Source organism: Cydia fagiglandana, chromosome 24 (assembly GCF_963556715.1).
Source record: "Cydia fagiglandana chromosome 24, ilCydFagi1.1, whole genome shotgun sequence".
Classification (NCBI taxonomy): Eukaryota; Metazoa; Arthropoda; class Insecta; order Lepidoptera; family Tortricidae; genus Cydia; species Cydia fagiglandana.
Window position 1 is genome coordinate 6,220,058 of NC_085955.1, and position 144,179 is coordinate 6,364,236.

The 144,179-nt window shown below is 39.2% G+C and overlaps 6 protein-coding genes and 3 long non-coding RNA genes across 13 annotated transcripts; 5 read left to right on the forward strand and 4 right to left on the reverse strand.

Moving 5' to 3' along the window:
- The first annotated feature begins 7,555 nt into the window (after positions 1-7,555).
- On the forward strand, positions 7,556-58,494 carry LOC134676200 (ATP-citrate synthase). The gene is made up of 25 exons (XM_063534529.1): positions 7,556-7,711; positions 24,305-24,422; positions 25,496-25,601; positions 28,162-28,347; positions 34,373-34,486; positions 35,165-35,244; positions 35,603-35,861; positions 36,780-36,870; positions 38,079-38,200; positions 39,113-39,270; positions 39,812-39,974; positions 41,137-41,304; positions 42,224-42,347; positions 43,061-43,158; positions 44,421-44,519; positions 45,808-45,923; positions 46,323-46,463; positions 49,072-49,211; positions 50,100-50,338; positions 50,923-51,065; positions 52,108-52,270; positions 52,867-53,000; positions 56,867-57,073; positions 57,567-57,792; positions 58,116-58,494. Exons 2-24 carry the CDS (start codon positions 24,373-24,375, stop codon positions 57,727-57,729), a joined length of 3,264 nt encoding a protein of 1,087 aa, XP_063390599.1. The 5' UTR covers positions 7,556-7,711; positions 24,305-24,372; the 3' UTR covers positions 57,730-57,792; positions 58,116-58,494.
- A 2,267-nt stretch (positions 58,495-60,761) lies between these two features.
- Positions 60,762-65,849, forward strand: LOC134676210 (uncharacterized). Its single transcript, XR_010099890.1, has 2 exons — positions 60,762-62,040; positions 65,223-65,849. It is a non-coding gene; the product is annotated as an uncharacterized LOC134676210 (long non-coding RNA).
- LOC134676207 (uncharacterized) lies at positions 63,267-65,227 on the reverse strand. The gene is made up of 2 exons (XR_010099887.1): positions 64,615-65,227; positions 63,267-63,525 (listed from the first exon to the last, which is right to left on the reverse strand). It is a non-coding gene; the product is annotated as an uncharacterized LOC134676207 (long non-coding RNA).
- A 670-nt stretch (positions 65,850-66,519) lies between the features above and the next one.
- Positions 66,520-95,943, forward strand: LOC134676170 (gastrula zinc finger protein XlCGF26.1-like). 5 transcript variants are annotated; one of them, XM_063534470.1, is made up of 5 exons: positions 66,520-66,840; positions 68,831-68,969; positions 70,094-70,162; positions 72,328-72,381; positions 92,399-95,943. In XM_063534470.1, the coding sequence occupies exons 1-5, from the start codon at positions 66,688-66,690 to the stop codon at positions 94,057-94,059; spliced, it is 2,076 nt and encodes a 691-aa protein (XP_063390540.1). In that variant the 5' UTR covers positions 66,520-66,687; the 3' UTR covers positions 94,060-95,943. The 5 variants fall into 5 exon arrangements, with proteins under 5 accessions (XP_063390540.1, XP_063390541.1, XP_063390543.1 ...); XM_063534471.1 differs by lacking the exon at positions 92,399-95,943 and adding an exon at positions 88,095-91,049; XM_063534473.1 differs by lacking the exon at positions 92,399-95,943 and adding an exon at positions 85,356-88,237.
- Positions 95,944-101,883: 5,940 nt separating this feature from the next.
- LOC134676179 (zinc finger protein OZF-like) lies at positions 101,884-104,456 on the reverse strand. Its single transcript, XM_063534498.1, has 2 exons — positions 104,393-104,456; positions 101,884-103,745 (listed from the first exon to the last, which is right to left on the reverse strand). Exon 2 carries the CDS (start codon positions 103,729-103,731, stop codon positions 102,304-102,306), a length of 1,428 nt encoding a protein of 475 aa, XP_063390568.1. The 5' UTR covers positions 103,732-103,745; positions 104,393-104,456; the 3' UTR covers positions 101,884-102,303.
- Positions 104,457-104,739: 283 nt separating this feature from the next.
- LOC134676612 (uncharacterized) lies at positions 104,740-106,128 on the reverse strand. Its single transcript, XM_063535007.1, has 2 exons — positions 105,917-106,128; positions 104,740-104,964 (listed from the first exon to the last, which is right to left on the reverse strand). Exons 1-2 carry the CDS (start codon positions 106,043-106,045, stop codon positions 104,740-104,742), a joined length of 354 nt encoding a protein of 117 aa, XP_063391077.1. The 5' UTR covers positions 106,046-106,128.
- Positions 106,129-106,641: 513 nt separating this feature from the next.
- LOC134676613 (zinc finger protein 883-like) lies at positions 106,642-115,828 on the reverse strand. The gene is made up of 4 exons (XM_063535008.1): positions 115,706-115,828; positions 113,985-114,126; positions 112,155-112,220; positions 106,642-109,512 (listed from the first exon to the last, which is right to left on the reverse strand). Exons 1-4 carry the CDS (start codon positions 115,826-115,828, stop codon positions 107,762-107,764), a joined length of 2,082 nt encoding a protein of 693 aa, XP_063391078.1. The 3' UTR covers positions 106,642-107,761.
- A 13,026-nt stretch (positions 115,829-128,854) lies between these two features.
- LOC134676127 (uncharacterized) lies at positions 128,855-132,253 on the forward strand. The gene is made up of 3 exons (XR_010099876.1): positions 128,855-128,977; positions 131,615-131,680; positions 132,172-132,253. It is a non-coding gene; the product is annotated as an uncharacterized LOC134676127 (long non-coding RNA).
- Positions 132,254-132,943: 690 nt separating this feature from the next.
- LOC134676614 (zinc finger protein OZF-like) lies at positions 132,944-135,273 on the forward strand. The gene has a single exon (XM_063535009.1). The coding sequence runs from the start codon at positions 132,944-132,946 to the stop codon at positions 134,372-134,374; it is 1,431 nt and encodes a 476-aa protein (XP_063391079.1). The 3' UTR covers positions 134,375-135,273.
- The last annotated feature ends 8,906 nt before the right edge of the window (positions 135,274-144,179 follow it).

Below are 144,179 nucleotides of genomic sequence, written 5' to 3' on the forward strand. Positions count from 1 at the left end.
TCTCGCTTTAGTTTGTCAAGCACATTCCTTCAAGGTTCTTCCTTCCATTCTGAAATGTATAAATACAACTGAGTATACTGTATATAAAATTTGTGTCCCGTCTGGTCTAGTGGGTGGTGACCTTACCTATAAAGCCAAAGGTCTTGGGTTTGAATCCTGGTAAGGGCATTTATTTGTGTGATGAGCCGAGATATTTGTTACCGAGTCATGGATGTTTTCTATGTATTTAAGTACTTCCAAAGAGACGTTCAGCGCTATCAGCTATGAACTTTGTAACATGTAATGGGTCTCACATATGGAATACAATGGGAACTATTGTCATAAACCAACAATTGTGGCAAGGTTTGTCCAAGTAACAAAATTATGTGAGAAATTATGTATCAACAACAAAACAATAATGAAAGTTGAAACAATTATGTGGTTTGAAGATACTCACGATTTTCGGCATAGGTTTATATATTTGTTTTACGCGTTGGTGCCGTGTCATCGTTAGTATTGTAGTCACAAACATTTAAACTGAAAAATAAGTTTTAATTCCCATCAATAATGCATCTGTCATCTTACACAGATAGTGATTATTACTACTACTAAGAAAAACCGGCCAAGTGCGAGTCGGACTCGCTAATAGGTTCATAGGGTCATATCCAGCCTAGCATTGCATTGGCCCCGCTTAAATATTTTAAGAGTGTAATAGATTTGTAACCGGTCAGCAACGTGAGTCCCTTGGAGAAGCAGAGGTCTAGTCTAAACTCCCACTTACCATCGGCATTAACAGCCTTGTATGCTTATTTGCCACCAACATGTCATATTAAAACATATTAATAAAAATTTACTCGGTCAGCAATGTGAGTCCCTTGGAGAAGCAGAGGTCTCGTCTAAACTCCCACTTACCATCGGCATTAACAGCCTTGTATGCTTGTTTACCACCAACATGTCATATAAAAACATATTAATAAAAATTTACTCATTTCATCGGTCATATCCAGCCTACCATTGCATTGGCCCCGCTTAAATATTTTAAGAGTGTAATAGATTTGTAACCGGTCAGCAATGTGAGTCCCTTGGAGAAGCAGAGGTCTAGTCTAAACTCCCACTTACCATCGGAATTAACAGCCTTGTATGCTTGTTTGCCACCAACATGAAATATTAAAACATATTAATAAAAATTTACTCATTTCATCGGTCATATCCAGCCTAGCATTGCAGTGGCCCCGCTTAAATGTTTTAAGAGTGTAATAGATTTGTAACCGGTCAGCAATGCGAGTCCCTTGGAGAAGCAGAGGTTTAGTCTAAACTCCCACTTACCATCGGCATTAACAGCCTTGTATGCTTGTTTGCCACCAACATGTCATAAATAAACATATTAATAAAAATTTACTCATTTCATCAGTCATATCCAGCCTAGCATTGCATTGGCCCCGCTTAAATATTTCTTTAATTTGTTTTTAGCATTTGTTGTTATAGCGGCAACAGAAATACATCATTTGTGAAAATTTAAACTGTCTAGTTAATCTAGTTATCATGGTTCATGAGATCTTGAGATACAGCCTGGTGACAGACAGACGGACAGCAGAGTCTTAGTATTTAATAGGGTCCCGTTTTTACCCTTTGGGTATGGAACCCTAAAAAGTGACCAAGGCCTCCAGTGCCCCAGGCTGGAATCAAAGCAGCGTCCTCTGCTATCGCAGCAGGTGCCTGTGCCATTCTTCCACCGGGCCACGGCGGCATAGGTCGAATTTTTGAATACTAAACACAATACTCCCATGGAACGCTTTGAAGTTCAAATCTCGTTACGTTACGATGGCGTTTGCACTTTGCACTATGTTCGGTGACTATTTTTTATTGTTAACACACACAATACACTATTTAACAGGTTTTTATCACGTATTTTCGAATAAATTAGTAATTCAAAACACCTCAAAGTCGAATGGTTTGACGTCTAGGCAGTGTTGCAATCGTCTTAAAAGCCGTAACAGACTATCGCACGTTCTGGCTTAAAAAAAAATTATGTAATAAATATACCGGTATCCATATGAAACGAAACTTAATGCAAATAATAACCATTATACATACCGGAGTCATCAAATAAACAGTAATATTCGTCTTGCTTTTTATTTAAAAAAAAAAACGACCAACCTAACTTGTAAGCATGTTTGCAGTTTCTAAACGCAACAAACGCTGTCAAATGACAATCAACAAATTGAACATTTGCATTCTTTGTCGAAATTTTTTCACTTTTAAATGCAAAATACTCGATAATACGAATTTTGCGGATACATGTTCTCGATTCAAAAGTGATATTTTTTCAAGCTCTTTCGATTGAGCATAATTTCATTTAGGTCTACCGTTAAACCGGCTCGCGTTTATATATAAAGATACCTATACTCTGGCATCGAATGATAGTTCCTATGGCAGACTGGCAGTCCATTTTTATACGGAGTAGCTGTCATGTTGTGAGTGGAAGCGTAGGGGTGGACGTATGGCCGATGGCCGCGCGTCGGGCGGACAGAATAACGTCAGAGACAAACGCCACATTGCAGGCTAGCAGCATGCACTGGGCCCAAGACAGAGCGGCTGGTGAAAAGTGTCTACATTCGTTACATTACATTCCTCAGCCATAAGGATATGACTAAGAAGAAGAGAGCTGTCAAGTAAAATGTTTGTAACTGTGTGTAATATTTTTTTGGAAGTTTGGCACAACAATTTATTTAAGGATTCATGTATTTAATTATTTATTACTTCCATTATTTTTTTATTAATCCCAACCAAAAGAGACTCAAAGGAACTGTCATAAGGACCACCTTTCGACGCAAGGCGAGAGGTATATAACTATATATAAATCTTTACCGCATATATGTCTCACGAGTTGACCTGGCGATAAGAGCCTAAATATCACGACCACGTGTTTATAACGCCGGGCAAAGCGGGCCGCGTGGTGTCCATCTGTTTATACCTGACTGATAAATAAGATTGTATGACTTGACTGACCTTTGTCACTAAGTGCTGATTTAGACGGCGCGTGAACTCGCATGCGAATTTAGTTACATTGCGGACTGTTGGTTACGTCCTATACAACCGACCGATCAAAACCCGCAATGTAATGAAACTCGCATGCGAGTTCTCGCATTGTCTAAATGAGTCCTGAGGTAATTATAATAATAATAACTCCACGGCCGCATTTGGTTACGGCGACTGCTGTAAACTCCGTTGTTGGGTAGGTCAAATACTCAGATCACCTTTATGCCAATTTCCGGCATTTTGAACTTTTTCCAAAAAACGAAACTACAGAAAAAAATCTATCTAACTACCGAACCTTTCACGGGAATCGGTTAAAAACTGCTACCTGTAGAGGAGGATACACGGACAAAACTAAAATACAGAAAATACAAATTAATAAAATTATTTACTATCAAGCAAATCTTGTCAGTAAAACAAGGCGCGATATTCACATTTTCTATGAGACGATATCCCTTCGCACCTACATTTTTCAACTTTGCCGCCTGTTTCTACTGACAAGATCTGCTTGACCAAGTATTAGACTTATCTTATATCGACCGGGATATGAACCGTGATTACCTTTACCAGTTAGGTACCCGTGAACAAGATGCATGTAACTGCGTCGAAATATCGGGAGCTCGAAATTAATATAAAAAAAACACAAAAAAAAAAGAAAAAGGGTGTGAGAGAAAAGAAAGAAAAGAAAGAGACGAAAATATGAAAAAGGTAATCACTGTTCATAATTTCATATCCCGGTCGATATAAGTCAAGTGAAAACCGTGAATCATTCAAAACTGTAATTATTTAATTTTTAAATATTAGTCCTATATTGAAACCAATTGACCATTACCAATAACATTACGTTCTAATTTGATCTAGATCGCGATTGTCTATTTGCGGCCTTCATTAAAGGATATATTCGCTGAGATAAATATATTATAGTACCTACAGGCATACAGGGTAGAATTAGAGACGGGATAAAAACTAAAATACAGAAGCTAGTTAAAGGGTAGTCGGCATTAAAGTTAAAGACCAAGAAATTTGAGAATTAAGTTAAAGATTTGAAGGTCTAGGTAGCTTAAAGTTTTTTGAATGACTATTTCTTATTTATAACTAGCGGCCCGCTCGGCTTCGCACGGGTTAACATATTACATATACACCTAAACCTAAAGGTGTAATGCATAATTAGTATCCGTCACATTTTCTCTGAAGCGTTCGTATTTGTCATGCTATTTCATTCAATCTCAGTACTTTTTGTACCGAGACTGATTGAAATAGACACATTCGTACGTTTCCGTGAAAATACGATGGACAATAATTATGCACTACATCAGTAAATTACAGGGCCAGAAGTTGTGTCAAAAATTTTTGTAGAAACTTATTGAACTTAAGCTTTCTGTCGAATATGCATCGTTGAAGAGTTCTGTTCTGATCATCATCAGCAGTTCCAATTCATCAAATGCGATAGTTCTTAATGAAAATGCTTGATATTCTGATGAAAACGAAAAAATCTCTATACGCATGCCTTTAAGATTTGTGGAGTTCCCTCGATTCTTCATTTATCTCATTAACAATTATGCGTCGAAAAGATCATTAAAGAAGTCGAATCGAATAGGTATACTGTTTTTGTATACATATTCGATTTTACCCTGTATTCTTATACTTACGAGTTTAACGGCGCGGCGATGTGACCTCGGGGTAGCACGCATTCCCGATATCAAGGCGTGCGAGGGTGAATGATAAGAATTCTGCGAGTTCGTGTCCCAAGCGTGACCTTTATTTCCAGAGATGAGGTTTGGACTTAAGCCTATTCGTTATGTTACGTTGTATCTATACACTAGGTACTTTTAAAATGTTAGAGTTAGACCAAGAAAAGTCTACAGCAATTTTGATAGCTCACGCAGTGCAAGTGTTATTTTAAACGTCAATCGTCTATAAGATTATGACGTATAAATAACACTTGCACTGCGCGGGCTATCAAAATCGCTGCAGACATTTTTTTATCTAACTCTACTTTTCCTATAAAGGTGGCCACTGACGAGCATTCCAACAGTCCAAATAGCGTGGCTACAATCCAAAATCGGTCCGTGAATGTCAAAAACGTACAATGTTTAATGTTAGGATACCGTCCATTTGGATGAATCCATTGTAACGGCATCCATTTGGAAGGCTCGTCAGTGGCCTGTTTAAAACCCGGTTTAAAACGCCGGTTAAGTAACGCTTTTTGGAATTGAGACATTTTACCGGTATCCGAGTCTTGGCGCTGGCGGCATAGACCAGGCGTTTATAATTAAACATGTTTTTAATAATAAGCTAAGCGCCAAACGTAAATAATAGTCTCAATATCAATTTCCTATCAATCGACCTCAAACAGCGCGAATGTCACCCATTGAACACTATCTCCACTAGAATGACCTGTCAATGTCAATGCTTGTGCTGATCTTAACAGTTACTTGACCAGTTCTAAATCTTAATGCCAGGATATAAGGCCTATCAAATGTCAGTGTGCTGAGAAACAATGTGCAGTTACAATAGCGGACATATGACGTGCAATGCGGTCGTGGTTTGACGTAAAAGACTATCTTGACTTGATAGAAGGGCATGTAGTAAGGAGTAGAGGTTTGCATCAATGACCTCTGCACATGGTCGGTCTGCTATTTTATTCTTCTTGGTCGTGATCCCATGTCTGAGGGATGTGACTCCTATGGGGTATTCCTCCTCCACTGCTCTCCAGGCCTCTCGATCTTCGGCCATCTGCATCGTTGCCTGAAGAGAAGTCTGGGTAATATTTTGGACAACATCTGACCATCTACTGGGTGCACGCCCTCTACTCCTTCGTCCGTCGACACTCCCGGTAATGTGCCTTTCTAGCGTGTCCGTGCTTACTTTATTAGGCTTTCTAATTATGTTTATAACACTCTAATTTTCGCAAGTTCACGTCATGCCTATTCTGCATGAAATCCCATGAAATCGGAACATAACACCTACAAAAAAAATAAGTACCCATAAAAATAGACGAATGAATAAATACGATCCGAAATTGGAATGTTGTAAGTTTAGACGCGGCCGAAAGGCTCGGCAGGTTTTTGGCCGAAACCAAACCTTCGAGCTTCGACCGAAACTTGATTTTTATGCCGAATTGCCGAAACCCAAACTTCGGTTAACTGATTATCAGAGTTCGGACAATTCATCGCAAAAATAAATATTGTATGGAACATGATACAATTTAGAACTGCAGTTTTTGGGTATAATCTGGATATTTTATAAAGATATGTGTACATAATATGAGTTTAATAAATCTTGTCCTGTTTTGAGATATAAATGATTTTTGACGGTTTTGCGGTGATTTGTCCGATCGCTGCTGATTATGGACGGTTGCAGTTGTATGTGCAATTCCTATCGCATAGTTAATTACCATTAGCCAGTTTCGAAACATCCTCCAATAGTGTAATATCATCAGTCGTTGCACTTGTTATTGTTGCGAAAATGTGTCTGATTCTGACTTATTCTTTATTTATTTTTATGATGTGAGAAACAAACGCTTAGACCTTTGGTCATGGGTTCCTAATCTTTTATGGGAGCATCCTTTAGCACTTTATTGTGCGATAAACGCAGCGTTGAACGCATGCGTCAACATTCCTACATTCAAATTAAAACCAAAATATTACTTTGCTAATCTGCGTAAAAAATCGCGCAAATAATCGCGGTAATTTTACGCGGATTAGCAAAGTAATATTTTGGTTTTAATTAATATGGATTTCCGCAAAGTAACGCCTGATTCTATTCGCTATTCCTACATTCCGTCAGTGGGGACTGTGGGGAGACACTTCTGACTTCGGGCAAACTCGGCACCGTTCGGCTCAGCATTGCTCCGAGCAATTATTAGGGCTGGCATTGGCACCACTTGACGTCCTTTTGCGTGCACGACCATAGATAAGATAATGGCTTGCATTTTGACAACCCTAAATAGCCGAAAGGGTATAGTGCCATACGTTATTATAGAAAGGGAAGCATGATTCGTCCCTGAATCGCTGTCAAACTTCGGTTTTGTAGGAAGTGTCCTTTCTGTACGGTAGTAGGTACAGTCACCTGCGATAATATGTTACTCTTCGAACGCCGCAAAAATATGTGACACGCTCTTATGGCTCTACAAATAAGATCGTGTCAGATATTTTTGCGGCCTTCGTTGTATAACATATTATTGCAGGTGACTGTACTATTATTTATTATGTGCTTTTGCCTTTAAAGCCGGGTGTAACGTCGTCTTGACAACAGCCGCTCTATTGGTACAAATTCTCGTATTGTGCGTGCAACCTGTCTCATTCACGACCACTTAGGTATGCCGTCGGCTCGGCTAGGCGCGTCCAAAGTTCACCTATTACAACCTTTAACTACCAAAGGTTATCAACGATACCCAGTGCAATTTTCTTCAAATTATCGTACGTTATCAATAGCATGATTCTCACTCTACATCCGAATAGCCGAAACTTGGTTTGATAACGGTACAGCCTATAAAGCGCTTTGAAAAACTGTATTAATATCAGTATAAGGTTGATTTTTGCGTGAGTTACAGCGGTTTTGAGCTGGAAAGTTGTACGCGTTGCTTGCGTTTGCGCACGTCAGTGGAGCAAGTGTCAGTTGCCGCTGGACCGTCGAAGCGTTAACACGCGCCGTTCGCGAGTGATTTGTTACTGTCGTGCCACGACGATAGGAAGTGAGTGCTGTTGTTTAGTTTATTTTTTTATTTGTATGTTAATTTATGTAAGTGATGCGCAGCGAATGGCTACTTGTGTTAGTTACTTAGTTAATACGGGACAACGTATTAATGCAGGGAAATTTAGAACGATGTTAACTGTGATTTTTGACTCTGTTCGATGGCTTACTGGTTTCCACCACCGGTGCCTGTCACTTTCCAATTATTAATAAACTTAAAATCGATGTCCGTTCGACAACCGGTTGAATGAAATTACAAGTCAGTGTTACCCTAAAAATACATAATAATTGATTGATTCCTACAATGTTTCATTCATATTGTAATTTTAGTCCGATGAACGGGGAGTTGATATTAAATAATAATCACAATTTCCTCGTCTTCAGTTCAATACTATATGTAGTAGGAGTTAAATATTGACCTTATTTTATGCTTACCGTAAATACCTACATCATATTTTTGTCTGTACAATTCCAAAACAATTCGAAACATATTGTCAAAGGTCAGAAATACGGTTAGATTTCGTAGTTAGATTTTTAGGACCAAAGTGGATGTTACTATTTATTGCACGCATATTTTTCCATACTTTTTTAAACATTTATATAGTAGATAAAGTTTGTAATTTGCAGAATATTATCTTCAATTTTATAACGCGTTTACATTTGAAAAATCCTGTCGTTTTCTCTGTTTTTAGAAAAACAAAACCGTCGGCTAATCAGAATCACTATAAAATAATTATTTAGCCTCTTGGGGTTTGATGTCCTAATACTAGTACAAATTACCTTCAATGAAAATTAAATCTTAATGAAATGGAATAGAGTTGCTTTTATTTTTTCATTCGATTTTAAAACAAAACAAATTCAACTCTATTTTCTAATACGGTTGACTCAAATTCGATTGCCAATTTTCCTTGTATGGTGGGCCGCTAGAGGTTAGTGTATAACACGCCATAACCTACGTCATGTAAAGGGGCCCACTGATTAACAGTCCACCGGACGGTATCGGCTTGTCAGTTAGAACAAAATTTTGACAGTTCCGAACAACTGACAGGCCGATACCGTCCGGCGGACTGTTAATCAGTGGCCCCCTTAAAACACAGTCTGTAATTAAATTTTATGTCAAAAATATCCTCCTAAGGCCCAAGGTCCTACCTAAAGTACCTGTTCGTTTCGATGAAATTTATATCGTATTCAATTGGGACAGAGTCGCTTTTGCTTTGTTTCGTTCAATTTTCCAACAACCAAAATCAACTCTATTTTCTACACTATAGGTTCAAATTTCAGTGGCAAATTTTTGATTTTTCATTTGCGTGGCTGGGCCTTAGGAGGATATTATTTATTGAAGTTTTTTGTCTCCTAGAGATTAAAAAAATAAAAATTAAAAAAAAATAGAGAAGTGTGTAGGTATGTCAAAAGCGTATTGGTTTGAAGAAGTCCATTTGACGCTCACATTAGATATTTAAATATACGGCTTTGACGTCCACAGACCGGTTATTAACCAAACAACTCGCGCGCACGCAGGCAAATACATCTACACATCTCAACACTTCGGAGGCCGGCTATAATTAAATTGTTAAGTTCAGCGAACTGGGACCCTACCGCAGAAAACAAAAATCGAAATTTTCGTTTTTCGCGGGAGGATTTTCGATATTGTGCTAAGTCAGGGACCGGCAAGGTTTACCTGGGAGCTTAGCCAAGATGAAAATCGTTAATAAAAACCGGCCAAGTGCGAGGCGCACGAAGGGTTCCGTAGCATTACGCAAAAATCGGCAATAAATCACGTTTGTTGTAAAGGAGTCCCATTTAAATATTTATTTGATTCTGTTTTTAGTATTTGTTGTTATAGCGGCAACACAAGATACGGCCTGGTGAGTGGTGACCATAGTCTAATAAAACATGGTCTTCTCTTCCCAGAGTGACACAAGCCTACGTCACAATAACATGGCCGCTATATATATATTATCATATAGCGCTGTCGCATGATGACGTAGGCTTGTGTCAGTCAGGCGGAGTATATTATATTTTATTATACCATGTCTTAGTATAGGGTCCCGTTTTTGCCCTGTGGGTAGGTACGGAACCCTAGAGACGCCAAATGTGGTTGTTACTTGGAAGTCTTATGACTCCTCTAGGCATTTGGCAAATATAGAATCGTAAGCCACACTCTCTACTCCTTCACAAATTCCTTCCTTCTGGGCGAGCTTGCTCCATCGCCTCGGCTAGTCTGTGGCCATGAGTAAGCCCATTCATAATAAAAAAAAAATTATACTCCTAAACCTTCCTAAAGAATGCAATGCATGGTTTGGGTAACACACTCAAATAAAATTATAATAATATTCAGTACCTATTCTGGTTTTTGGATAAGTAGTTGAGACGCAATAAAAAAGTTTAAAAGTCCATATAATATTACGTGGTTAGGATTTTGCTGACTCAAACTGTCCTGGGTTAATGTGTCTTTACGTATCAATGTGTTTGTAATTTGCTGCGAGCAGTCAGTCGTTGTGTATTTAAAAATGTTTTTACGTAACCATATCACTTTATTGATCGGTGAAAACCGCATGAAAATCCGTTCAGTAGTTTTTGAGTTTATCGCGAACAAACATACAAACACAAACAGACAGACGCGGTTCTATGGGTCCCCCCCACATCTGGCGTCTTTCGAGCGTCGGCGTCTGTCGGCGTCGGTCCAGCGCTATGGAAAATGACGTCGCTGCGCAGTTGCGTCAACGCTGCGTCGACGTTGCGTCGACGTCGTCCATAGAATTGTAGACGCCGACGCTCGAAAGACGCCAGATGTGGCCCCCCCAGTGTAGTGATAGAATTGACGAGTTGTTGACAGCTACGCCATGTCAATGACATGACTTTGACAGGGCAACACTTAAAGGACGTCTTTATACAAATGATGCATCAAGTGCAAATCTTTAGAACAATAGAATGCAATTGTTACATGATGTTGTGAGTTTAGATTTAACTAACTTAACCAGATAAAAGAAATGAAAGATGCATGATTGTATTATAATATTTACAAAATGTAGTATTAAGACAAAACGTTGGCTTAAGTCGCAAACCTCGTAACTCCATTTCAAGGAAATTAGTAATTGCTACCTTGGACAACAATACTTAAAGTCGTAAACCTCGTAACTCCCCCGGAGGACATATATTACTACTAGCGACCCGCCCCGGCTTCCCAAGGGTTAACAAATACACCTAAACCTTCCTCAAGGATTACTCTATAAATAGGTGAAAACCGCAATGAAAATCCCTTCTGTAGTTTTGAGTCCGAACACGAGAGCACTGATCTAGCAGTGCCCCAAACGCGTTAGTTCCGCGTAGCATTATTCCCGATCGCATTTTTCCCCACTGGCGTTAGTTCCGCATTCCGCATAGCGTTAGTCCACAACTTAGTTAGACGGAGCTCCTATTTCTGGACGGTTTGCCCTTCGGGCATCTGAAGCTACCTAACGAACCTAACCTACCTAACCTATTAATTTAGTGTGACGTCCATGAAAAGTGGGGAAAAATGCGACCGGGAGTAATGCTACGCGGTACTAACGCGAGTGGGGAAAAATGCGATCGGGAATAATGCTACGCGGAACTAACGCGAGTGGGGAAAAATGCGATCGGGAATAATGCTACGTGGAACTAACGCGTTTGGGGCACTGATCTAGCTACTCGAACACACAAACAGACAGTCGCGGCGGGGGACTTTGTTTTAAAACGTGTATAATACCTAGTAATTGTGTAATTGTTGTAATAAATGTGATGTGTTTCGAGATATTTTTGTATGTAATAAACATATTAAGTTATAAAATACTTGGATGAAGATAATCCGATATGAAAAAGAATTATAGATAACCGACTTAAGTAATTATAATTTTATAAATAAGCAATTACCTTATTTGACCTAATGAGATTCATAAAACTGATTATTTATAATTGAATAAATTCGTTATTAATTCTATATTAGCAATTAAAATCATTAAAACTAGTCCCATAACGAGTAAGTCGTAAATCGCAAACCTATTCATATCAAAACGAGGTCTCATTAGTTTTATGAATTAGGTCAGGGTTCTCCACACTTTTTTACCTGAGGGCCATATTGCGCCTCAGAATTTTCGCGCGGGCCACCGTCGGTGGGGCCGAGGGAGGGAGGGGTGTATCTGGTTGCTGCTACTAGGGCTGAACACCTGGAGCCTGGCTCCCGCGGACCGGTTTGGATTGGACCGCTGTCGGCGGGCCGGATTTGGCCCACGGGCCGGGGTTTGGAGAGCCCTGAATTAGGTGATTAAGAGGAAAGGGGAAGGCCGGTTCTCCATACAACCGTATCGTATAGGCCCCATTTTGCTCTCTGGATATTGACAAGGATAATAAGTGGGGCTCCCATACAGCAAACGTGATTTTTGACCAAAGTTAAGCAACGTCGGGCGTGGTCAGTACTTGGATGGATGACCGTTTTCTTTTTGCATTTTTTTCCGTTTTTCTTTTTTGCTTGGAACCCTTCGTGTGCGAGTCCGACACGCACTTGCCCGGTTTTTAAAAAACACATCCCTCGCTACGCATCCTCTCACATATCTGCTGGAAAAGCAGCCTTAGTCTAACACAGAGCTTATTTAGACTAGATTTTATAAGTCCAGTTTTTTTCTCAAATAATTGTCTTTGTCAAAATAGGCAGCTTTGTAAAGTGTCATTCTATGGAACTTGCTAACTATGTAAACAAACCGCCATATTGAAATTGTCTCTCAATGATGAATTTACTAGTGACTTTTGTTTACATAGCAAGTTTCATATAATGACACTATATGAATAGACTTCTGGCCCCTAGGGTGGTGATACAGCTGTTCCACCAGGGTGACAATTCTCATTACATTTTTCGCTAGTTCTATAAATAAATATGAACATTACTTCCCGCCCCAGAAATGCCAGAAAATTGCCAGTAACAGTTGACAACTGTCAAGTCAGAAAAATAGGCACCTGTCCCCATTCACATAATTTCATTAAAGCCTACATAAAGTAGTGCATTGTGAAGTTGTAATATAACAGAGACAATTTCATTGTTCTGTCTGCTGACCTTGTCTGCTAGCTTCATATCGGGGCATTAACTTAATTACCAGTATTACCACCACATTCACGAGAAAGACTATCTGCACGATTCGAACTTTAAGATACGCCAATTAATAGACCTAGAAACGATATGGATTAGTTGTGTCAGTGTCAATAGTGACGTTTTTGTTTGAAGAAACGTCACATTTGACACTGACATATCTAATACATATCATTTCCAGATCTGTTAACAGACGTATCTCAAAGTTCGGATCGGGCCGTAAATTATAAGAAATGATAATGAGTTTTTTGTAGGGAGTTATTTTTCTGCAATTAATAGTGATTAATATAACAATACATGATAAATAATACCACACGCAATCAGACGCTTAAGGTGTATTATCGATAATCTTCATTTCCGTATAAAATTAGTAGATTAGAAAAGTTGTTAGTCACTACACGCTTCCTTAAGTACCTACAGTTTGTTTTTGGCGGACGGCTACAAAATACATAAAATTTTCTAAAAGATGTTCCAAAAATGCAACTTATCTTTCCTTTCAGAAAAAAAAGACTAACGATTTTTCTATTTTGTTCTATAAGGTTTTAATTATATTAAGGCACTTAATTGTGCATATATATTTTCAAAATAACTTTTGAATGCAACAATAGTATCGATTAAGTAACTATAGTTACCTAGTACTATTACGTGACACCATATTCAAATTCTAACTCAAATCTCATTGTCATGCCTACTATTCAATGGTGGGATTCCATTACATTTTTTCTACAATCATTTTATTATATTATAATTTATAACACGCGGATTATCGCAATAAGCCGTTATTTCGTCATGTAATCCTATTGTAAACGAACGAAACATGATAAGTTTCAACCAGTATATATATACCAGTACGGATATGATGGTCGTATTTGTCTACGTGACAGCGTGATAAAAACGGTGTCCGTCTCTTTCTATCCCGCAGAGTTAAAAAGTGACAGTTGTTTTATCACGTGGATAAATGTGGATAAAGCGATCCATAATAGGCTTGCTGTTTTTACAATTAGGTTTTTATTTTATTGGTAAGTTTCTTTTATTTTAGTTTTAATTTGTTTGTAGTTATAGTTTATTTTTTATTTAATATGTTTATTTATTTATTTATTCTACTTGTATGTTATATACATAGATAGTTTCTTTGAAATTAATGACAAGTATTTTAAATTAGGAAACGTTATTAATAATGAACGTGCTTTACTTTCTTAGAAAAACCGGACAAGTGCGTGTCGGACTCGCCCAGCGAGGGTTCCGTACTTTTTAGTATTTGTTGTTATAGCGGCAAGAGAAATACATCGTCTGTGAAAATTTCGACTGTCTAGCTATCACGGTTCATGAGTTACAGTCTGGTGACAGACGGACGGACAGCGGAATCTTAGTAATAAGAATAAGGTCCCGTTTTTACCCTTTGGGTACGGGCACCCTAAAATGGGGACTCTGATATGCCGTTAAAGTCTTTTTAAACAATAAGTTATTGGAAAAACCTATGCGTTTGTATAAAACTACTTAATTTTTATGAAAACGGGAGTATGTAGATTAAACATTTAGCCTTGACTTCTAAGTTACTTACAAAACATTATTCAATTTCCTGAATTGACCTAAGTAGTATAACAATACGTAACAACTTGTTGTTTTTAACATTCCTTTTATTCCCACGTGTTATCTTTTGTAGAATTATTTGCACTCATGTCATCGAGCTCCCATTTATATAGTTCGTTTTTTTTAGCATTAGAAATAAGGTAAACAATCTTGATGTATCTTTTTATTGAAAAACACATTTTAAAAATAAGTTACGGCAAATATGGGTAACAATTATGAATCTAATACGATCATTTATATTCTTCTGCTTTCATAAGTAATAGTTATAGTTATTGATTTTTAAAAAGCGTTTATCAATTAAAAGACTCGTCAAGTTCGCTTACCTTCTCGCAAGTTCTTTCTAATGCTTAAAAAAACGAACTATAGGTGGAAATACAGGTCGAATCGTAAGAGCTAGCACGAATGAGTGAATGAAAATATCTATGTGTGTATCACATTAACCAATAAAATGGTGGCTCTGACTGTATATATACCGACACCTGCGACTTATTACTCGTAGAGTTCCAGTAAGTTCATTTAAGTTGAGTCAAAATACTATTAGTAGGGCTCTATTCATAACTCAAAAAACTGTTAAAAACAGTGCCTCCTCTGTCAGTGTCAATGTCGTGCCACAATATTCTAACAGGTGGCGTTAGTACGTTCTACATCGCGCTTACGGAGTTTCGATTGTCAGTTACTATAAACACAATATCAAATCAACTCTCAATGGACTTCGGTGCCCAGGCAAAGCACATGGAGAGAGTACTCTCTATTGGCTCTCTCTAAGAATAAGAAACCATTTATTTCGTCCAAAAGCCATAATAGAAGAAAAAAAAACATTTATTACAGCACAAAAAACAGACAGGTTACAAAAAAATAAGATTTTAAAAAATTGGCTTGTGCGGCAAAAGGAACGGGCTCAGCATACGCTGCGTCAGTCACATTACAAATTGCCTGCGCAGCGCTGATTTTCAGTCCGTTCCCCTTTACTGAACCACATTGACATTTATGCGGGTTAAAGGAAATTTTCCAGAGAATTTTCTCTCTCTATCTTTCTACAAGACTCTTTCTCTATCTCTCTGCCTTTCAAGCGCAGTTTTAAAAGACTCGAGATTACGTTCGGTACGCAATTAGCGACATTGTACGGTAGTCAAGTAAAATTTGTCAGAGTGTTAGGTACCTCTGCGAGTCACCTGCGACCCCACTTGACGTCACGGCTGTATACATTACGCGCAAGGTGCAGAGAAGTCACGTTTAAAATTAGTGATCTATCTGCGTACATACGGATGTACTAGCTTTTGCCCGCGACTTCATCTGCGTGGAATGGTGATTGACAAAAACTATCCTATTGTCCTTTCCCAGGCCTGAAACTATCTCCGTTTCAATTTTCATCTAAATCAATTCAGCGGTTTAACACGTTCACTGCCCGTGCCCCATATATAAGTAGGTCACAGAAAGCCTCTATTACAAAGTCCTAAGATTAACAATTGAGATAGGGAGAGTGAACATGTTAAATGTTGGCGAAAAAAACGAATCATCCTTTTTTATTTTACTACAAAAATAAATAGAGTCACTCACGATGTCACCATAGGCAATATGAATAACTTTTTAAAAAGTTACAAAAATAAAGATAATTTTCTTTTAGTCTAACAGTCTTAGCTAGTTTATCAGTAACTCTGGTTAATGCGATATAAATGTAAATGCGGACTTAATGTAGAATATTATTTCTTGCTAGTCTATAAATAAGCAATTGGCTTCCACTGCCATCACAGACAACTGTTGTCATACATCTGCGTAAATATTGAAATATTTCGTCAGAGTAACAACCAAAACTTACTTATTACCACAAATCCATATAGGTATATTGAACCGTCATCATCATCATCACAGGCCTTTCCGTCTATTGCAGACGATTTATACATTGCTGTGCAGACACCGGGTTTGGTGACTGTGGAGGCCGATGCGTGAGCGGCATGACCTCCCACATTTTTGGCAGAGAAAGCTCATGCCATCCGAGGTTCCAGTCCCGGTTTGCTTTCTGCGACACCTTCTGCTATCTAAAGCATTAAACCAGGCTTGGTCGCATAGCCTTCTCCCCTCCACAACACGCTTGCGCCATCCATCACGGTCTTCAGCTAAGGCTTCCCAGGCATGGTGGTCGATTTTAAATGCAGACATGTCTCGCTTGACACAGTCTTTAAAGCGCAGCATCGGTCTTCCCACGTTCCTTTTAGCATACGCAACTGCACCAAGCAAGACACGTCGAGGTATTCTAGCGGGTTCCATCCGGTGCACATGCCCCAGCCACCGCAAGCGTCTCTGTTTGAGAAGAGCGGCAAGACTGGGCAGCTGTGCTTTTTCAAGAACCCTCTGATTGGTCACTTTGTCCTGCCAAGTTATGCCTAAAATGTTGCGTAGACAGCGCATGTGAAAAGTGTTGAGTCGTCGCTCCTGTTTTGCATACGTCGTCCAGGTTTCTGCTCCGTACAAGAGTATACTTAGAACGCAAGTCTGGTATACCATCATCTTGGTTCTAACAGTGAGATGTTTGTTGCACCACACCCTTGTACGTAGCCTCCCGAACATGGTCGCCGCTTTGCCAATACGAATATCGATCTCTGCATCAAGCGAGAGATTGTTCGACACGGTCGACCCAAGGTAGCAAAACTTATTGACGACTTCCAGAGCTGTGCCATCCACCAGTATTTTGGGTGTTTCCGCACTGCCCTGCACTAACACGACTGTCTTTTTGGCATTGATGGACATGGAGAACAAAGTGCATGCCCGGGAAAACCTGTCCATGATGTTTTGCAACTCGGCTGCGGAGTTAGTCACAAAAGCTGCATCGTCAGCAAACAAGAGACTGTCGACGAAGAAGTCCTCGCGATGTTTTGCTGATTTGAGGAGAGAGATGTTGTATAACTTCCCGTCGTCTCTTGTATGCAAATGCACCCCCTGTTGGTTATTACTAAAAGCAGCCTTTAAAAGTAGTGAGAAGAAAATACCAAACAGTGTGGGTGCTAAAACACAGCCTTGGCGTACACCCCTCCGCATTTCAAATTGCTGGGATGCTTTACCGTCATAAACCACCGTGCCTTTCATGTCATCATGAAAAGATTTGACTAGATGCAAGAGTTTAGGGGGACATCCAATATTCTCAAGTGCAGTATATAGTCCTTCTCTGCTGACAGTGTCAAAAGCCTTGTTAAGATCTACGAAGGCTACAAACAGAGGTGTGTTTTGTTCTCTACACTTTTCCTGTAGCTGACGAAGTGAGAAAACCATATCTACAGTGGAACGCTGGGGACGGAAACCACACTGTGACTCCGGGTATACACGATTTGCAAGTTTTTGGAGTCTCCCGAGTACTACACGTCCAAATAACTTGCCAACTATACTCAAAAGGGAAATGCCGCGGTAGTTGTTACAATTACCGCGATCTCCTTTCCCTTTGTATAATGTGATGATATTGGCATCGCGCATATCCTGAGGAATGTGTCCCGCTTCCCAGCATTTACAAAGCAGATTATGCAGAACAGGCGTCATGCACTCAAGTTTTATTAGTTCAGCCTGTATTCCATCGTTGCCGGGACTCTTGCCGCTCTTAAGCTGCTTGACTGCCGCGACGAACTCCTCTGTAGTGGGCAAGGAATCTAATTCTGTCCAAGTTGCTAGTTTGGGCATGCAAAGGGCAGCCTCTGGCTGGATATTGACTGGACAAGAATAGAGACCTGTATAATGTTCTACCCAACGTTCTAGTTGACGAGAGGTGTCGGTAATTACAGAGCCATCCGCCTCCTTAATTGGTGCAGTCTTCTTGGGCACCGGACCAAGAGCTTGTTTGATGCCCGAATATACACCGCTAAAGTTACCAGTATCGGCGCACAGCTGTATGCTATGACATACGCCAACCCAGTGAGCGTTGGCATAGTGTCTCACGTTACGCTGCAGGACTGCATTTGCAGATTGCAATTTTTCGCGTGTATCCGTACTGGGAGCAAGGCGATGCGTTAGAGCAGCATGGCGCTTTGAGTCGAGCAAAGGCTGAAGATGTTCCAGGTTCTCGACAAACCAGTCATGAGACTTGATTTTTCGGTAGCCAAAAGTTAAGCCTGCTGTGTCAGTAAGTAGCGCATTGATGCTCCTCCACTCTTCAGTAACAGAGGCTTGGATATCCCAACTAGCAGTCACGGTCTTCACCACCTCGGAAAATTGCTGGACCAGTTCATCATTTCTAGTTTTCAGAGTGTCAATTTTCCTCCTACCAGGTGTTTGGGATGAATGGATCTTTTTATGGATGATGCCTACCTGTGCTACTACCAGCGAGTGATCGGTGTTACAATCAGCACTGTGGAATGTACGCGTATGAAGGGTTTCACGGAGAAATTTGCTTCTGGTAAGAATTAAGTCCAGCTGATGCCAATGGCCAGAACGAGGGTGTTTCCAGGATACTTTACGAGATGGCTTCCCTTTAAAGTAGGTATTGGTTACACATAGGAGATGCTCGGAGCAGAACTGTAACAGGCGTTCACCGTTTTCGTTCATTTTGCCCACCCCATGTAGACCAATACAGTCGGGCCATGCTTCGGTATTCTGGCCGACCCGAGCGTTAAAGTCGCCCAAGATGTATAAACGGTCGCTTGGTTTTACACCCCGTACCGTATCGGCCAGCTGGTCGTAAAACTGGTCTTTGATGTCTGCAGCGGAAGGCAGTGTTGGTGCATAGGCGGAAATTAACGACACATAACCACAACGAGTGTGTACCCGCAGTGTCATTATGCGTTCCGAGATACCGCGAGGACTCTCAATGGCGGATAATAAATCATTTCGGATCGCAAAACCAACACCATGCTCACGTACTGCAGAAATATCTTTACCTTTCCAGAAAAAAGTATACGAAGCCTCGCGCAAGGATCCTTCTTCCGGGAGCCTGGTTTCTTGAAGCGCACAAATCGCAATATTTAGCCTTCTCAATTCGGTGTCAATAACAGCAGTTTTACGCAGTTCTCGTGCGCAATCGGAGCTTCCACTGGCGTCCGGGAAGCCTGTCCTCATTGTACGGACATTCCATGTTGCAAGGCGCATGGACTGGCGGTGCACATTTTTATTTCTTTTCTGCTGTGTATTGGCAGGTGTACTCAATAACGGCGCCAGTTATCTAGTTCTACACTAGTGCTTCTTACACCCCAAAGAAGCAAACCAGCACCGAGACGGACCAGTACCTGATTGGCTGGGGGCTGCCCAGCTTGAAGCGGGCGGTAACTGGTCAGTGGGCCTACGATGGACCCTCCCACTGTCGAAAGTGACCCCTGGCGTCTGAGTTTACGTCTATTTACTCAGACTTAAAACCGGTAGACTGTCACCTCCCGTGTTTTTTCCACGTAAAATGAATTACGCGGGTGAAGTGTCCTCTCCACAAGCAATGCGTCGCCTGGGACACAGTTTAGGAAAGTACAGGGTTGCCCAAGACCTGCACCACCCTCTCGGCCTCACTGGCTGAACCCACAGGAACGACAAGTCGATACGTGTGGCGCCAGTTCGACTGCAGGAGTCTACGGCTTATTCAGGACTTGCCTTACTACACCTGACGGAGACCCCACTCCGGGCTAATGGAATACAAGGAAAGGAAAATAAATGGGACGGCAATAAGAGGGTAGGATAGGGTAGAAGTAGGATACTGTTGCGTTGGCATATGGAGAGGATAGCAACAGCAGCTCGGGATGCCGGGTTCGCGTACCCGTGTACCTTTCAGCATTCACCAGCCAAGTGCTTGCAGAAGGTACCCCTGGCAACCGTAGTACTGAACCGTATTGAACCGTAGTACTAGCAAAATAAGGTTGATTTTTACTTTTCGACTAGCTGTGCTCTTTGAACCATTGTTTTTTACGGTATGTTTGCATGCTTGTTAACAGAAGGCCATATGATTAACACTTAAAGCTAACTTACGGCGTGAAGTTGAAAACAGGTATGACTTGGCAGATTCCGGATATCTTATTTTATTTTAATAGAATCAATTATTCAATGATTGTATCCATAAGATGTGTAAAGTCCACATAGTTCGACGCTCTATGACGTCATATATTATGTGGTAAATGGTAATTATAAACGTCAGCTTTTGACAACCAGACTTTACAACCAGTATCGGATTTGCAGTCTTTGCCGTCCTAGGCCCCAGGCCCTGTAGCCGCCCTTTTCTCATCAGCCACCATATTTACTACATTTTGAGTTATTTCTTGTTATCATCAGCGAAATTTTTGCCACAATTTGCCGCCCCTAAATATCTTGCCGCCCTTAGGCCCGGGTCCACTGGGCCTAAGGCACATCCGCCACTGTTTACAACTTTAAATATGGCTTTCATCAGTCATGAATTCAGCAATGTCGAAAGTGTGCTCGTAGAGCAAGACAAGTGATAGCTGGACTTTAAAAATAACCACCACAATAGGTGACTATAGAATAGTTAAACGCGTTTCAAGATTGATTCTTCATTAGTTACACCCTTCCACGTTAGTTCACTGCATAATGAGCCAGTATTACACTATAAAACAAGATAATGACTAAAAACGAAATATTATTCTCGCAACGACTACCTAATACTCCATTTTGAACCGGAAATCCTATTTATAGTCGGAGTAACGTAAGAATTAATTTTCAACAGTTATGTATAGTTAAACGGTAGATTTTAGCTTCATATTCTCAGGGTGGCTAAAAATAGCTGCATTCCCGTTGCCAGGGAGGTTTTGGGATTATATTGAGCAACTTTTACTATGGGACCAACACCGACCAATCGAGAAAAAGAAGTTGGCTGTTTCATACATCTTGGCTGGTCCATTTTCTATGGGAAGGGTACATTTTATTTTCGCGATTTCGGGGTTGATCCCATAGTAAAAGTTGCTCAGTATATTCCCAAAACCACCCTGGCAGCGGGAATGCAGTTATTTTTAGGGTTCCGTGAGTCAAAAGGAAAAAAAGTCGTCTTCTCGTGCGTCTGTCTGTCTGTCCGTCTGTCACAGGCTATTTTCTCGGAAACTACTGGACCAATTAAGTTGAAATTTGGTACACATATGAAAATTAGTGACCTAAAGATGGACATGATTTTTTTATAATACATAGGTTCGAAGTTATTTCAGAAAATAGCCAAAAAATTACCATTCCCCCTTTATCTCCGAAACTACTGGGTCTAAAATTTTGAAAAATATACACAAAATACTTTACCTATAAATGACAGGAAAACCTATTAATAATGTGAAGTCAAGCGTGAGTCGGACTTATGTACGGAACCCTAGAAACTCGAGTCCGACTCGCATTTGGCCGGTTTTTTAGCCACCGTGTATGTATATAAGAATCAAATTATAACTCTCAAATCTCAAAAACTAAACATTGAATGGCACCCGAAACTCCGTTATCCATAAATTCGCAAAACCATCTCGCTCGATTCGGACTTTTCCATTCATTATAAAACTGCAATTATAAACTCATCAACGACGAGTCCACCCCGTGAAGTAGACACAGCGCACAGATTATACAAGTCATTCGACCCAGTTCCGATGTCAAGATCACGGCCGCGCACGCGCAGGTCGTTCATCCGACCGACGTGGCCGCGCGAAATGTTACATGTATGCCAACATCATCTAATGTTGAATCACGACTTTTTTCATAACTTCAGATAAAGCTAAAGTGGTCGTCCTAATACTATGCGATTTTCGCAAGTCGCGCGAATTTACTCGTGCGTGTCAAGGCAAAAAAACCTATTGAATGTCCCTAAAACATGCCTCAAACAAACAACTCGCACGCCTTATTTTATGTGTGTTAAAATATTTAATAAAATTCCTAGTGACGTAAAAAATCTTCCTTTAACGCAATTCAAGAAAAAATTGCATAACTATGTGGCTATATGTGAATAATGTATTTACTTTATAAGCGAGTTTTTTAAATGCTAAGTTTAGTAATAGGAGCTAGTTATAGTTTAATGTAAGAATTTACATTTATTTTAGTTATAAGGCATCTTTATTTTGTGTGACTTTCCAGCCACGAAATCTAGATTTTATATTTGCATGCTTAATTTAAGTAGAGTATGGTGGCCTATATAACTAATATTGTAACAACTTATTGTAACCCATATTCCGCAAATAAACAATCATTCATTCATTCATTCATTCGAACGCGCGATCAAACATATTGAGCTCGAATAGGTGTCCTAATTAGTGCGACTATGCGTGATCGTTCAATGTCACTTACGATAATCGCGGAATAGTCGCGTTGTATTAGGATTAAGACGACGCCTAAGAATCCGATATTCCGCTATTTCCGCATGATAACGTACGTTTGATAACTTAAGGGGTCCACTGATTAACAGTCCGCCGGACGGTATAGGCCTGTCAGTTGTTCGGAACTGTCAAAATTTTGTTCTAACTGACAGGCCGATACCGTCCGGCGGACTGTTAATCAGTGGGCCCCTTTAGTTTTAAATTCAACGGATTAACCTAAGCGCCACTTGCACCATCCCACTAACCCAGGTTAAGCCGTTAACCCGGATCATTACCACTCACCATGAAAATATTCATTTTAAAAAAACCGGCTAAGTGCGAGTCGGACTCGCGCACGAAGGTTTCCGCACCATTACGCAAAAAAGGCAAAAAAATCAAGTTCGTTGTATTGGAGCCCCACTTAAATATATATTATATTCTGTTATTAGTATTTGTTGTTATAGCGGCAACAGAAATATGTATATCGTCTGTGAAAATTTCAACTGCCTAATAGCTATCACGGTTCATGAGATACATTAGGTACGGTCAAGGAATTTAAATTCCGACCCATTTCGTACTTTGTCACAGTGACAATCAATATGAAAGCCGCTAGAGACCTCATACGGTTGTCACTGTGACAAAGTACGAAATGGGTCGGAATTTAAATTCCTTGACTGTACATGGTGAAAACCGCATGAAAATTCGTTCGGTAGTTTTGAGTTTATCGGGAACAAACAGACAGACGCGGCGGGGGACTTTGTTTTATAAGGTGTAGTGATTATAATTATATTATAGCTAGTAATCTAGCAATATTATTGTAGTAATTGACGATTTCTCTCACGCTAGGATTCAGGTTAGCCCGCGTGACGTCACCGTCCGCAATACAACTTGCGTAGCCTCGATAGTAAGCGGATCATGCGATGCCACACCACACGCGCGGGCCAATCGCGGCGCGCGGGGCCCTATTACGACTACTCGACTTTTTGTGCGCCCGGTGACGGGACGGTGGAAAACCATTGCGTTGCCTTGGCGACAGAAGCTAGATTTAGAATGTTCGTGCTAGGCTCTCAGACACAAACTCTTGCTGGTTGACTATGCCAGGCGTGACACTCTCCGCGATTTCGTCGCTTTGCTACAGTACATCCGTTCCACACCAATTTTGGTGGCTAGCCATAAGCCGCGCGTGGCGCTGTCGCCGCCTAGCGGCCATATCTGTCCTGATCGTAACAGGTGCGTTTTGTTAGAGAGTGAGTCTTCTGTACCTAGTACTATTATTTATTCTGTGATTATGCTTAAGATTACCTATACCTATGAAAACTGGTTACTAACGCCAATCTTGGGATTAATTGCCAAGCGGGCCATAGGTAAAGGTCGGGGGCAGTGAAAGACTAGACTAGATTAAGGGCCCCCCCACATCTAGCGTATTTCGAGCGTCGGCGTCTACAACTCTATGGCCGCTGCTCGACGCAACGTCGACGCAACTGCGCAGCGACTAGCGACAGTGGCATAGCGCTGACCAAACGCCGACGCTCGAAAGACGCTAGATGTGGGGGGGCCCTAAGGCATAAGTTTCCTACGTAGTCAGCTGGCCTGGCGGCTATTGTAGTATAAAAACATTGATCTACTTTTTACTCGACTAAACTGTTTAATCTAAGTTACTAATCGGTAATTGTTTTGTCCACAGTTGAGCCCATCGGCCATATGACGGCGTAGAGCGCGCAGTGAAACAGACGTACACACAAACAGGCAAACATGTCGTCGAAGGCCGTATACGAGGCGACAGGCAAAGATCTCATCAACAGGTAACACCCTTCACTATAAATCAGAAAGTAATTCATTGTAATAGATACTTAGATAGCGTTATATTGTGCCTTGTTTTGAGGTCAATTAGCTATTAATCGTATCTTAATCTGTCATTTTGACTTATGTATTTGTGAAAAATGGATAAAACGTATATTAATTAATTGAGTTGAGACTTGTAAAGTTTTATGGATAACGAGCTAGTCTATATCTATCAGGGACCCATTTCTAAAAAGCTTGTAACTTGTAATTAAATTGGAAGTCACTTTCTAATAAAAGCTGTCAAAAAGTGACATCCGCTTGTATTACAAGTTACTTTTGAGAAACGGGCCCCAGATCTAGGCCCGTAATGAATCAAGTACCTTTACTATAGATGAATGAGTCTTAACTATAAATGCACCATACACAAAAAGTTGTACAGAACCTAAATGTATTCATGAACCTCATACAAAGTTGCGAATTATTTGAACACTTAACGTTGCGAAGCGCATGCGTCTGATGCGACTATTGCGATAATTTCAATTACTGCATTAACCAGTTTTAATTATCGCCTATACGCAACAATCTGTAATTAGGAAGGCCAATGAAAGCTAATTGTAGTAGATAGCGCCCTTCTAGGCCTTCTATCCTCTTAAGGCTCAGCCTTACAAATTAAAAACCCGAAATTTGAACCTATAGTGCACAGAATAGAGTTGATTTTAAATTGTTTGAAAATTTAACGAAACAAAAGAAATGCAACTTTATATACATGTATAGGTGACGACTCCTAGTACAAGCTATGCTTAGTTTGGGGCTAGGTCACAGAATAAATAATAGTATTTACTAAGTACAGAATACTCACTCTCTAACAAAACGCGTCTGTCACGCTCAGCACAGATATGGCCGCTAGGTGGCGACAGCGCCACGCGCGGCTTATGGCAAACCCCAAAATTGGGGTCAAACGGAAGTACTTTTAGCTACCTGTAGCAAAGCGACGAAATCGCGGAGTGAGCCACGCCTGGCTAGGTCGATCCGTGTAAGATGTTCCCAATATTTATTAATTAATTATAATGAACAATGTACGTTTGTGTTTCAGGCACATAGCGCCAGGGACAGCGTTGGTGCCGTGCCGGTTCGCGACCTTCGAGCAGAACACCGTCTGGGAGGACGAGCTAGGCAAGAACCCATGGCTCTCCAAAGAGGTCTGTATCTCGTGACAAGTTCTATACACGGTGTGTAACATTATGAAACCGAATAATTTTAACCACGCATTTCTGAGGTCAAAAGAAGGAAAAAATGTAAAATTAGTTTAGGTTAATTTCGCCAAAAAAATATTTATTTTGTTTCGTTTTTTCATTTTTTTGAATGTATTTGTACATAAAAAATAAATGTTATTGGTAAACTTGTCACTTAAATTTATTTTTAATTTTTTTTTTCTTAAAGCCTAATTTTTGCAAAGTGCTACTTGTCACTTTTTGACATCTATCAATAAGGATATTTAGACTACGTCCCATAGCAGCAACATCAGTCATCACCATCAAAAAGACCTTTTACACTATGTAACAATAAAATTAATTTTTAATTAATATTATCTCTGAAACTAGGCGAATTACAAAAAAGTTTATAGGGCACGTTTGTCTCTAAATATGATCAGGAATACGCTGTTAATATTATTCGGTTTCCTCATATTACTCCGTGTATAGTATAGACCGAATGCTTAAATGAGTTCTCGCGGTACGGGGGCGACGGGGCAGGACGACTGGGCGGCGGGGAAGGTGCGGGCGGGTGTATACGCCCCGTCGCCCCCGCACCGCGCAGGCGAGGACACGTTTAAGCGGTCGGTCTATAAATGGTCAGTCATTTATTGCTATTTGAGTATTGTTAAAAGCCTGTGCTACTTGGAGAATGTACAGTCAACAACAGAGCTATGAATACAGGCGAAATGCCAAAAATATGTATACACGACCTTAATGTACAGGCAATAAAGTACTGTATACATATTTTTGACACTTTGCCTGTAGTCAACAACAGAGCTATGAATACAGGCAAAGTGTCAAAAATATGTATACAGTACTTTATTGCCTGTACATTAAGGTCGTGTATACATATTTTTGGCATTTCGCCTGTATTCATAGCTCTGTTGTTGACTGTACGTAACGTAGAGGGCGTTCCGACCAATCGTATTCGAGAAATAACTAAATACACGCAATAACTCCATAATTGCATTTACTCCGGTTGACCTTGACACATTAATGAAATAGGGATGTTAATGAAATAATGCACTCGATATTTATTAGAAAAACATAGATAGCGGTTATTTTTAAATACTATTTATATTGAATAAATCGGATCCTCCTAAGGACCTGCCATACAAATGAAAAATCCAGAATTTGCCACTGAAATTTGAACCTTTAATGCAGGGAATTGAGTTGATTTTGATTGAATATAGTTTAAATTTCATCGAACTGAATAAGTACTATAGGTAGGACCTTAGGTCTTAGGAGGATATAGAAAGTAGGAGTGTTGGTCGTAACGTCACTACTCGTTTTCATATAAAAATCGTTTTGACAGTTCTAAAGCAGAAGCTGATATGACTAAATGGGAAAGTAGCCTATAATTAATTGTGATAAAACTGTCAATCCATTAAAAACTGCATTAACTATCTGCTTCCTTATTGTTTGCGATAAGTTATCTTAGAAATTGCAATACACTTAAATTGATGTATTATCTTTTATTAATTATTAATCGCTGGTATTAGTCATGTCGTTGTATCTGTCTGTCTTTAGATTAGATATATTTATTTTATTTATTTCCACACATACAAATAATAATAATACAAAATGGATCAAGGGTCAGATGCAGAAGGCGGTAATTTTGGACACGGCGCGTATAGTATAGTACGTCGGTTCCTCACTCTGCAGCCCTGACCACCGGCAGCTTGGGCCCTACCCCGCTGCCGGCGGCACCCTAGGTTAGGTTTTTTATAATGTGTTTATATGCATTTTTTATTGTTTTGTAAGTGTTTTTATATTTTACTTTCATATTCATATTATAAATAACCTAACTTTAGACGAAAAATAAATAAAGAGAATACAACTAATATTAAATAATAATACAAATAATACAAATATAATAAAGAAATTATATTTTAGATAATCGTGTTGCAAAGGTCAAAGACAAAAGAGTTTTGCATAATTCGTTGTTGTATTAAATCAGACATTAAATTAAATTGTTTGTGAGTAAATAAATCCCTTTAATGCCAAATAACTTTTTGTTACAACAGATATTTTGTTACAAAAAAGTTATTCAAACAACCCCGAATCATTTCTTTTATTTCATTTCAATCTTTTTAAAAATCCTTTGGGTTTTTTTGAGCAACCTACCCTGTAACTAAAAACGATTAAAATTGGAAGTATGAGAACAGACGATGACATTAAGTAAGTAAGTAAATATTCTTTATTGCACCAATAATCATACATCTTACATACATGTAAAATTACAAAGAAATTTTAGTGGAACAATAGAACCCGGTAACAACAGGCGGTCTTATCGCTAAAAAGCGATCTCTTCCAGACAACCTTTGGGTAGCAGGAAATGTATAACTCAAACAAAAGTCAACACTGACTTAACTACGAATAGTTCCGTAAATAATCTCTACAGCTGACTGTACATATAGATAGAACAGTCTTGTTGGCCAATTGTGAATATTTTTCTGGATAACCTTAAACCAACACCGTATTAATAATGCACCATTGTCAACAGCAATTGGTGGTGAAGCCCGACCAGCTGATCAAGCGGCGCGGCAAGCTCGGGCTGGTCGGCGTGAACAAGTCGGCGGGCGACGTGCGCCGCTGGCTCAGCGAGCACATGGGCAAGGAGCAGGCCGTCGGCGCCGCCGTCGGGAAGCTCAGGCACTTCATCGTGGAGCCCTTCGTCAAACACGACGCGGTCAGTACATGTAGCTCGGTGTGAACAAGGCGGGCGACGTGCGCCGCTGGCTCAGCGAGCACATGGGCAAGGAGCAGGCCGTCGGCGCCGCCGTCGGGAAGCTCAGGCACTTCATCGTGGAGCCCTTCGTCAAACACGACGCGGTCAGTACATGTAGCTCGGTGTGAACAAGGCGGGCGACGTGCGCCGCTGGCTCAGCGAGCACATGGGCAAGGAGCAGGCCGTCGGCGCCGCCGTCGGGAAGCTCAGGCACTTCATCGTGGAGCCCTTCGTCAAACACGACGCGGTCAGTACATGTAGCTCGGTGTGAACAAGGCGGGCGACGTGCGCCGCTGGCTCAGCGAGCACATGGGCAAGGAGCAGGCCGTCGGCGCCGCCGTCGGGAAGCTCAGGCACTTCATCGTGGAGCCCTTCGTCAAACACGACGCGGTCAGTACATGTAGCTCGGTGTGAACAAGGCGGGCGACGTGCGCCGCTGGCTCAGCGAGCACATGGGCAAGGAGCAGGCCGTCGGCGCCGCCGTCGGGAAGCTCAGGCACTTCATCGTGGAGCCCTTCGTCAAACACGACGCGGTCAGTACATGTAGCTCGGTGTGAACAAGGCGGGCGACGTGCGCCGCTGGCTCAGCGAGCACATGGGCAAGGAGCAGGCCGTCGGCGCCGCCGTCGGGTAGCTCAGGCACTTCATCGTGGAGCCCTTCGTCAAACACGACGCGGTCAGTACATGTAGCTCGGTGTGAACAAGGCGGGCGACGTGCGCCGCTGGCTCAGCGAGCACATGGGCAAGGAGCAGGCCGTCGGCGCCGCCGTCGGGTAGCTCAGGCACTTCATCGTGGAGCCCTTCGTCAAACACGACGCGGTCAGTACATGTAGCTCGGTGTGAACAAGGCGGGCGACGTGCGCCGCTGGCTCAGCGAGCACATGGGCAAGGAGCAGGCCGTCGGCGCCGCCGTCGGGTAGCTCAGGCACTTCATCGTGGAGCCCTTCGTCAAACACGACGCGGTCAGTACATGTAGCTCGGTGTGAACAAGGCGGGCGACGTGCGCCGCTGGCTCAGCGAGCACATGGGCAAGGAGCAGGCCGTCGGCGCCGCCGTCGGGTAGCTCAGGCACTTCATCGTGGAGCCCTTCGTCAAACACGACGCGGTCAGTACATGTAGCTCGGTGTGAACAAGGCGGGCGACGTGCGCCGCTGGCTCAGCGAGCACATGGGCAAGGAGCAGGCCGTCGGCGCCGCCGTCGGGAAGCTCAGGCACTTCATCGTGGAGCCCTTCGTCAAACACGACGCGGTCAGTACATGTAGCTCGGTGTGAACAAGGCGGGCGACGTGCGCCGCTGGCTCAGCGAGCACATGGGCAAGGAGCAGGCCGTCGGCGCCGCCGTCGGGAAGCTCAGGCACTTCATCGTGGAGCCCTTCGTCAAACACGACGCGGTCAGTACATGTAGCTCGGTGTGAACAAGGCGGGCGACGTGCGCCGCTGGCTCAGCGAGCACATGGGCAAGGAGCAGGCCGTCGGCGCCGCCGTCGGGTAGCTCAGGCACTTCATCGTGGAGCCCTTCGTCAAACACGACGCGGTCAGTACATGTAGCTCGGTGTGAACAAGGCGGGCGACGTGCGCCGCTGGCTCAGCGAGCACATGGGCAAGGAGCAGGCCGTCGGCGCCGCCGTCGGGAAGCTCAGGCACTTCATCGTGGAGCCCTTCGTCAAACACGACGCGGTCAGTACATGTAGCTCGGTGTGAACAAGGCGGGCGACGTGCGCCGCTGGCTCAGCGAGCACATGGGCCAGGAGCAGTATTAGGTACAGCTGTAGTGATTAGGCAATGCGACCGTGTCATGCTCATGTGGCAGCAAATATATAGGCAAAGAGGCCGTCGGCATTCTACAGCACGTCCTTGTATATTATACTTGACACGTCACTTTTCATTCAACTTCAACACTTCTTATTACTTAATAATAATAATAATAACCCCGCGGGGGCAGCTTGTGGCGAGCTGACGGTGAGTGGCGACACCGCGGACCCCTATTCCAGAGGGCACTTTCATCTGGCCCTCGCCTCTGTGCTTGCCTTGATTGGCCGGCCAGAGTGGAGTCGCAAGAGCGGGACCTATGCTCCAGGTTGGAAGTGTAAAATGTCATAACGCCGGCGGCCTGCTGAACGGAATACCGGGATCTGGCTACCGCAGACTCACCTCTCGACAACCTTACAGCCACTCCAAAGTGTTGCCCTGTTGTCGCACTGTGCGTGCGGCCATTGCGGGGCCCACTCAATGAGTTGGCGAGTCACCACCTGTCATTTACAATTTTGAGACTGATTGTCACGGCAGGTGTCCGCTAGTCTCTCCCATAGCCCATTTATCCAGTCCATCCAACTTTCAAATCTATAGCCCATGACCTTAGTTCCCATCGCAGCACAAAAGTGCTGCACTGCAATAGTCTTTGCACCTGGCGGGGACCATCTCCGGATGTATCACATTGTGCGTTCGGGGATGGTATCCGCCACGTGTATCCCTTGCTTTTAGATTAAAGTGTCTTAAAGGGCCTCTGCGCTGTTGGCTTCGGCCCCACGTACGCCTCCCAAAGGTCCGGGACCGCATGGTCCCGAGATATGGCAAAGACATACAAATAATAATAATAATAATAAACCCCCAGGGCAGCTTGTGGCGAGCTGAATGGGAAGTGACGTCCCTTGGGTCCCATACCCCCGAGAGTCGGTCAGGCCCCTCTCTCCAGCTTGCCTTCATTGGCCGGCTGGAGTGAACACTGAGCAGGGGCCGCAGGACTCTCACCTCTGGCTTGCCTTAACCGGCCGTCCAGAGTGGGGTGTCAGAGCTATATGCTCGCAGGGCGGAAGTGAAACATGCCTAAGACGCGAGTTGGCACAGTGGCTGCTTACAGCCACTGGGTAGAAAGCGGTGCACACCTCTCCACGCCCTGAACCGCTCACGTGATGTTGTCCCCTTGTCGCTCCGTGCGAGCGGCCGTTTTCGGGGACCCATATTGTGAGTTGGCGAGTCACCACCTGGCCCATTTTTTCATGTTTTTTAACATATGAGCAGGGCAGGTGCCATAGTCTCCTCCATAGTCCCGGTTACTAGCCCACTAACAACTCAACGCAATAGCCCGGTTTCTTTTTGTACCTTTTCTTGCAATAGTCCTACACTAACCGGGGCTTGTCCTTGGGTGCACTACTATAGTGCAAACAGGGATAATCGTCGGTTGGTGTCACATTACATTTAGAGTAAATTATCTTATTACAAGGGGCCTCTACGTGTTGGCTTCGGCCCCACGTACGCCTTCCAAATGCCCGGGACCCCATGGTCCCGAGAATTTGTAAAAGACAGACATAATAATAATAATATATTTATTTAGAAAACATAGTCATACATTTAACATTAGGTCGAGAATATCTTATAAAGTACGTTTTTTCAATGACTTCTACCTGAACTAGGAAAATCCTGTATCTCAGGTAGAAAAATATTAATTACCAAAAGGAAAAACTTACAAGTGTGCATTTAGGTAGACATCAATTAGATAAGTTTACATTATAAAATTATTACTAATCAATGTTATTATGTGCTTAATATAAAAACAAACTATATAATTCTAATTTCAATTACTTGACAATAATGACTAATAATAATCTAGGTTAGTGGTGTATGTCACATATTTACATAACGCAACGTAGCAAAAACATGTTTTGAGCTTAGTGCGTCAGAAACAAGAAAAACAAAATAATTATTTACTTATTTAGGGTTCGTTAGTAATTTTTCTACATCGTCGTAATTTTGACTCGGATTAAAAATAAAAATTGTCTAAAACATTTATTAAATCTGAAAGTCATATTCATAAGCAAGCGCCTTCATAGTCAATTGAATTTATAAACCTTTGTTCGGCCATTTTCTTAGCAGGACAATCAGGGTCACCTGTTTTGTGGTTGTTGGGCTTCTTGTAGTAAGTGCAGGTTGCGCATTTTGGAGGGTCCTCTTTTTTCATGCACTCGTTTTCAGCGTGTCCTTGATCTCCGCAGTGCCCGCAGGTCTTCACTGGTTGCTTGCAGGTCTTGGCGGCGTGGCCGTACTGGTGGCAGGTCCAGCACTTCGTGACGATGGTAAAGTCCCTTACAGGGCATGATGACCAGTTAACAAAAACACGGTTTTGCGAAATGAGGAATTTACGAATGTAGGCTGGTACTTCGATGACGTAGTTGCAGGTCTCAGCATTTTTCTTTCCCGATTTGTGGCTCAGCTTAATAGAGGTCAAAAAAGTTTCCAGGGACACGTCCTGCAGCTTGTCGGCTAAATTTTGTTCAAATATGCAGTTAAAAACTTCTCGATCTTGAAGAGCCGATGGTACACCGATAACGACGATTCGGGGCTTACGTTTTTGGGGCTCGTCAATAGTAAGTTCCGCAGAAGTTTTTTGAAACTGTTCCTTTAACTTAGTTATGTCATCCTTGGAGTCAGTACTGATGATTACGCCACCATTTTTGACCTTGCGTACAGCCCGCACTTGTAATTTCATTTTTTCCGGGTTTATGATTTTTTGGACCAAAGTTTTTGTTTCTTCACTGGATTTCATTTTATCTGTAGGATAAATCGCCACTGAGCTAAGGTTTTTCGGCTGGATCAGGTTATTACTGCTATTTTTAACCATGTCGGCGAAAGAGGGCGTATTTGTGGTATTGGAAGTGCTCTGTATTTTGTCTTGAAGGGCTTGGAGTTGATTTGACAGGTCCTGTTTCTCTTTAAGGGCTTGCGTGACAGCTTGATTCACGTATGCTACTTTTTTAAGCGCCTGGTAAAGGACGGCCATACTAGAGACTCCATTTGTGACTTTACGGCAAAGGTTGCTAACTCTCAGCTTTTGGTCGGAGTTCAGTTTTCCTTCCGTAGAAATATTGCATATCTCATTCAGTGATTGCTCGATCTGACTCATCCAGTTCACAATTTCAGGAGTGGTCGGGATATGCTCATTTTCAAGTGGTATCTCCTTAGTCCTGGGCGACGGTGCAGGTGCCGACGTAGGGCTTCGCTGGATTTTTGAGCTTCGCCCAAAAGGGCTCTGGCTGTTATCTCCCATTTCACCAAACTGGTTAGATACTACGCTAGCATAATTACCAAATAAAAATAAGTGATTGTATAAGTACGTGCCATAGATCGAACGTCGAAATCTGGGACAATATTTTTGCACACGAATTTAAATGCAAGAAATAATTTAGCACACACGTCCGATCGCTAACGCGCGAGAATCGATTATATGATTACTTACTATATCATAGACTAGGAATCCTCTAGACCGAGTTTAGAGCAATTATTTCATGCAACCGATGATGCCAAAATGCGGGGGTGCGCGGGACGAGGTGATAGACACGGACGTCACACAAAGACACTTTCGACTCGAACATGGAGTAAAATTACCGTATGCGTGGCAGAGGGGGTAGCGCGACTATGCTCGGTCTAGAGGATTCCTAGTCTATGTACGATATATATAGTCAAATGTAATTCCAATGTCAATGTGGTTGAATTGATCAAAAACAGTCGATATAAGTTCATGTCAGTGTCCCCACGTACACGTACTGGTACAAATTAAATTCCCCTTTTGAACTCTTATAGAGTCAGACCGAGGTAAGTCTGCAGCGACTTTGATAGCACACGTAGTGCAATTGTTATTTTACACGTCACAATTTCATAGAAGTTTGACGTTTAAAATAACACTTTCACTGCGTGTGCTATCAAAATCGTAGCAGACTTATCTCGGTCTGCCTCTAAACATAAAGAAAGTTCATAATGATAATCTTTATTGTTTGTGAGAAATGGGTTACATTGCCAGTAATTACTATTGTAACAATATTTTATAGACTCACCAAGACTCTACCTTTACAGGTGTACAAACAAATATTTACAAATATTCCAAATTCAAAAGCACATAAATTGCCCAGAGTATTACGAGGCTATGACAGCTCAAACTAATTTTCCTGCCCTGAGATGTTTGCATATTTTTAAACGGCTTGTTGTTATATTTCAGAATGAGGAGATGTACATTTGCATACAGTCGGGCAGACGGACGGACACCATCCTGTTCCACCACCAGGGAGGCGTGGATGTCGGCGATGTTGACGCTTTGGCCGTCAGGCTCGAGGTAAATCCATATATCAATTAAACCGCCGGCTGTCGGCCATATGTCAAGACCGCATCCTTGCATATTTCGGTCATCTCTCTCGACGTTCTCCGGATAGCCTAGAAAAGGCGACTATGACGGGCCAGAGGACTCGCGGCAGACCACCCGCTAGATGGAGCACACAAGTTACCTAAGCAACAGTATAGTTAGTATAAGTTCGCCTTTGTACCTTTATTTTTGTAAATATTATGTAAACCTGTGTTGTGTGCAATAAAGTGATTACTACTACTACTACAAGTTACTACACCGTTGCATCTACATCTGCAGGAAGCCGTGCATATAGTGGGTGACAGAAGCCTATGGAAGTGACTGGTCAGCAACATTAGGACATAATGTCACGATCCTCAGCATTGAGGGAACGACTGATCATGACCTATTTCATACCTTGTCACAGTGAATGGTGCTAGTTCAGCGGTGTCACTCACGAAATCAAGCCAATCGTGCAGGCTGACGCAACTAGTTGCGACCAATCACGCGCGTGATGCGAACTCATCAACCAATCGCGTTCTGGCGTTAGACAGCACGATTGGCTCGAATTGGTGTGCGTGTCACCGCTGTACTGGCCCCATTCTTATTGCCCGTCATGCCCGTCCTTAGATACATGTCAATGCGCTTATATGATTTTGTATTGGATTCCAGGTAGCAGTAGACACATTCCCCACTGGAGAGGATATCGACAGGACTCTGCTCAAAAACATCAAGTCCGCCTCCACTAGAAGGTAACCTAATTATACTAAACAAGGTAAACGAAAGGCTAACCTAACCTATTTCATTGTATTGTATTGTAGGTTAGGTTTGTTTTATGGCAATCCTGAAAAGTTACGCGTTTCTGAAAAAACCAAATTATGACTAACGAAAATGCAGATCAACAATATACTTAAAATTTTATGGGAAGCAATAGAGACCCTAGGAAAAAGCGTGACAAGGAGGGTCCAAAATCGAAATTATGTGTGATGTAATATTTGGACGACGCCTTATCTGGATTGGAACCCGGGACCTTCTGCTTCGTAGTTAAAGGCCGTTCAAAGATTAATATGAAAGTTTGATTTATTTCAAAATGTATATTACTTTTTCCAGAATACTGACAACCTTCATCCTGTCCCTCTACCGCGTGTACGTTGACTTATACTTCACGTACATGGAGATCAACCCCATCGTGGTGACCAACGAGCGCATCTACCTCCTGGACTTGGCGGCCAAGCTGGACCAGACGGCGGACTTCATCTGCGCCAAGAACTGGGGCGCCGTCACCTTCCCCCCGCCCTTCGGCCGCGACGCGTACCCCGAGGAGGCCCATATCGCGGACTTGGATGCCAAGAGTGGCGCCAGTCTTAAGGTGATCTTTTTGAACTACCCACATCTAAACTGCAAAACGTATTTCAAGACCAAAAAAAGTAAGACAATGTTGCCACTGCAATAATTTGTTTGTAAAATAGTAAATTCCTTTTGATAAATAATCACGCTAAGATAATTTATTTATTAGTAATTTTAGGAGTAAAAACGATTTAAAAAAAAAGTAATTTTATTTACTTATTTTTACATAAATACAAGACGTGCTAGCAAAAAGTGGCAACATTGTCTTACTTTTTTTGGTCTTGAATTACGTTATGCAGTTTAGGGTCAGTGCTCTCCTCCCAACATATTTAACTTAACGTCGGTCTATTCAGTCAGTTGAAAGTCAAGGTCACATTATTATCAAAGAAGGGAAATGCAAATTTTTGGTTAAGTATACCAGATTCGCCTCCAGCTGATTCATTCATCATAATATAACTCTAGCTCGTCTCTCAAAAATGGTGTAAGGAAAAGTAATTCACATGCAACATTATAGTTCGTTTTTCTTAGCATTAGAAAGAACTTGAAAGAAGGTAAGCGATCTTGACATGTCTTTTAATTGAAAAACGCTTTTTAAAAATCAGTAACTATTACTTATGAAAGCAGAAGAATATAAATAATCGTATTAGATTCATAATTGTTACATATTTGCCGTAACTTATTTTTAAAATGTGTTTTTCAATTAAAAGACACATCAAGATTGTTTACCTTATTTCTAATGCTAAAAAAAACGAACTATAGGACTCAACCTAAATTGAGTCTGAGCTTTTATTTATAAGAGTATTATAAAGGGCTCACGTTCTAGGTTACCATATTTTCGCCAAACGGGGCAGTTTGTTGAGGAATAGTCCGCTCTCAAGTTATGATACTTTTATTGATTATTTTCGTAACTGTTTTAAAATTGAATTGTTATTGTTTCCAGTTGACGATACTGAACAAGTCTGGGCGCATCTGGACCATGGTGGCGGGCGGCGGCGCCTCCGTCGTCTACACCGACACCATCTGCGAGCTGGGTACGTGACGTGACACCATTCTCACCTATATTTACTACCAGAAATGGTGTCAAATTCCCTGCCAGCCTTATTTGGTCGCATTTTATAGGGAAGTGCGATACACTTTTGATTAGGTACCTTATCCTAAGAATTAGATCAGGTTAGTTTTAACAAAAGCGACAGTAGTGGTATGAATAAATTGACTTTTAATGATAAATTATAGGACTTTATTGAAGAGAACATTCTAGGACCGATACATGATATAATAGTCTATGTTTGTATCATTGATAAACTAGAATGTCTGTATAGTATATAACATCAGTGCTAGCACCATAACAGCGACCTTCCAACCTAGACGGTATAGGATATCAACCAAATGCCTATTTGGTTTAATCCAGTTTCCTTCTGATGTATTATAAAACAAATCAAATCAAATGTATTATTAATGTATTTGATGTTACAAATGTAATCCGTTTATAAATTTTAAATGACTCATTAATAGGCTTTGAATCAACAATCCTAGGTCTAAAAGTTACTCACTTTATTGCTACGCCACAAGTACTATCCCTTTTGTATAGTAACTACCTATTGTTTTGTTTTTATTCCCTCAAAACCTAATGGTACGTTATGGGCCAGTTAAATATTTAGAATTGTACTTTACTCTTTGGGATTCGATGAATTGAATCAGTAAGTAACATCTGTTTTCTCAAAAATGGACGGCAAAGTCGACTTTGCCGTCTAAAAAATAGGTCGCGAAACGCGTAGTTTATGGTAAGTCAAAAATTAAAAAGTTAAAAACATTGCAGTCTCGAATTTGGGACTGCAATGTTGCATATAAATTCCATTATTTGTCGAGTTCCAAACTTTTTAAAAGTTGAAATGACCATATCAAATGAAGGCACAGGCCCATTAAACAGCCAAACAGATGATTAGTACCGCGACTATTTAGATGTCTCAAATAGGTTGGCGTATTTTTGGCAGAAAAATTAAATTCTATTTTTTTATTAAAAAAATAAAAAGGCGGCATGGGCTTATTTCTGTCAAAATATATATGCAAGAACGTTGCTTTTGTAAAATATTTCTATGATATTTATATTTCTTGCACCATTTTTGAGAAAAGCACTATATAAGGTATATATATACTCCCAAGGTCGTCCGTTTAAAACGAATCCTCAGCCTGCAAGTAGCTACTTCCGAGCCTCGACAATAATGTACTATTATGTTTGCAGGCGGCGCCGCCGAGCTGGCCAACTACGGCGAGTACTCGGGCGCGCCCACGGAGTCGCAGACGGCGGACTATGCCAAGACCATCTTCAGCCTCATGTGCCGCGAGAAGCACCCCAACGGGAAGGTACGAACCTACTTCTGGGTAGAACATAGTCTTAGGATGGTATTCCACCTGTCCAGTTTCTTTGTCCAATGTCATAATTGCGTCTCTTTCATTAAACAAAATGTGAGACGCAATACACAAAGAAATTGGTCCAGTGGAATACCACCGGTTCAGATGCACCAAACCCTCAGTCAAGTGGTAACGTTACCGTCTTAGAGCATTTAATATCTGGAGTGGCCATTGAGAGCTTACCCCTCTGCCGAAAAACTTGCACAATTGTGCAAACTTTTGTGTGGACTGACGTGGCTATTTCTACGTTACGTACAAATCATGTAGAAATAGCTTATTACGTTTGATGTCCTCTCCCCCGCAAAAATCGGCAGACTGTTTCGTAAAGAAAATAACAGCGATGACATCTCCAGTTACTAAATACTCTAAGATTATCGTTCACTCATTTTTATTGTTTCATAGTTAATTTCTTAATATTTTACTTAATTGGTTTTGTATCTGTCGGCGGCCGATCGTAAGATCAGGCAGATTGTAATGTTCCTGTGTAATGATTTGACGATAGTCACATTAAACCAATATATAGGTAGGATAGGTTCGTTAGGTTGCTTCAGATGCCCGAAGGGCAAACTGCCCAGAAATAGGAGCCCCGCTACAGCGGGGCTACGTCGACTCAGGGAACAAGTCAAAGATGTTCACGTTTCACGATATGCCTGATCTTACGATCGGCCGCCGACATATCCAAAAAATAATAATTTACTCAATAAAAAACAGATGAATTATATATTATTCCGACGATGCAAATGAAATGAAATACTTTATATTCAGGCAACTAATCAGGCAAAACAAAATAGTCGACGTCAACTTCGGTTGACAATAAAAATACTCCTTAAAGTTCTTATTAACCCTTTTTTATAATTTTTTCAGGTCCTGATCATTGGCGGCGGTATCGCCAACTTCACGAACGTGGCGGACACGTTCCGCGGCATCATCACCGCCATCGACACCTACAAAGACGCTCTCATACAGTACAACATCACCATCTTCGTGAGGAGGGGCGGCCCCAACTACCAGGAGGGTCTTAGGTGAGCATTACATTTGTTAATGAATATTTGAAAAGCAGAATTCTTCTTTAAATGATAATACAAATGCGTGCAAATTGAATTGTGTTGTGAACAAGTTGTTTGACAAATTAGAACTCAGGATTTTTATCGTATAGATCCTTCTTGAAAAATGTTTCTACTAGGGCCGGGACTAATCAGTCAATACCCGATTTTGAGCGGCTGTGTAATTTCATTTTACTGTTGGCAAATACCAAACACGAACATACCCACTTTATACATGTTAAAATTATAACCCTGCTTTTGGGTTTCCCTTAGTCCGGGTATCGACAAGTGCTACCAAACCAACACAGGACTTGACCCAGTTCCTTAGATCACTGTTCTAACAATCTCTGCTATGTATTTCATTAACTATCTAGATAATAAGTTAGATATAAGAAGATTAAATATTTGTACACCTATATGGTAGATTACAGATTACTGTATCAACTCACTGGCATCTGTATAAAACCTGTGTTTCACAAATAAATAGTACATACTTACTAATAAACCTTTTTTCCATCAGGCAAATGCGTGAAGTAGGCCACCGGCTTCGCATTCCCCTGTACGTGTTCGGGCCGGAAGCCAACATGACGTCCATCGTTGGCCTGGCGCTGGGCCAATCGCCCATCCCCAAGGAGCACCAGCTGGACTACGCGCCTAAGCAGCTGCCCAAACCTACACCCTGCGTAAGTTTAACATTTTCTATTGCTAAACTAAACTGAAAAACGTAGTTCAAGACCAAAACAAGTTTTTGGCAAAAATTTCATTTTTAGTACAAGCTTTTATCGCTGACTACTTTTCTTACGACAGACAACTAATACTCATCGCGACAATTCTAAAAACCCCTAACACAATTAGGTTGCGTTGTTTCATCACAGAGTTCCTATGGCCACCTCCTGTCTCCATCATCAGATCAGTCCGATGGTACCATAATATTGCATTGTCGTCAGATTTATACATGCATGCAAAATTTCAGCTCAATCGGAAACCGGGAAGTGGATCAAATTTAACTTGCAAGATTTGATTACAGACATCGGTCAGGTGAAAGTAAATAAAAGCTTGTAAAAACTAAGACAATGTTGCCACTGCAATAATTTGTTTGTAAAATAGTAAATTGCTTTTTGTAAATCATCACTCTAAGACAATTTATTTATTGGTATTACTCCTAATATTTAAAAAAGTACTTTTATTTACTTACTTTTGTCGGTCGTGGGTCTACCCACGACCCCTATAAATGTTATCCTAATTGATGTGATATTAAATCATAAATTATTTATTTGCGTGAATAGGGTCAGATTACAGTTGTTATATATACATAAAGTTCCTCCTAATTCAACCGTCCACAAACAGCATGCAAATATTTATTGTATTTCTTAAGCTAAATATTTATTACATTATGTACTACATTATATCATTGAAATAATCGCGAAGTGAATAAAACATTTTATTTAACAGCCACTCGTGTAGGGTTTTCTTAAATTTATTCATTGACAAGCATTTGATGTCAGGTGGCAACTTATTAAATATTTCTACACACATAGCAGGGCAGTTTTTGTTAAAAATAGCAGTTTTTTTTTGCCTTCCAACTACAAGTCGTTCACCATTTCTAGTATATCTAGGGTATATGTCACTAGCTGTAATAAATAATTCAGAGTGTTGTTTAACAAATTTGGCTACTTCAAAAACATACAGGCAAGGAAATGGCAGGACTTTAAGCTTGAGAAACATCGGCTTACATGACTCGAGAGGACTAATACCACAAATTGCACGAATACATTTTTTTGGGATCGCAGTACTCTTATTTATATCCAATATGTATTTGTAATTAAAGTTATGTCCTATCCGCAGCCCAAGCCCAAGATCGAGCTCCCCGAGCTGACGCACAAGCTGTTGGACCTGGTGTGCTCTCAATCGCCCACCCGAGGAGAGTTGGGTCAGCCGCTCTCCACTGCCAAGCCCCTCTTCAGTGACCGCACCAAAGCCATCATCTGGGGCATGCAGAACCGCGCCATCCAGGTAACTATACAGGGTTGTTAGCTATACTAGACCTAATGTGAACAATCGCCCACCCGAGGAGAGTTGGGTCAGCCGCTCTCCACAGCCAAGCCCCTCTTCAGTGACCGCACCAAAGCCATCATCTGGGGCATGCAGAACCGCGCCATCCAGGTAACTAAACAGAATGACTTAATACCATGTGACTTAAAACAATTTAAGTGTTTTCGTACGATACTAGAAATTAGTACATCCATTTTTTAGTATCAATTCCTGCAAGTTTATCAACTCAGACGCAGTGCATAATTGTTTCTCGGAAACGTTCGTATTTGTCATGCTACTTCAGTCAACCTCAGTACTTTTTGTACCGAGACTGACTGAAATAGCAAGACACGTTCGTACGTTTCCATGAATAAAATGCCAGATACAGATAAAGTGCATAATAATATAATTATGCACTTTATTTGTATCTGGCAGAACATTTGTAAGAACTTGCCTGCATGTTTATATGGAAAACGACAAAACTTACATCTTTACTACAGTATTAATCGACAGGGGTTCAAAAAACTGCTTAACTGCTGAAAAACTATATTAAATGATTGTACCATAAAGTCCAAGTGCATTCAAGTGTAAGATTAGTATATATCATTCGATATTTAACCCAAATTGTACAATGTACTCGTGAAAAATGGAGATATTTAGGGCCATTTGCACCATTCACAACCCGGGGTTAACCGGTAAATCCTGGAGTTACCATGGTTACCAAGACACTGGGTTAACGGTTGAACGGGTTAACTTAACCCCGTGTTGGTGGGATGTTGCAAGTGGGCCTGCCTAAAAGTCATCACCTTCCTTGCAACAGATCGCTAAGGGTCCGCTTAGCGTCAGTATTTGCCGAAGCCACTGCAACATATAGGGGAAACTAAATAATGTTGTTCCGCAGGGCATGTTGGACTTCGACTACATCTGCCGGCGCGCGGAGCCGTCCGTCGTGGCTATAGTGTACCCGTTCACCGCCGACCACAAACAGAAGTACTACTTCGGCAACAAGGAGGTCTTCATTCCTGGTTAGTTGTTTGTTATTTGAAAATCCCTACAGTTCCTTTTTTTTATTGAAAAGCACATTTTAAAAAAAAAGTTACGGCAAATATGTAACAATTATGAATCTAATACGATCATTTATATTCTTCTGCTTTCATAAGTAATAGTTATTGATTTTTAAAAAGCGTTTTTCAATTAAAAGACATGTCAAGATCGCTTACCTTCTTGCAAGTTCTTTCTAATGCTAAAAAAACGAACTATAGTAGGAGTAACACTAGGGGTCGTCCATTAATTACATCACACAAGCTTTCGATTTTTTGACCCAACTTTTTTAATTGCATTTTTCATGAAATAATTATTTATATAATAATCAAACCACTACAATAATCATTGTACAATGTCAATGTCAATCACTAATAGTCACTACAATAATTCTAAATTTTCGTTTTTTCGTTCGTTCTTTTTTCGTTTCTTTCCGTTCAAAATTTTCATATAAGTTTACGCCACAGTTTTTTTTATTTGTAAAGAAAACACACGACGTGTAAAACTGCTATTTTCGATGGCGTAGAAAAAATGTATGCACCTGTGCAAAATTACGCCTGAAAATCAAAATCTGGTTTTATGAAACGAGCAAAGCGAGTTTCATACATAATAGGATCACACTCATTATGTATCAGTTGCACAAACTACTGTAATAGTCCATAATTACGTTTTAATAATAATTGCGTGCTTGTTTCAGTGTTCTCTGACATGGACGTGGCTATGCGCAAGCACCAGGAGGCGACCGTGCTTGTCAACTTCGCTTCGCTCCGTTCGGCCTATGACAGCACCATGCAGGTAATATATATGTCGGCGGCCGATCGTAAGATCAGGCAGATCGTAATGTTCCTGTGTAATGTTTTGACGATAGTCACATTAAACCAATATATAGGCAGGAGGCCCGAAGGGCAAACTGCCCAGAAATAGGAGCCCCGCGCGGGGCTCCGTCGACTCAGGGAACGAGTCAAAGATTTTCACGTTTCACGATATGCCTAGGAATTTCACGATATGCCTGATCTTACGATCGGCCGCCGATATATATATGGATTACGTGAGTCTCAGTACCTTCCCGTCTTTAGACGATTTACTTACACCGTGATCTGTTATTTATTAGTCGGTGATTTAATCGTGCAAGCTTTGTGATATTAATTCTTAGATTTACAGTTATTTTTGAGAAGGATAGGAGAATACACAGGGATTTTTCATTTCATTTTCATTTATTCACCATAAAGTAATATGTGCATTACATGGTATGTCGTTACAGGCAATCGAATACTTAAATTAAGTACAATACATTACAATAAATAGAAATTAATATAAAAGCAATTGTTGTTAATCAAAATAATTATAAAATTTCCCTTCAATAGCCTATTTAACATTATGCAAAGTTATTCATGTGAATATTACAGTTTAAATATTCGGTCACAGAGTAGAAGGCACGCTTCCTGAAATAATTAGATATTTTATTTCTAAAACTATGTATTGGCAGGTTAGGCTCAAAGTATTTCTACAAGCTTTTATGTAACTTGCCCTGTTAGTTAAATAGTACGAATAGTACGTAGCTTTGTTAGTGTGGGTCAAATCTTGGAAGCTAAATTTGACCCTCTTCCCGATTTTCGATTGTGCTTAAATTTAGCATGTAAATCGGATGACAATGCAATATTATGACATGGAGCTGATGAATAATGATGGAGGGAGGAGGTGGCCATGGGAACTCTGTGATAAAACAACGCAAACCAATTGTGTTTGGAGTTGTTAGAATTGTCTCGATGAGTATTAGTTGTCTGTGGAAAACTACAGTCAGCGAAAAAGCTTGTACCAAGAATTTAATTTTTGCCATAACTTATTTACTGATTGAATTATTGTCTGAATATGTCAAAAAATCATCAGCTAAAGATGACACTGTAATTTTCTCCAAAACATCAATAAGCTATGGTTAGTTCACATGGAGCCTACTAGATGGCGCTAGTAGTCCTCAATTTCGAAGTAAACAATAAACATAGCTTATTGATGTTTTGGAGAGAATTCGCGTTACAACTGTTCTGTTTTTTGTTGAGCAGGCTATGCAGCACCCCCAGATCAACACGGTGGTGATCATCGCTGAAGGCATCCCGGAGAACATGACCAGGAAGATCATCAAGCTTGCCGACGCGAGAGGCGTAAGTTTAATACTAGAACTTGTAACCACCTTCTAGTTAGTCGACTTGTGGGCAATCTTTTTATTAAAGTTCGTTTTTTAGCATTAGAAAGAGGACTGATAGTTCGATCCCATAGAGCTAACATTTTCTAAATAAAGTCATAAAATAGTATAAATGTACTTTATTGATAAAAACAAATAAATAAATAAAATAGTACTAAAAAACTTCCATACTAAATTGTTGCCATGTTTAAGCATTTTAAAGGTTCCGTCACACAGGCGCGTTTTCCGGGCGGGGCGTGAGCGTTTTATATGTAAAAGCGGCGCGCCCCGCTCACGCGCCCCGCTCACGCGCCGACCGTAAAATGCGCCTGTGTGACGGAGCCTTATAGTTCGTTTTTTTAGCATTAAGGGGTCATCCATTAATTACGTCACACGAATTTCAAGGTTTTTTGACCCCTCCCCCCATTGTCACACTTGGTCACATTTGGCAAACCCCTCCCCCCCTGGTGTGACGTCACATTTTTTCAGAGAAATCGGAAAATCGATTTAAGTATTATTATTTTTTGTCATAACATTAGTAAATTTATAACCCAAAACTGATTATGAAAAAAATTAAACTAATAAAAACGATTATCGTTCCAAAAACTTGTTTTTGAACTGTAAAGTAATTAAAATGATTAAAATAAAATTTTGGTTACTGATGAAGTTAAAGTGACGTCACAAAGTTTGTGACCCCCTCTCCCCCTTGTCACAACATGTCACATTTTCTTGAACCCCCCCCCCCTAAACGTGTGATGTAATTAATGGATGACCCCTTAGAAAGAACTTGCAAGAAGGTAAGCGATCTTGACATGTCTTTTAATTGAAAAACGCTTTTTAAAAATCGAAACCTATTACTTATGAAAGCAGAAGAATATAAATGATCGTATTAGATTCATAATTGTTACATATTTGCCATGACTTATTTTTAAAACGTGTTTTTCATTTAAAAGACACATCAAGATTGTTTACCTTTTTTCTAATGCTAAAAAAAACGAACTATAAGCCGGCAACGCAGTTGCAATCCTTCTGGTGTTGCGGGTATCCATGGGCGGCGGTAATCGCTTACCATCAGGTGATCCGTCTGCTCGTTTGCCTTCTATATCAAAAAAAATTGACGACCTCGATATTTTCCAAAAATTTTTTGTCGGATATAAATTATAAATCCGGCACTTTAAGGTTTTAAATTTAGAATCGAATTTTAATTATATCGCCTCCGCGGGACCGGATTCATCAAAATATGCGTAATGCATTGTACTTGTTCGCAGGTGAACATCATCGGGCCGGCCACCGTCGGCGGCATCAAGCCCGGCTGCTTCAAGATCGGCAACACGGCCGGCATGATCGACAACATCGTCGACAGCAAGCTCTACAGGCCCGGCAGGTCAGTACCATTCCAACTTGGATTCTATTCACGTGGACATAGAGTTGATAGTTCAATTAACAATCAATGTGTCAGCTACAGTGATCCAAAAAAAATTGATAGAAATTTCAGTTAGGTAAATCTTTTAGAGATGATGTATTTCTGTTGCCGCTAAAACAACAAATACTAAAAAGTACGGAACCCTTGGTGGGTGAGTCCGACTCGCACTTGTCCGGTTTTATTTTTAAATAAGAGCCACGTATACGGTTTTGCCTTGTAGCCCTGGGCCGCAAGATGAATTTGCTAAAAGGTGGCAAAGTTATGTGTCTATACCAGGGCCAGGTGGGCCACCTAAATAAGCGGGCCGCAGGTTGAGTACCGCTGATGTAATCACACATATAAATTTTAATTTTGTTGCAGTGTGGCGTACGTGTCCCGTTCAGGCGGTATGAGCAACGAGCTGAACAACATCATCTCCAAAGAAGCTGACGGCGTCTGCGAGGGCGTCGCTATTGGTGGAGACCGCTACCCTGGCACCACCTTCATCGACCATCTGTTGAGGTAACAACTCCTAAATTTAACCATCCGAAACATGGACGCTCACTATAGTTCGTTTTTTTTAGCATTAGAAATAATATCAATCTTGATGTGTCTTTTAATTGAAAAACACATTTTAAAAATAAGTTGCGGCAAATATGTAACAATTATGAATCTAATACGATCATTTATACTCTTCTGCTTTCATAAGTGTTTTTGATTTTTAAAAAGCATTTTTCTATTAAAAGACATGTCAAGATCGCTTACCTTCTTGCAAGTTCTTTCTAATGCTAAAAAAACGAACTATAGGGAGGCAGTGCATAAATCCGAGCGGCACAGAGAGCCATGGAGCGCATCATGCTAGGCATCAAACTTCAAAACCGAGCGAGGAATGTCGAGATCCGACGCCGCACCAAGGTGCAAGACGTCGGATACGTCATCACCAAACTTAAATGGAGCTGGGCGGGACATGCTGCCAGGCAGTGATGGCAGGTGGGCCAAAATGTTAACGGAATGGTGGCCGATTACAGACGAAAGCACAGAATAAATAATAGTACTAGGTACAGAAGACTCACTCCCTAACAAAATGCGTCTGTTACGATCAGCACAGATATGGCCGCTAGGTGGCAACAGCGCCACGCGCGGCTTATGGCAAACCCCAAAATTAGGGCCGAACGGATGTACTTTTAGCTACCTGTAGCAAAGCGACGAAATCGCGGAGTGAGCCACGCCTGACGAAAGGAGTGCCTGGGGTCCGTTGATTCGTTGGGTGGTCGACATTCGGAAGATTGCGGGTCCCTTCTGGATGAGATTGGCTCAGGTCCGGGATAAGTGGCGTACTCAAAGAGAGGCCTATGCTCAGCAGTAGGCGATAAAAGGCTGATACCTAAAGATACAGACTATTTCAATTTCAATTAGCCTTTATTTAACAATCTTACTAGTTTTACAAAATATAACATCTTACTTAAAAATAAAATATATAGAACTATTACAATATTTGCGCTATCAGACATCGGAGTCAAGATTGTTTTGCTTTCCAGCATAGGCCTCCCCCAAGTACCTCCAAAGTTCCCGATCATGGGCTTTCCTTCGCCAAGTGGCACCAGCTATAACAATGAAGTCATCTTCCCATCTTCGTAGAGGTCTGTGGTTTTTTCTGCCTCCTTCCCTAGGATACCAATCAGTCACTTCTTTGGCCCATTTGTCTTCCTTGCATCGAAGTATGTGTCCTGCCCACTTCCATTTGGATTTTTTGATAGTATGTGAAACGTCTTTGACACGTGTTCTTCTACGTATGGTCTTTAGGTTGATACGATCTATTCTCCTTATGTTCAGCATACTTCTTTCGATGTTATGTTGTGTTGTTTCTAGTCTTTTCGTGTGTTCTTTTGTTAATGCCCATGTCTGATACGGACTATAGTAGAATATAACTAATTTCAAAAAGAATAGATAGTATAGAGGGGTCCTGTCATTGGAAATTTTGTAGTCACTGTACATTTACCGCCATCTATCGACACACGACTAAAACTCAAAATGAAAACGTATAAAATTATCGAAAAAATGTATATATATATGGACAAATGATTTTATTATTTTTATATCATTTTGATCCATGTTCATTCACTGATATCTATGTGTTAAAATTGTTAAATATGAAACGGTGTCGTCACGCCATATCTAGCCGAGGATAGGCTAAAGGTGAGTGCGGCATCTATCCGAGAATGACTTTTTCACGCCACTGTTCGGAAATGTAGCAATAGATGGTCTAAAACCAAGCTGGAAAGTAGGCAATAGCTGTAGCACCTGAACCACCACTACTACAATGTTTCATTGTTATCATCATCTGTCATTGGTGACAGTTCGCTACAGCAATGAGTATCATTTAAAACATAAAAAACAATAAAAGGTCTTTTTTGCGCAACTTTTTCCTTCAAAAATAAAATTAGGTTATTTATAGAACCAATTTCTTGTTTAAAAAAAAAGAAATGACAAAACCATTCACTTCATTTTTTTTTAACAATTATCCATTCAGTTCACGCTTAAGGCGTTTTTGACTTTTGTAGCTGTTTGTGGTTTTTTTAGCAAAAACGCTTCTAATTTTAGAGTCGGTTTGAAGCAAATAACAGAAAAACGCCTCTTAAAAGTGGTAAAAAAGGCGGGATCTGAAAATACTTACTGAATTGGATAGTGTATATTGTGTTTGACTAAAAAATATAAGAAACGCGTATCTACGCTCGCTATAAAAATGAGTTCTTCTAGTGAAGAAAATAATATTCTTACGCTGACGCCTACCGAAATTCAAGAGACAGTACAGGCAGTGGCTAGTAATTTGCTACCAGAGAAATCGCGGGCTAGTACTTATAGTTATGTAAATGTTTTCTTATTTCCTCGCAGTAGTCGTGAAAAGCACTATGTAATGCCTCGGCCGGAAACGCTAAAGATGGACTCGTATTAATCGAGGGCCTCCACTAGCGTGTCGGCCCTCGAACTCACTCGTCCATCTTTTAGCGGTTTTCCGTCCTCTCCTACAATGTACTATTTCTTGATTTCCGAGGCATGTTTTTTCCTTAGACTTTATTCATCTTATACGAAGTTACATATGTCTTTGCTAATTTGTAACTTTTCTCAACAGATTCGAAGCCGACCCTAACGTGAAAATGTTGGTGCTGCTCGGAGAAGTGGGCGGTGTGGAGGAATATCACGTGTGCCGCGCCATCAAGGAGGGCCGCATCAAGAAACCCATGGTCGCCTGGTGCATCGGCACATGCTCAGGTAAACTTAACTCCTATATTAGACGACCTCTTTCTCTCCGTCAGCCCAAACCAAAAAGTTCACCTGATATGCATACATACATACATACATACACCCAAGGCCAGCAGTATGGAAACAGGCTTATACTTTGATAGAAAAGTTTGATTTTATATTATTCATTGACGATTTGAAAACAATATGGTAAAGTTAATAACAGAACATTTGAATAGCAAATTACTCAAATGCTGGCTATGATAGAGAGGAGGATTTTTGTATGGTGTCTATAGAGAAATAAACCCTTTTGAAAAGACTGTCCTCAACCACAGAATAAATAATAGTACTAGGTACAGTCAACGGTAAAAATATGGGTGTACAAATAATTTCAAAAATATGTCCCATAACTCTTATGTCAGTGAATTAAGAACTATGGGACATATTTTTGAGTAAGTTGTCTACACCCATATTTTTACAGTTGACTGTACAGAAGACTCACTCTCTAACAAAACGCGTCTGTCACGATCAGCACAGATATGGCCGTTAGGTGGCGACAGCGCCACGCGCGACTTATGGCAAACCCCAAAATTGGGGTCGAACGGATGTACTTTTAGCTACCTGTAGCAAAGCGACGAAATCGCGGAGTGAGCCACGCCTGCCTGAACTATCATCTTTGTCCTAACTTTTTTATCTTTTTGACAATATTTTAGGATATTTTGATATGTAGCGGGAATTTTTAATATTTTGGGGTTGCCCAATGCAAATTTTAGGATACAAATATACAACAAAGATAGATACATGAGACATTAAAGAAAACAACGTTGTTTCCATACTTTTTTGGCCTTGGGTGTACATATATACATATAATCACGCCTCTTTTACACTTCCTCCAGCTAACGTAACTTATTTTTCCAGACATGTTCACCTCCGAGGTCCAATTCGGGCACGCCGGTTCCCTCGCCGGCTCGGCGCTCGAGAAGGCCTTCGCCAAGAACCAGGGCCTCAAGTCCTATGGCGTCACCGTACCTGAGAGTTTCGACAGTTTGGGCACCGCTGTCCGGCAGGTGTACCAGAAGCTGGTGCAGGAGGGAAAGATTATTGTTAAGGAGGAGGAGGAACCTCCGAAGGTGCCCATGGATTACGACTGGGCGAGGGTGAGTTACTTTATACATTAACAGATACAGTGCGCGAGATACGCCGTACGATTATAGTTCGTTTTTTTAGCATTAGAAATAAGGTAAACAATCTTGATGGGTCTTTTAATTGAAAAACACATATTAAAAATATGTTACAGCAAATATGTAACAATTATGAATCTAATACGATCATTTATATTCTTCTGCTCTCATAAGTAATAGTTACTGATTTTTAAAAAGCGTGTTTCAGTTAAAAGACATGTCAACATCGCTTACCTTCTTTCAAGTTCTTTCTAATGCTAAAAAAAACTAACTATAGCGCCTGGGTAAAGTGTAAATATTGATTTGATGGTTTTTTCCCTTGAATCGTCAAAATAATGCCTTACGTCTAAAATGTACGAGTATTATTACACCTGCAAGCCTATCATGGATCGCTTTATCCACGTGATAAAACAACTGTCACTTTTTAACTCTGCGGGATAGATAGAGACGGACACCGTTTTATCACGCTGTCACGTAGACAAATACGACCATCATATCCGTACTGAACCGCCCAAATGGGATACGCTATGATAAATTAATAATTCCTCTTTTGTCTCCAGAAACTGGGTCTGATCCGCAAACCAGCGGCATTCATTAGCACCATCTGCGACGAGCGCGGCCAGGAGCTCACGTACTGCGGCATGCCCATCAGCCAGGTCTTGGAGAAGCAGCTAGGAGTCGGAGGCACCATCAGCTTGCTGTGGTGAGTGTCAGGAACTGGTCTGATCATCAGGAGCTCACGTACTGCGGCATGCCCATCAGTCAGGTCTTGGAGATGCAGCTAGGAGTCGGAGGCAACATCAGCTTGCTGTGGTGAGTGTCAGGAACTGGTCTGATCATCAGGAGCTCACGTACTGCGGGATGGCCATCAGCCAGGTCTTGGAGAAGCAGCTAGGAGTCGGAGGCACCATCAGCTTGCTGTGGTGAGTGTCAGGAACTGGTCTGATCACCAGGAGCTCACGTACTGCGGCATGCCCATCAGCCAGGTCTTGGAGAAGCAGCTAGGAGTCGGAGGCACCATCAGCTTGCTGTGGTGAGTGTCAGGAACTGGTCTGATCACCTGGAGCTCACGTACTGCAGCATGCCCATCAGCCAGGTCTTGGAGAAGCAGCTAGGAGTCGGAGGCACCATCAGCTTGCTGTGGTGAGTGTCAGGAACTGGTCTGATCACCTGGAGCTCACGTACTGCAGCATGCCCATCAGCCAGGTCTTGGAGAAGCAGCTAGGAGTCGGAGGCACCATCAGCTTGCTGTGGTGAGTGTCAGGAACTGGTCTGATCATCAGGAGCTCACGTACTGCGGAATGTCCATCAGCCAGGTCTTGGAGAAGCAGCTAGGAGTCGGAGGCACCATCAGCTTGCTGTGGTGAGTGTCAGGAACTGGTCTGATCATCAGGAGCTCACGTACTGCGGCATGTCCATCAGCCAGGTCTTGGAGAAGCAGTTAGGAGTCGGAGGCACCATCAGCTTGCTGTGGTGAGTGTCAGGAACTGGTTTGATCACCAGGAGCTCATGTACTGCGGGATTGCCATCAGCCAAGTTATTTTTGCAGTTAACCATATGAATGTTTGATTTTTTCTTCGTTACAATTACAAGAAAGTAAACCGGAACCAAATTTGTAAAGTTGTTACTGTAATATTGTAAAGACTATGCTGTTAGTAAACCCATCACGTGTGCAAGGAGAAATACAGTAAATATTTCTCCTTGTTTATGAATGTTCTCTCCTAATATATAGTCGTATTCCACAGGTTCCAGCGCGAGCTGCCGGACTGGGCGTGCAAGTTCTTCGAGCTGGTGCTGATCGTGACGGCCGACCACGGGCCCGCCGTGTCCGGCGCGCACAACACCATGGTCACGGCCCGCGCCGGCAAGGACCTCATCTCCTCCGTCGTCAGCGGCCTGCTCACCATCGTGAGTGCTATGTAGCCCCCTCGAGTCCTGGTCGTGACATCAGATCAAACTTAGTAGTAGTAGTTGGCCCCTAACTGGGCGCATCAGCTAACTCTTTTTCAACGTACTGTAGATTATCTTTTATCTGACAGAGGGGCGTTTTGTTCAGTGATAGTGCTCCCACATTGGCTGTTATATAACATCGTATGACAGGGCCACTTACACAAAATTGCTTACATTGCCTGACCTTATGTTTTGATGCTATATATAAGACTAAATTTGTGCCATAGCCAATTAGCCATTTATCTATCTTAGGCACTTGCACTATCCTATTAACCCAGGGTTGAGCAGTTAAACCGTTAACCTAGTGTCAAATTATACTGGTAACCATGGTAGCTCCAGGTTTAACCAGTTAGCCCCGGGTTAGTCCAATGGTGCAAGTGGCCCTTATAGTTTTCCTCTTTACTGGTTCTCTTTTACTTTAATGCCAGACGAGATAAACTATCAATCAATATTAACGGTTTGAAGTTAACCATTGTTCTAGATGTTGATAGCAAGTAACTAGCCTTAAATAAATATACTGGAAGCCAAATAGCTAATAAACCTGTTTATTCCAGGGTGACCGTTTCGGAGGCGCGTTGGACCGCGCCGCGATCGACTTCTGCGCGGCCTACGACAAGGGCCAGCACCCGCAGGAATTCGTCAACGAGAAGCGAGCCAAGGGCGAGCTCATCATGGGCATCGGCCACAGGTAAACTTGTCTCTTATAGTCACCATCCGAAAAGAGATCATTTCGCCGCGATCGACTAGATAAACTTGTTTCTTCTGGTACACAGCAATTACCTAGATATTAACTTACCATCCCCGTATCATTTTTTTTCTTATGTAGTTTTTATAGGATTTTAAGGAGTCGATGACGCTTGAATGTATCGTTATTGTATTGTATTGTAGTACGGGCGATTTTCCGCAACTCGACGTCTTGCGCCTATTTTGCGTGATAGGGGGTGGGCTAGTCTTGCCAGCCCAGCTCCTCGAGGAATCCTATCAAACCTTTGATGTTGAGTAGGACCTCGGGGAGGTCTCTCGGGGATCCGAGATGTTTTGCCCTGTATGGGGCCAATCCGCTGCACTCCAGCACCACGTGAGAGGCTGTTTCTTCTTTCTCCATGCACCCACGGCATAGGGGACTGTCTGTGACACCTGTTATAAAAAGATGTTTGTTAAAAAGTCCATGACCTGTTATGACACTGGTTACCATACTCAGTCGAACCTTTCCTAGTTGAAGGAGCGTCCTTGTGAGCTTACCGTTCATGCTAGGCATGGCTTGCTTGGCCTGTCTGCATCCAGCTTGGTTCAGCCAGTGTTCTGTGTGTAGTTTCCCTGTACGTGCCAGCAGCATTGAGCGTACCTTACTAAACGGTATCGGGAGGATCGGTTCCGGGCCAATAGCCCCCGCACCCGATCCTTGTCTGGCGAGCTCGTCCGCGGCGTCGTTGCCTCGGGATCCACTGTGTCCTTTGATCCATTGTAAGGTGATCTTATTGTTCTGACATACCTCCATTAGTCGTTCGTGGCATTCGTGTATAAGTTTGGATGTGATTATATGGCTTTTTAGGGCCATTAAGACTGCTCTACTGTCGGAGAGTATGCGGATGGAGGATCCTACTACCTTCCTTGCAGTGATGGCAGCCGCCGCGTTAATAATGCCCATGCACTCAGCCTGGAATACCGAGTTATGGGCTCCTAGCGGAGTGGTGATTGACATGTTCAGGTCTTCTGAGAAGGTTCCAGAGCCTGATCCGCTGTCTGTTTTGGACCCATCAGTGAAGATTCTCAGCTCCCGGGGATTGAGTCCTTCGCAGTTGTCGTCCTCGAATAATTGTATTTTGTACCTTTTGTCAAAAATGGCTTGTTTGTGAGTTCGATCCGTGCCCGCCATGAGCACCGGAAACTCGCTGTATAATTTTTCCAGGCATGTTGTGTGAAGAGCTCCTGTGGTGTTAGACCATATATTGAGGGTTCGTAACCTTACCGCTGAGAGACTGGCCTCTTGTTGTATGTGTAAGTGCAGCGGTGAAAGGTTTAGCATGACCTCCATGGCTGCAGTCGGAGTGGACCTCGTGCAGCCAGTGGTGGCCGCGCATGCGAGCCTCTGGAGTCTTTGTAGCTTGTCTCGTACGTTGCCTAGGTTTGTTCTTGGCCACCAAACCAGAGCACCGTAACAGAGTAGGGGGCGGATTATGGTCTTATAGAGCCAAAGGGTAATTTTCGGGTTAAGTCCCCACCTCTTACCAATCATCCTTCTGCACTGCCAGAAGATTACTCCCGCCTTGTCTATGCGTTTGTTGATGTGATTGTTCCAGTTGAGTTTACTGTCGAGAGTCAGCCCTAAGTACTTAACTTCATCGGTCAGCTGTAGCTCAGTCTGGAAAAGTGTTGGTCTGGTAAAGTTGCCAAGTACCCTTTTATTGGTGAACATTACCATTTCTGTTTTGGTGGGGTTAACTGATAGGTCAAATTCTCTACACCAGCGTTCCACGATCCGAAGAGCTGCCTGGGTGAGGTCGCATACTGTACTGGCAAATTTCCCTGATATTAATATTGCCAGATCATCAGCGTAGCCTATTGTGTAGAAGTGTTCCTCGTTCAGTTTGGTTATGAGGTTGTTGACTACTAGGTTCCATAACAGAGGTGACAGAACTCCCCCTTGAGGGCATCCTCGCACCGCCGCTACGGCCTGCGGTTCACCTACATACCTTATTGTCCTTTGATTTAGCATGTTCATGATCCACTTTATTAGTCCGGGTTCAGCGCCGTGGCTTTCCAAGGCGTTCCCTATACTGGAAAAGTGAGTCTTGTCGAAAGCGCCCTCTATGTCAATGAATGTGCCGAGGCACATTTCTTTGCCATGGATGGCTCTCTCAATGCGGCTTACGACCATGTGTAGAGCCGACTCCGTAGATTTACCTGAGCTGTACGCGTGCTGGTTGTTGTGCATCGGTATGTTCTTTAGCGCTCGGTCCCTCAGGTCCCTGTCGCACAGTTTTTCCAAGGTTTTCAGCAGGAATGATGTGAGACTGATGGGCCTAAAGGATTTGGCAGCTGTGTAGTCGTTCTTACCTGGTTTAGGTATGAATACCACATTCACATCTCTCCATCTCCTGGGCACGTACCCCCAGGCTAGGCAGGCTGCCATGTGTATCGTTATTTTTTATAATCTTAATCGTCAAAGGGTTCAGTTTCACTATAAGTGATAGAGTCCACTGGTAATTCTTGAAAACTTTTCAAGTTCTTTTCAAGTTGAAGTCAAAACACCCTAGTAGATCTGCAATACACATCCAACTTTATTTCAGTTCGAGGTGGTATTCTATCTGTCGAATATCTTGGGCCAATGTCTGTGCATTTCACTAAGCAAAATGTGAGACGCAACACACATTGGACAAAGAAATTGGACAGTACTGGAATCAGTTATGTAACGCTGCCATACATGACCCAAAAATTTTTTATTAAGCTATGAGCTTCATCACATCTGATATTTGAGTAATTCTAAGCATTTCTAGCCTGGGGTGGGGGGGAGGGTGGGGTACAAAGACGGCCGCCACCCGTCATCTTTAAAAAAAATCTATTCCGATCCTGGTGGGTACTTGGGCAAGTTTGGTATCATTTTCGTATAAACCAAAGACGTAGAATTCATTGCTGATATTTGTTTTTTTCAGTTTCATAGTAATTTTACAAGAAAAACGTAAAAAGGTGAAAAATTTGGTTGGAGATTTTTGCTACGCGGAGCGGAACTACAAAAGATAGAAAGTTGAAATTTGCACACTAGATTACATTTATAAAGTGTACAAGAGATAAGAAGCGATTTTGGGAAATTCAACCCCTAAGGGGGTTAAAAAGGGGATGAAAGTTTGTATGGGGTTCAAGTTTTATTTTAAGCTAGGAATTTGAAACTTCGTAAAACGATATATTATAAACATACAAGAAAACTAATTTCAGCGTTTTTGAAAATTCATCCCCTAAGGTGGTGAAAAAGGGGTTGAAAGTTTGTATGGATATCAAAAAATTTTTCGAACTCGGGACTTGAATCTTTGTATTTGGGGATATTATTAAAAGACAGGAAAAGTAATTTCAGCGTTTTGTAAAATTCATCCCCTAACAGGGTTAAAAAGAGGTTGAAAGTTTGAATCCATTACAAATCCGAGTAGACACACATTTCTTATTGCCTCCCAGGCTTGAAATGCTTAGAATTACTCAAGGAACATATATGATTAAGCTCATAGCTTAATAAAAAATTTTTGGGTCAACTTTATAACTGCCTCCGCTACAGGTGGAATACCACCCTTACTTTATATAATCCTAAGCATTTTGCTGTGTATTTTTAAGACAAGAACACAACACAAGCACAAGACAAGCATGAAAGAGTTTGACGATTATGATAATAGTGTCAGCATGTATTAATTTTGTTATTTAGTTATAGGTTAGTCATAATTATATTGTACGTCCATGATGGATAAACTGTTGGTTCCTAATATTATTATGTAACATCCTTGTACACAGTTAAACAATAAATCGTATCTTATCTTATCAAGTAGTATTAACAAAACCTTAAAATTCCAGAGTGAAATCCATCAACAACCCCGACTCCCGCGTGCGCGAGCTGAAGGCGTACGTGACGGCGCGGTGGCCCGCGTGGCCCGTGACGCGCTACGCGCTCGACGTCGAGGCGGTCACCACGCGCAAGAAGCCCAACCTCATCCTCAACGTGGACGGCATCATCGCTGCCGCCATGGTCGACCTGTTCAGACACACCAACCTGTTCACTACGTGAGTACAGTTATCTCTGTGTATTGTCGTCGCGATATGGGAGGTGCCCTGGCAAGTAGGACTCTCCTAGCGCCCTTACTTAGCTGTCGGAGCTCTCTTGTAAATTGTCATATTAAAATCCTGGTCACGGCACCAAATTAAAAGTCCACTTCGAAAATAAACGTTACTATTGCAACACGGCTTATAAAAAATATAGAATATATTGCCAAATGTAGCAAAAGGAAAAGTGGAGAATAGCCGATTAACATCCATGTATTTCTTTTCTATAACCTAGCACTACTTTAGATACTTTAGACTTGTGATACTTCATCATCATTATCTCAGCCATAAGAAGTCAGTTGCTGAACATAGGCCTCCCCCTTGGACCTCCATACGTACCGATTGGAAGCAACCCTAGACTAGACTTGCGATACTTACATAAACTCATGAACCGTGAGTGACCGGTTTGAATATATTTATTATGACATAAAACTAATATTACTGCTTGTTCCAGCGAGGAGGGCAACAACTACATCCAGATGGGCACGATCAACGCGCTGTTCGTCCTGGGCCGCTCCATCGGCCTCATCGGCCACTACCTCGACCAGAAGCGCATGAAGCAGCCCCTCTACCGTCACCCGTGGGACGACATCACCTACATGTCGCCGCTCAACTAAGCTCTATCATTCTGACATTACCTGACGTGCTACAATTAGTAAATTGGTTTAAACTAGGTAAGAGTGGTATTCCATCTGTCCAATATATTGGTCCAATGTGCATTGTCTCATGGCCTGATTCTAACTTTAAGATACGTCAATTAATAGATCTAGAAACGATATGGATTAGATATGTCAGTGTCAAACAAGTGTCAAAATTGACGTTTCTTCAAACAAAAACGTCACTTTTGACACTTGTTTGACACTGACATATCCAATTCTTATCGTTTCAATATCTAGTATTTGACGTATCTCATTGTTCGAATACGGCTGTGACTCTCTCATTAAGCAAAATGTGGGACAAAATACACATAGGACAAAGAAATAGGACAGGTGGAATACCCTAGAGAGGAAATGTTGTATAAGGCGGTACATTACCGTCATATACAGTATTTCACCGTCCCCTTCCGTATAGAAAATCGACACAAATGCACTGTTATATTAGATTATTCTCTTTTTGAATAGCGTATTAGCAAAATTGTTAATTATGAAATAAAAAATTAAAAAAAAGAGTACATTAGCAAACCTTTCAATCGTGTATTTGATAAATTGTAATACGCGCACTGTAGATAATAATATTTTGGAGCAATGAGTCCCTAAATTAATAAATCAACTAATGGTGTTATCATATATTTGTAGCTGATATTCTAAAAGCATGCCAGGTAATATTAAATGGAATGTAACAAGGAAGCGTTGTAGAGTGCAGTCCAAAATTAATTACAACATATTTTTCGCCAAAAATAATTAAACTCAAAAGTCATGATTTAAATTGACAATGAGGTCATCAAAAGCAATGAGTGCCATGTCATGCTCACTATAAAAGTATAAAAATTAAGACTGCACCTACATTGCTTCTGTACGTTTTCGTCAACGTCCTGGTTCCTTTTAAATTCAAATTGATAAAATTTTGAACGGCACCTGGCGTTGGATGTGAACTATATAAATAAATAATTAGTTAAGTATTTATGGGGTTAGTATGTGTAATTGTTCTAGTGTCGGATGTGGATAAGCGCTTCGGATTGTCTAATATTCTACTAGATAATTTTTTCGAATTCCTATTTCATATCGTCGGTCTAAGTCGCAAACCTCGTAACTCCTCCGGGGGAGTTACAAGATTTGCTACTATAAGTATTGTTGTCCAAGGTAGCAATTACTAATTTCCTTGAAATGGAGTTACGAGGTTTGCGAATTATGCCGACGATATAGAGTTGTCTAGTAGAGTATAAGAGGTCTGGTATTTAAATTTTTGACTCTATGGTGCAGAAGGTAGATGCTTTTTTATTTCGCCGTTCGTCGTTTAAATAAAATTATTAATTGATACATTAATACTAATTGATATAATAATGTATTATTTAATTTCAAATTATTCCAAACGCATTTGTTAATAACTTATGTACTATAAATATTTAGTAGTCCTAATGCTTTTAATATAAAAAAATGCATTTTATGATTCTCTACTTAATATTTTGATTGCATTTTGAAATTTTCTTTGATAATTTTATTTAAAAGACGAAAGGTATCTAACACTGTCCATTCCAGAAATCAAAGTTGTTGGAAAAATGAATTTTTATTTTTAAATAACTTATTGAAGAAAAATATTAACGTAAGTCACAATCGTCATATTTTCTTATGAAGAAAATTGTTTACCTTGGGTGTTTGGACAAAAAATGTTTTTAATTAGAGTTCTTGTCCTCTTGTTATATAATAATAATATTTTTTTATTAGTCAATACATCGCCTTCTTGTAAAATAATTAATAATTTAAACTAATGAACAAAACTGGGATTTTTATACATCTGACGTTTTATAAACTAATTCATTTTATAATATATGCCATTTATTTGTGCAAACAACTCAAGAATTTATTTTATAAGTACAACGCTTAGATCTGATGCTAAGTTAAAATGTTTTTATGCAGTAAGTTTTTCAATAAACTATGACACTGTATTTTTGGTTGTTTATTTTCTTTTTGTATTGACGAAACTGACGGACCTATTTTAATTGCTGCTTTCATTTATTGGTAATATTATTTCTAAGCCCCCAACGCAAAAAGATGGGTGTCTGTCTGTGGCACCATTGCACTTAAACACGTATACCGATTTGGATGCATTTTCCTATTTTACAGCAGATTTCTAGCGCTGGTTCTTAGATATAATTTTTCAAATTCGGTTTACCTGTTTCATTGCGTAGGGGGTTTTTTAATTTGACACGTTTTTCTAGAAATCATTAGAATGAAAATTTGTGGATGTTAGTTACGTAACATACCATTTCCTGGATTCGTCCGCTTCTATATAACTATACATATACACAGTAAGAATTCTTTTAGGGTAAACTATACTAATGTCAGTTCCCCTTCGATGACTGGCCTATTAAAACTTTTTTGAGGTACCTATTGTAGAAGTGGTCGTTTTTGCCAGAAATAGGGGCTGGAGTTCTACTATAAAGTGTACATCATTGGGTAGTTTACCCTATCCTCCTAAGGCCCAAGGTCCTATCTATAGTACCTATTCAATTCGATGAAATTTAAATCCTATTCAATTGGAACAGACTCGCTTTTGCTGTGTTTCGGTAAATTTTCCAACAACGCAAAATCAACTCTATTTCCTACACTATAGGTTCAGATTTAAATGGCAAATGTTGGGTTTTTCACTTGTATGGCTGGGCCTTAGGAGGCTATTTGTATAACAAACTAACTAGTATAAGATATAGCTTGAATAGGCATAGATGCGTATTTTTTGGATGCACTGTTTTTTCGATATATACACCAAATAGGCTCGATGTTAACTATTTTATATAAAAACATTAAAATACTAAATTAAAAAGAGAGCAGCACTGTTAGCTAGTCGTGCACTGAACCGTGTATTTACATATTTGTATAACTATATGTGGACATAGGGTTTACCACACATTTAACTTATTAGAATATTTTAAACAGTTATGAGACAAAGCGAACTTTACCTGTCTCTGTCTCTTATACTAAATATGAAATAAATAAATCAACAAAAAATCTGTTTACGATAAAGCGGATAAAGTATATACTTGCATGTGTATATAATTGATAAGAATCCTGTTTTTTTTTGTGTAGAACGATTTATCCTGCGCTATACAGCACAACCGAGGTTTGAAATCACAATTACCACCACGTAACCCCACATGAAAGGTCGATACAGAAGGCCGATTTTTTAATTTCGGCCACTCGATTTCGTGTATTTAGTTAAATAATATCTCCAATACTAGAGACTTAAATTCTACTAATAGAATTGAAATCGAGTGGTTAATAGCACTAGATTCCAAAATTCGATCGCTCGTATTTCAAAAATTAGCATTTCGCCGTTTTCTACTTTCGAGCGACGAAATCGAGCGATCGAAATTCAAATATCGGCTCCCAGGTGAGAAAACTCAGATTTTCTAAATCGTTATTGAAAATACCTACTTAAATTAAATATCGCTCAAAACAGAAGAAAATATTTATTAAAAAATTATAACATACATGGGGGATATGAGTGTAAGTTTGTGTTCAAAGTTTTAGATTATGGACTGCCTTACATCAGCGATTCAACGAAGCTCTTTTAATATGTTCTTAATACATACAGGGGCCGATTGCATAACAAACTACAATTAATATTACAAGCGGAACTCCTTTTCTAAATTCACTAATTAAATAAGGAGTTCCGCTAGTAATATTAGTTGTAGTTTATTATGCAATCGGCCCCAGGTCTATTACTTTAGGACTGACATATTTATAAATCGTCGGGTGACAAGCAAAAGTCACTAAGTAGTAAGTACTATCCACGTACTATCAAAAAATTAAAGTAACAATGCACTTTATTACACTGGTAACACGGTTTATTGTCCAATAATTTCAATGGTGTTAGTGACTTTTGCTTGTCAACCGACGAAATATAAGTACTTACTTGGCTAGCACGATGACCCAAAATGAGTCTTGGCCTCCAACACAAGAGCACGCCACTTTGCTCGGTCCATAGCGGTATCACGCGTATAAAGATTTCCCCGCTTCAACCGAACGTTTAATCTTTAATTTAAAACAGGGCCATCAAAACTATAATGCTCCTAAAAGAGGAATGGATTAAGTACCTATAATAAATATACAGCAGGTGTAGTAGTAGTAGTAGTAGTAATCACTTTATTGTACACAACACAGGTTTACAAAAATAAATTACAGTAATGGAAGTACAAAGGCGAACTTATCCCTATAAGGGATCTCTTCCAGCTAACCTTCGATTAGATGAGAGGAAAACTCCAGTCAGGGCCCGTAGCCAAATTACATTTGCTCCGTGTCGATTCGATCTCTACGTTCGCGAGCGACTGGTCGATAATGTTTATAATAACCTAGCCAAGAGGCAATCTTTTTAGTTAACGCTCAAGCTACGCGCCAAGTCGGTAAAAATTAATTTTTGTCTGTGGTTCTCGTTCAAAACCGTCAAGAAACGTCATCTGTCAGCTGTCAAGAGTGTCAAGTGAACAGCGAATCTAATTTTGGAGAAAATAATTGTTTTATCGGTAAGCAAATTAAATATTTTGGTATTTGTCTAACTTAGTTAAGCACAATTTCGTGATAAAATAACTCTATATAGTGTAATATTTGAAAAGTGTGTTGTTAATTGCATATAATTTTGACCTAAAGTTTAACAATTTCAGACAGCCGTCGTCCCCGCAGCCCCAACCAAGGCGGCGGCGCAGCCAGAGCGGGCAAGAGCGGGCAAGAGCGGGCTCTTCTTCCACGCTGAGAAGTCCTCGCCAAGTTGGCAGTACAGTACAGTCAAAGCTGCCGCTGCAATCTTCATGACAGTTACCAGTGCTAAGGACATGCACTGCTGGCTTACTTGACCAGAAGAGACAATACTTTAAGCGTTAGTAATGATTCAAACCGTGAAGTGAAATTGTGGACAGGTTTGCCCGAATCAGTGTAACCTCAGTGAAATCATTTACTTCATAGACTTCAAACATTTTCGAAATTAACAAAAGTCAAGCGGACATTGAATACATAGATGTTATGCATTAGATAAGATAAAAGCTGCCTGTGAAACCAAAACTAATAAATCATATTGTTACTTAATATTATTGTTTTATTACCTACTGTCTTTGCTTTTTGTTCATATTTAACCTTTTGTATGCTCCTGTCAAAAATTTGTAATTTATATATCAATCATAATTAAATTAAATAAAATAAATAACTTACACATACTTATATAGACAAATACATACTTATATACATAGAAAACACCCATGACTCAGGAACAAATATTAGTGTTCATCACACAAATAAATGCCCTTACTGGGATTCGAACCCAGGACCATCGGCTTAGCAGGCAGGGTCAATACCCACTAGGCCAGACCGGTCGTTTTTTAAAGACAACTTTTAAAAATTAATGCATTTTTTTAAAGTTGAATATAGGTAAGTATATACATGGGAGCAGATCTGCTCCTAAGCATACCAAAAGTTAAGGTGGTAACCACCATAAATAAATGAAACAATGATTGGGTTAAAAAGTTAATTTATTTTATTGAAAATCTGTTAATGAAAGATGCAGCAGGTATTTTTTGCCGGCAGCATGAAATCAGTAGCCAAGCATTCTTGTTTGTACATATATTATGTACAGTGTTTTAAAACAGTAAAACAACACTCAATATATTTTTGTGGTTGTACATGTGACATAGTTTCTTCCCTTGACCCTGGCTTTGGAGCACCATAAAGTATTGGTTCATATGCCAAGGCTGCAATGAATATCCAAGTCACCTGAAACAAAATGAATGCTTAGTTTTTCAACAAACTTTGTAACATTTGGTTATAATACTTATTCTCTACCAGTCACATGACAAAAAAAACTAAATGTTTTGTGTAAGTATATGTTAAGATTATTTTTATATAGTGTGTAGGTACAGTCAGCTGCAGAGAAAAGTTACCACCGCTACATAGAAGTTTGTATGCAGGGTTGGTACCTTTTCTCTTCAGCTGACTGTACCTGTGCCTGCCAAAAGAAGTCATATACAATATGTTTCATAATATGAAAAAGTTTCAATACTATGGTTGATAATTGATATGTATGACAACAGCCCGTCTGGCCTAGTTGGTAGTGACTATAGTGACCCTGCCGGTTAAGCTGATAATCCTGAGTTTGAATCCCCGGTAAGGAAATTTGTGTAATGAGCACAGATATTTTGTACCTGAGTCATGGGTGTTGTCTATGTATTTAAGTATAGTTTGTCAAAGGACTGTCTCATTTCAAACAAAGACGGAGAGAATCATACTAGCTTTGTCATATACTAGTACTAGCACCCAAAAGATAACTATGAGTAGAGTTTTCCTGGTTCTTACTTACTGACAAATTGGTTTGACCATCTATATATAGTTATCTAAGTACCCTAAGTACCCACAACACAAGTCTTCTTGAGCTTACTGTACAGTCCGACAAGAAATTGTAGAAATTAAAAAGTAGCAACACTGTAGTCTCGTCCCTTTCAAATCAATTTAAGAAAATGGGATGACACTACAATATTGCTAGTTGTTAGTGACCTTGCCTATGAAGGTGATGGTTTTGCGTCCCGGGAAGGGCATTTATTTGTGTGAAGAACATTTGTTCCCGAGTCTTTATCTATATTTGTAAAGCCTTTACCTATATACCTTTGCCTTTACACATTTAATTCACTTTCCTATTGAAAAACAAGTGCTTGCCATTGTGCATATGGGTACCAAATTTAATCTACACCGTTCATCGGTTTATATTTGATGACGTAACAGGAACACATTTGTTATTTTAGCATTAGTAACATATTTTATATACTTTTTAGTAGGTATAGAAGGGATAAGTTATTGACTCACTCTTACCTTTGTAGGGACGTTGTTACGTGTTGCATTTGTGGGTGCATAATCCATTTTTCCATGACACTGTCACTATAGATAGGTAGATATTCAGCGCCTCGGTCACATTGGATTCTTTGGGTGAAATGCTGCGTACGGCCCACAATCCTTTGATCGTAGCAGTCCTTTCCTAAGCAGTTTCAATAGAGGCGATTTTTCAGACGGCGCCTGCGTCTAAGCGACACTTCCGCGTTGTTCGCCGCCCACAATGATGTTGAAGTATGCTTTTTACTACAAATTCTAATTTACAAACACTATTATTCGGTATTTTCTTGTGCTTCGATAAGTTATCTGCAAGGGGATAGCTCGCGCTACGTAGCTACACCTAGGAGGCGATAACGATTTGATTTCGCTTGTCAAAAGTGTCACTTGGCTAGACAATGTATGACAGATGGCGAATCCCGGTAACGAAAGTTTTGCGTTTCGTTACAACATTGCAACTTGGCTAACATTTTTGTATTCGTTAATATTTTTCGACAGACTCATCTACGGTACCTGTCATTCCCATACATTTTTTATCGATTCGTTAGCGATATCTTTTTTCGAAATGTGTTTTGGCTAGGCCCCCAGGTCAGATAGACAAACTTACGGGATGTACAGTAATATTTCAGGTGTCATTTTACAGGTGTATTCAAGATAAAAAGCTTAGTGATTTATTTACTGGACTCTCTTATCGCTCTTCCATCGTTTTCGTTAGAGTGACTGAGATATAGAAAGTTTATGTATATGTCGGCCGATCGTAAGATCAGGCAGATCGTAATGTTTTGACGATAGTTAAACCAATATATAGGTAGGATAGGTTCGTTAGGTTGCTTCAGATGCCCGAAAGGCAAACTGCCCAGAAATAGGACTCCGTCGACTCAGGGAACGAATCAAAGATTTTCACGTTTTACGATATGCCTAGGAATTTCACGATATGCCTGATCATACGATCGGCCGCCGACATATATAAGTAGAAACAACCAATACAGTATGCACGCCACATACACGCTGTTAACTGTGCACTGTAATCTAAATGTTGTTAGCGGTTTTATGCACATGCACGTTTTGAGTACAGGAAATTACAAAAATAATGAAAGGGCACTTCCATCGTTCCCACACAAGTCGAAAGTGATAAAATGGGCAATGAGTTGAATGAGTTGTATAGCTTTGTTAGGCGTCTGTAACCTTGTTGAATTCGAATTAAATTTTATTTTACCGTATTGCAGTGTTTTATTTATACATTTATTCTGAACTACTTATATATTTTAAAAAGTACAATGTATGTACTTATTGTTAGTTTCGGATGAGATAACCAAATAAATCCCTGGAACATTTCATTTTCGAAAATACTTACCCGCATTTTGTATTTGTCAGGCGACTTCTACAGCAGGCATTTAATATGATCATTAATCATTATTTTCATTTAGTGTTACATATCGTTACATATTTTTAAAAACAACGCCAAGGAATGTTTTTCAAATTAAATTGCGTAAAGAAGCTGCAAACAAGTGGAAACAATTTTAAATTGCCGCGCGTATATCATATGTCGTTCGTCTATGAATCTATGGTCTATGATTTTAATTTTTTTTATTACTATAGCGAAGTGCCTTTCATGTTCATAGAAAGTTTATCGATATTTTAGCCAAGGTTTTGTCAAGTTTTGTTTGGAATCCTATTCATTGTCCTACATTTGCCACAGCAAATTATTCTAATTTTTTTTATGTTTTTCTAGTCTGGCAATATTGGCTAAAAGGCCTCACACTATTGGCTAAGCGCATGTCAAGTGCTACAATATTGCCGGTTTAGAATTTCTTGAAAATCCAGATGTTTCTACAAAACCGGTTAGAAGAACGGAAGAACGGAACGTCATAATTATTTATTGCTAGAGATTCGAACGCTCCCCTCGCGTCCGACGCCATTTTGAACGCTGTCAGTGAACGGTATCAAGTCGCAAAGATGGATTCTTAGATTACTTGAAATGATATTACGATTCAAGTTATGCTTTTTTAGTCGCAGTATATTGTAAATTCGTGTTATAGTTGTGAAGTGACCGCCATCATGACTGACATCGCTGTACAGGCCATGGAGGCCCTACATAATTGTCGCTGCTGTCTGCGACGCCCTCCGGACAAGGGTCTCAAGACGATGTACGAGTCTGTTGGGAAAACTGAAGTCTATTGGGAAATGCTCAAACAGTGCTTCGACATACGTGTAAATGTTTTATTTTATTACATGATAGTTATAGTAGAAACAAATCTAAGGCTCACTTTGTTAACATTGACCTAATTTTGCTTTATTCATCTATTTATTTTGCGATTTTTACGTCTCCACTTAAGACTAGAGTACTTTAAAGGGCTTCCAGAGGTTAACGATATTAAGTTTTCATACTAATATCCAAAATCTGGATCAAAGCCAATAGGTATATAAATATAGTAATTATAAAATATTAATATGATCAATTTCTTTTACTATTGTGGATAATCATATGCTCTTTTGGTATCTAAAAAATACAAATTTTACTTGTTTCGTTGTATGTTTATTAACAGAACTTCTATCTGAATACAAATAATAATTATACTTGGTATAAAAGTATTTATAACTAAAACTTTTAATTATATGTAATCAAACGTTACCAAAACACTTAAACTACTGTGACAACTCTTAAAAGTAACAGAACTTCTATCTGAATACAAATAATAATTATACATTTTTTAAAGTATTTATAACCAGAACTTAATCCTACTTAATAATATAACCAGAACTTAATCCTACTTAATAAAACATTACTAAATCACTTAAACTTCTGTGACAACTATTAAAAGTAGGCATCCAATTTATCCAAGTAAAAATACATACTTCAAAAATTCACATCAAGTCACTTGCAAAAGTAGTTTGAAATAAACAAATTATTCTTTAATATAAACCGAAATAAATGTCATACATTATCTTAGCATTTAACATATAACCTACCATTTTCAAAATATTGCTTTTATTGATATATTATTCATTTTTTTTATTAGCCTATGTGTGTGTCCCACTGCTGGGCAAAGGCCTCCCCAGATGATGATGATTATATTTTAATGATAGATAGATAGATAAGTCATTTATTTGACAGCTGCAAATTAAGACACACAATATAAATTTACACACATCATAACAGAAAAAAAAACAATAATTATTACACTAACAAAGAAAATAGCATAGAAATGAGTAGGTACAAAAGTAAAATTTTATAATAGTAGGTAGGTACAAACTGTGTGCGTTGCACCAGGACAAAAGGGTCATGGCTCAGTGATACGCTTCTCTCTTTCGAGCAAAGCAATGATTTTCTGTCGGAACCCAGGTCACAAAGAATATATTTACGAAGAAGTATTTACGTAAATTGATTTAAATAGAAGATTTAAGTATATAAACAGTAGATAAAATCATGGTAGCCCTTAAATAGTGTGATTATGAGGTATTGAAGGTAAATTGGTTTATTTACATTATTTCAATTATTTGCCATTTCTATTGAACTCCAAATTAAATAACTTGGGTATTAGCAAAATTTATTTCAATTTCAAATCAATCTCAATTTATTTATTTTGCTTGAACATACACAGTTCTCATGGTTACATGTCATTGGGGTATTATAGGTATTGTAGCTATTGTGTACATGCATGTATGGTCTACCACAATATGGCATGCAAAACCTTAGACTAACTTAAATTAAAATTATATTCTAATTAAGTACAATTAAATTTATTAAATTAGTATGGTCACCTGTTAAAAAAATTAGAAAATCTGAATAATTACTTAATTTGTGGGATTTATTCAATATCACAATATCTTATTACTATAAGAGCACAATAATATGTATATTATAGTTTTGTATTAACACCTTTAGAACAACAAACACTAGTTAAATGGAAAAATACATATAAAACATACTTTTTGCTTACAAAGAACATCTGGTATTGGATCAAACAAAGTGAAAACACTACAAACATACTCTTGTAGATGTAGATGTAGTGTAGGGACGCCCGGCCGGAAGCAGGCGGGCTGTCGATCGCGTGTCGCGTTAATTCAGCCCGGTTCCCTGGAGTCGGAGCTGCAGGCTACTGTCCCGGCGGCGTTCCCTCACCATTCTCCTCAAATCTTCTTGTTTTCCTGCAGAACAGAAGGACATACTCTTGACAACATACTCTTGTTTGTACTGCAGCTAAACCTGGGCAACGACGAGTGCGGCATCTGCGAGGTGTGCGTGAACCGCCTGCGGGACGCCAACGACTTCAAGAATCAGGTGCAGCAGAGCCAGATTGACCTCAAGTCGCTGCTGGAGCGAGCGCTGGCTGAGAAAGGTATTTAATTGTAAATAGCCTGTATTATTGAAATTTGAAGTACATAGCATATAATAATACAGCTGCGCTTGTGACCCACAAATGGGCTCGCCGGAAGATTTTTTTTTTTATATACCACATCGGTGGCAAACAAGCATACGGCCCGCCTGATGGTAAGCAGTCACCGTAGCCTATGGACGCCTGCAACTCCAGAGGTGTCAGCGCTAACTTTTGGGTTAGCATTTATGCTGAGGCGGTACCATTTCGTGGTAAACTCTTTGTTGTTCTTTACTATAGTTCGTTTTTTTAGCATTAGAAAGGACTTGCAAGAAGGTAAGCGATCTTGACATGTCTTTTAATTAAAAAACGATTTTTAAAAATCAAAAACTATTACTTATGAAAGCAGAAGAATATAAATGATCGTATTAGATTCATAATTGTTACATATTTGCCGTAACTTATTTTTAAAATGTGTTTTTCAATTAAAAGACACATCAAGATTGTTTACCTTTTTTCTAATGCTAAAAAAAACGAGGTATAGTGTGATATAGTTTATCACGAATAAATGAGATGATTTTATGATTTATAATAATTTTAACAACTTTAACTTCAACTCGTCCTTTGATGCAGGCCTCCTCCATACTATTTAATTTATTTATTTATTTATGATGTCCCTACTAATATTCAGAAAAGTTTTAAGAGAGAAAACTGGGGTAAAAGATGTAATACATGCAATAAAAAAGAGTAAATTGGCCTGGGCTGGCCATATATGTCGTACAACAGATAACCGGTGGACCAATAGACACCGAGAAAACAAGAAAAATCTAATTCAAGATGGAGGGATGAGCTACGAAATACGCTACGACAGATACTGGTGGAGAAGAGCACGGAATAGAAAGGAATGGGAAAACGTCGGGGAGGCCTTTACCGCACACGCGATGTGCAAGTAAATATATTAAATTGAAAAACAATGAAAGTGTAAAGAAATGCACGAAATAAAGGCTAATACAATTACAACTAATATTATAAAATAAGACAGTAACTGTCTATCTGTCTCTTCACACTAAAACCTATTTTATTTCTAATCAGATACAATATTAAGCCATTTTCAATTTCAATTGTATTGTCATTTTTAATTGTTTCAGATAAAAAGCCAGCCATCGTTAAGGTGGAGATTGTCGAAGAAGATCCCATCAGCGCCGAGCCTCTGATACGTGAGTACATTCCCGTTCTATCTTTTTTTTAAGAGGTAGGAGGCAAACAAGCAGACTAACTGCGGGAAGGTAAGCAATTACCGTCATAGACACTCTTTTGAGTGGAAATGTATTTACGCACCGTGTGTGGGACTCGCCGCTAGTTATCCCTCTTTTGGCAAGAGGGGGAGGGGGAGAATTTGGCCCTACCCACAAAACCCACTCCGGCGTTTCGCCTTCTTTTCCGTTCTTGAGGGCGCACTGGGATCGATGTCAATCCACCACAGGCTCATGTAGATGTAGATGTAGTGTAGGGACGCCCGGCCGGAAGCAGGCGGGCTGTCGATCGCTTGTCGCTTTCATTCAGCCCAGTTCCCTGGAGTTGGAGCTTCAGGTTACTGTCCCGGCGGCATTCCCACACTATTCTCCTCAAGTCTTCTTGTTTTCCTGCAGAACAGAAAGACATCTTTGAGTTCGACGTCCTTTAGTTCTCTTTTAGTGTGTCTCTACCGAATGTATTATATCCACCACAGGCTCATAGACACCTGTTTAAGGTGGAAGTACACTTTTTTCTGGAATGTTTGAAGGTCGTATGAGTTCGAAAATACCACGGGCGACACTTCACTCTACAGTTCAGCTGCACGATGAATTTTCCTGAGGAACGCACAGTTGAGGACTGCCAACAACCTAAGTCACTACTTAGTCGCCACTCACATGGTCACTTAGTCACCATCTTCACTAAGATGGTAATGTTTTTGCGTAGATGTCGGAAAGTAGCGGCGGGGAGTAATCCATCCGATTCCTCGCAGCTCCCCCATGGATGGATACAACGCGATAGAAAATGCAGAGCGAGGCTACAGTTATGTGCAATATAATAGCAGTTGATAAGAATTTGAGAATTAGGGGAAAACTATAACTTTAGATTAATTATATTAAATCTTTTTTAGGGTTCCGTACCCAAAGGGTAAAAACGGGACCCTATTACCGAGACTCCCCTGTCCGTCTGTTTGTCACCAGGCTGTGTCTCATGACCAGTACCGCAATGTATTTCTGTGGCCGCTATAACAACAAATACTTAAAAGTACGAAACCCTCGGTGGGCGAGGTCGAGTCGCACTTGTCCAGTTTTTTATAATACTTCTGCATTACATACAATTATTTTTAAATTAAAAAAAAAAATTCGTTCATAAATTCTTATAAAAACGTAAAACCCTACGATTAAAAATACAATTGTGTACTATACTATAATTGTTCTTTAGTATCATGCCTATTTCCAAAGCTTTACATCTAAATCCATGTGGTCCAGAAAAAAAACCTTTTCTATAAGACGATCTTCTCAGAGTCATCTCAGAGTGTAGATACTACTATAGTAGTCCATTATTCGACTTTGTAGTTGATTTTTGACCAAAATTTGTTTTTTTTTTTTGTTGGCTTGAGGATGCCGCCGCCATTTCAAACCACAATTCGAAAACTTTAAAATTTTCGAACTACTGAATCCCTATCCCTAGTGTAAATTTCATTCGATAGCATGACGAGCATTCGCGTTTGCGTTATGTCTATTTTTGTATGTCATTTGGAAATTTTTTAAACAGCGCGTAAGGCGGGACGTTTTGAAAACTCAAAATCCCATTCAAAATGACACTTAACGCAAACGCGTACGTCATACGTACGCGCTATCGAACGAAATTTAGGCACTTGTCCCACCGCCGACGTTGAGCGATAAGCGAGTAGAACGATAAACTAGAAACGAGTGGGCGAGCGGCGAGAAGCGAGTGTTAGCTTCAATAGTTTTGTCGCTCGGTTATAGGCGAGTGTTCGAGTGCGGGCTATTACTCGCGCGTCACTCGCTCGGGCGGTGCAGCGTAGCCGAACACGCAGACGTCGCAGACTTGTTCAAACTACGAAGCGAGCATCGCCGAGCGAGTACTGCTGAGCTAGTTTTATCTTAGCGCGGCGACAAACTAGTAGAGCGAGTGTTCTCGCCGGCATTGTGAACGGCCAGCGATGAACTATTAATATATGTGTCTCTTTTACTAACACAGGATCCTAATCTTTTGTTCGTTTCTTGGGCGAGAAAATCGCCGATAGTTAATCGCTTACTCGCTCTTGGTGGGACAAATGCCTTACACTAGGGGTACTGACCGAGTGACTGTCCATAACATAAACTAATTCATCTATTTGTTATAGGTCAAGACCCGAAAAAGGAATTCAAGGCTGAGAGCGATGGCGATTTGGTGTCAAGTAAGTACTAAATATAATACAAAAGTGTCGTCAACAAGCAAAAGGTACCAAGATGTCGGTTGTTCGCCAGTTAGATTTTTTTAATATTAGTGTTCAACAACCTACCATAAGTATCCTTTTGGTTGAATACGGCACAAAGGTAGAGTTAACGAGGATAGGATCTAGTTAGGCGCTCAATTTAACCGGCACACTTTTATTTTGGGTACAATCCGAGACCAGACAATATTAAAAACTTAAAAAGTATCTAGTGTTCGTACGATGACACGTTTCTCGTCGGTATAGATGGTGTGACGGCGAATTTTCGATCAGAATAAATATTTCAACAGAAAGAGTTAAGAGTTAGAGAGGTAACGACTAAAAAAAATCGTGCCATGACTATCGAAACAGGGCAGCCCTGCATTGCGCCGTTTGATTTAGTGGTCACTGAGGTGACAAACGTAATTTTTTGAGAAACAGACCCACCGCGTAATGTTCTGAGTCGCATAGCGCTATCTCGTGTACCTGTCAAATTCGAAACTCTAAATTGTTTTTGACTGTACTCATCTAGTGCAATCAATATATCTTTGACTGTATACTGGCTACAAACGGACTTTCCCTTATCTTTGATTGACATAACGAGACTCAAACAGAACAGAGGTAAGTGTGCCCTATTTCGCTGCGTAACGCCATCTATAACGAAACGCGGCTTGTTAATAGAAAATTAGACTACTATTTTTTGGTCTCTGGTACATAAAATGTCTGTTTAAAAAAATACGAAGTGTCAGGCTGATCAACTGGTACTTACTAAGTACTGAATGATGATATTAAAATTATGGGCTATTAAGAAAATCTCTTCCATCAACTGAACATTTGAAACTCTGAAACACGAACGCACAACGAATATCGTTATTGAAGAGTCACTTTAAAACTGTTTTCACATCGGATGTGAATTCCCATCAGTGTGATAATAGCGTAAGTCAGTAGAGATTGGCGAATTTAGAAACTACTTCTTTTTCAAATCTTACTTGTGCAAAGTATTATATTCAAGGGCCCACAGATTACCAGTTCGCTGGACGATCTCGGCCAGTCAAATTTTTCGTCGAAAGGGGCCCACTGATGAACAGTCCGGCGATGGTATCGACCTGTCAGTTAGAACAAAATTTTGACAGTTCCGAACAACTGACAGGCCGATACCGTCCGGCGGACTGTTAATCAGTGGGCCCCGTAACTGACAGGCCGATATCGTCCGGCGGACTGGTAATCAGTGGGCCCTTTAGTTCTTAATATATGATATTTTTATTTGTTGCATAAATATTTTTTAAAGATTATGAAGAAGTTACCTGGAAACGGGTAATATAAAAATCTTAATCGTATTTTATCGGGGACATTAGTTATAACACAATTTTGATACGTTATTTATAACTAAATGACATTTTAAACTATTAGTACTTGCTTACATTGTACCCAAAATAAAACAATACCCTGATTCGTCATATGATTCCAAAAAATATACCATAAATCAATCGATGTCTAGCTCATTTTGTTTATTTTTAATCGTCTGTCACGTTTAATAAACCGTTAATAAAATAATCCCTATTCTTCATTTTGACATTTCTGTGTGTCAGAAGAAAGAGACAAAATTTAACAGAGGTTTGTAAGAGGTTGCGGGGTTTTATGAATAAGGGGGTTTGTCCGCGCATAGTTGGATGATGTTTAGCAAAAATGTGTCAACCCACATTCATTTTGCAATAAAATGTCAACTTTAAGCGTCAATTTTTTGAGTTGACATCTTATTGCGTAATTAATGTGGGTTGACACATTTTTGCTAAACACCATCCAGTTTTATTATTGGTTGTGACGAACTATTGCAATATGATATCATTATATTAGTACCTACCTTTCAAGTAAGTTTGCTGTTGGTTGTTATATAAATAATAATGGAATAGCATATTGATAACCGATAGCGTGGTATATTTTGCCTGAAACGTCATCTTTCTTGTTTTTTGGTACAAATTCTAAGATTTATTATAGCAGTTGATACTTTTTTTTTCGAATTTTTTTAATTTTAGGCGAAATTGATATCAAATTGGTACATTTTTTGAAATATAATTACAAATCGGGGTATAATAATTTATTCTAGATACCTTTGTTGTCACCAAACAAGTATTAGTGTTTTGTTCTGGTGTGGTATGACAGCCGGTGACATTTTAGTATAGAAGCATACCGTGTTCAGTCCTCAGAGTTGGCAATGCATGTGAAATCTTGAGATTGCATAGTTCCATGCAAGCCTTGATAACGTTATTAAAATATCGTTATGATAACGTTATCCTTCGTACTAAACATTGGTATATTTCATAACGGTTTTTAATAACGTTACAAAACGGTAATGTAAATATAGTGATAATCACGATTCTGTCCGATGGTGAACTCGACCGACTAAGCGAGTCATTCGGTTCCGGTAATTTGTGTACTTCATAACGGTAATAATGGTGGACACAACGACCATGCGAGTAATTTTGTCATATTTCTTCAGTCGCTGGTACGCTACTGGACGTCTTCGCGTACACGATGACAGCGCGTAGCGCTAAAACACAACGAGTTATAACGATATACTATATCGTTTACATAATAACGTTAATGTGTAGGTAATTTAATTTGGTATATATATCTACGGTTTTATAATTGTTGTGTTATTTGATGTGGTTGAATAGTTAATCACGAGAATAACGTTATTGCGATAACGTTACATATTTTATGTTAACCAAGGGCTACACGCATACACTGATTGAACTTATAATTTACATAATTGGTTATATTATTCGTAATTCTTTTAAAGCAGTTATATTTTATAACAGGTACATTTTAATATTTTTCTACATTGGATGTGTTCGGTTGGGATCTGGGCGAAGCATAGGAGAAGATGCAATGACTTACACCATTACGCATAGACGTATAATTATTTCATTATGTTTCTCGCGTATTCCTTACGCGCTGGATCGACGTCTGCGGCGCTATGAAATATTTCCCCGTATGCAGTCAGTATATACGTGCATACCAATAGAGTGACGGTCAGTATATCGTAACATCCCTTTGTTGCCATAGAAATAAGGATGTGTTACGATATAATTAGCTACGTTGATCATCAATACCAATTCGATGCTGGCAGTACAAACTGCACAGAGTATTTCAATATTTTAAAAGTTCACAAGTATATTACCGCCTTACCTTATGTCAGTGTTTATCGTAGTTTCTGCATTTTATTGAATAAAGTACAGAAACATACTAACAAGGAAGGGTACCCAACTGTCCGACTCCGATTTGATTTATTTTGATATATGTTATAGAGTAGTCTAAAATAACGGACACGTATTTTTTTTTAGCTGCCCAAACTCAACCTGGAGAAAATGGCCTTCAAAGTACTGAAAATTGACCAAACCTTCTAATTTCTATGGTTTGGGCAGCTAAAAAAAATACGTGTCCGTTATTTTAGACTACTCTATAACATATATCAAATTAAATCAAATCGGAGTCGGACAGTTGGGTACCCTTCCTTGTAAGTAAATTCCCTGCAGTTTGACAGCTAGTATGAGTATGACGATAACAGCCTAAGTTGATATCATTTAAGTGTTGTTCCCGGTGTTCTGCCACCCCAGAGCAATCGTTACAATATTTATACATCAAAGATCTAGTCTCGTAGCTTTAAATTTGTTTAATACGAAGTAGAATTTTGACGTCTTGACAGCTGAAGTAGTATTGGTTTTCAGTAAAAAGGATGTTGATTGATTATTGTAAAATTGTGTTTGAAAACGGACTTAATGATCGATTTAAGCAGTTTGTGGTTCTTTCGTCTTCCGCGAACCATGCCTACTACTACTACTACATAACCTTAAGTATACCCTGACAACATATGTACCTATTAACAGTATAAGTGCCTTGGCTGGAGCTGTAAACTTGTACTTCTACTTACCTGAATAAAGAATATAACCACACAGCAATACGTTGCGAAATACTGAGGTTTATGCGACTTCGAAACATATATACACACAAAATAACAGGCAGGCAAGAACAAGGATACTGTAACTGTTACAAATTGTAACAGAGAGTATTATATACATATTTTTTGGTATTCTACAAAGGAATGTATGATGAACGAAGAGGTCTTTGGTAGGTAGGTAAGGAAGACTTTGTGTAAATTGTGTAGGATGCCAGTTGCCAGGAGTGAATTCTGTCTGAAAAATTGTTATCTTTGTTGTGTGGACGAGGCGAGAAAAATGTTTAAAAACGTAGTAGTATGGCGGACACCCAATTTATGTTCGACGGGAGTTTTCTGTTAAAATCGTTAAGTGCTAGCAAATTAAAAAAAAAATCATAATCAAGGATACAATGAAGCTATGCATGAAAGAAGAGGTAAGTGTATTATGAAACTTTTTTGTTTAGTATAATGAAAGGGTCTTCATTCATTATATGTCCTCCTGTGTATCTTCGGGTCTCTCTGTCTCTCCCGCCACTTATTTAGGAGTAGTGCATGTTTTTACTGCTGCTTCATAGAGCCATATCATTTTCGGTCTGCCGCCAAAAGTCAGTGTTTTAATGCATTTGGCAGCGTCATCAAATTAGTAAATACGTATATTTTGCTTATTAATTTGCACAATTCACTTAAAAACATTTGATCATTATGTGATTTGGAGGAACCAAGGCACTCATGACTCGATGGTAAGTGGGTTTAAGTATTCTCAAGGTTGCAAATGCGTTGCTGTTACGTTCAAATCAAATCATCTGTTTTGAACAGTAAGTATATTACGTATCCGTTTTTTCTTCCAGGACTATTGTACTGCCGAGAAGCATCCGATCCCGAAACATATTGCTCTGAAACCGTGTGCAATAATACGTAAGAATCTCAGGCTTGTCAATAAGTTATGTCTCGTGAGACAAATGTTTGCAGTTCATTTTAAGGATAAATTAAGAGGCCTAAAAAAAAGAAATGTAAATTCTGTTGTCAAAACGATCAAAAAGTGTCTTAAATAAACGGTCATCAAATCATGCGAGGTCAAAATGATATTCCAAAAAACAGTTTAAACAAAACCACTCGTTTGATACGTCATACGGGGAATTATCGATTGACAATATAGTGAAATATAACTATTTGTGTCCCTTTGACCCCCAAGACAATCAGTTATTCGTAAAGTACAAATGAATTGTCAACTCTTTGGACGCTAGGCTTGCGCCGGCTGGTTTAACCCACAAAATCCACTATGCGGCCATACATTTAAGAGTAGGTACCATACACCGTATTATTTTTTTCAGATCTATTTTACACCGAAGTGATAGCCTCGGCGGACACGGTGTTGGTTGAGCTTGAGACCGATGAAGATATGCCGCCGTACAACTGTACGACGTGTCTTAAAGTATTTGAACATAAAGAGAGTCTAGCGAGACATAATTTCGCTGTCCACGCCAAACATGAATTTCAATGTAAAGATGAAGCCAACGTTTTTGATTACACAGTTCCTACGAAAAACATTCACACTTGCAATGTTTGTTGTCAATGGTTTACACTTGAATCAGATTTGGTTAAACATATGAAGATACATAAGGCACTGCCGAAGACTTTGAGTTGCGAAGTATCTGAAGAGAAATTTACTAAGGAATACGATTTGAAGAAGCACACCGCAATATCGTGCAATGTGTGCAAAAAAACGTTTAAAAGTAATTCTCTATTAAAATTTCACATGCGTTGCCATACGGATGAGAGACCACACAAATGTGAAGTATGTCGCAAGCGATTTAAGACTGCAAATCACTTAAATTTTCATAGAAAAACTCACATGAGTAATAGGACGTATAATTTTTCCTGTGAGATCTGCAAAAAAAAGTTTGCACAAAAATGTCACCTCAAGAACCATATGCATCAACACACTGGGGACAAACCTTACTCTTGTGACAAGTGCAAGAGTCGCTTTGCACGTAAATCTACCCTGGATGCTCACGTGCGCTGCACTCATACGAGCGAAGGATATTCATGTGATTTATGTAAGAAACGATTTGCTCGTAAGTCTTCCTTGAATACACATATGCGCTTGCACAGAGAAAAACCACACTTACGAAGTCATCCAACTAATGCAGAGACACATAAAAATAGATACATTGGATTCAAGCCCTATTCTTGTGATATATGTAACAAAAGATTTACAAAAAAACGTGCCATAATAGTCCATAAACGTATACATACTAGAAAGTAGCGAAATACGTCGTGAATTGTAGATACAGCTCCCTTGAAGAAACTCATAAACCTTCATACACTGAACACACACTGGGCATAAACAACATTTTTGCTAAAACAGTACTTTTATGACGGATCAGATACATAGAAGGTTTTAATTACTACAATTTAATTTCAAATGTGTGTGAAGACGTTCCAACATTGAACCTAGATTTGTTTTTTATTTACACCCTGTGTGCTTGATTAAAGCTTTCTTCTCGTCTGGTATAATATCTTAAATAGGAAAATAAAGAGATTTTCGTTGTTTTTTACTGTTATCAATGTAACCACTCAAATGCAATGTATGTTATGTTGTTGGCAATAAAGTATTAAGTACATAAACCATGCATTTTAATAGTTTTAAAAACATGTAAACCCGTAAGCTGTATTTTTAAATACGGAATATATGTATATTTACCAACCATGGGCTTAAAGCCAAACATAATATAATTATAAGAATTACAATAACAAGTGCCAGGAAAATACAAGAGGTAATCAAAACTAATATGCGTATGCAAAACATGCAACATATTCATTTCTTAAAAAGGTTTTTGTTATTTCTACAAAAAAGGCAATCGAGCACAATCTCACTATATGATAAGTGGACATGAGCAATCTCAAATGCGTTGCCAACTCTGGGGATAAAAATGCAATGACTGCCCGTGTGATAGAATATAATCGACTGTTTTAAACCGACTACTAAAACACTTTGAAGAGGCCTCAGAGTACATGATAACTGTTTTTCAGAGCGCGAAGGTGGCGCATCGAGAGCCTCCACCGAGCGTCGGTCCGAGTCCGAACGCAGTGGCCCACCGTACAAGTGTCAGACATGTCGGAAAACATTTGAACAAGAAGAGAGTCTCACAAGGCATACGTTTGCTATCCATGCAAAACACGAACTACAGTCCAAAGGAGCAGTACATGACATCACTCTAGAACCTCCTACTGCGAACAAGATTCATACATGCGATTACTGTTGTCAATGGTTTACTGAAGAAACTGATTTAACTACACATATGGAGATTCACAAGGTGGCATCCAATGACTCGGACGATGACCGGTTAACTTGCGATATATGCGAAAAAGAATTCACTGATAAGGATCACTTGAGAAAACACGAGCTTGGACACGGTGTGGAAAAAAAATTCTCATGTGATTTGTGCGAGAAAAGTTTCACAACAAGTAACGGTTTAAAAATGCATAAGATGGTACATAGCGGTGAAAAACCGCATTCATGTGAAGTATGCCAGAAGAGATTTAGGCACAAAAGCCACTTGACAGCACATCTTGAAATTCACAATGTCAATAGGGAATTTCATTTCTCTTGTGCAGTATGCAAGAAAAGATTTGCACAGAAGTCGTCTTTAAAGCTTCATATGCGGATACATACGGGAGAGAAACCGTATTCCTGCGAAATCTGCAGTAAACCATTTGCATTTAGATCTACTTTAAATGCACATAAGCGTTTTCACACCGGAGAAAAACCGTACACGTGTGAAGTATGCCAAAAACAATTTTCTGTAAAAAGCCTTTTGAATAAGCATTTACTCTCTCACGCAGATGTTATCGATATACCAAACCAACCTGAAGAAAGTTACTGTTGCGAAATGTGTGGAAAACGATTTAGACAGAAAAGTTATTTGGCTAGACATCTAAGGGCTCACATGGGAGTGAAGCCATATGCTTGCGACATATGCAACAGACGATTTACTCAAAAAGGTAACTTGATAGCTCATAAGAAAACACACACTGGCGAAAAATCGTACACTTGCGAAATATGTCGTAAGCGATTCGGGACAAAAGCTAATTGCAAAAATCACATGATCATACACACTGGACAAAAACCACACGCCTGCAAGATATGTAATAAACAATTTTCATATAAGTGTGCTTTGAACGTTCATATAAAAGCAATTCATTTCAGAGAAAAACCACATGTGTGCCACATATGCAAAAGAGCATTTGCATTGATATCTACATTAAAGAAACATATATTGAGCCACACTGGGGAGAGACCGTTCTCATGTCACGTATGTGGCAAAGCGTTTACAGTAAAATATGGATTAAAGAAGCACTTATTAACTCATAGCGGTGGTGCTACCACAACCAGCCGCCCGTTCCCAAGTCGCTCGAACCTCTATCACCCTTCTATGTCGCACTGCCCAAATTAGAAAGTTATAGTCGGTTTTCCTGACATTCGAGGCAGACGGCGATGTAGCTCGCAAACAATATCAAAACTGATAAATATAAAATATATAGATGTGCCTAGTTCCAAGATAAAGGAATATTAAAATAGAGGATTGTCTTACGTTAGTACTCTCCAATACATGAGGGCTATGTTCGAGGCTATACGGCGATGAAGCTCTCAGTGAAACAATCGTCAAACGTTGTTAAAAAGTAACATCTGACATCACTGAAGTTTCAAATCTGATTTTTTATAGTAAAACGCGTTATCTTTACTAATTACCAAGAACATATCGTTCCTAATAAATGCATACATACTTCAATATTCTAGCTTTGCCAATATGTTATTTAGTTAGTAAACGTTCTTGCAATATATCTCGTGGTTTACGTGTTCAAAAGATCATAAATGTGAAATAAATAGTGCAGACATATAAACATTGAACAGAATAACTGTTTTATTTTAAATACAGATAAAAATGTAGACTAAAGTGTTACACTTCAGTAAGATTTATTATAACGTGCCTACGTTGTATTTAGACGTAGCCCTAAGTGCAATTTTTTGTGTTATAGTAAGTAGGTGTAAATTAAACTTTTTATATTTCCAATTTCACTCTTAATCATTAATCACGGAAAATAAATGTATTACATATACATAGGAATTCCAACCAACTTAACCATAACTCGTGGATTCCCAGGTATTTGTTTATGAATAAAAAAAACTAATCTACTCGTAATATCTAAGGCATACACCACCAGTTCCCAATTATTATTTTATTACTGTGGCGCGATCTAAGACGCTGTGTACTAAACATACCGAATGTTGTACCGAAGTTGATATTTAAAATAAGTGGCTAATGTTGGTCGTACCACCGTATTGTATATAGACAATCTGTATTATTTAAATATATGAATCAATAGTCAAACTGTGCTTAAATATATATTGTATCCTACGATTCATTATGTGTTTTTGATAAATAAAATATTAATTTTATCCTTTTCTTTATATTTCAACCTCTGAGGCGAAACCCTATAATGTTTACCGTATCGACCATCTTCACAATGCACAAGGGTCTTGGTTTTTATAACGTATTTTAAAAATTCTTATTTTTCTGCTACATCTTGATCAATTTATAAAATAACCATTATTGGTGGCGTCTTCTTGTATAAATAACGTTGAGAAGATTGAAATCGTAAAAGAATTGAGAACGTAGTAAGCGAATCTAGTTTTATTAAAACAATAAATTCATAGGCAGTTACTCCAAATTTCAATACAGCAATTTTTTTCAAATGGGGATAATTGTAATAAAGCTAATAAACATATAACTAATAATTTATTTTAATTTGTACGAATGAAAAGTAGTAATTAATCTCGTTATACATGTATCTGAAATAGTGGCATTTACTTCGTTTAAGGGCAACGTTCAAAGCAAATATGCATCGTATATGACTTATATGAGAGACAAAAATTCACAACTTATTTTTTAGTTATTAATTATCAATAAGAAAATATAATCTTGTGCACAGAACTAGTACTGAATAAAAACGTAATCAGAAAAAGCAGCAAAAATATATGAGTAATTGTATTTTTAAGCATCAGCCAGTGGACTTTTAGTACGCGAACGTTAGTTATTTTCAATCTATGTGGGAAGCAAATTAGACACAAAATGCTACGTGCTAAGTAGACATTGTGTAATCTCAATCGTAAATGCGTTGCTAACTCTTGGGACTAAAATGTAATACTAAAATTACATCTTCTGTTTTACACACAACGAAACGTGAATGCGGCTAACGGTGAGGAGTAAGTACAACAATAACTTTTTCAGAGCGCGAGTACTGCGCGGCGACAGCCTCCGCGGAGGGTCGGGCTGAGCCCGAGCATAGTGGGCCGCCATACAAGTGCCAGACATGCCGAAAAACATTTGACACTGAAGAGAGCCTCAACCGGCATACGTTTGCTATTCACGCTAAACATGAGTTACAGTCCAAGGTGGTGATAAACGATATGAATATAGTACCACCTTCAACCAGTAGTATTCATACTTGCGAAGTTTGCTGTCAATGGTTCACAGAATTAAGTGATTTGAATGCACATATGGAGATTCACAAGGTTACATCCGACGAGTCAAGTGACGATGAGTTGACTTGCAAAGTATGTGATAAACAGTTTGCGGAGAAAGCTCATTTAAAGAAACATGAGTTAGTTCATACGGACGAAAAAAATCACATGTGTGAATTATGTGAAAAACGTTTCAAAACTAGCAACGGTTTAAAATGGCACAAGATGGTACACAGCGGTGAAAAACCACACACGTGCGACGTATGTCAGAAGAAATTTAGGCATTCAAGTCACTTAAAAGCCCACCTTCAAATACACAATGAGAATAGGCAATTTCAATTTACATGTGGTGTGTGTAAAAAACGGTTCGCGCAAAAATATTCATTAAAGCTTCACATGCGGATACATACGGGAGAAAAACCTTATTCCTGTGAAATCTGTAATAAACCATTTGCATTTCGGTCTACTTTAAATAATCATATGATTTTTCATACAGGAAAAAAACCTTATTCGTGTGATGTCTGCCAGAAGCAATTCACTTTAAAAACTACACTAAACAAGCATTTATATTCTCATGCAGATGTCCTCGACCTACCGGACCAACCGGAAGAAAGTTTCTGTTGCGAAGTATGTGGAAGACGATTCCGGCAAAAAAGCTATTTGGCACGACACTTAAGATCACACACAGGAGTGAAACCTTATGCGTGTGACATATGCAATAAACGATTTACCCAACAAGGTAATTTAAGAGCACATAAGATGGTGCACACGGGTGAAAAATCTTACTCATGCGAAATATGTCGTAAAAGATTCGGATCAAAAGCCAGTTGCAAGAACCATATGATTACGCACACTGGACAAAAACCACACGCATGCAAGATATGTAATAAGCAATTTTCTTATAAATGTGCTTTGAACGTGCATATAAAAGCAATACATTACAGAGAAAAGCCTCATGTTTGTCACATGTGCAAAAGGGCATTTGCATTAATATCTACATTAAAAATACACATGTTAAGTCACACTGGGGTAAAACCTTTTTCGTGCCATGTATGCGGCAAGGCCTTCGCAGTGAAATACGCGTTAAAGAAGCATTTATTAACCCATAGCGGCGGGGCTACCTCAACTAGCCGCCAGGTTCCAACCCGCGCGACACAATATCATCCGCTCCCGCACTGTATGAATTAGAGGATATGACATTTCTCGCGGTGTACGATGCTGCAGGCATAATAAGTGTCAACAGATAGAACCATGATGTAGCATTTGATGTTTTGTTAATTCGTATCGTCAACAAATTTATATAGTAAAATTATAAATTGATAATAAGATAATAACTTTGAAATGTTTCGCTTTAGAAGTCAGATTATGTAATATTGTCTTCGGTTACCGCGATAGTTATTCATGAAATAAAATTTATTAGACGGATTATATCGCGTAAATTTAAAATACATTCCATAGGTTCTTTACAGCGTTTGGGTCAGGGGTCACCTGTTGGCCCCGAACTCTGTAAAGCGTTCGAAACGTCGGGATGAATTTTAAATTGATTATACGCGATATCTTCCCTCTAAATAAGTCGAAATATTGTAATATTGTTGTGGGCCAGAAATTAGATCTTGCTTTTAGGGTGAGATATAGTTCACTAAAGTATTTTTACTATAAATGTGACATTGTATTACTTGTTATGTTGTCACTTACTTGACCTGAATGCAGAATATTCTGGGCGATGGTTGTCATTTGAGCATAAGCAGAGAATCATACTGTATTTTTTAAACTGGCTTTTAAACTTACGCAACTACCTACAGTAATACTAATTTTCCTTTGCGGGTCTTTTTTCAGTGAAGCTAGTACTTATTTTTCCTTCTCATGTTCACCATTGTAAAGAAAGTTGGTCACGGTTTTTTGCCACGACTTGCCTAGAGAGCCTGCTCTTTTGGCAACGTAATCTGAAAAATTGACCTTGTTACGACCCGGGGTCTGATTTCGCAACCTCCGATAAAAATCGCACGCTTTTCCGTTAGGCAACACTTCGTTTCTTATTGTTGAAAGATACCATAAAACATAAATGAACTGCATAAGCAGCAACTAAAAGTAAAACTCGATAATGCTGGTGTAAAGATATCCGCCTAAAGGTATACAAATGTTTAAAAGAACCATTTACGTCTTGTTTAAGTTCCCGTTATACCAACAACCGTAAAATGATGATTAAAAAGTATCACATTTTTGCGGAATGTCGCACACTGAAAACGAAATACAAAAGTTTTTGTATGTCAAATAAATTTGAACTTGAAAATAGAAGTTAAATATTTTATTAAAACTAAACTCTATTGGTTGTTCATGCCAAACACATGGTAAATGGGCATGTGCTATCTCAATAGAAAATGCGTTGCTAACTCTGAGGCTATATTTTGAACTTATGCCTCCATTTGTTATTTGTTTTAAATCCGTGGAGACAACGAAGCGGCTAATGTCGAAGAGTACACAATAACGTTTTTTCAGGGCTATTATTCACCGCAGCGACACCTTGCGTGGACATTCTATCTGAGTCGGAACTCGATGAGGCGCCACATAAGTGTCAGACTTGTCGCAAAACATTCGACAATGAAGAAAGCCTTAAGAGGCATACGTTTGCAGTCCATGCGAAACACGAATTTCCAGTTCCTACTAAAATAATACATACCTGCAAATTCTGTTGTCAATGGTTTGAAGAAAAGAGCGATTTGAAAAAACACATGGAGGTTCATAAGGTATCACCCAATGAGATCATTGACGGTCAGTTCTCTTGCGATATATGTGACAAACAGTTTGCAGAAGAATCTCACTTGAAGGAGCATGAGTTAGACCACGCGGTTTATAGAAGACTGTCGACAGGAGAAGAGCATGATGACTTTGAAGATAGCACGGTTCCTAATTCTAGCAAAAAAAAGAAAAAGGATGATTCATCGTGTAAGATGTGCGAAGAACACAAACCAAGAACAATCTACCCATGTGAATTGTGCGATAAGCGTTTTAGAAGTAGCAACGGTTTAAAATCGCATATGATGGTACACACGGGCGAAAGACCACACGTGTGTCAAGTATGCCAGAAAACGTTCAGGCATAAAAGTCACTTAAAGTATCATATTCAAATCCATAATGAGAATCGGGAATATCCATTCTCTTGTGAGATATGCGGAAAGAGATTTTCCCTTAAATCTGCTTTGACTGGCCATTTGCGGTCACACACGGGAGAAAAACCTTATTCCTGTGACATTTGTAGAAAGAAATTTGCACTTAAGTGTACTTTAAACGCCCATTTACGCTATCACAGAGGAGAAAAACCTTTTTCTTGTGAAATTTGTAAAAAATCTTTTGCATTTAGGTACACTTTGATTTCCCATCAGCGATTTCATACAGGACAAAAACCACATCAGTGTGAAGTATGCCAAAAGCAATTCACTCTGAAAGGTACTTTAGACAAGCATTTATTGTCTCATACCAATATCGATATGCCAGATAGTCAAGAAGAAAGTTTCTGCTGTGAAATTTGTGGGAGAAGATTCCGGCAAAAAAGTTACTTAGCGCGACACCTAAAAGGTCACAGTGGGTTGAAACCATATGCTTGCGACTTATGTGACAAACGCTTTACCCATAAAGGTAACTTAAGAGCTCATAAGAAAGTGCACAGCGGTGACAAACCTTACTGTTGCGAAATATGTCGAAAAAGATTCAGTTTAAAGGCCACTTTAAAAAACCATATGATTGTACATACAGGACAAAAGCCGCACGCATGCAGAATATGTAATAAACAATTTTCCTATAAATGTGCTTTGAACGTTCACATAAAGGCAATTCATTTTAGAGAAAGACCTCACACTTGTCACATTTGCAAAAAATCGTTTGCGTTGATATCTACATTAAAAATTCATATGTCGAGTCATACTGGTGTGAAGCCTTTTTCGTGTCAAGTTTGTGGCAAGGCGTTCGCAGTGAAATATGCATTGAAAAAGCATCTGTCAACCCATAGCGGTGGGACAAGTACACTAAGTAGCATGCCACAGTATCGCCCATTTATGACGCACATGAATTAGAATTTCAATGTATTATTTCTCGCATGGCGGGGACAAATTAAGTATACTTGTACTACTATCCCTGTTAGATTAATTAGAGATCGATGGCATACGTAACTGCGACTCTTTATTGAAATATAATAAGCTGCTAATGACTTGTTGTCGATTTTAGACTCTTCAAAGTTTTGTAACTAGTTACATTTCTCTGAACAGTCGTAAAATAATAGTATATATTATCATATATTATAGATTGGTATTAGTCTCAAAAACAGTCTACAGGGTGTTTGGTACATCGTTTGCCAAATTAAAACGGCAGATAGGTTGAGTCATTTGCTATCTTCTCATGCCTAGAAAAACAAAATTGGCCATTTTTTTTTTTACTATTACGCAAGTAAAAATTTGAAATTTACGAAAAACTGGCATAGAAGTGAAAAAAAAATGCGCCAAATTAAAAGTTTCTAGGCCTGAGAAGATAGCAAATGACTCAACCTATCTTCTGTTTTAATTTGGCAAACGAGGACCAAACACCCTGTATATACTAAATCGATAGTCATATTGTTGTTTAGTTCATAAGGTATGTACAGTACAGATATCATTTAGTAAATAAGTTTTTTTTATAAAATATGTTGTAGTTAAAACAGTTGCTTAATTAAATTATACCTAACCCCAAACTGACATAGTTTGTGTTTCTGTGGTATTGTTGCACATAAACAAAAACATGTATTAAAAAAGTTTATTTGAACTATTTAAACAAACGTTGTAACCTCGCGTTGGTAATATGAGAATAATACATATTATGCGGCCGTTCGAACATCAATAACAGGTATATTAGCTACGTGCTAGCCACCTAAGGCGGTTAAACAAACAGCACCATGAACGTATTAATTTTTTATTCTTTTTAAGGTAAAATAAAATATATGTTTTACCAAATATAATCATGAATATAATACATTTCCTAAATTCAAACTTTTTTTTAGTTCTTCATGTAAAGATTTTCATACGGTAAGTGACTTTATGCGATCTCAACAGTAAATGCATTGCTAATTCTGGGGACTAAACTACACGCATGCATGGAGCCATATGCCTCTATGCTAATTAAATTACCGATATCGACCACTTATACACTTATAATTAAAACTGAGCAACAAAATTTAAAAAATAAACTACCTACACCATAACTTTTTTTCAGAGCTATTGTTTGACGCGCCTACTCCCGCCGCGGCTTCTGACCCTGAATCCGAAAATGATTCTAGCGATTCGGAGCCAAGTGACAAGGCTGAGTACAAATGCAAGAAATGCCGCAAGACATTTGACCAGGAAGAGAGTCTCACGAGGCATATGTTCGCTATACATGCGAAACATAAAATTCCAGTACCCGCCAAAAAAATTAACACATGCAAATTTTGTTGTCAGTGGTTTACTGAAAAAATCGATTTAGAGAATCATATGGAGATTCACAAGGTTACGGAGGAGATAACGGATGATCAGTTTACTTGTGAAGTATGCGACAAGAAGTTTACAGAGGATTCACAGTTGAAGGAACATGAGTTAGAGGAACACAATATCTACAGAGGAAGACGTGATGACATAAATGCTCCGAACAAAAACGCTGAGAGGTTTAAGGATGACGACGAAAACAGAAAAATCTACCAGTGTGAATTGTGCCAAAAAATATACTACAGTGGTAATGGTTTGAAATCACATATGATGATACACGCTGGTGAGAAACCACACACTTGTGATGTTTGCCAAAAGAAATTTAGGCATAAGGGTCACTTAAAAGTTCACGTTCAAATTCACAGTCAAAACAGGCAATATCCCTTCAACTGCGATGTATGTGAAAAGAAATTCACACTAAAATCTGCCTTGGTTCGCCATATTCGGACACATACTGGAGAAAAACCTCATGCCTGTGAAATATGTAAAAAACAATTTGCACTTCAGACTACTTTAGATTCCCATATGTGCTTTCACAGGGGCGAAAAACCTTTTTCTTGTGAAATTTGTCAAAAGACATTCGCATTCAAGTATACCCTACAGAAACATAGGCGCTTTCACTCGGAAACGCGCGGCCAGAAAAAATCCCTTACGTGTGAAGTATGCGCGAAACAATTCACTTTAAAACGGAATTTAGAGAAACATTTACTCACTCACACAGATGCTATCAATCTACCAAATTGCTCTAGAGAGGAAAGTTTCTGTTGCGAGATATGTGGAAGGCGATTTAGACAAAAAAGCTATTTGGCTCGCCATCTCAAGGGTCACACGGGAGTGAAACCACACGCTTGTGATATATGCGACAAACGATTTACAGAAAAAAGTAGCTTGAAAGCTCATAAGAAAATACATACGGGTGAGAAAGAATACTCCTGTGAAATATGTCGGAAACAATTTGGATTGAAAGCCACTTTGAAAAACCACATGATAATACACACTGGACAAAAACCGCACGCATGCAGAATTTGTAATAAACAGTTTTCATATAAATGTGCTTTGAACGTTCATTTAAAATCGGTTCACTTCAGAGAAAGGCCTCACGTCTGTCATGTTTGCAAAAAGTCGTTTGCGTTGATATCCACATTAAAAATACATTTATTGAGTCACACGGGAATGAAACCTTTCTCGTGCCACATTTGTGGCAAGGCATTCGCAGTGCGGTATGCATTGAAGAAGCACCTTTCAACCCATAGCGGGGCTAGCACGACTAATCGCGCGCATGCTGCTAATCGGGTACAAGCATCCCACTATCGACCTTTTCTCTCGCAGTGTATGAATTAGAAATAGAAGATCAGTTTTGTACTTGACGAATGGTGGAGCGGTGTGTATATCAGTATAATTAACAACGTTTGTTATTAAACTTTCATAAGTATCAAGCGCGCACATTTTGACGATATTTAATCACTATCGCGCCCCGTTTATGTGTGTTTGGGATAATTACGTAAGGAAGTATACATATTTCGGTTAATATAATTGTAAATCATTGTTTCTGCCAACGCCTCTTAAATCATTTTGATATATAAGTATATAGGTAAATATAGTAATCATGGAATAAAGTTTTCTTGAAAACAATAATATTGTTCCTTATCATGAAAGAATCTTAAATATACATTAAGTACTCTTTGCATTTTGGTCACCGTGAATCATAAAGTGTTGCACTGGTGACTAATTGACTATGCATAAAAAAAAGTTAGCAGAAAGACATCGGTAGAATATTGTCTTACAATTCGTTTTTAGATGGCTTGTACAGTGATCTACCATTTAGCGGACCTTAACAGTAAGTAATTTGTAGTTAAATAATGATAAATATTAAGGTATTTAGTCGATTATACGTTGGTAGGATCGCTAACAATTCTTAATGTAGTGTGGCGCTATCTAGCGTTACTCATGAGTATCTATAAAAACTATTTTCATATTTACCTGGATGGCGCTCCAATACCTATTAGGAATTCACTTTTGTTAAGTATATAGGTATATAAACATGGATACAATTTAAACACATCAATGTATGTTAGGAATGATACATATAAAACCACGATTAACATGCAAAAACTATCAATTTTAATAGTTGTCAATGTAAGAATCTGAATTGATGTCCTATTAATGTTCAATATCTAAATCTTGATGTAGCTTTTGTGGTTTTCTTTAATAATAGTAAAAAACAAATATTGTACTTAAAAGTCTTCTTTTTATAAATACGTATTTATAGCCGATTGTGCTTTCCATTGTCATCAAATACAATGTCGTAGCTTGTAAGGTAATCGCACCGATGTGATTCATAGTGCGAATAAAATGTTATAATTCTATATAAAATGTAAGTATAATTATTACATTTTGCACTACACACGTCTTTGATCACATTTAAGGCCTGTGCACACCGGATGCGTGTGCGTAGACGTGCACGTGCGCGTCGTAGTATACAGATCCTTATGAGAGACGGCACACCGTTTGCGTGACGTGTGCGGCTCCAACATTTTAACGCACCCGCACGTCACGCACACGCAGTCGGTGTGCACAGGCCTTTATTGTATGAAATGTAGCTTTATTTGTATTTTAAATAAGCTGTAGTTAACTAACGTATGTGTTATGTATAAATGCTTATTATAAATATTGTTTTTAAACAATTAAAGTTACTGTAATAAAAGCGGTTTAGTGTTCTTATTTATCATCCTGCTCTGTTTCCCAAAGGCCTATTAAAATGTACACAATTCAATAGGGAATATTACGCGTAACTGCGTAGGGGGCCACTGCCACAATCGGAGGGTCTACCACGAAATAAGAAAATTGAAATTTTGTTATCTAACCTCTCTATCACTCTTGCAAGAGGTTCCTTTCAAGGTGGCTTTTCCATAGAAACGAATGATGGAAAATTTATTCTGAATATTTTCATGAATAAATCTATATTTCATTACAGGCGGCATGAAAATTTTGTAGGCTCCATAAAGAACCGACAAGAAACTCCAGGTCAATAATTTAGTCCTATTTATTTTATAACAAAAGTTACAATAATCAATCATCATATCATAACATCATACGTAGTACATATAAGCACAGATGAAAAGGCTTAAGGATATGAAGTCATAGAATAATACTGAAGCATCACAATTTAATTTGCATTAAGAGTTAAAATAATTTTAGATAAATATAGAAAGAAAATACGCTTAAAATCAATATAGTATATTGTTCTTAACAACATTTCGAATAGGTACACTGTACAGGTACAGTTTTGAATAGTTTCAATAGTCCTGTTCTCATTTGTCTTCATAACTGGCAAGCCGCAATGGAAAACAGGCTCTAACACTCCTGGACTAAAGGTTTGTAGGAAGCGACTGTGTAAAAGATTACACAGTCGCTTCCGAATATGTTTATAGATATGGTTAACTATTGAATATTATAATACAAATTCACAACATTTTCCATTGCATGTTCTAAATATTCCAAGGAGAAGGTAAAGTAGAAGTTCACCAGATGCTACGTGGAGACGTAACATTCACAATGCGTTGCTAACTCTGGGACTACACTGTAGGAAACACCGAGTGGTGTGGCGCGAAGATGGAGACAACAAGTGGTGTTTCCATATTCGCCTCGTAACGCCTAGGACACACGAAACTTACTGAACCGGAACTAAATTATGTAATAAACAAATATTGAATACACTTTAACGAGTTAATATCCTTGTAAACGCCAAACGGCGCATCCATTTGCCGTGCCACTGACGCCACGGGGGTAAAATTTAGTTTTGTGAATAAATAATGCCAGCCTATAAGTGGGGTGTTTTTCAGTAGATTTTCATCAAAAAACGATCGACGTCAAATGCCGTCTTTGGCGTCGTTGTCACGATTTTGCGTTAACGTCAATTGCCGTCTGTGGCGTTCAAAAGGATAATGCAATTTGTTGCTGTCTCAGTAATTATCATGAATATTTAAATCAGAACAAACACAACTCTTTTTATGCCGTCTAATGATAAAGATTACTTACACCTCTTTGTTTTCACAGGGCTTTTATTCACCGCACCGACACCCGCCGCGGCGGACCTCGTGTCCGAGTCGGAAGCCGAAGACGAGCCAAACAAGTGTCAAGAATGTGACAAAACCTTCGACAACGAAGAGAGCCTCAAGAGACACAAGTTCGCTGTCCATGCTAAAGACGAAATTCCTGTTCCTACTGAAATTATTCATACATGCAAATTCTGTTGCCAGTGGTTCACGGAGAAAAGTAAGCTGCTTAGACACATGGAGGTTCATAAAGTGTCACCTAACGAGACTATTGATGGTCCTTATTCTTGCGACATATGTGACAAGCATTTTGCAGAGGAAGCTCACTTGAAGGAGCACGAGCAAGACCACACAGTCTATAGAACACACAGACTGCCGTCTACAGAATCCAACGGAGATGACCATGATTTTCATGACGATAGCTACGATCGCGACAATAGTCCACTTTCGCATCTGGTCGCAAGAAGAGAGAAAAAGGGAATAAAGAAAAAGGATAAAGGATCTTCTTGCAAATTGTGCAAGGAACATGAGCCGAAAAAGAGTTACCCATGTGACTTGTGCGACAAAAGTTTCAGAAGTAGTAACGGTTTGAAATCGCATATGATGGGTCACACGGGTGAAAGACCTCACGTGTGTCAAGTATGCCAGAAGGCATTTAAACATAAAAGTCACTTAAAGTTTCATCTTCAAATTCATAATGAGAATAGGCAATACCCATACTCTTGTGAAGTATGCGGAAAGAGATTTACATATAAATCTGCGTTGACTGGCCACTTGCGGTCACACACGGGAGAAAAACCTTATTCCTGTGATCTTTGTAAAAAGAAATTTGCACTTAAGAGCACTTTAAATGCCCATTTACGCTACCACAGAGGAGAGAAACCTTTCTCCTGTAATATTTGTAAAAAATCTTTCGCGTTTAGGTACACTTTACAAGCTCATGAGCGTTTTCATGCGGGGATAAAAGAACATCAGTGTCATATATGCCAGAAGCAATTTACTTTAAAACGTACTTTAGACAAACATTTACTCTCTCATACTGAAATGGGCATGCCAGGTCACGGCAGGCCGGAAGAAAGTTTCTGTTGCGAAATATGTGGACGGCGATTCCGGCAAAAAAGCTATTTGGCGCGGCACTTAAAGGGTCACATGGGAGTGAAACCGCATGCTTGTGATGTATGTAACAAACGATTCACCGAGAAAAGTAGCTTAAAGGCTCACAAGAAGATACACACTGGTGATAAACCTTACTGTTGCGAAATATGTCGAAAGCGTTTCGGGCTGAAAGCTACATTGAAGAACCACATGGTCGTACACACTGGACAAAAACCACACGCGTGCAGAATATGCCATAAACAGTTTTCGTATAAATGTGCTTTGACCGTTCATTTAAAATCAGTTCACTTCAGAGAAAGACCTCACACTTGCCACATTTGCAAGCGAACATTTGCGTTGATATCTACATTGAAAATACATATATTGAGTCACACGGGAGTAAAACCTTTCTCGTGTCACATATGTGGCAAATCATTTGCTGTGAAATATGCTTTAAAGAAACATCTAGCAACGCATAGTGGAGGAACTAGCTCGAACAACCGCGCGAATGCTGTAAATCGGGCGACTTCACACTATCGCCCGTTTCTGACACACCCTATGAATTAGGAATAATCGAAGGTAGTATTTTTTGTGTAACAACAAGTCGCACGATGTGTACTATCCCTTTAGGTAAGTTAGAGATAGAAAAATCGTTCCTTATCATGAACAGTTGTACAACTAAAAATGAAATGCTATTGCATTTAATATTCTATCTTTTACTGGTAAGATTTAAAGTCGAATGGCATTTCATTTTGTTTTGTGTCACTATTCATGATAAGCGTCGAAATGTCTAGTTGAAGATACAAATCATGGCAATTGTATAGTTTCCAATCTTTATCTTCCTGAGGCCCATGGTTCTACCTATTAGTACAGTTTAAGTGCGATGAAATTCAAATTGTTTTCATTTGAAACTATTTACATTTGTTTTGTTTCGTTTAGTTTCAAACAAAACAAAATATATTCTTATTTCCTAATGTAAAAATATCACTGGCAAATTTTGGTAATTTTTATTGTATGGCTGGGCCTCAAAAGGTAAAACCGGGTCTCGTTTTTAGAAATAAGTAGAAGTTAGACCAATGTTGGTAATCAGAGATTGCTTTAGTTTATAAGATGTATAATGTATTCTCGCAGTAGGATATTCTCTCTTTAAATGTATTATATTTAAAGCAGTCGCTTTAGTCGTATTTAAACCCCCAACGCTAAATGCTGATTTAAGTTTGACTTGTGTATTTGTATGTGTCTATGAATGAAAGATTTTTTATTGTACGTTTAGTTACACCTCCAGAGATAAAGTACCTCCTGCGTAGAAGTTTGTATGGAGAAGGGGTACTTATTATCTGCGGCTGAGCGTACAACTGAACTTAACGTAGAACACTAGTATGAATTATGTCCAATGAAATGTAAATATTTATTATAGTATTGTTTGAACAGAAATGGTACGTTGACGAATGTCTATTTAATACAATTTTGTGATTTTTGGCGTTTTTATGTTCTAAATTGTATGAAGACACCTGTCACCGTACCCATGATGTTTGAAAAATACTATAAGCGGCCCAGAGTTATTGCTTTCAAATTTAAAAGGAAACAAATTAATTTCTATTTTCTAATGCAATGGGTTGCTAGAAGTCAAAATTAAACAACTGGTAGAGCTACTGAGTCGTCATTTTGGATATTTGAGTCTACGCAGAAACGAAGTGACTTGAATAAGTGGTAATTTAAGCTAAGAAATATCAAATAAATCAGCTTTTTTTTTACTTTAACACTTATTTGTTAGAGAAAGTTATTCGTTTTTACTTTACATCTGTATTTGTTTATGATTTACACATTTCTCCAGTCTCCTTTTAATATGTTTTTTAAAATATTTTTTTGCTCTATACGGCATGACTGAGGTTTAAATCCATGATTTTAGTACCCCACACATTCTAATCATGGGGGGTTTTTAGATGTTTTCATTTACAATTGTTATAAGTAATTATGTGAGTAAACTAACGTAATTGATTACTGCATTGTAGTATTAGTATATTAATGTATATGTCCTAATGTTTCACAGCCTTATTCCAATATTAGATACTCGATTGGTCACCTACACTGCTAGGAATAGGGTATTTGACTTGACTGTATTTAAAATAAATTATTTTACACCATGCATGAAATAAAGCATCAGAAGATTAATAGAGAAACGTTGACAGCAGTTATTTTTATACCGATTTCTATTTTAAAACCCGTATAAAACTATAAAGAGTAGGTAATTTGATTGTGACGTCACATGCTAGTGTTTCATATAAATTCCATAGTAGGAAAATCGTTTCGACAGTTCAAAAAAGAAACTGATTTGACTAGTAAAGTAAAGTCAAATATCCTATTAAGATTGAAGATGGCAAATATCTGGGCGGTGTCATTGGGACATGGACGTTACTCTTTAACAATAAAAGTTATTCTTATTTCAATGAATCTGTGTTTTCTTTTGTACCTATTGTTTCGTTCCGTTTCAGTAAAGGCCGAAATCACATATGGCGAGATTATTTTCGACTTAACAATATGTAACTTTGCCGACAAATCGCGTGGAAACCGTTTGTTATTCACTAAGACTAATTGCCAAAACAGACTCATTAAGTAATAATAACCCACTTACGGAGTATGATATTAAATTTAGGACTTACTAAAACAAGTATATAGAAAAAAATCATAAGTACAAATTGTTCAACCATCATGTTTTCTGACAAAAAGGAATATCAGTAGGGGTTATAAACTGAAATAAACAAATTAAAATATTTTCTGAAAATGATTTAATTTGTTCAAATACTTCATAGTATCAGTAGGGGTTGCTGGAGAGATGCTCTGCAGCAGCCCCAACTTCATTTGGCTTAATATTCTCAATGAGGTAATTTTTTTTCAATTGCAGTAATGTACCAAATGTGGACTAAATCCTCATATACATATAATAAAACATGCCAAAACGTAATGAGGGGTATGCTGGTGAGCATGACGTCTGTATTTTATACTACCTATAAATAAATATCACTGCCCAAAGTGCCAAGTGGGTCCAAACTAGGGTTTCTGCTCGAGAATTCTCGAGGCGAGAAATCTCGAGAAATTTGTCCTAAGTCGAGACGGGAAAAAAATACTCAATGCCTCGAGAACTCGAGAAATAAATCTCTTGTGATAAGTAAAAAGGAAACACGCGTATAACACATGATGTGTCTATAATGAATTTCTTTAGATAGTTAAATAAATATAAACAATGTTTGTGTTTTACATTTTCAGGTACTTAAAACATTTATTAGGTAGATAACCAACCAAATAAAAAACTACCTTGATCGGTCCCCTATCATTCTAGCTTCAACCGATTTTCATGTTTTGAAACTTTTGAACTATCATGACATTCATGTAGTGTATTTTTATTGAAAAACGCTTTAAAAAAATAAGTACTTATGAATGAAAGCAAAATAATGTAAATCTATGTGATTGTAATTGTTACACTTACATAGTTGCCGTAATTTATTTTTCATAAGTGTTTTTCAATAAAAAGACACGTCAAGATCACTTATCTTCTTGCTAATGCTAAAAAACGAATTATAGGACCATTAGACCGGGAGATAGTGACACATTTTACTGGATCATTTGTACCAGTATGGCGGTTCGTCAGGGGTCTAAGCACGTAATGAAGGAAAGAAAAATGATGGTCATAGCGCTGGTACCGGCGGCCCAATCGCGTGGGCGTTAGTCGAACGTGTCGGATAAAATACGAGTGTCGAACGATTTGTACCACAAAAATCCTCGTATTTTCCGATAGTCCATAAAAAAGAAGTAGGCGGTAGCGTAATGCCATACTTCTCCGGTGTGACTTACAGCCCGCCATACTGAGGCGAACACATTAATTTAAAAAAAAACAATTCAACCATTTGTACCAAGCTAATTTTTGCACAGGTGATCATCGTCGAGCAGCCATTCATGGACATCACCATGCCATACTCTTCGGACGGTTCCAAATGGCCGCCATACCGCCGCAAGGGAGTTAATTTTTTTTTTTGCTAAACGATTTGTACCAGTATTGCATTTAAATTTTTGGAATGAATTTGATAAAATGTGACCGTTATTATAATTGCCATACTTATAGTAGGGGCAAGGGCCCAACCTTTTCTGTTCTCTTTCACGACGCAGCAACTAGTATCATTTCTCTCACCTCGCTCTTTTAAAATGCCGTTTGTCAAAAAAGGACAACCATACTGTTGACAAGGCGGACTTCAAATCAAGTGTTGCCTTTCTTGATGCGCCCACCCTGTGTATGTGTGCGTAAAAGCGTATATGTGTGCTCTTTTAGGGATGTGAAAAGTCGATTTTAATCATGTTATATATCGATAAACGCTACACAGCGGAACGAAATAGCGATTAATTGAAGCTTCAATATCTTCGTTAAACATAAACATTATTGAAATGCTAATGGATAATGAATATATTATAATATAATAATATAATTAAATTATTGCGGAACACCTATTTTAGGAGGTATTTATGTATTTTAATTAAATATCTGACTTTCCCTTGGTTCCCTGCTGGGGCGTGACTATAAAATTGTGATCTGATAACCACAATAAAGAATAAAAGCGTTTTTGGTCATTTTAGGTATCGTTAAGCCTTTGAAGTAAAATTAAAATTGCAAGAAATGTCGATAGTTTATCGATATGACTTTATCGATATGGCAACAGCAACGTGGGCCTCATTGTTAATCGTACACTAAACAAAAGTGGCAACAGTGACAGCTCGCTGAGACTACGTCTATATATATATTATGTCTATGAGTAGGGGGAAAAAGTGCTGCCATACTTGAAAAACTTATTTAATCGACACGTTTCAAAAATACGACTATGTATACGTTAAATATTTTTTTACAGCATGGCATCATCATATTCTGTTTGTTTGGATACAATTATACCTAAAAAAAAATATTTCAGATTATAACTACGGGGCGGACGACTGTGAGACTTAAGCCAAGACTTAAAACAAAAAACAATTTTTTGACGATTTGTACCAGTATGGCATTTGGATTTTTGGAAGTTATATGATGCAATGTGACCATTATTATATTTGCCATACTTCTAATAGGGGGAAAAAGGGGCACCATACTTGAAATAAAAAAAAAATTGTACACATTTGCCACCGCCTACAGGTATGGCATTATGAGATTTCCATTTATGATCACACAGAAAGTCTTGAAAAAAAATTACAAGATGGTACAAATCGTTTAGCAATAAAAAAAAATTAACTCCTTTGCGGCGGTATGGCGGCCATTTGGAACCATCTGAAAAGTATGGCATGGTGATGTCCATGAATGGCTGCTCAACGATGATCACCTGTGCAAAAATTAGCTTGGTACAAATGGTTGAATTGTTTTTTTTAAATTAATGTGTTCGCCTCAGTATGGCGGGCTGTAAGTCACACCGGAGAAGTATGGCATTACGCTACCGCCTACTTCTTTTTTATGGACTATCGGAAAATACGAGGATTTTTGTGGTACAAATCGTTCGACACTCGTATTTTATCCGACACGTTCGAGTAACGCCCACGCGATTGGGCCGCCGGTACCAGCGCTATGACCATCATTTTTCTTTCCTTCATTACGTGCTTAGACCCCTGACGAACCGCCATACTGGTACAAATGATCCAGTAAAATGTGTCACTATCTCCCGGTCTACATGTAATTACAAATATTACAAAACTAATACTACTATTGATATTACTATTGATAAATCAAATCAACCCGATATATTCCTATTAGCAAAATATCACAATTTTAGCAGCTTTATTGTTACGTTGAGTAAGTACGAGTATTAATATTACGTAGTTAAACTTCTGTAAGTTTTGTCACATCGAGTTAAATTTATTGACTTGAATATTACTGCCTAATAATGTACCATATTGTGGGTTGTTTACATTTTGTTAAATACCTAAAGAAATATACTATAGCATAACACATCGCCGGTGCGCACGCCTGCAGCTATAGCTTTTTTGTTGTTGTATTTTTGATTAAAAAGTGCAATTTATGATGACTAAAAATGTACCATTTGTTTGATTATTGATCTCACCTACGATTCCTATGATTCTAATTTGTTAAAAAGCAAAAAATAATTAAAATAACATGGTACTTTTGGAACTTTCAAAATTTCTCGAGATAGGTACTCGAGAAACTCGAGAAATCTTGGTCGAGTATTCCCGTGCCTCGAGAAATTAAAAAGGTCGAGAACCCAGAAACCCTAGTCCAAACACAGCGTGCAGGTCAGTCCTGAAACAGACTCGCAGCAGTAAGAGCAGTTAGAGCGGGTGGGCCGCAACCGGCTGCAAATGTAAGTACCTATTTTGAGGTAAGTATGCTTAAAATATAGTTCTACGAGTATATTACTTACTTTTGACATCACCACCTAAACTGAGAAAATTGGTCACCATTTGCCTAAAAAAGGAAACTCCATCTCACTTTTAATTAAAATTGCTTTTAATAAAAATACACCAATACAGTTTCGTTTTAATACATATTCTTATTAATATCGTTAAATCTTACGCTCAAACTAAGTAACACGATTTGTGTCTCTCGAGTACTTGTACAGTCAGCAGCAGAAGTCGCTATACACTCCAGGTGCTCAAAGAGAGGTAAACGTTTAAACTGTCAAAAAGTTGTTGACTGTCATGGTAGTATTTACTTGTGAGCGCTCAACGTGTCACAAATATGTTAACAGTCGCTATTCATTAATTTCTACACTTACAACAAGTCATTGATACCTTAGCTGTCAAAAAACCAATGGTATCTAAGCGGTCAACGTGTCAAATATATCTGAACAATATGAAAAAATAGACTTTAAAGCATACAAGTATGGTCGAATATTGAATAAAAGATAGCCATGCTAATTTCAGGTAAAGCGTTTTGACAATCATCGAAAGCAGTACAGTCTTGTCATCACATACATCTATCTCACGTTTTGCCCTTCAACCATTTGACAGGAGCCTCTCGGTCAACTTACTGCAAACTATTTCTTTTAACAGAATCGTCAAGACGAATGACACATAGCAAAAGCTAACTGAAGCCGAATTTGGAGCCAATTGTCAAGGCACGTCGTGGTCTCAGTAACAGGCGTTTGCTTTTCGAAGCAGAGACCGCGGGTTCAAATCTCAGTCGTACGCACCTAGAGATTACAGCTTTTTGTTTTTTTTTTGGGTTTCATTTCTATTATTAATTTGTGTCTTCTGGTTTTATGTTAATTTCGCATTAGTTTATATAATTTTTGAAGATAATGTCACATGTAGCGTATGTACGACTTTCTATCAGGACGTTGTAGGTTTGAACCCGCAGTGGGCGTTACTTAGATTACTCCTGTGCGGAATGCCATTTGATATTTACTACTCAAAAATCACGTTTGTTGTATGAGAGCCCCACTTAAATCTTTATTTTATTCTGTTTTTAGTATTTCTTGTTACTTATAATAGCGTCAACAGAAATACATCATTTGTGAAAATTTGAACTGTCTAGCTATCACGGTTCCTGAGATACAGCCTGGTGACAGACGGACGGACGGACGGACGGATGGATGGACAGACGGACGGACAGCAGAGTCTTAGTAATAGGGTCCCGTTTTACCCTTTGGGTACGGAACCCTAAAAATGCTGGTCTCTTCGAAAACTGACTAAATTAAATTAAAGGATATGAAAACAATGCATTTTATTAATTTCAGACATCATGTTTCATAGTAACATTTATTGCTTAAGACCTACACAATCGATATCTAAATAGAAATAGTCTTAGTTTTATTTTTCAAAACGTTCGGGGTTCGATTCCCGAGCTGAGTACAAATTTTTTAATGTATGAATGCAGTTTTCCGTGTTACTAAAATCGATGACATGATTCCTAAGAAGAGATCGGTGTATATCTTATAGTATCAGATTTTCCCATACTGGCCGATCTAAATGGGCCACCCTGTATAGTATATTTTAGTACAATAAGTGGGCTAAATAAATATATTAACATAGGTATATAATATGATCAACGGTTTGGAAGAACAGCCGCATATGACAGTTAAAATAAAAAAACCGATCATTCTAGTAGAACCTACTTATTTATTGAATAAGTTTGACACTTAACGATAAAATACTTCTTTAAGAAAGGAGGTGTCAATTCGTAGTGCTACAGTATTTATTTTAAAGTTACACAGATAAAATGTTGATGCTTAGTTACCATTGAAATAACAACTGCTTAGCAACTGGTGGCACTCTGGCTGCTGACGTACGTGATTGGCAGTGCATGTAGGTATTAATGACAGCAGCTTGAATTTGATTGCTTAGTTACCACTGTCTTTTTAACCGTTATTGTCATTGTGATTAAATAAGGGTATATGTGTTAAAGAAAAACTCAGAAGTTAAGGTATTTGTGACGAACTGAAAGCCTACGTGAAAATGACATCTTAGATGTCCTTATTTTTGTGACGATTGAAGTGTATATGTTTTCTTGGATACCTTGCCCGCTCAGGTATATCTGCTGCTGACTGTACAACATATTAACAAACAAACAAATGCGAGTAAGTATATTTACTACTAAAATAGGGTATAGTACAGTAAAAAGAAACAAAGATTTGTAATTGAAAACAACTTGGCATCATAAGTTATCCACATAATGACATTTTTAAGTAAAATTAGGTATTGACGATTAATGCTATTGAAGCGTACTTGCTGAAAGGATGCCTGGCCCATAGCATTTAAATTTGACCTAACCTAACCTGAATATGGAACTGATAATTATTTAATAAATAATAAGAACATTTACCCTTACTTTCACCAAGGGTAGCATTTCTCTTTATGTATACGTTTATGTTTTCTAAAACTTGAAGGATGTGCGAATTTCTTATGGCAAATTTCGCAAGTATGTGGCTTCTCACCAGTGTGAGTACGATAATGGAATTTCAAGGTAGATAGTACCGTAAATTCTTTATTGCATACGTCGCACGAGTGCGGTTTCTCTCCAGTGTGGATTCGGCTATGAACAATTAAAGCTGACTTATGTGTAAATTGCTTATTACATGCTTCACATGAATGCAATTTAAGCCTATCGTGTGTCAGCATGTGGCCTTTCAAATTAGTTTTTGTTCGGAACGGCTTAAGACATATTTCGCAGGAGTAGGATTTTTCTCCTGTATGTATTAAATTATGGGCTCTTAAACTACTTTTTTGAGTAAATCGCTTGTTACATGTCTCACAGAAAAATGGCTTTACCCCCTTATGACCATTAATGTGCACAGTTAATTGAGTCTCACGTATAAACTGTTTTCCACAAATATCACAACAGAATAGTTTATTTCCCGTGTGCGTAAGAATATGTTTATTCAAAGTACCTTTTAAAGTGAACTGTTTTTTACATACCTCACAAGAGTAAGGCTTTTCACCTGTGTGCACACGTTTGTGTATGTTCAAAGTAAACTGTTCTGAAAATTTTCTTTTACAAATTTCGCAAGTAAACCGATAATTACCTGTATGAATTAACATATGTTTATTTAATGTGCCCTTTAATGCAAACTGTTTTTTGCATACTTCACAGGAGTGAGACTTTTCTCCAGTATGGATTAATTTATGTTTGAGCAGATTCGATTTCTGTGAAAACTGTCTTTGACAAATATCACAAGAGAACTGATATCCTCCGGTATGACATTTAAAATGCGCTTTTAAAGTACATTCATATTTAAACCCTTTTTTGCACACTTCACATTTATAGGGTTTATCTCTCGTGTGTACGCGGTTATGAATATTTAAGTTATATTGTTTTGTAAATGTTTTGTTGCATGTTTCACAGGAAAATCTCTTGTCCTTGGTGTGACATTTTAAATGGGCGTTTAAATGAAATTTATGTGTGAATTCTTTTTGGCAATATTGACATGAATGTCGTTTGTTTCCGGTATGTAGTAAGACATGTCTATCCAGGTAAGATTGTTGTGTAAATTGTTTCTTACACATGTTACAAGAGAGATTTCCTTCCTCGGAGTGAGTACGTATATGTTTAATTAGATTACATTTTAACTTAAAACGTTTGTGGCAAGTGTCACATATGTGTGTTTTCTTGACTCGAGAGGTGTGATCGAGGTCCTTGGTCTTCTCAGTGACGTGGTTGCGCCGGTGACCTCTAAGGCTGTTCTTGCTGTCGCAGGGTTTCTTCCGCGTCTTAAAATCGTGAGACGTTGTATCAGCAGTCGATATGAAAGTATCATCCATACTATCCAATGACACTGGAAAAGATGTCTTTGTTATATATTTGTAAAGCAGTACCGAACATATACTTGGATTTTTTTGCATTACATTACAATTACAGTACACAATTGTATTTTTATCGTAGAGTTTTACGTTTTTATAAGAACTTCCGCGAGTTAGTAAAACCGCCGGTTTTCGTGATATTCTTTTTTTACTTCCAATATTATTTAATTAAAGGTTGCAGTTCATTTTGAAATAATATCAAGTAATGCAGAAGAATTATAAAAACCGGCCAAGTGCGAGTCGGACTCGCGCACGAAGGGTTCCGTACCACTACGCATAAACCGACAAAAAATCACGTTTGTTGTATGGGAAACCACTTAAATATTTATTTTATTTTTAGTATTTGTTGTTGTAGCGGCAACAGAAATACATCATCTGTGAAAAATTCAACTAACTATCACCATTCTCGAATTGCAGCCTGATGACCGACAGACAGACGGACGAACGGACGGACAGACGGACTGCGGAGTCTTAGTAATAGGGTCCCGTTTTACCCTTTGGATATGGAACCCTAAAAAAGACTATACAATTGACCTAAAATTATAGTTTTCGCCATCATTTTCTTATTGACTGCTATTATATTGCACACAACTGTACATAACTATCCACACAATATACTTACACAATGTTGCTACATCGTTTGTGATAACATCACTAGTGTTTTCCAATTTGACAGCAGATTCATCTGAAACAACATGAAACAAAATTATTTAATTTTTTTTATCTCAATATATGACAACAACATATTTTTAGCCTATTTATTATCTATTAAGCCCTTTTATTCTTAGTAAATATGTCTCTAAGCACAGTGTGCCGCTTGGCAAAGGCCTCCTCCAGCTCTTTCCATTGGGGTCTATCATGGGCCACTCTTCTCCAGTTCAGGCCCGCTGTGAGTTTGAGTTCATCCTCCCATCTTGTTCGAGGTCTCCTCTGGCTCGGTGTGCAACCTCTTTTTTAGCCTTATACTGCTTAAGGTAAAGTATCCCTTCTACTTAGTTGCCGAGCGGACCCCAAACTCCCATTACTCAGCGCAAAAAGCATGGACAACACTACAAAGCTGATGAACTTACTTTTAACACGTAGAGCCTCCTGCAGCTCGGCCTGGCTGCGCTGCACTTGCAGCTTGAAGTTGTTTGCTTCTCGAAGACACCCTACACACACCTCACAGATCCCACTATCACTAACTTGAACTAGCTGAAAGTTAGACATTGATTACATAATTTTATTGTATTTTGATATGGACAGCTTTCCGCAACTCATTGACTAGTGACTGTTTTTGCTAAAACAGAATTATAGTTTCATTTTTAAAGTTTGCAAAATGAATGTGAATAATAAGCTAAGAGCAGGAGAGAAGGCAGAGGTACCAATGTCTGTTAGGGCATGAGAAATAAAGAAGTTTGTGTTCAAGCTTTTTCAACATATAATAGATGTATGGAAGTAAATAGACTGGTATTTAAAACGGATATCTTTTTAAATTCAATGTAATTTATTAAGATGAATCAGGCACATAAATTAAGTAAAAGTTGAATATTATGACATCGCCAAGCATCTAATGATGGAGATAGTGCAGATGGATTGGAACTTCAACTCAAACTCATCATTTGACCTCTTTAGAATTTAGTTAAAAACTTTTTATTTATCCTTTGTCCTTTTGGACATTCTATTATTATTATAAAAAACTGAAAAAAAGGAAGAATCCTACTATGGTACAAATAATAAGAGTAAACTGATTTAATGAGTTTACCTACGCTGAGTTGTTACGCTACTTATGAATTACCTTTAATTAGTTTTGTTTCAAGGTTTTGAGGGCCTCATGCTTATTTGGGCAATAGAGAGGCTTATATTGACCAGGATATGAGCAGTGATTGTCTTTTGTATTATTTCGAGCTCCCAATATTTCGAAGCTCGACGCTTTCGACGAAATATCGGGAGCTCGAAAATAATACAAAAAGTAATCACGGTTCTTATCCCGGTCGATATAAGTCCAGTGAAACTAACCGTGAATCATTCAAAACTGTTAATTATAGAGAGGTGGATAACGAAACTTAGCTTTTTTTTTCATTTATAAAATTGTGCCCAATTAAAAAAATATTCTATCAAACTGATATAATTTCACTCTATCATATCTAGATATCATGTTACCTACATGTATATTGAAGCACTCTTTAAGCATATCGGAATATATCTCTGTTTTGTCGAGATGTGTGTACACTGTGGTCAGGCCTTTGTCCGGCGGCCGCCGCAAGCAGCAGCGACAAGAATAGAGCACGTCCATTACGGTGTTTCTTATACATTATTCATAATCATTCGGACTATTTGTAGCAATATGAATTTTTTCCATCAACCATTAAAATTAAAACTTTGGTCAAGGATTTTGGAATTTTGGATAGATTTTGGCATTTGATTTGACAGTTTACTGAAGGACAGCTGACAGCAGATTTTTTTTTTTGGCGTGGTTACGAGACCTTTAAGCCAAACCAAGTAACCAGCCAGTCCAGACGGGAACAATTTTTCGCCAATCTGATCAAATGGTGTGAAACCAAACTTTGGTCAAAGAAAATTTAGACTAGAGGCCTATTGTCAAAGTAAATTATGCGGTACAAATGATTTTTATTTTGTGATAGAGATGACCCATTTTATATTGAAACATCTTAAGGGTGCCGCGCGAGCCAATGTTCGATGGTTTGCCGCGCGATATGGAGACGGGGCTTACCATCAGTAGTGCACGCACAGACCAACCACCTGGCGGTTTTCTGTGAGTGCATGTCTCGGTGTCAGTGGCACAAGAAGTGCATGGACATCGTGCAAAGATCAACAGTGTTAAATGCAAATACAGAGTTATATAAATTATTCTAAAATAAAACAATAATAAGTTATCCCAGTTTTATTTCGATGAGGCACATTATAAAGTAATTTCAATAGGTTCATACACAAACATGGCGTCGAGTAAACTCACACACACACGAAAAATAAAAGCGGCCCAACGCACGAAATTGATGAAATATAAAACACGTTGCTCTTGTGAGCTACAAGATGTCTAATCAATATTAGATTAGGTACAATGGTCACTATAACAGTTAATTAATTAATCATTGTTAGGTAACAGTCTATGACAGTTGAATTCTATGGAGCGGTAGATAACACTTCAGTGAATAAAATTAACAGACTTGTTTTTACATTACATCTTCTCCTTTAAGTCCTATAACCTATGGTCTTAGAGATTCAATATTATTTTAAATCCATTAGTAAACAAAGATTACAGTCCATACACCCTGCCGCACCCAAACTAACATACTTCACTTAATGCGATAAGTTACATGTAGTGTAACATGTGGTATGCGCGCCAAATCAAACCAAAGCGCGCAATAATGAAGTATACATAATATATATGCACACTGGCACACAGCGAGCGAGCGTCAGCAGCGTACGTACACAATGTGAGCTGCGCAGGTGCAGGAATACGCTACATTATATCTAAGTGTTATCAGTGCCGGATTCCGCAATCTCAGAAATGTGCCCGGTCAGAGGGGTGGTGCTATGGTGCGGCATTGGGCCCGAATAATTTAGGGCATCGAAATGTCTTAATCCTGCACTATGTAGTACAATGAAAGACCTAAAGTAGCCTTACGTGGCGGATCAATAATAAATGTGCCCATTTAGTATGTAAATTTTATCTTCTGTTGGTGATCCTAATAAATAACTAAACAAATAATTGTATCGATGTAAAGCCTAAAATACATTTGTGCTTCGAACTTGAAAAGTTAGATGGTGGTGTAGGTTCCGCTCCGTGTATTATGCGGCAGGTGTGGTTGTCAGAACATGGCGCTCAATTCGGGAACCACGAAACGTACAGCTCAGTGCAGCGGCACCTGTGTCAGCTAACAAACTAATGGCATGTTTGTTTAGATTTTACTTCCAACTAGACCAACAGATCACTAGGTTAACTGACCCCATTATACGGAGTTGTCTAACGACTTTAAGAACCAACTTATCAAGACTTTACTATTTTGGTCGTGTGAGTATTAACATGTGTTATTAAACTGGCTTCATCAAAAAATAAAGATTCACATATCTCGCACTCGTACGACTCCTCACCGGTGTGGATTCTTTTATGTCTCTCTAACTCACACTGTGATGTAAACTTGTTGTTACATTCCTCACAACTGTACGGTTTCACTCCAACATGCGCATCTGAACTCATTTCATTTAAATGTTTGTCACTTTCTTCATAGCTGTGTTGAGTTGTTGTATTATTTTCTAAAGTCCCTTTTTGTGTCCAGCCTAAGCCTTTGTATGGCGTGGTACCATTGTGGGCTCTTCTTCTGTGTGCATCTAAATTATCTTTGCTTGTAAATCCTTCATTACATTCCTCACAACTGTATGGTTTCACTCCATTGTGTATTCTCTCATGACGATTTAAATTACTTTTTGTTGTAAATAGCTTGTTACATTCTCTACATTTGTATGATTTGACTCCACTGTGAGTTCTCTCGTGTGTTTTTAAACTCTGTCTTTGTGTAAACCGCTTGTTACAAACCTTACATGTGTATGGTTTGACTCCACTGTGAATATTCTCATGGCAATGTAATGACTGTTTTGTTGTGAATCGCTTACTACAAATCTTACATACGAATGGTTTGACTCCACTGTGAATATTCTCATGGGAATGTAATAACTGTTTTCTTGTGAATCGCTTACTACAAACCTTACATACGTATGGTTTGACTCCACTGTGAGTTTTCTCATGGTTATTTAAACCCCCTCTATGTGCAAATCGCTTGTTACAAACCTTACACGCGTATGGTTTCACTCCACTGTGAATATTCTCATGGGAATGTAAGGACGGTTTTGATGCGAATCGCTTGCTACAAACCTTACATATGTATGCTTTCACTCCCCTGTGTAATGTTCTCTCATGACGATCTAAATTAGTTTTTGCTGTAAATTGCATGTTACAGTCTCTGCATTTGTATGGTTTGACTCCACTGTGAGTTTTCTCATGGTAATTTAAACCCTCGCTACGTGTGAACCGTTTGTTACAAACCTTACATATGTATGGTTTGACTCCACGGTGATAATTCTCATGTGTTTTTAAATGCCCTATTCGTATAAACCCCTTGTTACAAACCTTACACGAGTATGGTTTCACTTCACTGTGAATATTCTCATGATAATGTAACGACTGTTTTTGTGTGAATCGCTTACTACAAACCTTACATACGTATGGCTTCACTCCACTGTGACTTGCCAAATGTCTTTTTAAATGCCCGTTTTGTGTAAACCGCTTATTACAAACCTTACATACGTATGGTTTCACTCCACTGTGAATTTTCTTATGAGTATTTAAACCCCCTCTATATGCAAACCGTTTGTTACAAACTTTACATACATATGGTTTCTTTCCATCATGTCCAACCAAGACTTTTTCACTCTCGTCTGTTCGTGTGGTATGGTTCTGTATATGTGTGATTAATGTGGACTTGTCTGTGAAGTGTGTCTGGCAAGTGTCGCAGGTGTAGGGTTGTGGGTCGGCGCCGGCGGCGGGTGTGTGAGGCGCGTCCTGCACGCTGCGGGCGGGGCTCGGCGCGCGGTGTGGTGTCGCGGGACGCGGCTGGCTCGCGCGCGGGGAGTCGCGGAGGCGCTCGAGCCTCACGCGGCAAGCCTGCGCGAGCTGTTCCCGCGCGCGGGCGGACACAAACAGCACCGGCTCTGTCCTCGCTTCAGCGGCGACGTCTAATTCAACTGAAACAAAAGCAGCACGTGATTAGAGTTTACGAGGAGCTTGGTTTGAAGTTTGGACGACGGCGGCGGCGAGAAGCACGTACCGCTCGTAACGCCCAGGTAGCCGGTCGCATGTGTCTAGTCCGCGGCCACAAGAAAAGAGCGTGCGTGGGTTGTATGGGGCGGGCAGCCCCTAATTTATTGACGTGAAGAGTGACGCGGTTATCGCGCATGCCTACCGCGTATCATGGTAGAATACTTCAATTTCAAGATAGTTCATAATTATTATCTGATAAGGCATTTAGGCTAGAAGGCCGACCGGAGGGCCACAGAGGTAAAGGCAGGCCCAAGCTCGGATGGTTGGATGGCGTATACCAGGACATCAGGACCTTAGGAGTGAAAAGTTGGAGAAGGAAGGCCACAAACAGAGCGGACTGGAGAGACGCTTGACCAGGCTAAGGCCCACCCGCAGCTGTAATACCTCAGATGATGATGAAGGCATTTCCATGTGTGAACACTTGCCTTATATTCTAAGATACCACTGTGCACCTGTTATAGTCAATCAGTAATTTGTTGTTTGAAGCTAGACAAAATCTAGCCGCAAAAACTTTTACCTTTTTTGTACACTTCGTTAATTAGGCATACAAGTATTGTCTTATATAAACAAGTCCCTTTAATCTTATTTTGGTTATTTTACTGAAAAATTTAAAAATATATTCATAAACGAATGGAAAATATAACTTTACTTCCATGTAAAGGTATAAGTATGAAAATGTGACTTAGGAATATATTTAGCTTTCCTAAGTATTAACTATTTTTAAATAAATTATGCTCTATAATATTTATAGTTTAAGTGTAGTTTCGCGAGTCCTGTAGCTAAATAATATTTTCAATATTAATTTATAACTTACATAAAATAATAATGATTTGACTTCAATTCTTAGATTCAATTTCAAGACCTCCCTGAACATCCAAATTCACTAAGAAATTGGGACGACCCAGTGTGCAAATTGGCTTTAGCTACCCTTCTCGACCAGTGCGGCGGCGCTGCGGAAAGAGCACTCTTGGCAGTAAGTACTAGAGAGGCTGGGCACTGGCTCCGCGCGCATCCTTCTCCTAAAATTGGAACTTTTTTAGACCCCAACACACTCCGGCTCTCGATTTGCCTCCGTTTGGGTATCCCGGTGTGTGCCCCTCATCGCTGTCCCTGCGGTGCGGACGTAGACCAGTTAGGCCACCACGGTCTCTCTCCTGCCAGAGGAGCGCGGGCCGCTTCTCCAGGCATGCCGCCCTTAACGACATCATCCGTCAGTCTCTTGCGTCGGTCAATGTACCTGCTTTATTGGAGCCGACCGGTATATTGAGAAGTGATGGCAAGAGACCTGACGGGATGTCCTTGATTCCGTGGAGTATGGGGCGGGTGCTAGTGTGGGACGTAACCTGCGTAGACACGCTGGCCCCGTCACATCTCCACGGAACCTCTGCGAGGGCGGCAGCTGCTGCGGAGGCGGCCGAAAACGCAAAGATTGGAAAGTATCGCGGTCTCGGCGCCGAATACATTTTCGTTCCTTTCGGCGTCGAGACCCTGGGTCCGTGGGGTCCCGGCGCCCTGAGTCTCTTTGGAGACCTTTCAAAGAGACTCAGGGACGCAACTGGGGACCCGAGAGCTGGCAGTTACCTCGCTCAACGCATCAATCTGGCAGTTCAGCGGGGTAACGCAGCCAGCATCTTGGGGACCTTGCCACAGGGACCTTTTTTAGATTTAGTTTAGATTAGTTTTATTTTATTTTAGAATAGTTTGTATTTAGTTTAATTAAGTTATTTTTATATATTGTTTTTTGACTTGTTTTTGTACCATATATATTAATAAAAATTTTAAAATAAATATTTATGGACGGAGCAATGGCGAAAAATAGCGGCAGGGATTAATCCGAATAATTCCTCGGAGTGTCCGTTATATGTGCGATAGAAAATGCAGAGCAAGGCCACATCTCTACGCAGCCGATATGAATTATGCTGGCACCCGACAATTCGAGTCGGTCTCCGACGTCTCCGTTGTATGCGCAGGTGCAGAGGAAGGAGCTAGTACGGGGATGCCGCTGCCCTCAGATGAGAACAATATTCCATATGTGGGCGAACCTACACCTTAGAAAGCTGTTGGCGATGGGCCGGTGTGAAATACTGTCTCGATCTGTTGAACACACTTAGCTTTTTCGAGGCTGATTTGGCCTTACCCTCTAAATGGCCGCGGAACTGGACTTCATTCGAGATGTCGACGTCAAGAATTCCGAGTACTCTCTGTGGCAGTTAGGGAAGTGCTCTCAAACAACAATGGTAAGATTTCTAGCGGTAAACGCGAAAACCTGATCTTTGTAGGGTTAAAAAGGACCAAATGAAGTCAAAACCATTCTGAAACTTCTGTTAGGGAAGTCAGAGGCCCTAGCGCGAACCACGTTCGACGTGTTGCCTCTCTATGGCACTTGTAAATTCATACGTAAGTGTGACAGGGAGGCAACACGTCGAACGTGGTTCGCGGTAGGCCCTCAGCGAACCACGTTCGACGTGTTGCCTCTCTGTCGCACTTGTAAATTCGTATGTCAGTGTGACAGGGAGGCAACACGTCGAACGTAGTTCGCGGTAGGCCGTCAGGTTTTATTACTCACTCAACACCGGCTCGTCACTGGCGTCAGCTTCGTCCTCCGTTTCCAATTCCACTGCTAATTCTTCTTCTAGAACAAACAAACACAATACAATCATATTGTCCTCATAACGCTACAGTTGCTCATGGGTCCTGAAATATAACTACATATTTTATAACGTAAATTATGAATATGAAATACATCCTGATTTTTCTAACCCGTTACAGATTGTGGTCAACAGCAAACTAAAGAAAAATACACCAAGTTATGTCGTGAAGGAAATGTTTCTCCTATTTCTGGGCAGTTTGGCCTTCGGGCATCTGGAGCTACCTAACCTACCTAAGTGCCAACTAAACCATTCTGAACCGAAGACCTTTTGCAAGGTAGTTGTTTAGCTACCATGTTATTTTAAGATATAGGCTTTCTGCAATTGTGGTCGTTTTGCGATCCCGTCCTCATTCAGAAGTCTCATTTTGAGATCCGGTTGTTTTGATATTGAAGCAAAGGTTATGGCGCCATCGCTCAAAAATATTGCACCACCTTTGGCCTAGTGTCCAGTAGATGGCGTTAATTTTGATATTTAACAAATTAATACATACCAGTGAAAGAATAAAGATCCAAGTCAAATGGCGTTCTAACAGTTTTAAACTTCTATCGAAAGATGGCAGTAAATTTGCTGTGGCTACATAATTTACTTTGACAATCTGCCTCTATTTCAAATTCTCTTTGCTAAAATGCTTTCTAAACTTTCGTGAACAAGAGCTTTTAATTAGTAGTAATCAATTCCTTCAATACTGTTTGAGAACGGGACAAGTAGGTTATGACGACCGGTCTGGCCTAGTGGGTAGTGACCCTGCCTGCGGAGCCGATGGTCCTGGGTTCGAATCCCAGTAAGGGCATTTATTTGTATGATGATACAGATATTTGTTCCTGAGTCATGGGTGTTTTCTATGTATTTAAGTATTTGTATATTATATATATCGTTGTCTGAGTACTCACAACACAAGCCTTCTTGAGCTTACTGTGGGACTTAGTCAATCTGTGTAAGAATGTCCTATAATATTTATTATTATTATTATTGTATCTCCTTTTTGGACTTCACGGGCCTATAAATCCCGGTCTTTTGATAGGCTTGCGTGGGGATATAGATCCAACACGTAGAGGCCCTTTGGAGAGTTTTAATGTCATGTAGAACGCCTGCTGGAACCCGTTCACAGGCGCAACAATAGACACCCGTGAACCGGTCGCAGCAGGCATTGGGACTATTGTAGAAGAAGTGAACAGTATTATTATTTATTATTATATAAGTAGGTACACAATTTTGGAATAAACATTTTGTCAGTTTGTCAAGACAGCACTAACCATTCTTCGGGAGTTGGGATCCGCACAGAGGACCTGGCCAGGAGTGCCAGGACACACAAATCTTCCAGGAATGCAAAATTCACCAGGTTCGCGGTGCACACAGGCGTCTAGGTGCATGTCTTATTTCGTCTGTCATAGAAGTCAACTAAATAGAGGGCCGCGCGGGCGGGGTGAGGGGAGGGGAGACAAATCTGCATAGATACTTGTACAAGTTATATGTAGATAGAATTTTGAACAAATACTTTTGTCCAAATCCAATGATAATAATGCTATTGAGATCTTAACCAATACCGCTTACCATAGCCATAGACAAAGGGATATAATTCTCTTTGCCGTAGCATACCTTTACCTATATTATGTATAGTTCTAAGTGAGAGTGTTTAGTAGGTGGGTGCACATCTTTTGAACTGTATAACTTAGCATTAACTATTATTGTACTTCTGTTGTTTCTCCAATAATGAAAATAAAATAAAATAAACACTACTAGCTAACCTTTAACATGCACCCCTCCCTGCAGCCGGGCCTGCAGTTCCGCCTGAGTATGCTGCACTTGCAGTTTAAAGTCACTTGCATCACGCAGACGGCCCAAACACACCAAGCAGATTCCGTATGAGCCATCACAACTCAGTTTCAACTGTAACAAAATAATTATACTTATGTAATTTCTATAAACCAAACTTTGCTTTAATTCAGGCATATAACAGGGCAATCAAATTGATTCATTTATTAATATTTGCAAGTGGAAAAGAGACAAAATTATATTACACCACAATTTCTAAGCATTATCCTTCTTGATGACTGTGACCATCATGATCTTTGCTACTGCAAATAAATGATGATATTTTTCTTTCTTTTGTTTCACCGCTGGTAACCTATGTGAAATAATGAAGTTGGTGATGGACTCACAGCAGCTGACTGAAGCAAAGAAGGTTGAGCAATTAAACGTGTGCAATCCTCAAATGAGAAGCCGAAATCACGGAAAACCATGAGCCAGATGGTCAGACGACATTAAAAGGTGGCACGGAATCCATGAAAAAGCCATATATATTTCATGTGTCACCTTATATATTTCATGTGTTTGTATACTGTGTGTGTTGCAATGTTTAATTTCTCAGTGTATTGGCTTGTCTGTAATGCCGTGTAAATATATTGTTAAACAAAAAAAAAAGTAAAAAAAAAATGTTCTGCAGTGGATATACTGGATATGCAGAGAAGAAAGAGAATATGAATATTAGATTGTTGTACAATAGAAACATAGTAAGTAGATTACTAAACATAGGTTGTGTTGTGGGCAATTAGTGATGGTAAGTGTCATACTATTGTAAATCATAACAGACAGAGTTTTAGCAAACTATTATATAACTATTGGATGACCAGTCTGGCCTAGTGGGTAGTGACCGTGCCTGCGAAGCCGATGGTCCTGGGTTCGAATCCCAGTAAGGGCATTTATTTGTGTGATGACACAGATATTTGTTCCTGAGTCATGGTTGTTTTCTTTTAAGTATTTGTAATATTACATATGTCGTTGTCTGAGTACCCACAACACAAGCCTTCTTGAGCTTACTGTGGGACTTAGTCAATCTGTGTAAGAATGTCCTATAATATTTATTTATTTATTTATTATTATTAATATTAATATTATGAATCTAGACTATGATTAAGTATTTATGTTTGTTAATAGTTTGTCAGACTGTCTAGCGCAGACCGTTATTGCAGACTGTCTAGAGCAGGACGTGATTGTTTCTTCTTCTTCCTCGCGTTATCCCGGCATTTCGCCACGGCTCATGAGAGCCTGGGGTCCGCTTGACAACTAATCCCATGATTTGACATAGGCACTAGTTTTTACGAAAGCGACTGCCATCTGACCTTCCAACCCAGAGGGTAAACTAGGCCTTATTGGAATTAGTCCGGTTTCCTCACGATGTTTTCCTTCACCGAAAAACGACTGGTAAATACCTATCAAATGATATTTCGTACATAAGTTCCGAAAAACTCATTGGTACGAGCCGGGGTTTGAACCCGCGACCTCCAGATTGCAAGTCGCACGCTCTCACCGCTAGGCCACCAGCGCTTTTCAGGACGTGATTGTTTATGTTAGTTTATACTTTGGAAAACTGTCTAGAGCAGGCCTTGAGAGAATTGCCTATAGGTTGGGACCCAATGGTATAAGGAAAAACATAATATTATTATACACCCAAATAAAAAAAAATTACGTAAATGCCGAAGCATTCTCGTAGCATGTGCGAGTAGATCTCGGGCGCGCCGAGCCGGGTGTACGGCGTCTGCAGGTCCTTGTCCGCGGGACGCAACAGACAGCAGCTACACGGAGTCTCCATAACATGGAAATAATATAACACACAATTGACACAATGAAAACCACACGCGCTAAATATTCAGTATATATTCATTATATTCACAATCCAAACCATATCCAAAAACACATAAAAAAATTTAAATGATAATGACGTTTGCTTTTTTAATACTAGGGATGCGGATGTCAGTATCGGTTTTTGGCCGGTGTTGGGACATGGTTGGGACCAAAGAATATAATACTCACTAGGGTTGAGACCAATTTGGGTAGGTAAAGTTTTTTGAAGATAGGCAAATTATATTTTTTCCCGATAGTATTCATTATAGCGATCACGGAAATGCAGCTCTTTTATTTTTATATCATTTTATTGATTAAATATAATTTTTTAAATGATCGATATGACGTTTGTGAGGTGAAATGGCAGATTCGAGTAATTAATTCCTTGGCGCGTAGTAAATGGGACGAGATAGAAAAAAAATCGATGTCAACTGTCAGTGTCATTCTTGGAAAATAACTTGCAAATAATTGGAAAATAATGGTCGGACGAAACATTTGTGTTTTCTTGTAATTGGATGTCGGTGTGATTTCTAGAATAAGTGTTTTTAACGTCCCTAGCACGATCAACACGGATATTTTGATAATGATAACGATTGCTTTCGACTACTTGGCACTGCTTCTTGGAGAACATTTTCATTAACGCCTCCACCACGACTCTTGGACTGCTACACGAGTCATTTTGGATCTCAGTATCAACACAATAGATGGAGACGATCCCGGAAACGTTCGAATGGAAATAGAATATTACAGAGATGAACTCAAAGTGCGTCGTACCGTCTTGTAGGAAGTACAGACGTTACTTTCCAAATTCAGCGTATTTGAGCACACCAAAGTCTTTAAGAGCGATTCGGTGCCAAGCTTTGAAGATATATTGGCCAAAATGGTAACTTATACGTTTACCATAACTATATAAACGTGATTGTTGTATTATACATACATAATGATTAAGATTGTAATAGTATTATAACTAGGTCGTTATTGGCTATTATATATGGGCTCGGCAAGGTGTTCACAATATCTGAACACGCACGCCCTGATAATAGAGGCGTGTTCAGATATTTATGAGCACCCTAGCTGCACCAATATATCTGATGGCGACTGTACTTTAGAAAACTTATAATATAAATCCAAAATAATATAATATAAATCCAGTAAATTTCGTTTCGTTTTATTTTAAAATCCACAAATTATTATCCTTAAGCATTAACATTACAACAGTATATAGAATCACGCTGTGTGGCGTGCCCTTGAAGAGAGTTGAGAGGTTCAAATATGGTCAATATGGATAAGTATGTCTGTAGGGTAAATGTTCTTCACGTTGGGGCCTGTTTACATATTGATTAGTGTTGATTGCGGGTTTAATACATTTGCCACTATACACAAGTAGCAAGTGTATCAACTCGCAAAAATACTACATTTTTGCTTCCATTGAGGTATACATAGTAAGCACTATTCTCAAATTATGTGAGGAAATAAAACAAATTCAATTTAGTAAAGCGTATTTAATAGGGGTAAAGTGACGCGAATACAATTAAAAAAACAACGCATATTCTTAGTTTATATTAAATGTAGATGGCTTTTTAGTTTTCACTTGGTCACAGAAATACGCTAAAAACCACTTTCAGAGTAGGTGTTTCTTGCGTTTTGGCTGTCCTTCTTGTGTCCTTCCACAGCATGAGCATGTCGTAAGTCCTGTTGTATTTGTCCCAGGACTTAGCAGGAAGCTAGTTATTCATTATTAAGTTTGCTTCTGCTTTAAAATGAGGCGGTGCATGCCGTCTATTCCAGGTCGTTTTCGTCACTTGAACTCATTTTGTTTATTACGAGTATTAAAATAACAAGCGGTAACTTATTGAGTATTGCACAACGAATAAACTTTGCCGCCTTTTATTTGCATATTTTTTTAAATTATATTACCAGAGATACAAAGCATACGGTACGCGCATGCGTCAATCCGCGCGCACCGCGCAGCGCCCTTTCGCGGTGCTAAAGCGGTATCCAGACGGGACTGATCAAATCAGTCGATTTGATCAGAAATGAAATTGGCGTCTATCTCCAATTTTAGATTTATGGTGATATTAGACCCATTTAAATTGAAAAAATGCCCCATAACGAAAATACTAGCCTCACAAATTGGTGTTCTTGTGTCCGCACCTCATTTTATTGGTCATTATCGGCGGTTGAATTCGGCGAGCCAAATTGGCGTTTGCGTCCGTACGTCCCGATTCGATCGGGCAATTTAATCAGATTGGCGAAAAATTGACTAATCTGGATACGCCTTAAGCAACATCGAGTTCACGATAATTCGACATATAATAATAATAGATTTTTAGCATAAGTTGCATTTCATAAAACTTAACCCAAATCATTTGTACATTTTCAAGTCAAAGATAAAGACATGTTGGTTTTAAAATTTTAATAAGTATAGACCATAACATTGTCATGATCTTGTAACATTGTTAAAATAAGAGAGTCTCCCATTTTCATTTTATTGCATTTTTTATAAAATGTCTTTAGATTCTCGGGATATCTTGGTCCTAATTCGATTGCTCTTTTTTATGGAAATAATTATATCCTTCAGATTCACAGGATGCTCGAGGCTTATAGTAGAAGAGCCGGCCGCAAATTTTCTAACCGACTTGATACCACGATGAAATACACAATGGGAAACCATAAAAGTGATGCTAAGTCCGAATTCGATAGTCTGCCACGGCGGAACTTGCCGAAAGTACGAAAAAGAAGGCCACTTCCGGTGCGAAAAAAGGGGGCTGATTTAACCCATCTGATACCGAAATAATAATTATGGCAGCAGTTAGAAATTTACATGTAGACACATAAAAGCGAAGTCTGCCAGTATTTTTTTAGCCGGAAGTGCTTGGCAGACGCTCTCAAAGGTGGCCAACGGGACCCCTAATTTAACCCATCTGATACCACCATGAAACCAATTCCAGTCGGTAGGTATGAACCCTCATGTCAGGAATATATAAGTCTGCCAAGGCTATTCCTGCCGAAACACCTTGGCAGACGAGATTATGTAAGCAAGGTCGGCATCGGTTACCCTACACTAACCCATCTGATACCACCATGAAACCAATTCCAGTCAGTAGGTACGAACCCCCATTTTAGGAATATATAAGTCTGCCAAGGTTTTTCCTGCCGAAACACCTTGGCAGACGAGATTATAAGCAAGATGACCATCGGTTACCGTACACTAACCCATCTGATACCGCCATGAAACCAATTCCAGTCGGTAGGTATGAACCCTCATTTCAGGAATATATAAGTCTGCCAAGGCTTTTCCTGCCGTAACACCATGGCAGACGAGATTATGTAAGCAAGGTCGGCATCGGTTACCCTACACTAACCCATCTGATACCACCATGAAACCAATTCCAGTCGGTAGGTATGAACCCCCATTTTAGAAATATATAAGTCTGCCAAGGTTTTTCCTGCCGAAACACCTTGACAGACGAGATTATAAGCAAGATGACCATCGGTTACCGTACACTAACCCATCTGATACCACCATGAAACCAATTCTAGTCGGTAGGTATGAACCCTCATTTCAGGAATTTATAAGTCTGCCAAGGCCTTTCCTGCCGAAACACCTTGACAGACGAGATTATGTAAGCAGCATCCGCATCCGAGGGATCCGTATTTTGGAATTATACAGATTACGGACATTATTAATAGCTGTAGGCTTATTTATTACTTTATGATTATACATATTTGTATATTATTATGTTATTAATAAAATATATTTATAATTTATTAAACCTAAACTTAATACATTGGGAATTCATTACCTGCTTACGGCAGTAGTAGGGATTAGTGGGTGAGTTCTGGCTCACTGAGCCAGACCAACAGTCCCTCCCCCTTTTTTCCCTTGTTGAGGCCCTGCAACCTTGCCTTGAACCCAAACTAATGTCATTGTAGGTCGAATCTAACCTAATCTATTTTTATTGCTTTTAAAATATTTCAATTATCTACTTTTGCAAAATTAAATGTTGTAATCTCTTTTTCGCAAAATGGAATTTTAATGTGACTTTAATGTATGTGCAGTCTACTTAGTAATTGGGTTTAAAGATATAAAAACACACATTTTATTTCCTATCCTAAGTATCCTATCCTAAGTTTATTCAAATAATATTCTGAACATATATAGTAACATCATTACTTATTCTGTGTACAGTGGAGAAAACGAATGAAATCATGCAATTTGATTTTGCTATTTTTAAATAAAGAGTAACCAAACAGTATTTTCCACAGTTGTTGGTAATGATACCATCTCTTACAATTTCTCTTCATGAACATTTTATGATACCTAACCTTCCAGTTTTCGCCCGAATTAATCAAAAAATTCACCAACACCACACCACCAACACCACCAACCAAACAAACACCACCACACCAACCAAATAGAAAACGGGTCCGTGTCCGAATTCGCGATCTCGAGTCCGGGTCCGCGTCCGGGTCCAGGTTCAGGTAGAAGTCGAATTCAAAATCTTGCTTGTTTTGCCAGTGGGGTAACTTGCTTAACAATCAATTAGAAAAAGACAAGTCGTCGAGGAGTTCCGTTCTGATCACCACCAGCAATACCACTTCATCAAATGCCACTGTTCTTAATGTAAATCCTTGTTTGCCTGATGAAAATACAAGAGTCACTATACAATGCCATTCAGATTTGTAGAGTTCCCTCGATTCCTTATCTATCCCATCATTAGAACTTGAGCTTGACGAAAATATGACTTAAAAACCTAACGTGCTTAACAAACATAACGAAGAGGACAAATCCTCAAACATGAGCTATGCGTCGTTGAAGAGTTCCATTCTGATCATCATCACCAGTTTCACTTCATCAAATGTCACAATTTTGAATGTAAATGCTTGGTTTGTTTATAAAAACACCAGTATCACTATATGTTAGGGTGGTTCAAAAAACATTTTTTTTTCCTAAGGGGCCCTTATTTAGTTTCGTAATTTGTCCCAACTACAAGGGGGTGCTTCACCACGTTAAAATTTTGTATGTTGTTTGAAACCCAAAAAATAGAGTATTTATTATTCAGAATTTTATTTAAATATCTGATTTCACACTATTTGCACATGTGATGTATAAGTTTTGAAGTAGAAAAACATTCTTTCAAAATTATATCTTTTAAATCACACTTTCAAATAATGTGAAAACTACTACTTACATAAAAATCTAAAAAATAGTAACTTAATTTTTTTGGATTTCATACAATTTGAAAATTTCTAAGTGTTTGAGCACCCCCTGGTAGTTAAGATAAGATTACAAACTTGGTGTATTTTGTCAACATAATAAGTGTAACAAAATAAGGGGGTGCCGCTTCTTCTAGCTAGAGTTTGAATTTTTCCAATACAAACGTGAACCACTCTACTACTATATGTATACCTACAAGATTTGAAGAGTGCCCTCGATTCCTCCTTAATCTCACCATCAGAACTGGGTTTTGACAAAGACGGAACCAATCTGTATGTATATACTTACAAGTTACAACTCAACTAAAAAAATAATTTTCAAAATCGATCCCGAAATGACGGAGATATCAAACATTAAAAAAAACCGAATTAATACCTCCTTTTTAGGGTTTCGTAGTCAAATGGCAAAAAACGGAACTCTTATAGATTCGTCATGTCTGTCTGTCTGTCTGTGTCTGTCCGTCCGTATGTCACAGCCACTTTTTTCCGAAACTATAAGAACTGTTTAAACTTGGTTAGTAGATGTATTCTGTGAACCGCATTAAGATTTTAACACAAAAATAGAAAAAAAATACAATAAATTTTGGGGGTCCCCCATACCCATTAGAACTGAAACTTAAAATTTATTTTTCATGAAACCCATACGTGTGGGGTATCTATGGATCATCATCATCATCATCATCATCTCAGCCATAAGACGTCCACTGCTGAACATAGGCCTCCCCTTTGGACCTCCATTCGTACCGGTTGGAAGTTGGAAGCCACCCATCTATGGATAGGTCTTCAAAAATGATATTGAGGTTTCTAATATAATTGTTTTCTAAACTGAATAGTTTGCGCGAGAGACACTTTCAAAGTGGTAAATTGTGTGCACCCCCCCCCCCCCTTTAATTTCTAAAATAAGAGAATGACAAAACTAAAAAATATATATGATGTACATTATCATGCAAACTTCCACCGAAAATTGGTTTGAACGAGATCTAAACTAGCCTCTAGACTGCTTGAGTCTCTTCAGCTATGCAATATTGACTATCGGTACATCGAAGTGTTGAAGTGTTTGTATAGTTACGCCACCATGTCGGTCCGAGTCAGGAGCAGAGTGCGAAGGCGATTCTATTGCAAAGAGGTGTAAGGCAGGGAGACGTTATCTCTCCGAAACTGTATACTGCCGTAATGGAAGACGCCTTCAAGCACCTGGAATGGCAAGGACTTGGCATCAACATCAACGGCGAATACATCACTCACCTTTGGTTTGCCGACGATATCGTAGTAAAGCGTAAGTAAGGCAAAGTCGATGGAGGAACTCAGCATGATGGTCGATGACCTCAACCGAGTTTCACAACGGGTGGGCTTGAAAATGAACATGGACAAGACAAGACGAAACTTATGTCAAATGCCAATGTTGTGCCCATCCCAGTCTCTGTTGGGAACTCGGTACTCGAAGTTGTTGACTCGTACATCTACCTAGGACAAGTAGTCCAATTAGGTAGGTCCAACTTCGAGAAGGAGGTTAACCGCCGAATCCAACTCGGTAGGGCAGCGTTCGGGAAACTACGTAATGTCTTTTTGGTCTTTTTGTCCGACATACCTCAGTGCCTCAAGACGAAAGTCTTTAATCAATGTGTGTTATCAGTGATGACTTACGGCTCCGAAACGTAGTTTTTCACTATCGGCCTCATCTCAAAATTCAAAGTCGCTCAACGAGCTATGGAGAGGGCTATGCTCGGAGTTTCTCTCCGTGATCGAATCAGAAATGAGGAGATCCGTAGACGAACTAAAGTTACCGACACAGCCCACCGGATTAGCAAGCTGAAGTGGCAATGGGCAGGCCACATTGCGCGCAGAGAAGATGGCCGATGGGGTCGAAAAGTGCTCGAGTGGAGACCACGGACTAGCAAGCGCAGCGTAGGGCGTCCACCCACAAGATGGACGGACGACCTTGTTAAGGCCGCCGGAAGACGCTGGATGCGGGTCGCTTCCAACCGGTACGAATGGAGGTCCAAGGGGGAGGCCTATGTTCAGCAGCGGACGTCTTATGGCTGAGATGATGATGATGAACATTGTCCGTCACCCATGACGTCAGCGTGTTACGCGTTACGCTGTCTCGACTCGAGTTTATCATTTTTTCCCCACCTTAAAAAGTGCTCAGCGCCGCTAAAGAAGTTTTCACTTCAATAATAAAGCAAACCCAAAAAGCGGCCAAGTGTGAGTCGGACTCGCCCATGAAGGGTTCCGTAGCAGCAAGTAACATAACAAAATTGCGGTTTACGATTTATGACGATTAAAAAAAAACTACCTACTAGATCTCGTTCAAACCAATTTTCGGTGGAAGTTTGCATGATAATGTACATCATATATATTTTTTAGTTTTGTCATTCTCTTATTTTAGAAGTTGAAGAAGGGGGGGGGGGGGGTTGCACACAATTTACCACTTTGGAAGTGTCTCTCGCGCAAACTATTCAGTTTAGAAAAAAATTATATTACAAACCTCAATATCATTTTTGTTTTGAAGACCTATCCATAGATACCCCACACGTATGGGTTTAATGAAAAAGAAATTTTAAGTTTCAGTTCTAAGTATGGGGGACCCCCAAACTTTATTGTTTTTAGGGTTCCGTACCCAAAGGGTAAAACGGGACCCTATTACTAAGACTTCGCTGTCCGTCCGTCCGTCCGTCCGTCCGTCCGTCCGTCCGTCTGTCACCAGGCTGTATCTCACGAACCGTGATAGCTAGACAGTTGAAATTTTCACAGATGATGTATTTCTGTTGCCGCTATAACAACAAATACTGAAAACAGAATAAAATAAAGATTTACATGGGGCTCCCATACAACAAACGTGATTTTTGACCAAAGTTAAGCAACGTCGGGAGGGGTCAGTTCTTGGATGGGTGATTTTTTTTGATTTTGCTTTTTTTTTTGTTTTTTTTTTTTGCATTATGGTACGGAACCCTTCGTGCGCGAGTCCGACTCGCACTTGCCCGGTTTTTTTTTTCTATTTTTGTGTTAAAATCTTAATGCGTTTCACAGAATACATCTACTTACCAAGTTTCAACAGTTCTTATAGTTTCGGAAAAAAGTGGCTGTGACATACGGACGGACAGACGCACAGACAGACATGACAAATCTATAAGAGTTCCGTTTTTTGCCATTTGGCTACGGAACCCTAAAAAGGAGGTATTAATTCGGTTTTTTTAATGTTTGATATCTCCGTCATTTCGGGATCGATTTTGAAAATTATTTTTTTAGTTGAGTTGTAACTTGTAAGTATATACATACAGATTGGTTCCGTCTTTGTCAAAACCCAGTTCTGATGGTGAGATTTATGAGGAATCGAGGGCACTCTTCAAATCTTCTAGGTGAATGGAATGATGATGATGATCCTTCCGGCCGATTTCGACCATGGCGACCACTTCGACTCCTAGTTAGCTCGGCGCTCGTGCGCCCGAATATGGCTGACATAGCCGATCTTGGAGGTGAACCTCCGCGCACATTGAGGGCACGTGAGAACACCAGCCACATAGTGGTAGTGAATGGAAGCAGGCTGGCGCGCTTTCAGATCATCGCGTTTAGTGTCGAGGTCAACTTTACGTTGCTTCTCGAAATCGCGCACTACGACACGTTACACACGTTAGTACACGATAGATTAGGTTAGATTCGACCTACAATGACATTAGTTTGGGTTCAAGGCAAGGTTGCAGGGCCTCAACAAGGGAAAAAAGGGGGAGGGACTGTTGGTCTGGCTCAGTGAGCCAGAACTCACCCACTAATCCCTACTACTGCCGTAAGCAGGTAATGAATTCCCAATGTATTAAGTTTAGGTTTAATAAATTATAAATATATTTTATTAATAACATAATAATATACAAATATGTATAATCATAAAGTAATAAATAAGCCTACAGCTATTAATAATGTCCGTAATCTGTATAATTCCAAAATACGGATCCCTCGGATGCGGATGCTGCTTACATAATCTCGTCTGTCAAGGTGTTTCGGCAGGAAAGGCCTTGGCAGACTTATAAATTCCTGAAATGAGGGTTCATACCTACCGACTAGAATTGGTTTCATGGTGGTATCAGATGGGTTAGTGTACGGTAACCGATGGTCATCTTGCTTATAATCTCGTCTGTCAAGGTGTTTCGGCAGGAAAAACCTTGGCAGACTTATATATTTCTAAAATGGGGGTTCATACCTACCGACTGGAATTGGTTTCATGGTGGTATCAGATGGGTTAGTGTAGGGTAACCGATACCGACCTTGCTTACATAATCTCGTCTGCCATGGTGTTACGGCAGGAAAAGCCTTGGCAGACTTATATATTCCTGAAATGAGGGTTCATACCTACCGACTGGAATTGGTTTCATGGCGGTATCAGATGGGTTAGTGTACGGTAACCGATGGTCATCTTGCTTATAATCTCGTCTGCCAAGGTGTTTCGGCAGGAAAAACCTTGGCAGACTTATATATTCCTAAAATGGGGGTTCGTACCTACTGACTGGAATTGGTTTCATGGTGGTATCAGATGGGTTAGTGTAGGGTAACCGATGCCGACCTTGCTTACATAATCTCGTCTGCCAAGGTGTTTCGGCAGGAATAGCCTTGGCAGACTTATATATTCCTGACATGAGGGTTCATACCTACCGACTGGAATTGGTTTCATGGTGGTATCAGATGGGTTAAATTAGGGGTCCCGTTGGCCACCTTTGAGAGCGTCTGCCAAGCACTTCCGGCTAAAAAAATACTGGCAGACTTCGCTTTTATGTGTCTACATGTAAATTTCTAACTGCTGCCATAATTATTATTTCGGTATCAGATGGGTTAAATCAGCCCCCTTTTTTCGCACCGGAAGTGGCCTTCTTTTTCGTACTTTCGGCAAGTTCCGCCGTGGCAGACTATCGAATTCGGACTTAGCATCACTTTTATGGTTTCCCATTGTGTATTTCATCGTGGTATCAAGTCGGTTAGAAAATTTGCGGCCGGCTCTTCTACTATTAGCCGAATAACACTGCAAGGAAGTATGTCATGGCTCAATGGTTCTAATTAGCCATCAGTATAATACCGCCAATGAATGTTTACATCCACCTGAAAATAAGAACAACATTCATAAAATGAGGATAACCACACAAAACTAACAGATGGTTGAAATTGTTAGAAAAAATTAGACCGATTTCTTGTTTACGAACTTAACAGCTCATGGCAATTTAATAATAAAAATCAAAACACAAGTGAAGAAAGTTTTATGTACCTATGTATTTCACGGATACGTACTCCTGTACGGCCATTGCTCCTCTAATTCAACGGCATTGTGCTTATCACTGTTATGTTAATAATTTCAAATTTGTAGAATCTGCTCGCAATCTCGTATGAACTCGCTTATTTTTCTTGCAAAACTCTGTCCAAGGGTCAGCGTAGGGGCCGTCGTGTAGGGGTGGGGAAGAAAACGTTGTCCAATAATTTATGCAGTGCCAAGTTATCGAAAGTAAATTCAATCTTTGTCCAAATACGCGCAGATGTCGTGGGGAATCAGAAGTCCGTGGGTCGTGCTGAGGTCGCCGAAAATCTCAATGATAACATTAATAGCAATTCGCAAGGTAACATGAGGCTTGTCCGTTATTTTTCGGGAATGAGAGCTAAGTGACACTGACAGTTGACATCGTTTTTTTTTCTATCCCGTCCCATTTACTACGTGCAAAGGAATTACTCGGATCTGCTATTCCATCTCACAAACGTCATATCGATCATTTAAAAAATTATATTTAATCAATAAAATGAAATAAAAATAAAAGAGCTGCATTTCCGTGATCGCTATAATAAATACTATCGGAAAAAAATATAATTTGCCTATCTTCAAAAAACTTTACCTACCCAATTGTCTGTAATGCCGGCTACATACGTAACGATAAATCGTTGCGATAAAACTGTGCAGTCCGACTGTGCGATAAATCGAACGTTCCTAGTGCCTCCACACGCCTCCGATATCGGCGTCGGTCTTCAGTTCTCCGCAGAAGCTCACGCAAGAAACTTGTTATCCATGTCATCAAAGTTAATATGGAAGTTTAGTTTTCTTAAATTTTCTACTGTTCCGCGCCACTTTCTTATTTTTTTTCTGTAATAAGAAACTTCTCCTGACAATAACCAAACAATGTATGACAATGTATACAGGCAGAGAGTGTGGAACTGCATCTTACCGAGCATCTTGAATAGATTTTCAAAGGAATTACTAAAACTTATAGAAGGACGGACGAATAGACAAGCAAGAAATATTATTTAAAAATACCTAATTAAAATAAGAGGGCAGTATACCGAAATCACCGAATTATATGACCTATTATGCTATTATGTACCTATAAAAAATATTAATCATATTTAAAATAAGACTCCTTAACTCAAAAAATCTTTTAAAGTTAAGATTAGTAGTTAAGCTTGATATTATATGATGTGCATATTTTACTGAAATAAACAGTTTAAATTTAAATTTATTTATTTTTTGCTGGACCAACTTTAAGACAAAAAGAATTAGCGAAATTGGTCCAGCCGTTCACGCGTGATGACGTGACCAAGAGAAATATGGATTCATTTTTATATTTTTCATTACATTTTTCATTATTTACTTGAGGAACGAACGTGCGCACACAAGCAAGCTACGTGAAGTACTGCCGAAATGACCGATCGCCATCCACACGCAACGATAAAACTGTGCAGTTCGCTTCGACAACGATTTTTCTGATATAATTTGCAACTGCCACCGATCAACGATTTATCGTAACGATTTGTCATACACACGGTTCGATTTATCTGCACAGTCGGACTGCACAGTTTTATCGCAACGATTTATCGTTACGTATGTAGCCGGCATAATGCCGTTCGCTTCGACAACGATTTTTCTGATATAATTTGCAACTGCCACCGATCAACGATTTTCGACAACGATTTGTCATACACACGGTTCGATTTATCTGCACAGTCGGACTGCACAGTTTTATCGCAACGATTTATCGTTACGTATGTAGCCGGCATTATACGTTTTTTACGGCTTAAATAGCCGTTTCTTTTTTTACATTAACTTAGAAGTTTAAGTAAACGTCAATGTTTAGTCTGTGCTGTCATTGTCATTCAAAAGTCAAAACATCAATAAAATTACTGAGGGTGAGGATTCTAGGTCGCGTGCGGTTCTCATTATTTCGTGTGTTATTTTATTGTTATGGAGACGCTAACTCCGTGTAGCTGCTGTCTGTTGCGGGCCGCGGACAAGGACCTGCAGACGCCGTACACCCGGCTCGGCGCGTCCGAGATCTACTCCCACATGCTACAAGAATGCTTCGGCATTCACGTAAGTTGTAGGGGCATGGCACATTGCGTCCGATTCGCACGTCGCTCCGAAGTTTGCGCGAGACAACGGTATGCGCGTATTATAGCGACATCCCGCTAGCATGTCGGAGCGACGTGCTAATCGGATGCAGTGTGTCATGCCCCGTATTGTGTATTGTATGAAAGCTAATAGTGCAGTGATACATTCGAGTCTGCTTAGTGAGTACAAGACCAGACAAGGACTTGGCGAAGCGTCCATATCTCTATAAAACAAATGTTCCATAAGCTTAAAAATTTACGTGAAAATATGACTAGATACATAATTACTTCAGTTGTCTTTTTATACACCTTCAAGGTAGTCACATGCTCTCAGGCGATTCCTCTGCTTGTTTGCCTCCTATATCATTTAAACAAGAAACATACCTGTTTTTATTGTGATTACAGCTGGTACTGAGTGGTAAAGGCTCATGCGGGATCTGCTCGGTGTGCGTTGGCCGCCTGCGAGATGCGAGTGACTTTAAACTGCAAGTGCAGCAAACTCAGGTGGTGCTGCTTGCACAGCTGGAGGCAGACGTGCATGTTAAAGGTTAGCTAAACTGCAAAACGTAATTCAAGACCAAAAAAAGTAAGAAATGTTGCCACTTTTTTACTAGCGCGTCTTCTATTTATGTACAATTAAGTAAATAAACAAATCCCACTACAAAAAGCTAGAAATTTGTCAAAACGCTATGGAGGGAAGTATGATGGGAAAGCGACTATCGGATAAAGTTAGAAATATAGATATAAAGAAATGTACCAAAACAAAAGATATTACTACAACAATTAAGAAGTTAAAATGGAAATGGGCAGGTCACACAATGAGAGGAAGAGAAAAGTGGTCTAAAGCAATAATGTACTGGTTTACTGGAGACAAAAAGAGGAAGCATGGCCGGCCAACAAGAAGATGGAATGATGAGATCAAGAGCGCAGCAGGAGGTTGCTGGACTACAATAGCAAAGGATAGGGATAAATGGAAAGAGTTAGAGGAGGCCTTTGCTTACAAAAGGCATACAGATATAAATTAGATATATATATTTTATCAACAAGATGAAATGTACTTCAAAAATACTTATCTGAAATAAAGGCTATTTCAATTCAATTTCAATTCAAGTAAATAAAAGTACTTTTTTAAATAGTAGGAGAAAAATTACTAATGCATAAATTATCTTAGCGTGATTAATGTGATTATTTATCAAAATGAATTTACTATTTTACAAACAAATTATTGCAGCGGCAACATTTTCGTACTTTTTTTGGTCTTGAATTACGTTTTGCAGTATAGTAGTGTTTAGACCTTAATTGGATTATTACTATTAGATTTGGATAAAAGTGTTTGATGGTTTTGGCTGCTACAATGTTCATGGCTTTTATAGTCCAGTTGGCAGTAACCCTGCTTAGCGCCCCTTGCACCATCCCACTAACCCGGGGTTATGCGGTTAAACCGTTAACCCAGTGTAAAATTGTACTGGTAACCATGGTAACTCCAGGTTTAACCAGTTAAGCCTGGGGGTTTGTAAAATGGTGCAGGTGGCCCTTATGAATGCGGATATTTCACATTTAAATCTGGGTAGGAGCATTATTGGATGTTCATCTCAAATACTTATTCCTGAGTTATTTATGGTTTCAATGAATCAAAGCGCTACCATCACCATCCCACTAACCTGGGGTTAACCGGTTAAACCATTAATCCACTGTCAAAGTGTACAGGTAACCATGGTAACTCCAGGTTTAACTGGTAAACACCAGGGCCCAGTTTTATAAAGTTACAAGTTACAGGTTACAAGAGTACAGGCTACAGGCACCTGTAATGCACTGTGAACGGCTACAGGTGTTTTATAAATACACATAGATAATTACAGTTGTAAAGAACCACGGTCAATCTCGATTACATGTGAAATCTACAGGTGTGAAGGACATCACTATTTTAAAAACGTCTGTCATAGATACTCTGTGCTCTACCTATACTAAATGCTGTGTTATTGTTTGCTGTTAAATATTAATTATTGGAAAAATGGCCAGAAATGAAGGAAAAATCGAGTGGTTGAGAGCGATGTTCGATGCCAAGGATATACTTTTCAGGCCGTTTTCAGATTCAGATTAAGTTAGATATAATGAAATATTTACCTAATAAGTAAATAAGTACTGTTTCACATTACATTAAAATGTATCGTTTCGGTAGCGGCTCAAAGATAAGTACGCTGTGTATCGAAAATTATGAATAGTATACTTTACCATAATGTGAATGTACTATACTTAAATAAAGCGACGAATGCTAATAAATCAACGACAAATGTCGGCACCAATCCCTTTCCGTTTCCCAGTAGATAAAATAAAACGAATCATCAATAAAATCAATATCAAACATATTGTCACTTTATTTCCTATTTACTATGTATTTCAGATACATTAACAAAAAATGGCACAATCTTTGGCGTTGGTGCCTAACAATAAAAAGTAAAGTTTAAAATCTCTCTGAAAACGAATAATTTTTAATAAAATTAAGAATTACGAGCGAAAGAGCGAATCAGAGACACTACAAGTAGCTGTTGTTGTGCTGTTACAGGACTCAAGACGTATGTCAGTTTTTGTTACAAGTGTACTAATCTACACTAGTAATTTACAATATTTTTATAAAACGCTTGTTCGATTATGAGTTTAAAACTATTAAACTCCCATATTTTCGTCTATGGTTGAGCTACAGGCACTTGTACCTGTAACCTGTAAAATTGTAACACAGTACTTTTATAAAACGCAAATTGTAAAAAACGGAGCAAGTGTTGCCAGTAAACGCCTGTAAACTTGTAACTTGTAACTTTATAAAACTGGGCCCAGGTTAGTGAATGGTGCAAATATTTATCTATTCCCATATAAATATTAATATCTTCTTCTTCTAGTTCTTATTTTAATCTTTCTTTATTATCGTTTTCATCTAACTAGCCTAGTTGTTACTGTTGTTGGTAACCCTTCCTACAAAGCGGAGGTCTGGGGTTCAATTCTGTTGAGGGCTTTTTGTGTTAATCACAAATATTTGTTGCTGAATTATTTATGAAATGTATCTAATTATTTATAGAATTTAATTGTCCTGCTATAATTGTTGGAAGGTAAGCTAGCTATACTTAGCATAGCTGTGTAGGTACTCTATTTGGATCCCTTCATGCTAAGTGATTTTTTATGTTTGTTCTAGAAGAAGAATCAGTAGTGAAGTCGGAGACGGAGCATGGGGATGTCACCGTTGACGAACCTGCGTCGTGTAAGTAAATTCTGACAATCATTTTACAGGGCACGAACTAGACCAGTGGTCGGCAACTGCGAGCCTCCCTGGCTATTTTGTATGTAACATTGACAAACGACAATGTCTGATAAAGTCACAAACATTAACAAAGTGGGGCCAACTTCAACTTTGTTAACTACTATGGGCCTTGGCTGCTAAAATACTTTTTTACAGAGTAGTCCGATTTTAATAATTCTTTTTTTATTGGATAGGGTATTCCTCGAAGTTGGACCTATATAAATTTGGAAAAAATACCTACCCCAAGGGTGGGAAAATAGGGGTGAGTAGATTATAGGCACAAATAATTATAAAATAAAAACTTTTTAAGGAAAAAATTAAACCGCCGAAATAACTGAAAACCAAAAAATTATAAACCTTTTTTATTTTACCTAGTTTGAAAGCCGTACGAGTTATCAGTACCACTAAACAGCCATGCTACCTAACTATACTATAAGTAACTTATATTTTAGCTTCACATGAAGATCCCCCAGTCAAGAGAGAGATAGATGGTGAAGACGGGACGATTGATGAAGAGGGACAGGAAACCTTGCGTAAGTGTCTATTTATCTCAACAGGATCATTTTGGTGAATATCCGTTCCTGAATACAGTCATATTCATGAGAAAAGTGCAGCAGTGTCTGCCCTAATCAGTGTTGGCCGAACGTTAATTGCAATTAACCACCATAAACCACCAAATCATTATAAATTGAACCGTAAACCGTAACGGACGGTTACAGTTTATAAGTTCGTTATTTTTAGCATTATAAAAAATAATCTTGTGCACACACGTGACCTGATCGAAAAACTGTTACAATGTCATTGAGTTTTCACTTCTGCCGGCACTCCCGGAGTGCAACCCGTGGTTGTTTTTTTATTTTAATTCGTACGTGCACTCATTAATTAAAAACTGTTTTTTTGTGATTAGCACTCGGTGTAGCTGTGTGTGTGTGTGTGTGTGTGTGTAATCATTCACCTCAACTCTCCTGCCGATACCTATACTAATGTTCTTGCTTCAGACTCGGAGTGGGCGCAGTCGGAGCAGTCGAGCGCGGAGAGCGACGAGGACTGCATATCACGTGAGTATACTGCATATCACCCACAACACAACACTATAGGGAAAATTTTATCATCATTGGCCTTCGAGTTTATTACAGACTATGAACGAACTCCTATCAATTTTTAGATAAGCGTGTTCTATCCTAGACTGCATCGGCACTTAACATCAGGTGAGATTGTGGTCAAATGCCTACTATTGGTAATAAAAGAAATGCTTTTGTTTTAGTTGCATTTGCATTCGACGGCGCTGTTGGAGCGGGGGCGGAGCCGGCGCTGTCTATGTCCGCCCGCGCGCGGGAACAGCTCGCGCAGGCTTGCCGCGTGAGGCTCGAGCGCCTCCGCGACTCCCCGCGCGCGAGCCAGCCGCGTCCCGCGACACCACACCGCGCGCCGAGCCCCGCCCGCAGCGTGCAGGACGCGCCTCACACACCCGCCGCCGGCGCCGACCCACAACCCTACACCTGCGACACTTGCCAGACACACTTCACAGACAAGTCCACATTAATCACACATATACAGAACCATACCACACGAACAGACGAGAGTGAAAATCTCTTTATTAACCATACACAAACACACACGGCCTCGAAAGCATACTGTTGCGACATGTGTAGTGAGAAATTCACTTCAAAGTATCTTTTAATTCGACATATCAGATCACATACGCGCACCAAAGGCAAACGATTTATGTGTAAAAAATGCAACAAGAAATTTACAAATAGAGGAAATTTAAATGTTCACAAAGCAGTCCATAGTGGAATAAAACCATTCGCATGTAAAGTATGTAACAAACGATTTGCGCATCCAAGTTATTTAAAAAAACATGAAGGAGTGCACGCTGAAATGAAACCACACAAATGTAAAGAATGTAACAAGCAATTTGCGCAAAAACATGCTCTTGTTATGCATGAAAGAAACCATCATAGTGGAGTGAAACCATACATGTGTAAAGAATGTCACAGGTCATTCGCAGACAAAAGTACTTTAGATAAACACGAAAGAATTCACAGTGGGATTAAACCATACACATGTAAAGAATGTAACCAAAATTTTTCACACATAAGTTCTTTGTATAAACATAAAACAATCCATACCGGAGTTAAACCGTACATATGTAAAGACTGTAACAAGCAATTTAGACTAAAAAAACAGTTACATGCACATGAAAGAATTCACAGTGAAGTAAAACCATACATATGTAAAGAATGTAACAAAGGATTTGTACGAAAAGAGCAATTATGTGCACATGAAAGAAGTCACAGTGGAGTAAAGCCATACACGTGCAACGAATGTAACAAGCAATTTACAACAAGAAGTAAGTTACTTCGCCATGAAAGGATCCACAGCGGAGTGAAACCACATGTATGTAAGGTTTGTGGCAAGGGATTTGTAGATAAAGAGAAATTACATTTTCATGAGAATACTCATAGTAAAGTTAAACCGTATAAATGTAGAGAATGTAGCATGCAATTTGCGGCAAAAACTAATTTAGATCGACATGAGAAAGGACACAGTGGAGTGAAACCATTCAGCTGTAAGGAATGTAATCAACGATTTACAGAAAAACGCTCTTTAGACAAACATAGAAAAACTCAACACGGCTATTGTCGAAAGTAAGAAACATTTGAATGAAACTTCAGATACGCATATTGGTGAAGCCGTACAGTTGTGAGGAATGTAACAACAAGTTTACATCACAGTGTGAGTTAGAGACACAATAGAATCCACACCGGCGAGGAGTCGTACGAGTGCGAGATATGTGAATCTATCTTTTTTGATGAAGCCAGTTTAATAACACATGTTAATACTCATGCGACCAAAATAGAAAAGTCTTAATAGTTCTTAAAGTCGTTCGACAACTCCGCTTAATAATGGGGTCAGTTGTTAACTTAGGGATTTGTTGGTCGAGTACTCGGATTAGTTGTAGCCAGGAGCTAGCATTAATGTACAACATTATAAGTATACGCGTACCTATACAAGGTAACATATATGTGAACATGGACCCTGTGTGTAAGGGTATAACAATTAGTTATTATCTTATTTACTAAAGTTTTAACATAATAAATGTTCGTAATTTATAATAAAACATAACAATGCGTATAATTAACATTACATAAGCCAACAATAACTCCACTGAGATCTTAAATGTGTTATTGCTATTGAATTTATTAACACATGTATTGTATCTTTCTTCTGATTTAGTTTGTATGTAAATGCTGTTATACAGGGTATCCCAAGACTATGGGACATCAAGGGAAAATACCTTAAATATCGTAGATAGGATATTTTGCTGAAAGAAGACATTATTTTAATTTAAACTGCATTCATAGATTTTTAAATAATTACATGGCTGAACCGGGAATCGAACCAGCTACACGAGAAAAAAAAAAACACCCTGTAGTTTTATCACACCGATCAAAAGGCTTCATCATAAGGATATTTTTTTGCTAAGTAACATAGTGTCAGAAATAAATAAATAAGTTACTACGAGTATATAATGTGCCTTATAGAAATAAAACGAGGAAATTCCAATATTGTTTTATTTTAGAATAATTGAAAGAAGTTTCAACTTGTCTAAAATACGACACGGCTAAAAGTAAGCTTGTAATTTTCAAAGCTCGTAAATAAAAATGATGCGTAGGGGTAAAAGCGTGAAGAGGTAATATACAGACACATTTCTGTGGCCCTAGTGAAAAAGGGTACAAGTCTCACGCAGCTTAGGAGTAAAAGGGCCCAGGTGTTACTTGGAACTTATACCCATTTACAACTGCGCTGCTCGAGACTTATACAGTCAAGGAATTTAAATTCCGACCCATTTCGTACTTTGTCACAGTGACAATCAATATGAAAGCCGCTAGAGACCTCATACGGTTGTCACTGTGACAAAGTACGAAATGGGTCGGAATTTAAATTCCTTGACTGTACCTTTTTTCACTAGGGACACAGATTTTCGCATTTAAATTTAACATTCATACGTTGAATATTTCAACGTTCACTTAGCATTAAGCTACGGAACGCCGTACAAAAATTATTAAATATGCACAGAATAACTAATTACCACCGTAATAAGTGCAAGTATATGCATGGCGTCATCAGCATCTCGTAACCCAGTTTGTTCATAGGAACAGCGACATCTAGCGACGAATTGGGTAAATAAAACCGAGATGGATGTTTTACATACAATAAGCGCTGGTGGCCTATGGTAAGCGGTAACTGTAGCCTATGGATGCCTGTGACGACAGCAACAGTGATGTTTTACAAATGTCGCACCTGCCACCGATGTGAAATTAGGGCCTGGTGGCCTAGCGGTAAGAGCGTGCGACTTTCAATCCGGAGGTCGCGGGTTCTAATCCTGCTCGTACCAATGAGTTTTTTCGGAACTTATATACGAAATATCATTTGATATTTACCACTTGCTTTTCGGTGAAGGAACACATCGTGAGGAAACCGGACTAATCCCAATAAGACCTAGTTTCCCCTCTGGGTTGGAAGGTCAGATGGCACGTTTTTATCTTAGACTTACATCTTATACGGAGTTACATTACAATTAAGAATAAATCAAATCATATCTAAGTAACGGAAGCATGTGGCCAGTCACAACTCTGTAGTGGCCTCAGTAGCGGCATTGAAGGTGCAATACACGCAATGAATGACATCTTTCAAAATAATTGTCAACCTAACTCAAACTGGGGAATGCTTCTTGTTGATGCAAATAATGCATTTAATGCTGTCAATAGACAACTGGCTCTTTAGCAAGCAAGAATATATTGGCTACACTGTGCCCGGTTTCTGTATAATACATACAATGGTCACGCGGAACTGGTTATTCGCGATTCCGACATGAGACTATACAGCAGAGAAGGTGTAACTTAAGGAGACCCACTGGCCATGCCTCTGTATGCTCTTGCAACTCTGCCCATCATAAACAAAATGAAAGATGAAAATACCTTACAATCTTGGTATGCAGACGATTCCTCAGCACAGGGTAGTTTAAAAAATCTACAAAATTGGTGGAACAATATAAATATGACAGGACCATCCTTTGGCTACTTTCCGCAAGCCAAAAAGACATTGCTCATAGTATCCGAACCCGACAAACAAATAGCTCATCAGATCTTCAAGGGTACCCCCTTAATCTAACTATTGTCACCGGATCTCGCTTCCTGGGAAGCTACATTGGTGAAGGAAAAGAGGATTTCATAAAAAATAATGTAAATAAATTCGTCTCCACCGTTGAAAAAATATCTCTTATCTGCAAGGATTCCCCGCAAGCAGCCTACACCGCCCTCACCAAAGCAATTAAATTCAAATGGTCATACTTACTACGTGTCCTGCAAAACTCCCACGAATTCTTTGAACCACTAACACATGCCATACGCACTATCTTCCTCCCAACGCTCTTTGGAAGTGACGTTTCCCCAATTGAAGCCGACCTATTCTCCCTACCTATAAATAAAGGCGGTTTGGCTATTAGCGACCCTTTTAATGCTACTAATTTAAATTATGAAATTTCTAAAAACAGCTGCACTGCTCTCACGGAAGCCCTTATCGAAAATAAAGAGATTGTTCTTTCAGATCACTATACATTCATAAAAGACGCTCGCAAAGATGGCCGCAAAGAAAAAGAAGACCTTGATAATAAACTTCTAGAAGCTATCCTAGCAAAATTTACACCTAACAAAAAACGAGCAATCGAGAGGCCCATCGCAGCCAAGATGAAAACGAAGTCCTCAAATTGGCTCTCGGTTATTCCAACAAAAAAAGATCACTTCGATCTATCCCCATACGAATTCAGAGATGCGTTATCAGTACGCTACCATAGAACACCAAACGCCATGCCGCAATCATGCGACGGCTGTGGCAACGGGAGCTTCAACATCGACCACGCGCTCTGCTGTAAAACTGGAGGCCTAATTATAAGGCGGCATAATGAGATTAGAGACTTATTCTGTGAACTTTGTCAACACGCGTGGGGCAACGTAACAAAAGAACCAATAATCTCGGAAAATGACTGCGGCCTACGTGCAGATCTATATTGTCGCGGCGTTTGGGATGCGCAGAGGGAGGCGTTGTTTGATATCCGTGTCGTCGACACTGACGCTCCTTCTTACCTCTCACGACCCGTCATATCTGTACTAAAATCAGCTGAAGACGAAAAGCAGAGAAAATATTCCACGGCCTGTGAAATGCGACATGCAACGTTCACCCCACTTGTAACATCTGTTGACAGCGTCTATGCACCCCAAATGTCCTACTTTATAAAACATATGGCAGAAACCATATCTCAACGGTGGAACCATTCTCTAAGCACCATACTGGGCTGGCTGAGATGTAAGATCAGTATCGCCGTTATACGCGCCACCAGCATGTGTACCCGAGCCAATTCCGAGGCACACGCCACCGGTTTAAGTCCACCGCCAGGTGGCTTGGGTTCGACGACGGTGCCGCCCTTCCACACATCGATTGATTGAAACCACTTTTCTACCCTACCCACATATGTATTACCTAATCCTTTTGATTGTTGTAATAAATGATTTTTCCTTTATCTATCATATGATGACATGACCCTTATGCGTGTCACCAGCATCACACGAGAAATACGCAATTATAATCGTGGTGACAGCTTGCTGGAGATTCTAAGAAGAAAATAGCAATGTTTATGTATCACTCCTAGGTATGAACCTGCAATCTTGTATCGCACAGTCGTCTACCGAGGCGGAGTATATAGCTTTGTCTGAAGCTGCCAAAGAGGCGGTATACGTCCGTGCGGTTCTTGCTGAGTTGACAGGTTGTAGTAATACTGTTACTTTGTATAGTGATACTGATAACCAGTCTGCTGCTAAACTGGCCACTAATCCAGTATTTCACAAACGATCTAAACATGTGGAAGTTAGATATCACTATATTCGTCAGACTATTGCGAACAACGTTATTGAGTTGACTTATATGCCTACTGAGCAGATGACTGCTGATGTACTTACCAAGGCTTTGCAATATTGTAAGCATGAGTCTTTTGTTCAGGACTTGATGGAAGTCGTCCAAGATTAAGAGGGCGTGTTGGAGGTTTCATTCATTTGTAAAATAGTATGTACTCCTTGCTGTAATCTTGGTCGACATGACATGCATTCAAATATGTGATTGACGAGATTATTGATTTCCCCTTGTGTTGAATAAACTCTGCTTATACATATATATTTGATAAAATAAATGTTTAAATTAACATTTATAATAGTGCTATTTGAAGGTTGTCTGGAATAGATCGCTTTTTAAAGATAAGTCGGCCTGTTGTTACCTACTTTACTATGTCCTGTCTTTGTTAGTAACATGTATTTTTTCTTTGTAGTGCATAATAAAATATTTCATTATTATTATATCTCCGTCACAAACTCTCGGGTTTTCAAGCCCGGACATTTGTAAAGTGTGCGTGGGGTCCAACATCCAACAGAGGCCGTTTGGAGAGCTTTGATGTCATGTAGAACGCCTGGTGGAACCCATTCACGAGTATTTAAATAGATATCCGTAAACAACCGATTTCAGCAGGCATTGGAGGCTATCGTAGAACAAGTAACCGTCAAAAATATTTTTTGATACACACTTTTATTGCTGACTGTACTTTCTCTCCTTTGCATGTCCATCAATTACTTCTCGAGACCTTTCAGATGAGCCTAAACTCAATGTGTTTATGTTTTTCCATCGAAGAGTTCGTTTGGCTATCTTCCGACTGCATCATCAGATCAGCTCCATGTTAGCTTATTATTGCATTATTGTCATCGGAAACATGGAAGTATGCGAAATTTCAGCTCAACCAGACACCCGGAAGTAGTTCAAGTTTAAGTTACAAGATTTGAAGCACCATATATACAAAGAGATATCCGCAGTGAAGCTAAATAAGTGTGTAAAAATGGAAAGGTTCGTGGTAAGTGGTTTAAATTTGGGGCTATTTCTAAGAGGTCCGAACACCTGCTATAACATTGCGATCCACAGTGTATTGAGGCAGGCGGTGACTCGCCGCTCGTCATTATTATTATTTTTATGTCTTTTCCATATCTCGGGACCAGGGATGTTGCGAATATTCTCATCCGCATCCGCAGAGCTTCCGCACTATTATCGACATCCACATCCGCATAAAATCGATGCGGACCTTATGCGGATGCGGATGTCGAACAAGTCGGTACAGGAACGTCCTAACGGCGATGTAATTGCTAGGTAAAATTGTCTAAATTTAAAAGTGGAAAAAATTACTGTCTTGGGTGCAACTTGAACTCACTGGATCGATCGATACTCCAGCGCGGAGCCATCTGAGCACATCATAACTGGTGAATTTCCAATGTAACTTGGAACTCCAGTAGCCGTTTAAGAAGTGTAACACTCTCAAGGTAGATGTCGCTAGGGTCCCCTTAACCTGTAATATGGTGGAAAAATTTGCTGGCTATGGATGAGGTCTTGGTGGCTCAGATGGCAGCGCGCTGGAGTATCGATCCAGCGGCCATGAGTTCAAGTCTCACCAAAGACAGTAATTTTTTCCACTTTTAAATTTATTCTAAGCTTAATAGCATCGTTCGCAGACATTTCTGCTTGTTAAAAATTAAGAAATTAGAAAAGTCGGCCAAGTTACTGTTTACTAAATATAACACACCTATATACTCGCTCAAATACTGAACGTTACGTTTTTTTAAATAACAATTTGACAGTTTTTAAGTACCTAATCTTGACATCCGCATCCGCGGATGTGAACCTTTAGATATTCGCATCCGCGGATGTCAAAAAATCTGCATCCGTTACATTCCTGCTCGGGACCATGGGATCCTAATACCTTTGGGACTTGGGAGGCGTGCGTTCATCCCGGGTTCAAATCCTTGTATGGGAATTTGTTTGTGTGATGAACACTGATATTTGTTCCTGAGTCATGATTGTTTTCTATGTATTTAAGTCTTCTTCTTCTACCTAGCATTATCCCGGCTTTTGCCAGGGTCCGCTTTTCTATGTATTTAAGTATTGATATATTATATACGTCGTTGTCTAAGTACCAACAAGTAGTGTCTAAGTAGCCTTCTTGAGCTTACCGTGGGACTTAGTCAATTTATGTAAAAATGTCCTATAATATTTATTTATTTATTGAGTATAATTTACTTTCTCCCTTAAATATTGAAGGTAGCGAAAAAGTGTATAGAATGTTTAATGTAGAAAATTGTATGTAGATTACTTAGGTATCAGAACATTTTTTGCTACAAGCTACCGTTTACGAGTTATTTAAAAAAACTATAAAAAGGGACCTTTTAACCCGATGACTGATCAGTTCATCAACGTTACACAACATAAATTGACCTCCACAATGGATAGACAACAAAATTGAATGTTCCAGTATTAAGAAACTTAATTGCTAAATTGGGACAGAGCGAACCGAAATGAGCCAGAATGTCCAATTTATACCTACTACGTATTTTATTCATCGACGTTATTGTCGTAAGCGCCATCGACAATAAGGTCCCTTTTCATAGATAATACCACACATAAGTACTGAATATAATTAATAGATATTATAATTATACAATTAATACAGAAATGTAATGGTACTTAATGAAAAGGAATATTGTGTATATTGTTTCGACGAATCAGATACTCTCAATAAAATCTATACATGAGGCCAAAGCTGTTCATAAATATTAAATGACTTTATTATCTCTATACGCCTTACTAACTCTATGTGTCCTATTGTGGAAAAAAAAACACAACGACAGTCAAGAACGGAATTCTTAATTTGAATTTTTCAGATTTTTGAGATGCTAGTCCATTGCTTGGAAAGCCCGTTCGAAATTGAAACTTATTTGCAATATAATAAGGTCGTATTTTGTAGATCTCTCTCATACTTATAGTAGGCTATTAAGATAAAATTAAATATCCCACAAAAATAAGCAAGCAGAATTAAACTTTATGTCAAAGACATAAGTCATAAATTTCAATGCCAAAGTTTTAACTAAGGATGTTTCTCGCCTAATATGAATTGACCAGTGTAAGCATCAGTTAGCTAGCCCTAAGCAACCAAAGGTCAAGCTGCAGTTGAAAAACTAATAAAGATAAAGTTAAGCTGATAATTTTCCCGCCGTCTCCATGCTTCTTTAAGTTGGGTATTGACTGGTCAGCCGCCTGTTAGCTATAGTTTTCGCGAAAATCGCCAGGACAGAGGTGAACATTTTTGTATGAAAACTTGCAACTTTAAATGCATTTTTTGACGAAACTATTGCAGTCTAAAATGAAGTCAAAATCAGTCCATCGACTCAATTTTTTGCAAGCTTTCTAATGGTACCCCACACGATTCTTACAAATAAAAAAAGTTTCAGGCTACCCCTCTCAACCCCCTAAATTTCCCCCTTTAATAAGAAATAAGCAGTTTTGACTTATTCACAATATGAGTGGTGGTAATTGCTATAACTGTTCCAAATTTTAGGTATCTATGTCAAACGGTCTCTGAGAAAAACGTATTTAACTGATTTGCAAGACCGAAGTGATCCCATAAGTGTTCCGTAAACAAAGTTTTGTACGGAACACTAAAAATGTAAAAATAGTAGCATGTAGTTCTGCTAGTTGACAACAGATGTAGCGGCAAACAAAAACTCTAATAGTCGAGAATTTTTAGCTACCGGAACTATATTTTCAACTTCTTCTGCTAATTCTGCTTATAAAGGCCTGTCTCCATATCGCGCGGCAAACTATCGAACATTGGCTCGCGAGGCAGCCGCGCGCAATGGATACCGGGTTGGCTCGCGAGCCAACTCGTTCAGGGCTATAACCGCGAAAATCGAAATTCGCAAATTGCGGGCATTTTTCTCTGTCACTCCAATTACGCCTTTATTAGGCCTACTGTGCCTTAGGGCAAATCCGCCACTGGGCAAACATAGGTACACGAAGTTAGCGTCATTAATCTATATTATCGATCGAACACAATAATAGTTATTTACGATACAAGTGCGGAAAAGAGGAAATCCGAAACAAATGGCGATAAATTAAAACACGACCGAAGGGAGTGTTTTATATCGACACGAGGTGCGAATTACTTATTTACAGTACATATGGTCCTATTTTCCCGCACTAGTGCGTAAAATAGTACTTTTCGTGCGATGACAAAAGTTTAAAGCGCCATATGTACTGTAAAACGTTGTACCATACACGTGTGAAAAGGCCCGAAAACGACACTACAGTGTGGCCACTTTTTAATTTCTACTCTTTTTTTGCCAAGCTGTACTTACTTTACTCTTTGGGTAGACAACAGGCGGTCTTATCGCTAAAGACCGAAACCGAAAGATTTATTGATGTCACAAAAACCGATACTGCCCACAAGTCGTTCCTCATCCCTAGTGTAGCCTAAAAAAACTATACCATAGCATGTCAAATAAACGTCATGGCGTGTGTTCTATTATTCTGACTGTGTTGTTTGTTGTGAACGGTGTGTGTTGTTTTGACTGTGTTAAATTTGTTTGTAATGGAGAAGCTGACCCCGTGTAGCTGTTGTCTGTTGCGTCCCGCGGACAAGGACCTACAGACGCCGTACGCCCGGCTCGGCGCGCCCGAGATCTACTCCCACATGATACGAGATTGCTTCGGCATTCGCGTAAGTGTTGTTGATTTGGTTGTATAATATAGAATAACATTGTGGTATTTCTTAAACCCGCGAGTCCCAGCTTATAGACAATCTCTAAGTCCCAGGGGTTTCGACTTTTCTTTTTGTACATATTGTATGAAATCGCGTGTGCGACATCACGTCCGCGGGGCTCCAGGGGTTAAAATAGCGAATTTAATTGAATCACTTGTGTAACATCTGATAGTGCACTGATATGCTACTGACAAGGAACAAAAATGCATACATCTAAATAAGAGTAAATGTGAGGAAGGTCTACATATAATTATTTGGTTACAGATAACACTGAGTGATGATGACGCATGCGGAATCTGCTTGGTGTGTGTGGGCCGGCTGCGAGATGCAAGTGACTTCAAGCTGCAAGTGCAGCATACTCAGGCGGAGCTGCAGGTGCGGCTGCAGAAAGGGGCGCATGTTGAAGGTTAGCTACTAATGTTGAGACCTCAATTATATTTATACCATGTGATGCAGTACCGTGGGATGTACAGACCCAATCTGAGCGTGGTCACATGAACACATTCATTACCAATATCTTGTAACTTTTCCTAAAAAGTTATTGAAAAGTAGTTGTATCATAAAAGGGTTAAAATATAGAAGAGCTCCTCTTAAAAGATTATACACTTTTCTCTTCCTTTCTTAGATGTGCAGTTAGTAAATCTATTACCTTGGCACCTCTGCATACACATTTGTATACAGGGACGCTGAGCTAATAGCTTTGCTGACTGTACATGAGCATGGCTTTATGAGCAAAATTTTCGCGTATAACTAGCCATATAATTTTTGTTTATT

Excerpts from the sequence above, each read along its gene's own strand:
- LOC134676200 (XM_063534529.1), top strand. The coding sequence starts at position 24,373 with ATGTCGTCGAAGGCCGTATACGAGGCGACAGGCAAAGATCTCATCAAC. Across the intron at positions 43,159-44,420 it reads CCTATGACAGCACCATGCAG|GCTATGCAGCACCCCCAGAT; the intron begins GTAATATATATG and ends TTTGTTGAGCAG. Across the intron at positions 51,066-52,107 it reads GGCACCATCAGCTTGCTGTG|GTTCCAGCGCGAGCTGCCGG; the intron begins GTGAGTGTCAGG and ends CGTATTCCACAG.
- LOC134676170 (XM_063534470.1), top strand. The coding sequence starts at position 66,688 with ATGACTGACATCGCTGTACAGGCCATGGAGGCCCTACATAATTGTCGC. Across the intron at positions 66,841-68,830 it reads AACAGTGCTTCGACATACGT|CTAAACCTGGGCAACGACGA; the intron begins GTAAATGTTTTA and ends TTTGTACTGCAG. Across the intron at positions 70,163-72,327 it reads CAGCGCCGAGCCTCTGATAC|GTCAAGACCCGAAAAAGGAA; the intron begins GTGAGTACATTC and ends TATTTGTTATAG.
- LOC134676179 (XM_063534498.1), bottom strand. The coding sequence starts at position 103,731 with ATGGATGATACTTTCATATCGACTGCTGATACAACGTCTCACGATTTT.
- LOC134676612 (XM_063535007.1), bottom strand. The coding sequence starts at position 106,045 with ATGGACGTGCTCTATTCTTGTCGCTGCTGCTTGCGGCGGCCGCCGGAC. Across the intron at positions 104,965-105,916 it reads AAGAGTGCTTCAATATACAT|CTAGTTCAAGTTAGTGATAG; the intron begins GTAGGTAACATG and ends TCTAACTTTCAG.
- LOC134676613 (XM_063535008.1), bottom strand. The coding sequence starts at position 115,828 with ATGGAGACTCCGTGTAGCTGCTGTCTGTTGCGTCCCGCGGACAAGGAC. Across the intron at positions 114,127-115,705 it reads GAGAATGCTTCGGCATTTAC|TTGAAACTGAGTTGTGATGG; the intron begins GTAATTTTTTTT and ends ATTTTGTTACAG. Across the intron at positions 109,513-112,154 it reads CAGTGACGAGCCGGTGTTGA|TTGAATTAGACGTCGCCGCT; the intron begins GTGAGTAATAAA and ends CTTTTGTTTCAG.
- LOC134676614 (XM_063535009.1), top strand. The coding sequence starts at position 132,944 with ATGCCTACTATTGGTAATAAAAGAAATGCTTTTGTTTTAGTTGCATTT.